The following is a 144,179-nucleotide window of genomic DNA, read 5'->3' as shown; positions in this document are numbered from 1 at the left end:
ACAGGAATAGAGGCCCTTTGGCCCATCATGTCTGTGCTGAACACAATGCCAAGTCTGCCTGCAGATGATCCATATCCCTAACAGCCTGAAACACCAGGATCGTATCAGCTTCCACCATAACCCCCTCAGCAGCTTGATCCCGGCACCAAGCACTCTCTGTGTTTTAAAAAATATCATCCAGTGCAACTTCCCCCCTTGCAATAAAACTCAAAGTAAATGTTTCTCTCAACCATGCAATCTATTATTTGGCATTTCTATGTTAGAGTAAATGATTCTGACTGTCTACAAAGTACAGAGAAGCCTCAGGTCCCACACCAGCAGGTTCAGGAACAGTTATTACCCCTCCACCATCAGGCTCCTGAACCAGTGTGGATAACTTCTCTCACCACTACGTATGACCTAGAGATTCATTTCGCAATTGATGTTCAAAGTTCAAAGTACATATATCTCACAATGGAGTCCATGAGAAACTGCACAGAACAAAGACGGACAAACAACCAATGTGCAAATGGAAAATGAGTAAATAAATAACAAACAAGCAAGAAATAAATATTATGATCATGAGACGTAGAGTCCTTGAAGGTGAGTCTATGGGTTCTGGGAATAGTTCAGTGATGGGGCGAATGAAGTTCTCAGCCGTCGTCAGCATCATTATGATCAGTGTCGTATGACTTCATCATTATGTGCTGTGTCGTGTGACATCATCATGTGGTATGTCATATGACATCATCATGTGTTGTCGTGTGACATCATCATCATGTATGTCATATGACATCATCATGTGCTGTCGTGTGACATCATCATCATGTGCTGTGTTGTATGATGTGGATGATTGTGGTCTTTCCATGACCATGATTGTTTTTGGCAAATTTCTCCATAGAAGTGGTTTACCATTGCCAACTTCTGGGCAGAGTCTTCACAAGACGGGTGACCCCAGTCATTATCAATACTCTTCACACATTGTCTGCCCGACATCAGTAGTCGCAGAACCAGGAGTTGTGATCTGCACCGGCTGCTCATACGACCATCTCATATGCACCACCTGCTCCCGTGGCTTCACGTGACCCTGATCTGGGGATGGGGGGGGTGGGGGGGGCATCACTAAGCAGGTGCTACACCTCGCCCAAGGGTGACCTGCAGGCTAGTGGAGGGAAGGAGTGTCATACACCTCCTTTGGTAGAGACGTATCTCCAACCTGTGCTCTTGGTATGATTTCATTTCTTTGCATGATTGTCGTTTCTTGTGCATTTGTCAGTCTTTATGTATGTCTTTTTTTTTGTAAATTCTATTTATTTATTTTCCCTGTAAGTGTGTGTGTGTGTGTGCGCCCTTAACTCCTGGTGGAGTCGGGACGCCGCCATGACAAGCTTTTTGCACTGATCTGTTTGCTGATCGTTCATCGTACGGCGGGTCTTGGGCATCTCTCCAGGTTTTATTTTTACGAGGTTGAGTTGCTCGCCCAGGCACGGATGGAGAGCGTGCAAGGGAGCCGGCTGGATTCGAACTCGGGACCTCTCGGCCCGAAGTCCAGCGCTGATGCCACTACGCTGATACACCAGCCGGTTATGAAGAAGTCTGTGGTAACATATGTTCACGGTGATGGTTTGGACCCTATCTATGCCTCTCATAACTCCTGCCTTCTCCCCCCTCAGAGGTATATGATGCAGCAGTGTGACCATTCACCAGGCGCTTGGGGCTAACTTGAGAAGTTTCTTTCTGGCAGAGTGAAGCTGTATGAAGGGCCGAACCTGGTGGCCGACTCCGGAGTCACAATCGACACGACGATGCGTGGGGGCCGCCTCGGGGTCTTCTGCTTCTCCCAGGAGAACATCATCTGGTCCAACCTGCGCTACAGATGCAACGGTGAGTACCCGGCGGCTGGGACCCGCCCCGGTCTCGGGCCGCACGCTTTGGGGTGGCTGGGTCATTCACTTCCGCTCACTCGTCTCCCTCTTCTCTCCATCAGACACCATTCCCGAAGACTTTGAGCCATTTCGCAAGCTCTTCCAACTCGGCCTCTGAGCAAGCGAGAGGGATTCGGCAGTTCGACGCCATCGAGGATCTGTGCGCAAGGGCAGAGAAGCGCGTCTCGAGGACAGATTTTCAAAACGCTACGACCATTTTTATAGGAAGACTTGGCACGGAAGAATCCGGAAAGGATTGGCCTTGACTTGAGGCTGAGGAAGAGACTGGACTTCCAGCAGCCACGCCTCCACCTTTGGTCGGCCACAGCTACGTGTCTGTGGCCGTAACGTAGGAAACACCGCGGCCTGGCCACCGCTGCGCAGGCAGTGTGATGATGTTATTGTCTGAGTAATAAATCCGGGCCGAGGAGAGTGCGGTGAGAGGCTCTTCTCGATACGGCTGTCGGTCCCAACTTTGTTTGCCCAAAGGTGGGCTAGAGGTAGACATTTCGTTCCAATAACGATGTCTCTGACTGCTCAGTAAGCTGTCCAAACTGTCCTCGCTACAGTGTGGAGCTCCCTCATCACCGCGGCGATCCCCTCCTCATCACCCCTCCCACAACACAGCGATCCCCTCCTCATCACCCCTCCCACAACACTGCGATCCCCTCCTCATCACCCCTCCCACAACACGGCGATCCCCTCCTCATCACCCCTCCCACAACACGGCGATCCCCTCCTCATCACCCCTCCCACAACACAGCGATCCCTCCTCATCACCCCTCCCACAACACTGCACTCCCTCCTCATCACCCCTCCCACAACACAGCGATCCCCTCCTCATCACCCCTCCCACAACACAGCACTCCCCTCCTCATCACCCCTCCCACAACACGGCGATCCCCTCCTCATCACCCCTCCCACAACACTGCGATCCCCTCCTCATCACCCCTCCCACAACACGACGATCCCCTCCTCATCACCCCTCCCACAACACGGCGATCCCCTCCTCATCACCCCTCCCACAACACAGCGATCCCTCCTCATCACCCCTCCCACAACACAGCACTCCCCTCCTCATCACCCCTCCCACAACACAGCGATCCCCTCCTCATCACCCCTCCCACAACACAGCGATCCCTCCTCATCACCCCTCCCACAACACTGCGATACCCTCCTCATCACCCCTCCCACAACTCGGCACTCCCCTCCTCATCACCCCTCCCACAACACAGCGATCCCTCCTCATCACCCCTCCCACAACACGGCGATCCCCTCCTCATCACCCCTCCCACAACACTGCACTCCCCTCCTCATCACCCCTCCCACAACACAGCGATCCCTCCTCATCACCCCTCCCACAACACAGCACTCCCCTCCTCATCACCCCTCCCACAACACGGCACTCCCCTCCTCATCACCCCTCCCACAACACAGCGATCCCTCCTCATCACCCCTCCCACAACACTGCACTCCCTCCTCATCACCCCTCCCACAACACTGCACTCCCTCCACATCACCCCTCCCACAACACGGCATTCCCTCCTCATCACCCCTCCCACAACACTGCACTCCCTCCTCATCACCCCTCCAACAACACTGCACTCCCCTCCTCATCACCCCTCCCACAACACGGCGATCCCCTCCTCATCACCCCTCCCACAACACAGCGATCCCTCCTCATCACCACTCCCACAACACAGCACTCCCCTCCTCATCACCCCTCCCACAACACGGCGATCCCCTCCTCATCACCCCTCCCACAACACTGCACTCCCCTCCTCATCACCCCTCCCACAACACAGCACTCCCTCCTCATCACCCCTCCCACAACACGGCGATCCCCTCCTCATCACCCCTCCCACAACACGGCGATCCCCTCCTCATCACCCCTCCCACAACACGGCGATCCCCTCCTCATCACCCCTCCCACAACACTGCACTCCCCTCCTCATCACCCCTCCCACAACACTGCACTCCCCTCCTCATCACCCCTCCCACAACACAGCGATCCCCTCCTCATCACCCCTCCCACAGCACGGCACTCCCACCTCATCACCCCTCCCACAACACAGCGATCCCTCCACATCACCCCTCCCACAACACGGCACTCCCCTCCTCATCACCCCTCCCACAACACGGCGATCCCCTCCTCATCACCCCTCCCACAACACAGCGATCCCCTCCTCATCACCCCTCCCACAACACAGCGATCCCTCCTCATCACCCCTCCCACAACACGGCGATCCCCTCCTCATCACCCCTCCCACAACACAGCACTCCCTCCTCATCACCCCTCCCACAACACGGCACTCCCTCCTCATCACCCCTCCCACAACACGGCACTCCCTCCTCATCACCCCTCCCACAACACGGCACTCCCCTCCTCATCACCCCTCCCACAACACGGCGATCCCCTCCTCATCACCCCTCCCACAACACGGCACTCCCCTCCTCATCACCCCTCCCACAACACAGCGATCCCTCCTCATCACCCCTCCCACAACACGGCGATCCCCTCCTCATCACCCCTCCCACAACACGGCACTCCCCTCCTCATCACCCCTCCCACAACACGGCACTCCCCTCCTCATCACCCCTCCCACAACACAGCGATCCCCTCCACATCACCCCTCCCACAACACAGCGATCCCTCCTCATCACCCGTCCCACAACACTGCGATCCCCTCCTCATCACCCCTCCCACAACACTGCGATCCCCTCCTCATCACCCCTCCCACAACACTGCGATCCCCTCCTCATCACCCCTCCCACAACACGGTGATCCCCTCCTCATCACCCCTCCCACAACACTGCGATCCCCTCCTCATCACCCCTCCCACAACACTGCGATCCCCTCCTCATCACCCCTCCCACAACACGGTGATCCCCTCCTCATCACCCCTCCCACAACACAGCGATCCCCTCCTCATCACCCCTCCCACAACACGGCGATCCCCTCCTCATCACCCCTCCCACAACACGGCACTCCCACCTCATCACCCCTCCCACAACACGGCGATCCCCTCCTCATCACCCCTCCCACAACACGGCGATCCCCTCCTCATCACCCCTCCCACAACACGGCACTCCCCTCCTCATCACCCCTCCCACAACTCAGCGATCCCCTCCTCATCACCCCTCCCACAACACAGCGATCCCCTCCTCATCACCCCTCCCACAACACTGCACTCCCACCTCATCACCCCTCCCACAACACGGCGATCCCCTCCTCATCACCCCTCCCACAACACTGCACTCCCCTCCTCATCACCCCTCCCACAACACAGCGATCCCCTCCTCATCACCCCTCCCACAACATGGCGATCCCTCCTCATCACCCCTCCCACAACACTGCGATCCCCTCCTCATCACCCCTCCCACAACACGGCACTCCCTCCTCATCACCCCTCCCACAACACGGCGATCCCTCCTCATCACCCCTCCCACAACACTGCGATCCCCTCCTCATCACCCCTCCCACAACACTGCGATCCCCTCCTCATCACCCCTCCCACAACACGGCGATCCCCTCCTCATCACCCCTCCCACAACACGGCGATCCCTCCTCATCACCCCTCCCACAACACGGCACTCCCTCCTCATCACCCCTCCCACAACACGGCATTCCCTCCTCATCACCCCTCCCACAACACAGCACTCCCCTCCTCATCACCCCTCCCACAACACGGCATTCCCTCCTCATCACCCCTCCCACAACACAGCGATCCCCTCCTCATCACCCCTCCCACAACACGGCGATTCCCTCCTCATCACCCCTCCCACAACACAGCACTCCCCTCCTCATCACCCCTCCCACAACACAGCGATCCCCTCCTCATCACCCCTCCCACAACACGGCACTCCCTCCTCATCACCCCTCCCACAACACGGCGATCCCCTCCTCATCACCCCTCCCACAACACGGCACTCCCTCCTCATCACCCCTCCCACAACACGGCACTCCCTCCTCATCACCCCTCCCACAACACGGCATTCCCTCCTCATCACCCCTCCCACAACACAGCGATCCCCTCCTCATCACCCCTCCCACAACACGGCATTCCCTCCTCATCACCCCTCCCACAACACGGCGATCCCTCCTCATCACCCCTCCCACAACACGGCGATCCCTCCTCATCACCCCTCCCACAACACGGCGATCCCCTCCTCATCACCCCTCCCACAACACGGCGATCCCCTCCTCATCACCCCTCCCACAACACAGCGATCCCTCCTCATCACCCCTCCCACAACACGGCACTCCCTCCTCATCACTCCTCCCACAACACTGCACTCCCACCTCATCACCCCTCCCACAACACAGCGATCCCCTCCTCATCACCCCTCCCACAACACAGCGATCCCTCCTCATCACCCCTCCCACAACACTGCGATCCCCTCCTCATCACCCCTCCCACAACACGGCACTCCCCTCCTCATCACCCCTCCCACAACACGGCATTCCCTCCTCATCACCCCTCCCACAACACGGCGATCCCCTCCTCATCACCCCTCCCACAACACGGCGATCCCCTCCTCATCACCCCTCCCACAACACGGCACTCCCTCCTCATCACCCCTCCCACAACACAGCGATCCCCTCCTCACTGCCCCTCCCACAGCACGGCACTCCCTCCTCACTGCCCCTCCCACAGCATGCAATCCCCTCCTCATCACCCCTCCCACAACATGGCACTCCCTCCTCATCACCCCTCCCACAACACAGCGATCCCCTCCTCACTGCCCCTCCCACAGCACGGCACTCCCTCCTCACCGCCCCTCCCACAGCATGCAATCCCCTCCTCATCACTTCCTACAGCATGGTGCACCCTCGTCACTGCACCCCCTTACAGGACAGAGCTCCCTCCTCCTCCTTGCCACCCCTCCCCCAGCACGGTGGGGTTTGTTTAGGAACAAGAGTTGGTTTGAGGGTTGTTGAGTGGGGTGGTTGGGGAGGTTGCCCTGCGGGCATTAACTATTTCTCCGCCTTGCTCTGGGCTCTCTCCTACAGCCGAGGGACAGACCACTTGCCCAGGGCCACGCTCATCATCCTTTCACCTTGTGTTCCCCCGTCTCAGAGGGGGTGTGGATCCTTGAGCTTCCTCATCCACCCCATAACCTCTGTGGACCTCCCTTCACGATCCCCCTCCTGCAACCAGGCCACTGGGTCCCCGGCTGCTGAGCTCCTGGGGATGGGACGGGAGTCTCCTGGAGTTCTGATTCGAGTTGCCAGGCGATGGGGGTCGGGGCAGTGACAAACATAGAACAGTACAGCACTTCAGCCTGGCTGCCTTCCACAGAGAGCAGTGGGTCCATGGAACATTACCTGAGCTGGTGGGAGAGGCAGATAGCTTCGGGACTTCTAAGAGATTCCAGTAGACACGTGGATGATAGGAAAATGGAGGCTTTGTAGGAGGGCAAGGTTAGATTGATCTTGGAGTAGATTAAAAGGTCAGCACAACTGTTCTGTGGCCTATGTCTCATCTACTTCCATGTGGAACAGCACAGCACAGGAACAGGCCCTTGGGCCCACAATGTCTGTGCTGAACAGGTTGCTAAATCCCTTATGCCTGCAGGTGATCCATATGCCTCCCTGGCAGGGCCACTCCCAGTGCCCACCACTGCTTAAACCCGTCACCTCGACTGGGGCACAGGCCACCGACAGCAGCTCACTGGAGTCCTCCGTCCTGGGCCAGTCTTTCAAACTGTCCCCAGGCGTAGCCCATCTTCTTGGTGTTGCCTTCCTCTCCCAGGGACAAGGTCTTTGGAGCTTCTGCCAGCCTTTCTGTAGCACAGGGTTTCTACAGGATGGGGTCACTAGGCCCATGTCCAACCCTCCTCCCTTCTCAGCCAGTTTTGGGGCTGTTCATGGCCACCACTATCCGTGTTTCTCAAAAAAAAAGAGTAAGAACCTGGGGGGCTATGGGTGGGAAAGGTAAAGAGCTGAAGAAGAGGGCACCTGAGAGGAGAGGAGACGATGGGAGAAAGGGAATGAGCAGAGAACCAGAGCGAGGTGATGAGCAGCTGAGGAGAACCTCCCCTCAGCCTCCACCGAAGGAACCAACCCAAATTTGTCTCATCTCTCCGTATAATTCGTGGGCTCCAATCCCGATAAACCTCCTCTGCCCCCTCTCCAAAGCCTCCATGTCCTTCCTGTGAACTGCGGTCAATACTCCCAGTTAGAGGGTGGTGGGGGGGCCAGGATGGGCGCAATGCCTTTGAGGCGAAGGACAACGCAGGTTACGGCTCTCCCAGCCGCGGGGTTGGGGAGGCCGCGAGTAGGGCTGCGGTCCGCTCTCACTGGGAGGCCGGGACGTGTGCAATATCGGAAGGCAGTTTGACAACAGTGCACCTCGTCCCGCGCCGGACAGTCAGACGGAATGGTGGAGTGCCTCCTCTTCCTGCTTCTGTGGGAAACGGAGAGAGAGAGACAGGAATTTAAGCCGGCACAGCTGAGGAAAGTCGTGTGCTGCTTGCTGATGGAGTGGCTGTGTGTGGCTAGCAAGCACACACACACACGCATGCACACACACATACACGCGCGCACATGCACACACACATACATGCACATGCACAGACACGTGCACACACACACACACGCACACGCAGTCCATCTTAAACCAGACCGATACCTTTACTCTTTAGCTGCCGAAGAAAACTGTGGAAAGCACTCCGATTTCAGCCGTGCCTGTGATTCGACAGTCAGGGAGGGAGGCATCGCGCTGTCGGGGTGCGGGGGGCATGGGCGAGATCGAAGGAACTGCTACTGGGGAGGAGCTCATGAATAAAATGATCCAGGAACTAATAATAATAACAACTTTATTTATAGAGCACCCTTCATACAGGCAACGCGGTTCAAAGTGCAGTACGCTGGGGTAGATAAGTATAAACTAATAAATAAATATGATGACAAGATAAAAAGGTGTTAGTTAGAGTGATAGGACTGGAGCCAGAAGATTTGGTGAGTGTGTGAATATGTCAAGATGGTGATATCGGTGAGAGGTGACTTGGAGTTCTCAAGATGGCAAGAGGCATAGATCAAGGGGGCAACTGGAGATTTCCTCGCAGGACAGAAATGACTAATATGGGGGGGGCAGAATCATTAGGTATGTTTAAGAGACTGAGGTGCATGGAGGGAAAGCTAGATTGATTTTACAGGTTAAAGGGTTGGCACAACATCGTGGGCATGAAGGCCTGAGCTGTGACGTGGTTCTGTCTGTTCTATAATAGTGAATAGGCAATGGCAAGGAATGGACTGTGATCCCACTGTATTCATCTCACAGTGGGGTGTGAGGACCACTGGATCACCGGATTACCCCTGTGGGGTGTGTGGGTCACTGGATTACCCCCTTGTGGGCTGGGCTGAGCACTGGATTACCCCTCTGTGTGTCACTGGATTACCCCCTGTGGAGTGTGTGGATCACTGGATTACCCCCATGGGTTGTTTGGGCCACTGGATCACTCCCTGTGGGGTGTGTGGATCACTGGATTGCCCCCTGTGGGCTGTATGGATACTGGATTCAACTCTCTCTGGGGTGTGTGGATCACTGGATTAATCTCTGTGGGGGTTGTGGATCACTGGATTAATCTGTGTGGGGTGGATCACTGGATTGATCTATGTGGGTGTTGTGGATCACTGGATTAATCTCTTTGGGGTGTGTGGACCCCCCCCCCTAGTGGGCTGTATGGATCACTGGATTAATCTCTGTGGGGGTGGATCACTGGGTTAATCTCTGTGGGCTGTGTGGATTACTGGATTAATCTCTGTGGGGGGGGTGGATCACTGGATCAATCTCTGTGGGGTGTGTGCCCCCCTAGTGGGCTGTGTGGATCACTGGATTAATCTCAGTGGGGGGATCACTGGATTAATCTCAGTGGGGGGATCACTGGATTAATCTCGGGGGGGTTGTGAATCACTGGATTAATCTCTGTGGAGTGTGTGGACCCCCCAGTGGGCTGTGTGGATCACTGGATTAATCTCTGTGGGCTGAGTGGATTACTGGATTAATCTCTGTGGGGTGTGTGGATCACTGGATTAATCTCTGTGGGGTGTGTGGATCACTGGATTAATCTCTGTGGGGGTGTGGATCCCCCCCAGTGGGCTGTGTGGATCACTGGATTAATCTCTGTGGGCTGTGTGGATCACTGGATTAATCTCCGTGGGGGTGTGGATCCCCCCAGTGGGCTGTGTGGATCACTGGATTGATCTGGGGGTGTGGATCGCTGGATTAATTTCTGGGGGTGTGGATCACTGGATCAATCTCTGTGGGGTGTGGATCACTGGATTAATCTCTGTGGGGTGTGTGGATCACTGGATTAATCTGTGGGGTGTGTGGATCACTGGATTAATCTCTGCTGAGTGTGTGGGACCCCCCAGTGAGCTGTGTGGATCACTGGATTAATCTCTGTGGGGTGTGGATCACTGGAGTAATCTCTATGAGGTGTGGATCACGATTAATCTGTGGGGGTGTGGATTACTGGATTATTCTCTGGGGTGGATCACTGGATTAATCTCTGTGGGGTGGATCACTGGATTAATCTCTGGGGTGTGTGGATCACTGGATTAATCTGGGGGCGTGGATCACTGGATTAATCTCTGTGGGTGGATCACTGGATTAATCTATGTGGGGGTGTGGGTCACTGGATTAATCTCTGTGGGGTGGATCACTGGATTAATCTCAGTGGGGGGTGGATCACTGGATTAATCTCTGTGGGTGGATCACTGGATTAATCTCTGTGGGGTGGATCACTGGATTAATCTCTGTGGGGTGTGTGGATCACTGGATTAATCTGTGGGGGTGCGGATCCCCCCCCCCGGGTGGGCTGTGTGACCACTGGGTTCACCCCCCGTGGGGATGTCTGGAACAATTCTCTGTGGGGGTGTGGATCACTGGATTAATCTCTGTGGGGTGTGTGGATCACTGGATTAATCTCGGGGTTGGTGTGGATCACTGGATTATTCTCTGGGGTGTGTGGATCACTGGATTAATCTCAGTGGGGGTGTGGATCACTGGATTAATCTCTGTGGGTGTGTGGATCACTGGATTAATCTGTGGGGGTGTGGATCACTGGATTAGTCTCTGTGGGTGGATCACTGGATTAATCTCTGTGGGGTGTGGATCACTGGATTAATCTCTGTGGGTGGATCACTGGATTAATCTCAGTGGGGGTGTGGATCACTGGTTTAATCTCTGTGGGTGGATCACTGGATTAATCTCTGTGGGGTGGATCACTGGATTAATCTCTGTGGGGTGTGTGGATCACTGGATTAATCTGTGGGGGTGCGGACCCCCCCCCCCGGGTGGGCTGTGTGACCACTGGGTTCACCCCCCGTGGGGATGTCTGGAACAATTCTCTGTGGGGGTGTGGATCACTGGATTAATCTCTGTGGGGTGGATCACTGGATTATTCTCTGTGGGGTGTGTGGATCACTGGATTAATCTCTGTGGGGTGTGTGGATCACTGGATTAATCTCGGGGTTGGGGTGGATCACTGGATTATTCTCTGGGGTGTGTGGATCACTGGATTAATCTCAGTGGGGGTGGATCAATGGATTAATCTCTGTGGGGTGGATCACTGGATTAATCTCTGTGGGGTGTGTGGATCACTGGATTAATCTGTGGGGGTGCGGATCCCCCCCCCGGGTGGGCTGTGTGACCACTGGGTTCACCCCCCGTGGGGATGTCTGGAACAATTCTCTGTGGGGGTGTGGATCACTGGATTAATCTCTGTGTGGTGGATCACTGGATTATTCTCTGTGGGGTGTGTGGATCACTGGATTAATCTGTGGGGTGTGTGGATCACTGGATTAACCTCGGGGTTGGTGTGGATCACTGGATTATTCTCTGTGGGGTGTGTGGATCACTGGATTAATCTCGGGGTTGGTGTGGATCACTGGATTATTCTCTGTGGGGTGTGTGGATCACTGGATTAATCTCTGTGGGGTGTGTGGATCACTGGATTAATCTCTGTGGGGTGGATCACTGGATTAATCTCTGGGGTGTGTGGATCACTGGATTAATCTGGGGGGGGGGGGGTGGACCACTGGATTATTCTCTGCGGGGCGGATCACTGGATTAATCTCAGTGGGGTGTGGATCACTGGATTAATCTCTGTGGGGTGGATCACTGGATTATTCTCTGTGGGGTGTGTGGATCACTGGATTAATCTGTGGGGTGTGTGGATCACTGGATTAATCTGTGGGGTGTGTGGATCACTGGATTAATCTGTGGGGTGTGTGGATCACTGGATTAATCTCTGTGGGGTGTGTGGATCACTGGATTAATCTCTGTGGGGTGTGTGGATCACTGGATTAATCTCGGGGTTGGTGTGGATCACTGGATTATTCTCTGGGGTGTGTGGATCACTGGATTAATCTCTGTGGGGTGGATCACTGGATTAATCTCTGTGGGGTTCATCACTGGATTAATCTCTGTGGGTTGGATCACTGGATTAATCTCTGTGGGGTGGATCACTGGATTAATCTCTGTGGGGTGGATCACTGGATTAATCTCAGTGGGGGTGTGGATCACTGGATTAATCTCTGTGGGGTGGATCATTGGATTAATCTCTGGGGTGTGTGGATCACTGGATTAATCTCTGTGGGGTGGATCACTGGATTAATCTGTGGGGTGTGGATCACTGGATTAATCTGTGGGGGTGCGGATCCCCCCCCCGGGTGGGCTGTGTGACCACTGGGTTCACCCCCCGTGGGGATGTCTGGAACAATTCTCTGTGGGGGTGTGGATCACTGGATTAATCTCTGTGTGGTGGATCACTGGATTATTCTCTGTGGGGTGTGTGGATCACTGGATTAATCTGTGGGGTGTGTGGATCACTGGATTAATCTCGGTGTTGGTGTGGATCACTGGATTATTCTCTGTGGGGTGTGTGGATCACTGGATTAATCTCGGGGTTGGTGTGGATCACTGGATTATTCTCTGTGGGGTGTGTGGATCACTGGATTAATCTCTGTGGGGTGTGTGGATCACTGGATTAATCTCTGTGGGGTGGATCACTGGATTAATCTCTGGGGTGTGTGGATCACTGGATTAATCTGGGGGGGGCTGGACCACTGGATTATTCTCTGCGGGGCGGATCACTGGATTAATCTCAGTGGGGTGCGGATCACTGGATTAATCTCTGTGGGGTGGATCACTGGATTATTCTCTGTGGGGTGTGTGGATCACTGGATTAATCTGTGGGGTGTGTGGATCACTGGATTAATCTGTGGGGTGTGTGGATCACTGGATTAATCTGTGGGATGTGTGGATCACTGGATTAATCTGTGGGATGTGTGGATCACTGGATTAATCTGTGGGGTGTGTGGATCACTGGATTAATCTGTGGGGTGTGTGGATCACTGGATTAATCTCTGTGGGGTGTGTGGATCACTGGATTAATCTCGGGGTTGGTGTGGATCACTGGATTATTCTCTGGGGTGTGTGGATCACTGGATTAATCTCTGTGGGGTGGATCACTGGATTAATCTCTGTGGGGTTCATCACTGGATTAATCTCTGTGGGTTGGATCACTGGATTAATCTCTGTGGGGCGGATCACTGGATTAATCTCTGTGGGGTGGATCACTGGATTAATCTCAGTGGGGGTGTGGATCACTGGATTAATCTCTGTGGGGTGGATCATGGGATTAATCTCGGGTGTGTGGATCACTGGATTAATCTCTGTGGGGTGGATCACTGGATTAATCTGTGGGGTGTGGATCACTGGATTAATCTCTGTGGGGTGGATCACTGGATTAATCTCTGTGGGGTTCATCACTGGATTAATCTCTGTGGGTTGGATCACTGGATTAATCTCTGTGGGGTGGATCACTGGATTAATCTCTGTGGGGTGGATCACTGGATTAATCTCAGTGGGGGTGTGGATCACTGGATTAATCTCTGTGGGGTGGATCATTGGATTAATCTCTGGGGTGTGTGGATCACTGGATTAATCTCTGTGGGGTGGATCACTGAATTAATCTGTGGGGTGTGGATCACTGGATTAATCTCTGTGGGGTGGATCACTGGATTAATCTCAGTGGGGGGTGTGGATCACTGGATTAATCTCTGTGGGTGGATCACTGGATTAATCTCTGTGGGTGGATCACTGGATTAATCTCTGTGGGGTGGATCACTGGATTAATCTCAGTGGGGATGTGGATCACTGGATTGATCTCTGTGGGTGGATCACTGGATTAATCTCTGTGGGGTGGATCACTGGATTATTCTCTGTGGGGTGTGTGGATCACTGGATTAATCTCAGTGGGGGCGTGGATCACTGGATTAATCTCTGTGGGTGGATCACTGGATTAATCTCTGTGGGGTGGATCACTGGATTATTCTCTGTGGGGTGTGTGGATCACTGGATTAATCTGTGGGGTGTGTGGATCACTGGATTAATCTCGGGGTTGGTGTGGATCACTGGATTATTCTCTGGGGTGTGTGGATCACTGGATTAATCTCGGGGCGGATCACTGGATTAATCTCTGTGGGGTGGATCACTGGATTAATCTGGGGGTGTGGATCACTGGATTATTCTCTGCGGGGTGGATCACTGGATTAATCTCAGTGGGGGTGTGGATCACTGGATTAATCTGTGGGGTGTGTGGATCACTGGATTAATCTGTGGGGTGTGTGGATCACTGGATTAATCTCGGTGTTGGTGTGGATCACTGGATTATTCTCTGTGGGGTGTGTGGATCACTGGATTAATCTCGGGGTTGGTGTGGATCACTGGATTATTCTCTGTGGGGTGTGTGGATCACTGGATTAATCTCTGTGGGGTGTGTGGATCACTGGATTAATCTCTGTGGGGTGGATCACTGGATTAATCTCTGGGGTGTGTGGATCACTGGATTAATCTGGGGGGGGGGGCTGGACCACTGGATTATTCTCTGCGGGGCGGATCACTGGATTAATCTCAGTGGGGTGCGGATCACTGGATTAATCTCTGTGGGGTGGATCACTGGATTATTCTCTGTGGGGTGTGTGGATCACTGGATTAATCTGTGGGGTGTGTGGATCACTGGATTAATCTGTGGGGTGTGTGGATCACTGGATTAATCTGTGGGATGTGTGGATCACTGGATTAATCTGTGGGGTGTGTGGATCACTGGATTAATCTGTGGGGTGTGTGGATCACTGGATTAATCTCTGTGGGGTGTGTGGATCACTGGATTAATCTCGGGGTTGGTGTGGATCACTGGATTATTCTCTGGGGTGTGTGGATCACTGGATTAATCTCTGTGGGGTGGATCACTGGATTAATCTCTGTGGGGTTCATCACTGGATTAATCTCTGTGGGTTGGATCACTGGATTAATCTCTGTGGGCGGATCACTGGATTAATCTCTGTGGGGTGGATCACTGGATTAATCTCAGTGGGGGTGTGGATCACTGGATTAATCTCTGTGGGGTGGATCATGGGATTAATCTCGGGTGTGTGGATCACTGGATTAATCTCTGTGGGGTGGATCACTGGATTAATCTGTGGGGTGTGGATCACTGGATTAATCTCTGTGGGGTGGATCACTGGATTAATCTCTGTGGGGTTCATCACTGGATTAATCTCTGTGGGTTGGATCACTGGATTAATCTCTGTGGGGTGGATCACTGGATTAATCTCTGTGGGGTGGATCACTGGATTAATCTCAGTGGGGGTGTGGATCACTGGATTAATCTCTGTGGGGTGGATCATTGGATTAATCTCTGGGGTGTGTGGATCACTGGATTAATCTCTGTGGGGTGGATCACTGGATTAATCTGTGGGGTGTGGATCACTGGATTAATCTCTGTGGGGTGGATCACTGGATTAATCTCAGTGGGGGGTGTGGATCACTGGATTAATCTCTGTGGGTGGATCACTGGATTAATCTCTGTGGGGTGGATCACTGGATTAATCTCAGTGGGGATGTGGATCACTGGATTGATCTCTGTGGGTGGATCACTGGATTAATCTCTGTGGGGTGGATCACTGGATTATTCTCTGTGGGGTGTGTGGATCACTGGATTAATCTCAGTGGGGGCGTGGATCACTGGATTAATCTCTGTGGGCGGATCACTGGATTAATCTCTGTGGGGTGGATCACTGGATTATTCTCTGTGGGGTGTGTGGATCACTGGATTAATCTGTGGGGTGTGTGGATCACTGGATTAATCTCGGGGTTGGTGTGGATCACTGGATTATTCTCTGGGGTGTGTGGATCACTGGATTAATCTCGGGGCGGATCACTGGATTAATCTCTGTGGGGTGGATCACTGGATTAATCTGGGGGTGTGGATCACTGGATTATTCTCTGCGGGGTGGATCACTGGATTAATCTCAGTGGGGGTGTGGATCACTGGATTAATCTGTGGGGTGTGTGGATCACTGGATTAATCTCTGTGGGGTGTGTGGATCACTGGATTAATCTGTGGGGTGTGTGGATCACTGGATTAATCTCTGTGGGGTGGATCACTGGATTAATCTCAGTGGGGGTGTGGATCACTGGATTAATCTGTGGGGTGTGTGGATCACTGGATTAATCTCTGTGGGGTGTGTGGATCACTGGATTAATCTGTGGGGTGTGTGGATCACTGGATTAATCTCTGTGGGGTGGATCACGGGATTATTCTCTGTGGGGTGTGTGGATCACTGGATTAATCTGTGGGGTGTGTGGATCACTGGATTAATCTCTGTGGGGTGTGTGGATCACTGGATTAATCTCGGGGTTGGTGTGGATCACTGGATTATTCTCTGGGGTGTGTGGATCACTGGATTAATCTCAGTGGGGGTGGATCACTGGATTAATCTCTGTGGGGTGGATCACTGGATTAATCTCTGTGGTGTGTGTGTGGATCACTGGATTAATCTCAGTGGGGGGTGTGGATCACTGGATTAATCTCTGTGGGGTGGATCACTGGATTAATCTGTGTGGTGTGTGGATCACTGGATTAATCTCTGTGGGGTGGGTCACTGGATTAATCTCTGGGGTGTGTGGATCACTGGATTAATCTGTGTGTGTGTGGGGGGTGTGGATCACTGGATTATTCTCTGTGGGGTGGATCACTGGATTATTCTCTGTGGGTGTGTGGATCACTGGATTAATCTGTGTGTGTGTGTGGGGGGGTGTGGATCACTGGATTATTCTCTGTGGGGTAGATCACTGGATTATTCTCTGTGGGTGTGTGGATCACTGGATTAATCTGTGTGTGTGTGTGTGTGTGGGGGTGTGGATCACTGGATTATTCTCTGTGGGGTGGATCACTGGATTATTCTCTGTGGGGTGGATCACTGGATTATTCTCTGTGGGTGTGTGGATCACTGGATTAATCTGTGGGGTGTGTGGATCACTGGATTAATCTGTGGGGGTGCGGACCCCCCCCCCAGGTGGGCTGAGTGACCACTGGGTTCACCCCCCGTGGGGATGTCTGGAACAATTCTCGGGCCAGCGCTCCATGTGTCCCGGGTACCCGATGCTCCGACCAGCGAGCGGCTGAACTCCGGATTTGCGGGCGTTGGCGGCCTGAAAGCTGCGGCGATTCATTCTGGTCCCGGGGCCACCCCTTTCTGAACACACGGGGGCGACCTTTATTATTTTCCACTCGCTGAGGTCGGTCGAAAAGCAAACACTGGTTAATGAATAACTGCTGTGTAGTGACTCGGCTGGTCGCCCTGGTGACAGGATGCCAGGCAACGACAGGGGCCGAGATGTCAATGGGGAGGGAGGGAGGGAGAGAACCACAAAACGGGGGGGAAGAGATGAGCAACACAGAGTGTCACGTTTTTGCACAAGGAATGGGAGTAATTGAAACGCATCGAATCCCTGAGGGCTCCCAAGAGCATCTCCATCCAACACGGGGCAACAAGGCGATTCCCTCCCCACCTGCCCAAGAGGCGATTAGAGAGGGGAGGAGGCAATAAAAAAAATCCCGGATGAGTTAATTCTACAAAAATTACCATGCTAAGCGAATTATCTTTAGCCATTAAACTTTATAAAGTTATAAAAGTTACTTTTGCTCTTACCTGGGGATGACTGTTTAAATCGGAGTAACTCTCTCCCAAGGCTGTTGCTTCCCCTCTGCCCCAGCAGCCGCGCCGGGAGTCCGTGGCTCCCTGCGATCGGACCCGGTGGAAATGGGTCTCAGCGCGGCTCCCGAACCCGCCTCCTTGCACAAATAAACACAGCAACAAAGGCATGGCTCGTTCTCTCGGCGACGTCCTGGCACTTAAAGGGGCATCGCTCTCTCTCTCTCTCTCTCTCTCTCTCTCTCTGAATCGACTGCAACGAATTTTACAGCATGGCACAGGCCCTTCGGCCCACGATGTTATACTGACCCTTTAACCTAATATCGCTCTAACCCTTCCCTCTCACGTAGTCCGTTTCTCTATCACCTACGCGCCGAGCTAAGAGTCTCCGAAATGTGCCCAATGTGTCAGCCTCCACTCCCGCCCCCCTCATCGCGTCCCACTCTCCGTGTAAAAGAAAACTTGCCTCTCACGTCACCCCGCTGTCCGTTCTGTTCATCAAAGTGCATTCGGGTCATCCGAGGCGCACTTTCTTGCGGGCGTTCACAGTAAGTACAAGGAAACACCATCATTGAGAAATGCCCATAACAGACGCACTGAGAACCGAAGTCCGTCAGACAGCAAACTGTGCAAGTACAAAAAAGGGAAAAATAAACTAATCAACAATAAATGTCGACAATATGAATGGGAGAGTCCTTGAAAGTGAGTCCATTGGTTGTGGGATCAATTCAGTGTTGGGGTGAGTGAAGTTATCCCCTCTGGTTCAAGAGCCTGATGGTTGAGGGGTAATAACTGTTCCTGATCCAGCTGGTGTGGGCCCTGAGGCTCCTGTACCTTCCTGATGGTTGAGGGGTAATAACTGCTCCTGAACCCGCTGGTGTGGGCCCTGAGGCTCCTGTACCTCCTTCCTGATGGTTGAGGGGTAATAACTGCTCCTGAAGCTGGTGGTGTGGGTCCTGAGGCTCCTGTACCACCTTCCTGATGGTTGAGGGGTAATAACTGCTCCTGAAGCTGGTGGTGTGGGTCCTGAGGCTCCTGTACCTCCTTCCTGATGGTTGAGGGGTAATAACTGCTCCTGAACCCGCTGGTGTGGGCCCTGAGGCTCCTGTACCTCCTTCCTGATGGTTGAGGGGTAATAACTGCTCCTGAAGCTGGTGGTGTGGGTCCTGAGGCTCCTGTACCACCTTCCTGATGGTTGAGAGGTAATAACTGCTCCTGAAGCTGGTGGTGTGGGTCCTGAGGCTCCTGTACCTCCTTCCTGATGGTTGAGGGGTAATAACTGCTCCTGAAGCTGGTGGTGTGGGTCCTGAGGCTCCTGTACCTCCTTCCTGATGGTTGAGGGGTAATAACTGCTCCTGAACCCGCTGGTGTGGGCCCTGAGGCTCCTGTACCTCCTTCCTGATGGTTGAGGGGTAATAACTGCTCCTGAACCCACTGGTGTGGGGCCTGAGGCTCCTGTACCTCCTTCCTGATGGTTGAGGGGTAATAACTGCTCCTGAACCCACTGGTGTGAGGCCTGAGGCTCCTGTACCTCCTTCCTGATGGTTGAGGGGTAATAACTGCTCCTGAACCCACTGGTGTGGGGCCTGAGGCTCCTGTACCTCCTTCCTGATGGTTGAGGGGTAATAACTGCTCCTGAACCCACTGGTGTGAGGCCTGAGGCTCCTGTACCTCCTTCCTGATGGTTGAGGGGTAATAACTGCTCCTGAACCCACTGGTGTGGGGCCTGAGGCTCCTGTACCTCCTTCCTGATGGTTGAGGGGTAATAACTGCTCCTGAAGCTGGTGGTGTGGGTCCTGAGGCTCCTGTACCTCCTTCCTGATGGTTGAGGGGTAATAACTGCTCCTGAACCCGCTGGTGTGGGGTCTGAGGCTCCTGTACCACCTTCCTGATGGTTGAGGGGTAATAACTGCTCCTGAACCCGCTGGTGTGGGGCCTGAGGCTCCTGTACCTCCTTCCTGATGGTTGAGGGGTAATAACTGCTCCTGAAGCTGGTGGTGTGGGTCCTGAGGCTCCTGTACCTCCTTCCTGATGATTGAGGGGTAATAACTGCTCCTGAAGCAGTTGTGTGAGGCCTGAGGCTCCTGTACATCCTTCCTGATGGTTGAGGGGTAATAACTGCTCCTGAACCCGCTGGTGTGGGGCCTGAGGCTCCTGTACCACCTTTCTGATGGTTGAGGGGTAATAACTGCTCCTGAACCCGCTGGTGTGGGGCCTGAGGCTCCTGTACCTCCTTCCTGATGGTTGAGGGGTAATAACTGCTCCTGAACCCACTGGTGTGGGGCCTGAGGCTCCTGTACCTCCTTCCTGATGGTTGAGGGGTAATAACTGCTCCTGAACCCGCTGGTGTGGGGCCTGAGGCTCCTGTACCACCTTCCTGATGGTTGAGGGGTAATAACTGCTCCTGAACCCGCTGGTGTAGGGGCCTGAGGCTCCTGTACCTCCTTCCTGATGGTTGAGGGGTAATAACTGCTCCTGAACCCGCTGGTGTGGGGCCTGAGGCTCCTGTACCTCCTTCCTGATGGTTGAGGGGTAATAACTGCTCCTGAACCCGCTGGTGTGGGGCCTGAGGCTCCTGTACCTCCTTCCTGATGGTTGAGGGGTAATAACTGCTCCTGAAGCTGGTGGTGTGGGTCCTGAGGCTCCTGTACCACCTTCCTGATGGTTGAGGGGTAATAACTGCTCCTGAACCCGCTGGTGTGGGGCCTGAGGCTCCTGTACCTCCTTCCTGATGGTTGAGGGGTAATAACTGCTCCTGAACCCGCTGGTGTGGGGCCTGAGGCTCCTGTACCTTCCTGATGGTTGAGGGGTAATAACTGCTCCTGAACCCGCTGGTGTGGGGCCTGAGGCTCCTGTACCTCCTTCCTGATGGTTGAGGGGTAATAACTGCTCCTGAACCCGCTGGTGTGGGGCCTGAGGCTCCTGTACCACCTTCCTGATGGTTGAGGGGTAATAACTGCTCTTGAACCCGCTGGTGTGGGGCCTGAGGCTCCTGTACCTCCTTCCTGATGGTTGAGGGGTAATAACTGCTCCTGAAGCTGGTGGTGTGGGTCCTGAGGCTCCTGTACCACCTTCCTGATGGTTGAGGGGTAATAACTGCTCCTGAACCCGCTGGTGTGGGGCCTGAGGCTCCTGTACCTCCTTCCTGATGGTTGAGGGGTAATAACTGCTCCTGAACCCGCTGGTGTGGGGCCTGAGGCTCCTGTACCTCCTTCCTGATGGTTGAGGGGTAATAACTGCTCCTGAACCCGCTGGTGTGGGGCCTGAGGCTCCTGTACCTCCTTCCTGATGGTTGAGGGGTAATAACTGCTCCTGAACCCGCTGGTGTGGGGCCTGAGGCTCCTGTACCTCCTTCCTGATGGTTGAGGGGTAATAACTGCTCCTGAACCCGCTGGTGTGGGGCCTGAGGCTCCTGTACCTCCTTCCTGATGGTTTAGGGGTAATAACTGCTCCTGAACCCGCTGGTGTGGGGCCTGAGGCTCCTGTACCTCCTTCCTGATGGTTGAGGGGTAATAACTGCTCCTGAAGCTGGTGGTGTGGGTCCTGAGGCTCCTGTACCTCCTTCCTGATGATTGAGGGGTAATAACTGCTCCTGAAGCAGTTGTGTGAGGCCTGAGGCTCCTGTACATCCTTCCTGATGGTTGAGGGGTAATAACTGCTCCTGAACCCGCTGGTGTGGGGCCTGAGGCTCCTGTACCACCTTTCTGATGGTTGAGGGGTAATAACTGCTCCTGAACCCGCTGGTGTGGGGCCTGAGGCTCCTGTACCTCCTTCCTGATGGTTGAGGGGTAATAACTGCTCCTGAACCCGCTGGTGTGGGGCCTGAGGCTCCTGTACCTCCTTCCTGATGGTTGAGGGGTAATAACTGCTCCTGAACCCGCTGGTGTGGGGCCTGAGGCTCCTGTACCACCTTCCTGATGGTTGAGGGGTAATAACTGCTCCTGAACCCGCTGGTGTGGGGCCTGAGGCTCCTGTACCTCCTTCCTGATGGTTGAGGGGTAATAACTGCTCCTGAACCCGCTGGTGTGGGGCCTGAGGCTCCTGTACCTCCTTCCTGATGGTTGAGGGGTAATAACTGCTCCTGAAGCTGGTGGTGTGGGTCCTGAGGCTCCTGTACCACCTTCCTGATGGTTGAGGGGTAATAACTGCTCCTGAACCCGCTGGTGTGGGGCCTGAGGCTCCTGTACCTCCTTCCTGATGGTTGAGGGGTAATAACTGCTCCTGAACCCGCTGGTGTGGGGCCTGAGGCTCCTGTACCTTCCTGATGGTTGAGGGGTAATAACTGCTCCTGAACCCGCTGGTGTGGGGCCTGAGGCTCCTGTACCTCCTTCCTGATGGTTGAGGGGTAATAACTGCTCCTGAACCCGCTGGTGTGGGGCCTGAGGCTCCTGTACCACCTTCCTGATGGTTGAGGGGTAATAACTGCTCTTGAACCCGCTGGTGTGGGGCCTGAGGCTCCTGTACCTCCTTCCTGATGGTTGAGGGGTAATAACTGCTCCTGAAGCTGGTGGTGTGGGTCCTGAGGCTCCTGTACCACCTTCCTGATGGTTGAGGGGTAATAACTGCTCCTGAACCCGCTGGTGTGGGGCCTGAGGCTCCTGTACCTCCTTCCTGATGGTTGAGGGGTAATAACTGCTCCTGAACCCGCTGGTGTGGGGCCTGAGGCTCCTGTACCTCCTTCCTGATGGTTGAGGGGTAATAACTGCTCCTGAACCCGCTGGTGTGGGGCCTGAGGCTCCTGTACCTCCTTCCTGATGGTTGAGGGGTAATAACTGCTCCTGAACCCGCTGGTGTGGGGACTGAGGCTCCTGTACCTCCTTCCTGATGGTTGAGGGGTAATAACTGCTCCTGAAGCTGGTGGTGTGGGTCCTGAGGCTCCTGTACCACCTTCCTGATGGTTGAGGGGTAATAACTGCTCCTGAACCCGCTGGTGTGGGGCCTGAGGCTCCTGTACCTCCTTCCTGATGGTTGAGGGGTAATAACTGCTCCTGAACCCGCTGGTGTGGGGCCTGAGGCTCCTGTACCTCCTTCCTGATGGTTGAGGGGTAATAACTGCTCCTGAACCCGCTGGTGTGGGGCCTGAGGCTCCTGTTCCTCCCTCCTGATGGTTGAGGGGTAATAACTGCTCCTGAACCCGCTGGTGTGGGGCCTGAGGCTCCTGTACCTCCTTCCTGATGGTTGAGGGGTAATAACTGCTCCTGAAGCTGGTGGTGTGGGTCCTGAGGCTCCTGTACCTCCTTCCTGATGGTTGAGGGGTAATAACTGCTCCTGAACCCGCTGGTGTGGGGCCTGAGGCTCCTGTACCTCCTTCCTGATGGTTGAGGGGTAATAACTGCTCCTGAACCCTCTGGTGTGGTGCCTGAGGCTCCTGTACCACCTTCCTGATGGTTGAGGGGTAATAACTGCTCCTGAACCCGCTGGTGTGGGGCCTGAGGCTCCTGTACCTCCTTCCTGATGGTTGAGGGGTAATAACTGCTCCTGAAGCTGGAGGTGTGGGTCCTGAGGCTCCTGTACCTCCTTCCTGATGGTTGAGGGGTAATAACTGCTCCTGAACCCGCTGGTGAGGGGCCTGAGGCTCCTGTACCTCCTTCCTGATGGTTGAGGGGTAATAACTGCTCCTGAACCCGCTGGTGTGGGGCCTGAGGCTCCTGTACCACCTTCCTGATGGTTGAGGGGTAATAACTGCTCTTGAACCCGCTGGTGTGGGGCCTGAGGCTCCTGTACCTCCTTCCTGATGGTTGAGGGGTAATAACTGCTCCTGAACCCGCTGGTGTGGGGCCTGAGGCTCCTGTACCTCCTTCCTGATGGTTGAGGGGTAATAACTGTTCCTGAACCTGGTGGTGTGGGGCCTGAGGCTCCTGTACCTCCTTCCTGATGGTTGAGGGGTAATAACTGCTCCTGAACCCGCTGGTGTGGGGCCTGAGGCTCCTGTACCTCCTTCCTGATGGTTGAGGGGTAATAACTGCTCCTGAACCCGCTGGTGTGGGGCCTGAGGCTCCTGTTCCTCCCTCCTGATGGTTGAGGGGTAATAACTGCTCCTGAACCCGCTGGTGTGGGGCCTGAGGCTCCTGTACCTCCTTCCTGATGGTTGAGGGGTAATAACTGCTCCTGAAGCTGGTGGTGTGGGTCCTGAGGCTCCTGTACCTCCTTCCTGATGGTTGAGGGGTAATAACTGCTCCTGAACCCGCTGGTGTGGGGCCTGAGGCTCCTGTACCTCCTTCCTGATGGTTGAGGGGTAATAACTGCTCCTGAACCCTCTGGTGTGGTGCCTGAGGCTCCTGTACCACCTTCCTGATGGTTGAGGGGTAATAACTGCTCCTGAACCCGCTGGTGTGGGGCCTGAGGCTCCTGTACCTCCTTCCTGATGGTTGAGGGGTAATAACTGCTCCTGAAGCTGGAGGTGTGGGTCCTGAGGCTCCTGTACCTCCTTCCTGATGGTTGAGGGGTAATAACTGCTCCTGAACCCGCTGGTGAGGGGCCTGAGGCTCCTGTACCTCCTTCCTGATGGTTGAGGGGTAATAACTGCTCTTGAACCCGCTGGTGTGGGGCCTGAGGCTCCTGTACCTCCTTCCTGATGGTTGAGGGGTAATAACTGCTCCTGAACCCGCTGGTGTGGGGCCTGAGGCTCCTGTACCTCCTTCCTGATGGTTGAGGGGTAATAACTGTTCCTGAACCTGGTGGTGTGGGGCCTGAGGCTCCTGTACCTCCTTCCTGATGGTTGAGGGGTAATAACTGCTCCTGAACCCGCTGGTGTGGGGCCTGAGGCTCCTGTACCTCCTTCCTGATGGTTGAGGGGTAATAACTGCTCCTGAACCCGCTGGTGTGGGGCCTGAGGCTCCTGTTCCTCCCTCCTGAGGACAGCAGCGAGAAGAGGTCACGGTGGGGTCGGACGCCCCTTTCTGGACAGGGCTCCCGCCAGATGTTCTCAATGGCGGGGAGGTCCAGCCGTATCCAGGATGGGGGTCAGGCTTATGAGGTGTGGCAAGAGCTGGCAGGTGTCAGGTGGATCTGGGTCGGGGGGGGAATGTCAGAAGTTGGGAGGTGTAAGTGACGAAGGTATGCGTTAGGAGAGGATGGTGGGGGGTAGAACCGGTGGGAGGAGAGTGCGGACGGAGAGGGAGAGTTAGTGGTGATGGAGCTGGCCGATCAGCGGGACAGAAAGGAATCTGGGGAAATACTGAGGGTAGGGAAGCAGCTATGAAAAGTTAGAGAATACGGTGAAGGGTGTCGGCCTGAAACGTCGACCATTTCCATAGATGCTGCCCGACCTGCGGCGTTTTGTGTGTGTCTATGATGTTTCTGTTGGGTTAGGGATCGCTCAGGCCCAGCGTGGGGTGTTATACCTCTGGCGTTCCCGGGCAGACGAGGGAAGTGGCCAGCTTAATAAAAAGATTAATGAATAAAGAAAGGAATGTCCAGCCGCCAAGAGCTCCTGCAACAAATGGGAGTGGGACACCAACAGCTCGATGTTTGAAAGTTACCATCTTCCACTTCGCTTCTCAAGCTTGAGGCCCAACGCGCTCTTATTGCCCATTTACACTTCTACAGCCCGACAACAAACACAGAGGCGGTGACATCCCTCCCCGGGTGGTTCCCAGTGGACAGCACGCGTTCTCTCTCCGTGTCTACCTGGACGCCTGGAACATTGCCAAACAGGCCGGGCAACAGGCACAAGGAACTCGGCCCGTCAGGCAGCATCTACGGAGGGGAATGTTTTGGGACAGGACCCTTCATCAGGACTGGAAAGGAGTGGGGGAGGGGGGTGGAAATACCAGAATAAGGAGGGAGGGAAGGGGCAGGAGTACAAGCTGGCAGGTGAGACCAGGAGAGGGGGAAGCTGGGTGGGTGGGGGAGGGTCGATGAAGTGAGAAGCTGGGAGGTTTGATAGGTGGGAGAGGTAAAGGGCTGGAGAAGGAGGGATCTGATTGCAGAGGAGAGTGGCCCATTGGGAGAAAGGGAAGGAAGAGGGACAACAGGGGAAAGTGATGGGCAAGTGAAAAGAACAGGTAAGAACGGAACTAGAACGGAAAAAGAGGAAGGGGGGTAATTACTTGTCAGTACCTCCAGCTGAACTCTGTCTTTTTGTGTGTTTCCCCCTAGCTGTCAGACTGTGGTGTTGTATTGTCATGTACTCCTGACCCCTCTCCTGCTCTACTCCAGCCCCTGTATTCCCTGTATTTTAATTAACAAAATATACTTTATTCAAGATAAAATTATTTACGATAAACCATTCGGTGACACTTAATCCTTTACAGATATTTCCACCACGTTTTATAGATCTCCACACGTTCAGCCACCCATGTGGCAATATGTTGGTTCACCTCTAAACTCCCCACCACCCAGGCCCTCCCACTCCCACGGGAGAAGAACCCTAGACTGTGGTCCTTCCCCACTGGGCCCTTGTGGTGGCCGCACCGAGCTCAGTGTGCCCCTCAGCACGTACTCCTGCCGCCGAGAACGGGCCAGTCTTGCTGCCATTGTATTTCTGCCACCCATTTCCCATTGTGCTCCACCTATCATCTGCCTCTCTGTTTATTGCTCAGTGTATTTCAGTCCTGTGTTTTCACCTGTTTGTTGCCAGATTGTGCCAGTGAATTTTCCTGAGCCGTTCCAGCAATCATCTCCGTGTTCTGTTCGTCTGAATATCTACCCTGCCTGTTTCCTGATCCTGGTTTTGGATGTTTTGATTCTGCCTGAACTTCGACACTGACTGGGTTTGCACCTCGGGATTTGTCACTCAATTAATGTCACTGTGTGCACGGTACTGGGTCTGCGATTGGATCCCTGCTCCAGTGTCCTGATGTTACTGGAAACTGGAGAAATCTATGTTCATGCCGTCAGGTTGGAGGCTACCGAGGACTATGAGGTGTTGCTCCTCCAAACTGAGTTTGACTTCAACCAAACTTCTCAACCTCGACCCACTGTGATGCTCCAGAACATGAGAGATTCTGCAGATGCCAGAAATCCGGAGCAACAGACACCTGCACATAGACACCCCTACACTCACGCACACCTATCCCTCCCTACCTGCAGGAAGAAGCTAGAAAGAGGAGGGGAGGAGGGGAAGGTGATAGGTGCGACTAAGTGAGGGGGAAGGTCTCACCCCACCCACCCGAATCCAGGACCCTGGATAGCCAGCTGCAGGAGCTGGTTTACTAGGGACCCCTCGCCCCTATACAGGAGGGTAGGGCTAAAGTGAAACCAGATATTCTAGAGCAGCCTCCCGCGCAGTTAGAGGCTGCAGTCCTGCACACTCCCTGGACTTGTGACACACGATCTCTTCCAGCCCGTGGAAATGACAAGTGGCAGGGAGAGCCATGTTCCAACTGATGGCCTTGCTACAGGACCACCTTCCTGGCAATGGCTCACCCCAGTCCCTAATACAGAAGGGGAGGACACTCTGTAGCACTGTGGTCTGACGGGCCTGTTCCGTTAGCCCAGTAATGAAGCCACCTCTGCGCTCTCTGTCATTTGGACTGGTGTCAGCGGGAGACGCTCCCATGAGAAAATGGGTTCATGTGCTCCGAAATTCTGGAGCAGCAAGCAAGCTGCGGGAGGAACTCGACAGGTCAGGCAGCATCTCTGGAGGGAATAAACAGGGCGCTTTTGGGCCGAGACCCTTCAGCAGGACTGGAAAGGGAGGGGAAAGAAGCCAAAGTTTAAAAAGGTGAGAGGTGAGACCAGCTGAGGGAGAAGGGGAGGAGTGTGGATGGGAGAGGGGTGTGAGTAAGAAGCCGAGAAAGGTGACAAGCTGAAGGAGAAGAAAGCGAAGAGGAGAGGAGAGTGGGAGAAAGAGAAGGAAGAGGGAGATGGGGGCAGGTGAGGAGAAGAGAAGGGCTGAGAGGGAAACCAGAACGGGGAAATGGAAAATGAGAGAAGGGAGAGGGGACAGAGATTACTGAAGTTAGTGTTCATGCTGTGAGATTGGAGGCCATGACAGAACAAGAGGTGTTGCTCCCCTAAGCGAGGTTTAGCGGGAGAGGAGGCCACAGACCAACATGTCAGAATGGGAATGGGACGTAGATTTAAACTGGGTGGCCACTGGGAAATCCGCTCCGGAGGTGGTCAGTGAAGTGATCCCTCACAATTCACTGGTCAGAGGGCCAGGCAGCGTCTGGAGGGAAGTCGACAGCTGACGGGCTGAAAGAGTAGGGGGAGGGGAGGCTGGAACGAACTTCTTTTAAATGTTGCAGCTGGGGTGGTGTGGTTCGCACGGGAATTCACAGTGCCAGTGACCATCGATCCGGGTTCTGTTCCCGTCGGAGGTTGTACCTTCTCCCCATGACTGCGTGGGTTTCCTTCCCTGTTCCAGATACGTACGTGTTAGGGTTAGTAAGTCGTGGGCACACTGTGCTGGTGCTGGGGAAGTTCAAGGCCAGGCTGACTGTACAACCAAATGAAAGAAGGTTCCTCCAGACCACGGTGCACCCACAACACACAGCACATAAACCAAAATATTGCAGGGCTCACTCAGCATGGGGAAACAGAGTGTGTAACACTTGCGGGCAGCCCCCGGCACATCCTCGGACTGTGTTGGCGCAAAAAAAAATGTATTTCGCTGTAGGTTTCGATGTTCATGAGCTAAATAAACTTACAGTCTGTTACACCTGTTTAGGGCAGCAATGAAGGTCCTCCATCTCTCCGTCCTTGGCCATTCAGATGTAGGGCTCTTCATTTCCGTTTGACCGTTCGGGATTGTTAGCCCTGAGCTGGACCCGAACCTGGAGGACTGGTGGACCACTCGTAGTCTGGCCTCTACCCTCTGACCCTACACAGATGCTGCCTCTACCCAAGGGTGACCCTACCAATAGCCGAAGCACAAAGTCCTGACTCCAGGCAACACAGCCCTCAGGGTCACTGGGGCACGCAAGCCTCCGACAGTGTTGTGAAGGAAATAATCTTTGAATCCAGCGCTCCCGCTGGAGCCCTGTAGGGGGCGCCGTAAGCACGTTTGTTCAGCACCGAGCGTAAACTGTAACGCAAAAAGATGCGAAATGTTTAAAAATCCTGGTCTCCTTTCGCACAGATAATTCTGTCCTGAGCAGACAGAGCCACGCGAACAAGTGGCAAGCAATAAGACGCGTGAAAAACTGCTCCTCCCTTGTTGAAAGCATCTCCTTTGAGTTGGAATGCAGACGATGAACTTAAAGCTGGGAGGCTGGAAAGACCCAGCAGGTCGGGCCGCGTCTGTGGAGAGTGAATGAGATCAAAGACCCTGAGCTACTTCACGGCCCCACTACAGAGGGCATCTTCAAGAGGTGGTGACTCTTAAAGGCGGCATCCATCACCCAGGACATGCCCTCTTCTCACTGCTACCATTAGGGAATTTGTACAGGAGCCTGAAGACACACACTCAACCATTCAGAACCAACTTCTTTCCCTCCGCTGCCAGATCCCTGAATGGAAAATGAACCCATGAACGCTACCTGTCTATCTTTTTTTTGCTGCAACAAAACAACAAAATTCACGACGTGTGTCCAGTGATACGAAACCTGATTCTGGTTCACTAGGGTTTCAATAGGTACAGTTAATGTTAGAGAAATGTATATAATATACATCCTGAAATTCTTTTCCCTGCAACAGCCAGCTCTGCTCCATCATGGGCACAGCCTTCCCCATTATCAGGGACATCTTCGAAAGGCAATGCCCCAGGAAGGCAGCGTCCGTCACTAATGACTCTCAGACCCAGGATATGCCCTCTTCCCATTGAAACATCATGGCAGAAGGACAGGAGCCTGAAGGCACAACACAGTGATGCAGGAACAGTTTCTTCCCCTCCACCATCAGACTTCTGAACGGTCCATGAACACTACCTCATTATTCTTATTTTAATACACTATTTTTGTAACTTACAGTAATTTTAAATCTTTGCACTATACTACTGCAGCAAAGAAAAGACAAATTTCCCACCATCCAAGTCTAGGTCTCTATTCATTGGAGCGTAGAAGGTTGAGGGGGGGGGATTTGATCGAGGTATTTAAAATTTTGAGAGGGATAGATAGAGTTGATGTGAATAGGCTGTTTCCATTGAGAGTAGGGGAGATTCAAACGAGTGGACATGATTTGAGAGTTAGGGGGCAGAAGTTTAAGGGAAACACGAGGGGGTATTTCTTTACTCAGAGAGTGATAGCTGTGTGGAATGAGCTTCCTGTAGAAGTAGTAGAGGCCAGTTCAGTTGTGTCATTTAAGGTAAAATTGGATAGGTATATGGACAGGAAAGGAGTGGAGGGTTATGGGCTGAGTGCGGGTAGGTGGGACTAGGTGAGATTAAGGGTTCGGCACGGACTAGGAGGGCCGAGATGGCCTGTTTCCGTGCTGTGATTGTTATATGGTTAAGTCAGTGATGTTAATTCTAACCTCGGCCTCATCCAGTCAGCGGCACCCCCCTCGCCTTCTCTGCATCTGACCGTCGGCCTCTGAGTTTCAACGTTAACCCTGGTCCTTCCCCTCCAGCAGCTGCCTGGCATGCCGCACAATTCCAGGCATCTCTGGTTCTGTCGGTCAAGTGAAAAGATCCGCCGATGTCCCGAGGGACTTGTCCACGCCCCAGCTTTCTGTAGGTGGCTGCTCAGGCTGATCGACGGTGTGCGGCTTGCTTGCCTTTCTTTGTGATCAGGGGTCGGGATGCTTTATACACCTCTCGTTAGGTCACAGGTGGAGTATTGTGTACCGTTCTGTTTGCCACATTATAGGAAGGATGTTGAGGCTGCAGGAGAGGGTTACCAAGGTGCTGCCTGGATTAGAAGCCATCGAGTGTAATGAGAGTTTGGACAAATCTAGGCTGCATTCCCTGGAGCTTTGGAGATGGAGAGGAGACGTGATTGAAGTTTATCAGATTATGAAAGACAGATAGGGGGTCGACCGTCAACACGCAGAGCACATAAATCTTTACAAGATTTGTAAAGACGGCTTTATTTTGTCACGTTTACATCAAAATATCGAAACAGTGAGATGTGTCGTTTTGCATCACAGTTTAAGGATGTGCTGTTGTTGCCATGTTTCTGGTGCCAACGTCGTTTCAGTACAGGTGACCCGGGTTCAATTCCCACCGCTGCCTTGGAAGGAGTTTGTATGTTCTCCCCATGATCCTGTGGGTTTCCTCGGGGTTTCCTTTGGACGTATCTGTCAGTAAGTTAATTGGTCATTAGGCTAGGACTAAATCAGGTGTTTGCTGGCTGGACGCCAATAAATAAATAAATAAGAGGTGCTGGGGGCAGCCTGCAAGTGTCAATCTCCATAACTAACTACCCCAACCCATATGTCTTTGGAATGTGGGAGGGATCCAGGGCTCCCAGTAAAACCCCATGTGGACACGGAGAAAATGTGCAGGTTCCTTACAGACAGCGGCGGGGTTGAACCCCGAATGGCCGACACTAACCGCTACACAGTCAAAATAACATTGATCATTTCACAAAGTTCTGTTGCGTCAGTTTTATGAGTTTTTCAGTGTTCATAACCTACCAGCCGGAAGCTCCCATGGCTATGAACTACACCAACACACAGGGGCAGAAGAGGGCAGTTGCCCAGGTTTCTGCACCTGGACCGCTGAACTGTGGGGATGAAGTGGCTGAATTACTGATGCTCCTCAGTGATTGATCCAGTTAAGTACAGTGTGTTCAAGTCCCAGCAAGGCAGCAACTGAAATTCACCCAGAATCAGAGTTGTTCGCACTGACGTGAAATTACAGATGTGTGGTGGACTGGCTGCATCACAGCCTAGTATGGAAACACCAATGCCCTTGAATGGAAAATCCCACAAATAGTAGTGGATACAGCCCAGCCCATCAGGGGTAAAACTCTCCCCACCATTGAGCACTTTTACACGGAGCACTGTCACAGGAAAGCAGCATCTATGATCAGGGACCCCACCACCCAGGACAGACTCTCTTCTCACTGCTGCCATCAGAAACCCCCACCACCCAGGGCAGGCTCTCCCCTCACTGCTACCATCAGGGACCACCACCACCCAGGCCACGCTCTCCCCTCACTGCTACCATCAGGGACCACCACCACCCAGGCCACGCTCTCCCCTCACTGCTACCATCAGGGACCACCACCACCCAGGCCACGCTCTCCCCTCACTGCTACCATCAGGGACCACCACCACCCAGGCCACGCTCTCCCCTCACTGCTACCATCAGGGACCACCACCACCCAGGGCAGGCTCTCCCCTCACTGCTACCATCAGGGACCACCACCACCCAGGCCACGCTCTCCCCTCACTGCTACCATCAGGGACCACCACCACCCAGGCCACGCTCTCCCCTCACTGCTACCATCAGGGACCACCACCACCCAGGCCACGCTCTCCCCTCACTGCTACCATCAGGGACCGCCACCTCCCAGGGCAGGCTCTCTTCTCACTGCTACCATCAGAAACCCCCACCACCCAGGCCACGCTCTCCCCTCACTGCTACCATCAGGGACCCCCACCTCCCAGGGCAGGCTCTCCCCTCACTGCTACCATCAGGGACCACCACCACCCAGGCCACGCTCTCCCCTCACTGCTACCATCAGGGACCCCCACCACCCAGGGCAGGCTCTCCCCTCACTGCTACCATCAGGGACCCCCACCTCCCAGGGCAGGCTCTCCCCTCACTGCTACCATCAGGGACCACCACCACCCAGGCCACGCTCTCCCCTCACTGCTACCATCAGGGACCCCCACCACCCAGGGCAGGCTCTCCCCTCACTGCTACCATCAGGGACCCCCACCACCCAGGGCAGGCTCTCCCCTCACTGCTACCATCAGAAACCCCCACCACCCAGGGCAGGCTCTCCCCTCACTGCTACCATCAGGGACCACCACCACCCAGGCCACGCTCTCCCCTCACTGCTACCATCAGGGACCACCACCACCCAGGCCACGCTCTCCCCTCACTGCTACCATCAGGGACCACCACCACCCAGGCCACGCTCTCCCCTCACTGCTACCATCAGGGACCACCACCACCCAGGCCACGCTCTCCCCTCACTGCTACCATCAGGGACCCCCACCACCCAGGGCAGGCTCTCCCCTCACTGCTACCATCAGGGACCCCCACCTCCCAGGGCAGGCTCTCCCCTCACTGCTACCATCAGGGACCACCACCACCCAGGCCACGCTCTCCCCTCACTGCTACCATCAGGGACCACCACCACCCAGGGCAGGCTCTCCCCTCACTGCTGCCATCAGGGACCCCCACCACCCAGGGCAGGCTCTCCCCTCACTGCTGCCATCAGGGACCCCCACCTTCCAGGGCAGGCTCTCTTCTCACTGCTACCATCAGGGACCCCCACCTTCCAGGGCAGGCTCTCTTCTCACTGCTACCATCAGGGACCACCACCACCCAGGGCAGGCTCTCCCCTCACTGCTACCATCAGGGACCCCCACCACCCAGGGCAGGCTCTCCCCTCACTGCTACCATCAGGGACCCCCACCTCCCAGGGCAGGCTCTCCCCTCACTGCTACCATCAGGGACCACCACCACCCAGGGCAGGCTCTCCCCTCACTGCTACCATCAGCAAGAAGGCACAGGAGCCTCAGGACTTGCACCACCTGGATCAGGAGTAGCTACTACTCTTCAACCATCAGGATCTTGAACCAAAGGGGAAAACTTCAAATAACTTCACTTGCTTTATCACTGAACTGTTCCCACGACCAAAGGACCCACTTTCAAGGACTCTTCATCTCATGTTCTCAATATTTATTGTTTGTTTATTTATTATTATTTATTTGTTTATATTTGCACAGTTTGTTCTGGTTAGTCTTTCATGGATCTGTGATGGCGATTATTCTATAGATTTATTGAGTACGTGGGTTTAGACAGTAAATTTACATGGAACTTTGAAATTTGTTTTGCAGCAGCAATACAAAGCAAAATGACTAATTAATAAATATATCACAAGGACTTTGGTGTTGCCCCGTATGTTTCAAAGAGTTGGGTTTATCTAGAACTGGCATCTTGGGGCCCTGGAGACATCAACAATGTCTCCACTTGATCTTCCGGCGTGCTGGGAGGCTTGGTGAATCGTGTCCTCTTGCAGGGCAGCAGAGAGGTCGGCTGTGGGTGGGATGGAGTCTGGAGAGGGCAGAGTTTGTGAGGGAGCTGAGGGTAATGCTTGAGGGAAAGTAGGTGGGGTTTGAAGAATGTCTAGGTGAGGTCTGAGAGTGATGTGTGCGGGATCTTGAACCAGGTTGTGAGTGGGGTTTTGAGCAGGGTGTGGGAGGGAGGGGTGTTTAAGACAGGTGTGGGTGGGGTTTGAACAGGGTGTGGGGGGTTTGATACAGGTGTGGAAGAGAGGGGGTGTTTGGGACAGGTGTGGGTGGGGGTTTGATACAGGTGTGGAAGGGAGGGGGTGTTTGAGAGCAGTGTGGGGGGGTTGATACAGGTGTGGAAGAGGGGGTGTTTGAGAGCGGTGTGGGGGGGGTTTGAACAGGGTGTGGGGGGTTTGATACAGGTGTGGAAGAGAGGGGGTGTTTGGGACAGGTGTGGGTGGGGGTTTGATACAGGTGTGGAAGGGAGGGGGTGTTTGAGACAGGTGTGGGTGGGGGTTTGAACAGGGTGTGGGGGAGAATGGGGTGTTTGAGAGCGGTGTGGGGGGGTTTGATACAGGTGTGGAAGAGAGGGGGTGTTTTGGACAGGTGTGGGTGGGGGTTTGATACAGGTGTGGAAGGGAGGGGGTGTTTGAGACAGGTGTGGGTGGGGGTTTGATACAGGTGTGGAAGGGAGGGGGTGTTTGAGACAGGTGTGGGTGGGGGTTTGATACAGGTGTGGAAGGGAGGGGGTGTTTGAGACAGGTGTGGGTGGGGGTTTGATACAGGTGTGGAAGGGAGGGGGTGTTTGAGACAGGTGTGGGTGGGGGTTTGAACAGGGTGTGGGGGAGTGGGGTGTTTAAGACAGGTGTGGGTGGGGTTTCAGCAGGCTGTGGAAGGGAGGGGGTGTTTAAGACAGGTGTGGGCGGGGTTTGATACAGGTGTGGAAGGGAGGGGGTGTTTGAGACAGGTGTGGGTGGGGGTTTGAACAGGGTGTGGGGGAGAATGGGGTGTTTGAGAGCGGTGTGGGGGGGTTTGATACAGGTGTGGGGGAGTGGGGTGTTTAAGACAGGTGTGGGTGGGGTTTCAGCAGGCTGTGGAAGGGAGGGGGTGTTTGAGACAGGTGTGGGTGGGGGTTTGATACAGGTGTGGAAGGGAGGGGGTGTTTGAGACAGGTGTGGGTGGGGGTTTGATACAGGTGTGGAAGAGAGGGGGTGTTTGGGACAGGTGTGGGTGGGGGTTTGATACAGGTGTGGGAGGGGGTGTTTGAGACAGGTGTGGGTGGGGGTTTGAACAGGGTGTGGGGGAGAATGGGGTGTTTGAGAGCGGTGTGGGGGAGTGGGGTGTTTGAGACAGGTGTGGGTGGGGTTTCAGCAGGCTGTGGAAGGGAGAGGGTGTTTAAGACAGGTGTGGGCGGGGGTTTGATACAGGTGTGGAAGAGAGGGGGTGTTTGGGACAGGTGTGGGTGGGGGTTTGATACAGGTGTGGGAGGGGGTGTTTGAGACAGGTGTGGGTGGGGGTTTGAACAGGGTGTGGGGGAGAATGGGGTGTTTGAGAGCGGTGTGGGGGAGTGGGGTGTTTGAGACAGGTGTGGGTGGGGTTTCAGCAAGCTGTGGAAGGGAGGGGGTGTTTAAGACAGGTGTGGGCGGGGTTTGAGCAGGTGCATGCTGATTTGATCCAGTGGTGCGCGCAGTTTGAACCAGGTTTGGGCGGGGTTCCGCTAGCTTTGGTCCCCGGTAACTGGTTTAGTTGCGACAGTGTGGTCAGGTGCCGGGCAGCGAGAGAGAACTGACTGGTCTCTTGAACCGAATTGGAATTGACTCCCGCGATGGGTCCGGTCTGCCGCGTCTTTACCCTCTTGGTGTTGGGCAACTGTTGGGCAGGTGAGTGGTCCTGGATCACAACTCAAAGCGCTGGGAATGTGTTCCCGGGATGGGGGAGGGGGCGAGAGCCGGACCCGAACTGGCGGGGGAGGTGGAAAGGAAGATTCTAGCAGGGAGTGAGCGGGGGAGGGTAAGGGCAAAGAGGAGAGGTGGTGTAGAAACCCCAGAAAGGGGTGTGGAAGAGAAGGATAAGAGGGGGATTGAGGAGGGGAATTGGGGAGGGGGGGAAAGTTCTAGAAGTGGGGGAGGGAAAAGTCCCGGAGGGGGAGGGGTAAAAGTTCCAGCCGTGAGGGGGAGTGAGAGAGGAAAGGTCCCATAAGGGAGTGAACAGTCCGCGAGGATTGGTGGGGAAGGGGGAAGAGGAGAGGCAGGGGGTTGGAGGGGTGGAATCCCAGAACGGGAATGAGAAGAGGGGGCGAGTTAGCAGGGAGTCGGGACGAGTGGGAAATAAGTTCCAGTAGGGATGAGAGGCGAGATGGGGAGAGGAGTGAGGGAAAAGGACCCAGAAGGGGGATGGGGGGGTAGCAGAGTAGAAGTCCCAGAGGGAAGAAGGAGGAAGGGCGTCCCGGCTGAAGAACGGCCCAGTGCTGTCAAAGACAAAGTTGTGAAAAGCTTTTTCACGTTAAGTTGGAGAAATTCGACGACAATACGGGGCGAAGGGAGAGAGAGAGGGAGCGCCGTGGACGATGCAAGTGTTGGGATCCCAGCTAATGAGCTGACTCGCCCTCGTCCCTTTAAATTAAACAGCTTGTCTGATTTTTAAAAAAAGTTTTGCAGAATTTCGTTATCCCTCCCGCGCGAGTCCGGCTCCGCTATTTCTATGGGGAATGAAGGTCCCGGTTCCTCTCTGGTCCGGGGCGGGGGGTGTCGCCCTCCTCCCTCTGCCTGGGCTCGGAGAAGTTCCTGACGGAGCGGGAGTTGGGAAATGAACACACCCTTTAGCCTTTCCTCCTGTCGAGCTGTGTGCGTTAGTTGCTACCCTTTAATTTAAAGCCCTGCTGGGGCGTGGGTTCCGACAGCAGCTCACCAGACCTCTGTCCTGGGCCAATCTTTCGAGCTGTCCCCAGGCCCCCATCTCGGCGCCGGCTGCCCTTCGCCTTGGGTTGACCGGCCATTTTGGTGTCCGCGGACTAGATGCTTTTACCACAGCTTCTGGGTGAGGATACTTCCTCTCCCAGGAGAGCTTCTTGTGCCGTTTCTGTAGCTCTTGAGTTTTTTATGGGATGGGGTTGCTAGCCCCATGCCCGCCCACACCCCTCCTGTCGCACCCGACCCTGGTGGAGTCGCCACTGCATCTTGACCATGCCCTGCTCTCTCAGCCGGGTGTGGGCCCGTCCCTGGTTTATATCCTTCCTGAGATGTGTCCGTGGGTTTGAGGCGTGTGTTGTAACTAACTGAAGGTGTACAGCAAGGGATTATTACTGGGGGAACTGCCCTGGGCCAAGCAGCATCTATGGAGGCAAAAGGAAATTCATCATGTCTCTGTGATGACCATCAGCAACCTGTACAGATCTACCACAGAAAGCATTCCATCACACAGACCAGCCTTGCCCTCCACCGACTCCCTCTACCCTTCCCGCTGCCTCAGGAAAGCAGCCAGCACAGTCACTCCCTCCCACCTCGATCATTCTCTCTCTCCCCACCCCTCACGAGGCAGAAAATCCAGCATTTACCTCCGGGCTCTCCAGAATGCATTCTATCCCCCTGAGCGGACCCCTTGCACTCTGAATGTCTGGGATACTCCGGTCAGTTCAAGACGCCTCATCAGAAGCTGTAGCGAGGGTGCAGAGGAGGGTTACCAGGGTGCTGCCTGGATTAGAGAGCAGGACAAGTTGAGCAAGCTCTTTGGAGTAAAGGAGGATGTGAGGTGAATAGATAGACTATTGATTGCATGAGCAGCCAGTTAGTTACTTTTCCCAGGGAATGGCCAATACGAGGTACCGTGGTGTAGTGGTTAGCGTGACACTATTGGAGAACAGGGCATTCCGGCGCCATTCTGTAAGGAGTCTCTGTACGTCTTCCCCATGGAATGCTGAGATTTTCCCCGGTGCTCCGGTTTCCTCCCACAGTCCGAAGGTGTAGCGGGCGGGTTAATTGGTGGCTGTAAGCTGTCCTTTAATGGGGTTGGGGTTGCTGGGGGGGGGGGCCCTACTCTGCACCGTATCACTAAATAAATAATTTTAAGGTGTTTGGAGGAAAGTATAGGGTGGGTTTTTTTTACAGAGGTGGTTGTGTGGAACACACTGCCAGGGATGGTGGTAGAGACAGATACGTTAGACACAGTTAAGACACTCTTAGATATACAATGGAGGTCTACATGGGAGAGAAAGGTTAGATTGGTCTTAGAGCAGGTTAAAAGGTTGGCGCAGCACTGTGGCGGAGGGACCTGTAATATTGATCTCCCAATCTACCTCGCAGCCCTTGCACCTACTTGAATGACCTACCTGTCATTCTATATTCTGTTTGCCTTTTTTATTACTTTGATGTACTTGATCAACCTGTCCAGGTGGCAGGCAAGCAAAGCTTTTCACTGTTGGTCCAGATATAAGCCGGTATCGATGTTTTTGGAGCATGTCTGATGCGGGGCATGGAAGGTGCTGGTGAACGTCTCTCGTTGAGCGCTGACTCGTGGATATGGGAAGTGGTCAATGCTTCCCGCAGCCTGGCCGCCCGTGGGCCATGGAGCATCGCGGGCTGAGAGAGCTTCGAGTGGCTGGTCAGGCCCTTTCCCAGGGTTTCTTCCCACATTCCAAAGCCGGGGTAACTGGGTTGTAGGCACGCTGTGTTGCTGTTGGAAGCATGTAACAACTTGTGGGCTGCCCAGAGCTCTTCTCACTGATTTGATTTGACAGGTGATACATTTCACTATATGTTTCAATGTACGTGATCGTATAAATATAAACCCTTTCTATCCGTACAGGCCACAGCGTAGCTGTTGGCACAAGCTATTACAGCTCGGGGGTCAGAGTTCAACTCCTCGTTCCTTCCCGTGTGTGTGTGTAGATCTCCTCCATGTGCTCAGGTTTCCTCCCACAGTCCAAGGGTTAATCGGTCATTGTTAAGTTTTCCTGTCTTCAGGCTGGGGTTAAATAGGAGGGTCACTGAGCAGTGCAGCTCAAACGCTGGTAGGACCTGTTCCATGCATTGAGGCAGTAAAAGGGTCGCGGCAAAGCATTAACACAGATTAATTTGTTATGGTTAAAGAGAAAATTGCAGAAAAGGTGCAAGGTAGATGGACATCAAGAGTTTTATCATCCGTTCAGTAGGAAATGTCCTTGGAATGTGAAGTTCTGCTGGGTCTGAACAGACCAGGTGAAGGATGTTCACACCAAGAGGAGCCTGCATCAGCGTTTGGGATGTAGCAGGAGATGGGAACGGTGGTGGTGGGGGGGGAGAAACATTTCAATGGCAGACTCTGGGCTCCTCTACCGCAAAAGGCATTTCAGGCCAAATTATTGAAGGAATCACAGGTTCTAATGGTTTGAGATGAAAAGGTGTGGGAAGAAGGTGGGGACAGGCAAGCAAACCTTATCACAAAGATCGGCGCATTCTTGAAATGCCAAATAGTCTATTGAGAGAGGGGCTGGGGTAGTGCTGGTAAGTACCCGCTACCTGTAACGCTCCCAATGGCGTGTGTCACAAATGGCCTCTGGCAACAGTGTCCAGCTCCTGGCCTTCACGCGCGGTTTAGCTGCCAAGCCCAGCGTAGTTGTTTCTATTGATGGGAGAAGTGGGCGAAGGCAGGTTATTGGCGCCTTAAGACCAGTTGCTTTGGACGGACGGGGCTCGTTGGCAGCTCGTATCGGAGAAGGAAAACTCGGATCTCAAACCTTCAATACCTTGCAGCATGGGAGTAAACCTGGGGGGATCTGGAGATGGAGTCCGTAAGGCAGTCCTATATGGACTGGCAAATTCTGCAATGCCACTCGTGCCAAGCTATCGGTCTCTGCTGTCCCTTTGGATTTACCAGTCACATGGAGAGGGGGAGCCCGTTGCTCTCTATACCGTACTGTCTTGGCTAGGACGCAGCATCCATAGTTGACCCTGACCAGCGGAAGGCCTCGAGGAACATGAAGCAGTCAGCCGTATGCTCAGCTTCACAGCGTCTTTGTTGAAGGGGTCAGCACTGGAGGGGGCAATCCCCTCTGGACACTGGTCTACCCCCCCCCCCCCCACCAATTCCTTGGGTCAACAACCAGCTCCTTTGCCCTGTGGACACTCAGGACTAGGTTGTTTTAGCACCAGGTTGTAGAACAGAACTGTGCAGGCCATTCGCCCCTCAATGTCGTGCTGACCTTTTAACTCACTCCAAGATCAATCAAACCTTTCCCTCCCACATAGCCCCTCCACTTTCTCTAATCCAGACACTGTCCTGGTGCGTTGGTATCACAGTGTGTTAATACAATTTAAACTTCCCACTAGGGAACTTTCATTTTCACTTTTCCAGCAGGATATCAGATTGTGGTATCAAAACCACGAAGCCTTTCACCATCTAAACAAATGAGACATCATAAAGACACCATCAGGAAACAACTCCTCTGCTTTCTGGGGCTCGGACAAAATTAGAATGCTGGAAGTTCTATTGGGATTCTAGGAGAACAACTTCCTAGAAAGTCACATTAGACATTCAAAGACAAACACTGAGGGTCCTTTGTATTATACACTTTACCTACATGTCCACCCTTAAGCTGGAGCCCCGTTTTACTGAGCTGCAGGACGTGACACAGCAAAGTAGTTTCTGAGAGGCCAAGTCCGGGTGTCTTGTACCACAAGGCCAATCTTCAAGCTGATGCCTTTCCAAGTTAGACCATGCCTATAGGTGCCTCAAAGTTGCTGTGCCAGTTGGTAGGATGATCGAGAAGGTGTATGATGTGTTGGCCTTCATTAGTTGGGATCGAGTTCAAAGCCTGCGAGGTAAAGTTTCAGCTCAGTGAAACCCTGGTTAGACCACACTTGCCGTATTGTGTTCAGTTCTGGTTGCCTTAAAGAGGATGCAGGGGAGATTTACCAGGGTGCCACCGAGGTTAGAGAGCATGTATCGTAAGGAAAGGGTGAGTGAGCAAAGGCTTTTCTCCTTGGAGTGAAGGAGGATGAGAGGCAACTGAGTGAGGTGTACAATAAATGTCTAGTACAAGAGGGCATGATTTTACATTGATTGGTGGAAAGTATAGGGGGATGTCAGAGGCAGGAATGGTGCGTGCATGGAGTGCCCTGCTGGGGGGGGGGGGGTGTGTATGATAAAATCCAGATACATTAGGGGCATCTAAAAGAGGATGTTTAAGGGTTGATGTTTTGTTAGTTTTTTTGTGTAGGGAGGGTTTTTTTGGCGGGGGGGGAATTGATGTTCCTGTTCCATTTTGTGTCGGGGAAGGGGGGCTTTGGGGATTGATGATTGGGATACCATTCTTTTTGTGTGATTGGTGTTTCTCTACAGACAACCTTCATGTTCTTTGCTCTGTGGCTGTCTGGAGAAGACAGATTTCAGAGTTGCCTATGAATACGTGCTTTGATAATAAGTGAACCTCTGGGTGGCACATAGATGAAAGAAGAAATGGAGGGCTTTGTGGGAGGGAAGGGTTAGGTTGATTGTGGAGGTCAGGACAACATTGTGGGCTGAAGGGCCTTTACTCTGTACTGTTCTATGAACCGACCATTAGCTGCACTCGGAGGCCATTTACTATTAATTATTTTCACTTGATTCAGATGTAGCAACACTTGCCGGCTGCTCCCAGCACATCCTTGGGTCAGGTTGGTTGTTGATGCAAATGATGAATTTCACTGTACGTTATCTCATCATGTGAGCTAACAACCAATGTGTCCCAAGGACGTGCTGGGGACAGCCCGCTAGTGTTGCCACACGTTCCGGCGGCAATGCATTCTGGACGTTGTGACCATGACAACAGCAACAAAATAACAGCATGGCCAGCCTCTGTCCTCCCTCCGGTCCCACTGAGGTGGCTGGGGTGGGGGGGGGGGGGGGGACCGCTTGCTCTCCGTATCGTGTTGCCCTGGTCGTAGGTAGCTAGGATGAAAATCCACGGTCGACCCTGACCAACAGAGGCCTCGAATAACAGAACAGCCTGAAGGGGTCAAAGCCGGTTGGAATCTGTAAAAGGAAGCACCAGAGGTGGAGGGTGTAATGTGTGGTTCACCCAGACTGTTAGTCCTCTTGTTCGAGGAACCCAATCAGTTCCACTGGCATTATTTCCGGGGAAGGGGGGGAGGGAGTTGTTCTATCGGGATGGGCTTCTCCTGAACTGTGCTGGGACCTGTCAATCGGGCCCTTAAGCGTAATGGGAGGAGGGAAGGGATTTTGACAGATCCAGAGGCAGTAAAAGCATGGTGGCACAGGAGAGTGTGGGGGGAAAGTTGTTGAACAGACTGCGACAGAAAACATGAACGAATATCTGCAGCACAGGGAAAATCCAAGTTGGCAAAAGCTAGATGCAGTATATATAAAAAATGAAAGCACAATCGTCTTTAATTGAGCGCTTACTGCCTGTTGTACCTCTGGCGTTTAGCTCAGTGATGGAGACCCTCCACCTGTCTGTGTAGAAAGGTTCTTCATCGCTGTTTCCGTAAGTTTTGTTTGACCAGTCACAGTTGGTAACCCTGAACTGAACCCTGAAGACCAGCGGACCACCCTTAGTCCTCTAACCTTTGACCTGTTGGGCATGGGCAACCCTACCAAGAGCTAAAGCACAAAGCCCTGACTCCATCCAGCATCACATTCTGTGCCACCAAAGCACGCAAGCCCCCAAACCCAACGGCAAGGTCTGGTCCTCTTGCAGGTTTAATTGAACGCGTGTAGCACGTTGCAGTAAGACAGATGAACTGGTAGTGAGAAATGACCATCAACTGATGGTTTTCACGGAGACACCCTATAATGCAGATCCCAGAATCTGGCATAAAAAATCTGAAGGAGCTCGGTGTGTCGGGCAGTATCAGTGAGAGAGATGGACACTTCAAAGTAAATTTTATTAGAATAAACGTGTCACCACGTACAACCCTGAGATCGGCATAGTCAGCAAACCTATATAATAGTAACTATAACAGGATCGTTGAAAGATCTAGTAGACCGTAGCAGAAAGCAAACTGCAAATGCAAATATAAACAGCAATATGTAACAACATGAAATAACATGTTAGAGTCCGTAAAGGAAGATCATCGGTTGAGGGAACATCTGAATGGATGGGCAAGTGAGTGTGGTTAACCACTGTGGTTAAGAGCCTGATGGCTCTGTCCTTGAATCCGGTGGTGAGAGTCCCGAGGCTCCTATACCTGCCACCTGGGCTCGATGAGGAGAGGAGGCTGGCATCCAGGGCTTCAGCAAGATGAGGTGAGCGGGGTGGGAGTAGCCATGGGGGCTGGCAATTTGGTGGGGGAGTTCTGTCAGGAGAGGAAGGTGAAGCATGGGACCAAACATGGGAGGTGCGGAGGGCAGAGGGGACACTCGGAGGAGTGTGTGGGGTAAAGAAGCAGCAGGGTGAAGGAAGGGGGGGGGTGTTGAAGGAGGAACTGGGTGGATGAGGAGAGAAACCAGGGACAGTTCAGTTGGAGAGTTCAACATTGTCTTTTTTTTAAACAGTATGGCATAGGCCCTTCTGACTCTCTGAGCCATGCTGCCTAGCAACCCCCTGATTTAGCCCTAGCCCTATCACAGGGCGATTTACAATGACCAATTAACCTACCAACTGGTACATCTTCAGACTGTAGGAGGACACAATGGGATCTTTGTGGATACAATAGGGTCTTTTAAGCAACTCTTGGATGGGTATAAGAAAAGTAGAGGGCTATACAGTAGGGAAATGCGAAGCAGTTTCTAGAGTAGGTTACATGGTCAGCACAACATCGTGGGCCGAAGGGCCTGTAATGTGCTGTAGATTTCTATGGTGTATGTTAAGCAGGCAGTGGTGTGAATTGAACCTGGGCTGCCTATGCTGTACTGACTGCTACGCTGCTGTGTCGCGCCTTAGTTTGTGGAACATGATGTGCTGCTCCTGGGACGTGTTTTGAAGATGTTCTTGCAGGTTGACTGGGGAAAATCCTCAATTTTCCAGGATATAAGATGTGTGTGAAGAACAGGCCACAGGGTGAAAGGGGCAGGATGGTATTACGGGTATCAATGGTCATAGTGACACAGCGTGGATATAGATCCGGTGGTCCGACTAGTCCATGCTGACCCAGCTTATCCCAGTTTCCTGCATTCGGTCCATATCCCTCTCACCCCTCCATGTGCCTGTCCACATGCTTCCTAAATGATGCCAGTGCACCTGCCTCCACCTCTTCCTCTGGCAAAATGTCCTCATCGCCCTCTGTGTAGGGAGAGAATTGCCCCTTCAGTTACTTTTAATTTCTCACCTTTCACCCTAAACCTAGTTTTGGATTCTTCTACTGGGGGCTAAAAACTGTTACCATCTATCTGGTCTATATCTCTCCTGGTCTTAAACACTTCCATGGTCACCCACTTGATCTCCTGTGTTTCAAGGCATGAAGACCTAGCCTAAACCTCTCCCCATAACTCAGGCCCTCTGGTCCTCAAATCTCTTTGCGTGTGGAGATGTGATATGCAGGCAGTGGTTAGTGATAGAATAATGGGTGAAGGCCTTTTCGCTGATCTGCCACCGTGATGGAGGGTCCGTGGACACAAATTAGCGCGGGTTACCAAAGTTCTTGGAAGAACTGGTTCCCAGGGACAGTGTACACAGGTTCGTGTGGAATTTATGGATGACAGCAACCGACCCGTCATTCAGAATGTGAAAGGGCCAGTCTGTGAGGGAGATGTGCTGACGCTTTTGGAGTCTGAGCATGAAGCAAGAAGATTATGATGACCAGTATACCATCTGCCAACAGAAGCTCATCATCTAAAAAACTGCTACGGACACTTGGAAACAGTACTGAACTAAATGGAATAATAAATTGTATTGGTTAATCTTTTAATTAAAAAAAAATTATAATGGGCAAAATGGCCTTGTTCTGCTCCACATGTCTTGTGGTGTTAAGTTTAGAGTGAAGTTCTAAATAGTAAGGGAAAAAGGAGGTGGGTGGGAGTAACTTGGGTCTCAAATGTAGCATCTCAAGACTCGTAAGAGGACAATAGCACAGAAACAGGCCCTTTGGCCCATCTAGTCTGTGCCAGACTGTTGTTCTGCCTGGTCCCATCGATCCGCACCTGGACCATGGACGTGGCAGAGAATGCATGTAATACAGCTCATGTGCAGGCCCTTCAGCCCACAATGTTGGTACTGAACCAACTAAATTAGAAATCAGATGGCTAAATAAACTAATCTGTTCTGCCTGCACAATGGCCACATCCTTCCATTTCCCTCACATTCATGTTTCTACCTAAACATCTCTTAAAAGACTAAAGTTTCTGCCTCTACCACCACCCCAGGCGGCACATCCCAGGCACCCACCATTGTTTTTTTTAAAGAAACTTGCCCTTCACATCTTGGGAATTACCTCTTACCTTAAATGTATGAGACATTTCAACCTTTGGAAAAAGCTACTCCCTGCCCACTCTATCTGTGCCTCTCATAACCTTGTAAACCTCTGTCAGATCTCCCCTCAGGTTCCGGCGCCCCAGAGAAAACAGCCCAAGTTTCTCCAGTCTGTCTTGTCTTCTAATCCTGGTAAATCTGTTCTGCTCCCTCTCCAAAGCTTCACCATTCTTCCTAAAAACCAACAGGGCAACCTGGACTGCATACAGTACTCCAGATGCTAACCGGAGCTTCGTAAGGCTGCACCAGGACTTCTTGACTTCTGAATTGTCTTGGAAGATTTTAGTGACATAGGGCAAATTAAATTACCAAGCTTATCATGGAGGAATTTGAGGAGTGTAACTCAGTTTTCTGCCGAGGACAGTGTGTTGTGAAAGAGATGACCGATCCAAGATAATACACCTGAAGAATAAGTGAGCTCTGCTCGAGCTGGAGGATGTAACCAGTGACGTGTGCTAGGGATCGGTTCCTGGCCCTCTCTTGTTTACTGTTTATATTCTGACTGAAATGGAAGGCTTCCAAATTTGATGGTAGATGAAAGGGCAAGTAGCAACGAGGGAGGGAGCTGCGAATTCTGCAGCAGTGCTGGGTACGACGAAACCTGACAGCTTTCTCTTTAAGAAAACATGGAGTTCGTGTTGGCAAATGCAAGGTCATGCACTTTAGTAAAAATGAGCCTAAAAGTGGGTTACCTGGGGTGGTATGGTAGTGGATATTCTAAATGATAAATTATATAAAACATAAGCTAAGTGCAAAGAGCAAAAAACTTGAAGTGTTAATGGGTTCATTCAGAAATCTGATGGTGGAGGGAAAGAAGCTCTTCCTGAAACGCTGAGTGCGTATCTTCAGGCTCCTGCCCCCCTCCCCCTCCCCCCAGTGAGGAGAGGGTGTGTCCTTGAGGCATCTCCTCCTGAAGGTGGGGAGGCTGGAGCTGGCTCTCTGCAGCTTTTTCCGATCCTGCACAGTGGGGCCTCAGGACCTGATGGCAATCGTGCCAGTTAGAATGCTCTCCGGGGCAGTTTGTAGAAATTTGTCAGAGTCTTTGGTGACATACCAAATTTCCCCAAAAAAAGACTCTAATGAAATATAGCTGCTGTCATCATTCCTTCCTTGTAACAGCATCATTATGTTGGACCCAGGGGAGATCTTCGGAGCATGAAACTGCTCCCCTTTTCGCTGCTGCTCCCTCGATTTCCCCTTCTCAGTCGGTTGATCCCTCACTCTGAGGTCCCTGTGCAAGTTGATAGGGTGTTAAGAAGGTAGCCTCCGGGGGAGCCACGAGGTAACGTTGGACCGTGCCTGTTTTCATTTCTCTTTGTCCCGCTCGGATGCGGAAGCTTCAGAGTCTGCGGAGATTTACCAGGATGCTGCGTGGATTAGAGAGCATGTCCTTTGGGGATAGGCTGAGCGAGCCAGGGAATTTCTCTTTGGAGCGACGGAGGATGAGTGCTGACTTGATAGAGGTGTACAAGATGATAAGAGGCATTGATCATGTGGACAGTCTTTTTGCCCAGGAAATAGTGAATATAAGGAGTATAATTTCAGTGATTAAACTACAAGGGGGATTTTTTTTTCAGAGGGGTGGGTGGGTGAGTGAAACACGTTAGCATTGGTAGAAGCCCATTAGGGACATTTAAGAGACCCTTAGATAGACAGATGGCTGAAAGGAAAATGGAGGCGGATGTGATCTTGGAGCAGGTTTAAGATTTGGTACAACATTGTGGGCTGAAGGGCCTGTACTGTGCTGTTCCATGGTGAAGTTTTAACCCGGATCTTCCTCTCACTTGATGCTGACTTCAGTGTAGTTGTAAATTGGCCACTGATGCTGCTGGCACACGGAACCAGGATCTGCAGGTTTAAAGTACAGCCTGGGCCGGACCAGGTATATGGAGCACCAAAAGGTTAGGTAATAATTTTCCCACCAGTCAGCAGTGGTGTGAAACAAAAACAGATACATTACTGTTCCTAATTGGCCAACATTATTGGATCCACAGGCTCGCTAGCAGAGCTACATATCCTTCCTGGGAGCCTGTCTCCGCTGCTGCTACTTGTTCCAATCATCCCTCCTACCAGACTGGGCCAGTCTTTCCGATTGTCCCAGGTGTTTCCCGGAATGGCGACTGTGGCGTTTCTGTAGTTTCTGGGTTTGTAACAGGGTGGGGTTGCCAGCCCCACGTCCAACCCTCTTTTCGCAGCCATCGGAAATGTCCATGGCAGAGTTGGAAATGTGTAAACTGGCCCTCAGCTGGAGCCCAAATCCAGAGTCAGTAGTCAGGAGGCACCGTGGACTGGTCAGACTTCTGCTTGGCAAGACGAATTAGGACATTCAGCTCACCATCTCGGCTGGTTTCATTTCCAGCCCCAATCTCCCTGTAGCCCTTGTCTCCTTGTCAATTAAAAAGCTATTAATCTCTGTCTTAAATACACCCAAAGAATTGGAGTCCTCGGGCAATGAATTCCACAGATTCCTCACCCTCTAGCTAAAGAAATTTCTTATCTCTGTCCTAAAGAGACATCCCTGCATTCTGAGGCTGTGCTCTCTGGCCCAAGACGCCCCCTCCTCCCAACTATAGGAATTGTGCTTTCCACACTTCCTGTCCAGCTTTCAACTCAAGTTGCTACTTGAAGAATGGCTCCAGGGCATGGACACTTTGCCATATAAAGGAGATGATAAAGACTTGTTAAAATGGGGGCTTGTGTTTTTAACAGGGTGGGGTTGCTAGCCCGATGTCCAACCCTCCTCTTTTGCAGGAAATGGCAGAGTTGGAAATGTATATAAAGCACGAACTGGCAGAGACTGATAGTTCGGCACCAGCAGTTGCCAGTCACCATTGAACTTGACGTAGGACTGCCTTAGGGACTCCAGCTCTGTTTTCTCCCTCTCTCCCCCTCCGGCGGGGTTTACTCCCAAAGCCTTCCCCATGAGTGGGTATCGCCGCAAGGCTGCGGAGGCTTGAGATCAGAGTTTTCCTTCTCCTTTGTGTGGTGTAAGTAAGGCTTGTTAACGTCTCAGTGACACAAAACTGGGTACGAATTTAAACTGTGACGAGAGCATTGAAAGGTTTTAAATGAGTGAACAATGATCTGGCAAATGGAATATAATGTAGGCGAAGCTGTGAATCAGTCCATCTTGGAATAGTGATGATTATAGGTAGTAGTGCGATCACTCGAGTTGAATTTGATGTTCTAATGAATTGTCTATTGGTGTGTCCTCAGGAGGCTGTAGAGGCCGATCGGGGACCCACATATTCTGGAGCAGTGTGGGCGAGGGTCGGTGGAGGTTGTAGAGGCCGATCGGGGAACCCACATATTCTGGTGCAGTGTGGGCAAGGGTCGGTGAGGGTTGTAGAGGCCGATCGGGGACCCACATATTCTGGTGCAGTGTGGGCGAGGGTCGGTGGAGGCTGTAGAGGCCGATCGGGGACCCACATATTCTGGAGCAGTGTGGGCGAGGGTCGGTGGAGGCTGTAGAGGCCGATCGGGGACCCACATATTCTGGAGCAGTGTGGGCGAGGGTCGGTGGAGGCTGTAGAGGCCGATCGGGGACCCACATATTCTGGTGCAGTGTGGGTGAGGGTCGGTGGAGGCTGTAGAAGCCGATCGTGGACCCACATATTCTGCTGCAGTGTGGGCGAGGGTCGGTGGAGGCTGTAGAGGCCGATCGGGGACCCACATATTCTGGAGCAGTGTGGGCGAGGGTCGGTGGAGGCTGTAGAGGCCGATCGGGGACCCACATATTCTGGAGCAGTGTGGGCGAGGGTCGGTGGAGGCTGCAGAGGCCGATCGGGGACCCACGTATTCTGGAGCAGTATGGGCGAGGGTCGGTGGAGGCTGTAGAGGCCGATCGGGGACCCACATATTCTGGTGCAGTGTGGGCGAGGGTCGGTGGAGGCTGTAGAGGCCGATCGGGGACCCACATATTCTGGTGCAGTGTGGGCGAGGGTCAGTGGAGGCTGTAGAGGCCGATCGGGGACCCACATATTCTGGTGCAGTGTGGGCGAGGGTCGGTGGAGGCTGCAGAGGCCGATCGGGGACCCACGTATTCTGGTGCAGTGTGGGCGAGGGTCGGTGGAGGTTGTGGTTCGTGGGGTCTTTTGGTTGTTCGGTCTCTTTCTCAGCTGCCACCGGTTCTCTGCGACACGGTGGAGTTGCTCTCTCGTAGCGCAGCTCCCTCTTGGACAGATTCCTCCAGGTGTCTCTACGGAGTGAAATGTCTTCCCAGTTTTTAGGTGTCATGTTGAATTTCCTCAGGCTGATTGTGATGTTATCTTTGAAGTGTTTCCTTGACCCTCCAGGGACTCACTGACCTACCTTCACCTGGGAGTAAAGGATCGGGGGAAAATGTGAGTTTAGACATCCGAATGATTTCAGAGTTGCCTTGCGCTCAGGGTAGACAGCATAAATCGTGGTGGTAGATAAAGATTAGCTTTAGTCCAATGCACATCAACACAAGCAGAGAAATGCATTATTTGTCAACAACCAACGCAGTCGAAGGCTATGCCGGGGGCAGCCCGCAAGTAACCCTACAGAGGAAGGTGAAAGAACGAGAGTCACCATGGTGTCTCTCCTCCCTACCAGGAATGTTGTAGAAAGAGGGCCCAAAGTATTGAGGATCCCTACCATCCAGCCCATAATTTCTTTGACTGCTTCAGCTCCTTACCTCTTGCACCAATTATCTCCCAGCTTCTTACTTCATACATCCTCCCTAACCTATCACCTCCCAGCTTCTTACTTCATCAACACACCCCCACCTTCCCCCTCCCTTGGTCTCACCTATCACCTGCCAGCTTGCCTTCCTTCCCCTCCCCCACCTCCTTATTCTGGCTTCTGCCCCCTTCTTTTCCGGTCCTGATGAAGGTCCCATGGAGAGAAGAGGAGATGTGGGGAGAATGAAAAGGGATTAATGAAGGATTGGTGTGCATGCTCCCTTCCTCGGTGCAGGAATCTGTTCTAAGCTATCAGTTGTGGTCTTGGTCATTTGCTTAACAGATTAATGAAAGGGTTGCTTGTTATTGGAAAATTTGGGACGTGTGTCACGCTTTCTCCTCATCTTGTCTGTACAGTGAACATGTCAATGGAAATTCGGGGAACTTTGCTTTCCTGCTGACCTCCCTCCTGGCACTTGCCCCAGCGAGCGGGAGGAGTACCAAATCTGCCCCTCACCACCATTCCAGGCCCCAAACGGTCCCTGCACGTGAGGTGACACTTCACCTGTGAGTCACCTCTCCTTTAGAGCTGAGACCTGACGTGAGTTGATAGACATGCACCTTTGTTCCATCATCCACAAAACGCAGTGTCTCCTGGTGGCTACCCTTTCAGTGCAACTTCCTGTTCCCATTCTGACCCTGATGATCCAGGGTCCCCTCTCATGAAGAGGGATCTCAGCTCAAAATGTTGACAGTTCTCTCTACACGGGAGATTGATTTGTTATTGTCACACGTAGCACAATACAGTAGAAAGCTGTTGTTTTCATGATATCCTGACAAATTGATCCATAAAGTCCAGTAAATTTTATTATCAAAATACTTGTCACCATATACAATCCTGCAATTCATTTCCTTTCTCAATAACTCTATGGAATAGCTAACAGAATCAATGAAACACTGCCCAACCAGGGCACAGGAGACACAAAGAAACAACAATAATATAAATTTAAAAAAGCAATGAATATAGAGAACCTGAGATGATGAGTCCTTGAAAGTGAGTCCACAGGTTGTGAGAACAGTTCAACGATGGGCCAAGTGAAGTTATCCCATTTGGTTGAGGAGCCTGACGGTTGAGGGGTAATAACTTCCTGAACCTGGTGGTGCAAGTCCTGAGGCTTCAGGAACAGCTTTTCCCCCTCTGCCATCCGATTCTTAAATGGACTTGTTTTGTTTGCTTCTATACTGTGTATAGAATTGTGTACAAGTTTGTCAAAGTTTTAGATGTCATGCTGAATCACTGCAAACTCTTAAGGAAGCAGAGAAGCTGTTGTGCTTTCTTTGCGTGCTGGGACCAAATCAGGTCTGCCGAAATTACTACACTGAGGAATTTAAAGTTGCTAACCCTCTCCACCTCTGATCCCCCGATGGTGACTGGCTCAGGGACCTCTTGGTTTCCTTCTCCTGAAGTCAGTCGGTTCCCTGGTCTTGCTGATGGGCTGTTGTTATGACACCACTCAGACAGATTTTCTATCTCCCTTCTAAATGCTGATTCATCACCACCTTTGATTTTGGCCTACAACAGTGGTGTCGTCAGCAAACCTGACTATGGCATTGGAGCTGTGCTTAGCCACATAGTCATAAGTGTAAGTGCATGGCTAAGCCCTGAGCCATGCGGTGCACCTGTGCTGGTGGCGATGTTGGTGCGGATCAGAATTGACTGCGGTCTGCAAGTGAGGGAATCAGAGGTGAGGTGATGAGAGATGATAGTATTCAAGCCCAGCCACAACTGCCGACCATCCCTTTGTTGATTCAAGTTTGGTCCAGAAGCTCCACTTCACAGGTGCTAGGGCCTCTTCTACCTTTCCTGGTCACAGATTTGAATGCCTCTGACCCGACCCTGTGGTCCACCCAGGGCTTCTAGTTGGGGAGGACGCTGAATAATTTACACAAACACATCAAGGAAGGCTCTACAACGGGAAGTCAAAACTGCCCAGCATGTCACCAGCACCAGCCTACCCGCCATCAAGGACGTGTATACACAAAAGGGGTGGTTACATCATGAAGGATCCCACCCACTGTTTGTCCCACTCCCGTCAGGGAGGAGGCTACCTGGCATCTATGCCAGCACCGCCAGACTCAAAAACAGTTGCTTTCCCCAAGCAGTAAGGCTGGTCAACACTTCCACCCTCCACACCCCCAACCACCACCACGTTATCATCTCCTGTCAGTCACCTCATGTCCAGACACTCCTGTGCCCAGAGTCACTTCATGGACAACACAATCTGTGAATATAACCTGTGTATTTATATTTATTGTTGGTTATTTTGTTGCTGTGGATCTGATACAGCACAACTATGTTGTCCCATTACACTTGTGTGCCAGAAATGACATAAAGACCATCTTGAATCTTGTAGGAAAGATGGCACTGAAAGAGCAGGAAAGACTATTCTTTCCAGTCCTGACAAAAGGTCTCAGCCTGAAATATTCCCCTTCATAGATGCTGCCTGACCTGCTGAGTTCAGCATTGTGTATGTGTGTGCCTGTGACCCTTTTAAGTTGCATTTGGCCCATATCCCACCGGACCTTCCCCATTCTTCCCCATCAATATACCTGTGCAGGTAGATTGAAATTCTGTAAGTGCACCTACCTCAATCACTTCCTCTGGCAGTTCATTCCGTACACTGAGCCCTGGGTGGAAAAAGTTGCTATTCTCACCGTCAACCCGTGCCCTTTAAAATCTTGATTCTCTGACCCCGGGAGACAGACCGTGTGCATTCACCCTATCTGTATCCCTCATCATTTATATACCCCTAAAGTCACCCCTCATTCTCCTGCACTCTAAAGAATAAAGACCCAACCTCTCTATAACTTGGTCTCTTGAGTCGCAGCCATATCCTCGAAAATCTCCTCTGCCCTCTTTCCAGCTTAGTGGTATCTTTCCTACCAAAGCTCAGCGTGGTGTTCCAAACGCAGCCTTGCCAACGTCCTGTGAAAGGAGGAATGCGGGTGGTGCCCTGCATTTTCTCAGAATAGTCCCATCTGGTGATGACAAAGGAATTTTATTTCATTTGGAGATGCAGCATGGTAACCAAATGCCCCACTAACGCATATGCCCCTGGGGTGTGGGAGGAAAGCAGAGCACCTGGAGGAAGCCCTCAAAGTTACGGGGCAAATGTCCTTGCAGAAGAGGCCTCCGTCGGTCAGGGTCGACCCTGGATATTGCGTCCTAGCCGTCCAGATGCGCGAGCCAGGGCATTACAATATGGAGAGCAAGTTGTTGCCCACGTAGCAAGCTCCCCCTCTCCACGCATCCGATGAACCCAAAGGAACGGCAGAGACTGACCAGCAGCGTGGTAGGAGTTGCCAGTCGGCGTTGAACTCTGTCGGACTGCCCGAGGGGTGACAACTCCAGAGTTTTCCATCGGTGTTCACTTCCGAAGCCTTCCCCATGAGTGGGTGTATCTGCAAGGCACTCAGAGCTTTCCTTTACCATCAGCTGACAAGCCCCGCCTGCGAGGAACCCACCTTTGCCCTTCTGTCAGTAGAAACAGACAACCATGATGCCACATGTGATGTCCAGGAGCTGGACTTGGTTGTCAGAGGTTAAGCCGTATAGGATTGGGAGCATTTGATAGAAGGATAGGAGCTTGTCCCCTTTCCTTTCCAGTTCCATTGAAGGGTCTCGGCCCCAAACATAGAGAGCCTACATGACAATACAGGCCCTTTGGCCCACAATGCTGTGCTAAACATGTCCTAACTACAAAAATTACCTGGGGTGACCCATAGCCCTCTGTTTTTCTAAGCTTCGTGTACCTATCCAGGAGTCTTTTAAAAGACCCTATTGTACCTGCCTCCACCACCACTGCTGACAATCCATTCCACGCACTCACTACTCTGCATGGAAAAAAAACTTGCCCCGACATCTCCTCTGTATCTACTCCCCAGCACCTTAAAACTCTGCCCTCTCATGTTAGCCATTTCAGCCCTGGGAAAAAGCCTCTGACTATCCACACGAACAATGCCTCTCATCATCTTATACACCTCTATTAGGGTCACCTCACATCCTCCGTTGCTCCAAGGAGAAAATGCCGAATTCACTCAACCTATTCTCATAATGCAAGCTCCCCAATTCAGGCAGAATCCTTGCAAATCTTCTCTGCACCCTTTCTATGGTTTCCACATCCTTCCTGTAGTGAGGCGACCAGAACTGAGCACAGTACTCCAAGTGGGGTCTGACCAGAGTCCTATTTAGCTGCAATGTTACCTCTTGGCTCCTAAACTCAATCCCATGATTGATGAAGGCCAATGCACTGTATGCCTTCTTAACCACACGGTCAACCTGCATAGCAGCTTTGAGTGTCCTATGAACTCTGACCCCAAGATCCCTCTGATCCTCCACACTGCCAAGAGTCTTACCATTAATACTATATTCTGCCATCATATTTGACCTACCAAACTGAACCACCTCACACTTATCTGGGTTGAACTCCATCTGCCACTTCTCAGCCCAGTTTTTCATCCTATCGATGTCCCGATGTAACCTCTGACAGCCCTCCACAACACTTCCAACTTTTGTGTCATCAGCAAATTTACTAAGAATAGTGGTTCCAGAACAGATCCCTCAGTGCACCACTGGTCACCAGCCTCCATGCAGAATATGACCCATCTACAACCACTCTTTGCCTTCTGCGGGCAAGCCAGTTCTGGATCCACAAAGCAATGTCCCCTTGGATCCCATGCCTCCTCACTTTCTCAATAAGCCTTGCATGTGGTTATCTTGTCAAATGCCTTGCTGAAATCCATATACACTACATTTACTGCTCTCCCATCATCAATGTGTTTAGTCACATCCTCAAAAAATTAAATCAGGCTCATAAGCCGCGACCTGCCTTTGACAAAGCTATGTTGACTATTCCTAATCATATTATACCTCTCCAAATGTTCATAAATCCTGCCTCTCGGGATCTTCTCCATCAATTTACCAACCATTAAAGTAAGACTCACTGGTCTATAATTTCCTGGGCTATCTCTCCTTCCTTTCTTGAATAAGGGAACAACATCCACAACCCTCCAATCCTCCAGAACCGCTCCCTTCCCCATTGATGATTCAAAGATCATTGCCAGAGGCTCTGCAATCTCCTCCCTCGCCTCCCACAGTACCCTGGGGTACAACTTGTCCGGTCCCAGCGACTTATCCAACTTCATGCTTTCAAAAGCTCCAGCACATCCTCTTCCTTAATATCTATATGCTGAAGCTTTTCAATCCACTGTAAATCATCCCTACAATCACCAAGGTCCTTTTCCGTAGTGAATATATAACCATATAACAATCACAGCACGGAAACAGGCCATCTCGACCCTTCTAGTCCGTGTGGAACGCTTACTCTCACTTATCCAATTTTCTTAAAAAAAATACTAAAGCAAAATACTCATTAAGTACCTCTGTTATCTACTCTGGTTCCATACACACTTTCCCACTGTCACACTCAATTGGCCCTATTCTCTCATGTCTTATCCTCTTGCTTTTCACACACTTGTAAAATGCCTTGGGGTTTTCCTTAATCCTGTCCGCCAAGGCCTTCTCATGGTCCCTTCTGGCTCTCCTAATTTCATTCTTGAGCTCTTTCCTGCTAGCATTATAATCTTCTAGATCTCTGTCATTACCTAGTTTTTTGAACCTTTCATAAGCTTTTCTTTTTGACTAGATTTGCAACAGCCTCTGTACACCATGGTTCCTGTACCCTGTCTCATTGGAACATACCTATGCAGAACCCCACGCAAATATTCCCTGAACATTTGCAACATTTCTTCCTTATATTTCCCAGAACATTTGTTCCCAATTTATGCTTCCAAGTTCCTGCCTGATAGCCTCATATTTCCCCTCGCTCCAATTAAACGCTTTCCTAACTTGTCTGCTCCTATCTCTCTCCAATGCTATTGTAAAGGAGATAGAATTGTGATCACTATCTCCAAAATGCTCTCCTACTGAGAGACCTGACACCTGACCAGGTTCATTTCCCAAAACCAGATCAAGTACAGCTTCTCCTCTTGTAGGCTTATCTACATATTGTGTCAAGAAACCTTCCTGAACACACCTAACAAACTCTACCCCATCTAAACCCCTTGCTCTAAGGAGATGCCAATCAATATTGGAGAAATTAAAATCTCCCACCACAACAGCCATATTATTATTATTACACCTTACCAGAATCTGTCTCCCTATCTGCTCCTCAATGTCCCTGTTACTGTTGGGTGGCCTATATATAAAAAAAAACACCCAGTAGAGTTATTAACCCCTTCCTGTTCCTAACGTCCACCCACAGACACTCCATAGACAATCCCTCCATGACTTCCTCCTTTTCTGCAGCCGTGACACTATCTCTGATCAGCAGTGCCATGCCCCCACCTCTTTTGCCTCCCTCCCTGTTCTTTCTGAAACATCTAAAGCCTGGCACTCAAAGTAACCATTCCTGCCCCTGAGCCATCCAATTCTCTGTAATGGCCACAACATCATAGCTCCAAGTACTGATCCACGCTCTAAGCTCATCCGCTTTGTTCATAATACTCCTCGCATTAAAATGGACACATTCAGATATTAGACTGAGTGTGTCCCTTCTCTATCTCCTGCCTATCCTTCCCCCTCACACTGCCTACAAGTTCTTTCTATTTGTGAAGCAACTGCCTCTGCCTCCGTCTCTTCAGTTCTGTACCCACACCCCAGCAATTCTAGTTTAAACTTTCCCCAGTAGCCTTAGCAAACCTCCCCGCCATGATGTCGGTCCCCCTGGGATTCAAGTGCAACCCGTCCTTTTTGTGCAGGTCACACCTGCCCCAAAAGAGGTCTCAATGATCCAGAAATCTGAATCCCTGCCCCCCAGATCCAATCCCTCAGCCACAAATTTATCCTCCACCTCATAAATGGCAACTGTTTAACCGTTTCCATAGTTGCTGTCTGACCTGCTGAGTTCCTCCAGCATTTTGTGTGCTGCTAGGGATTTGGCGTGGACTTTTGCTGTGTTTGGGTGTGAAGTGATCTTGAGAAACTCAGCATCTGTAGGGGGAACTGGTTGGTGTTTCCGTATGAGACTCCTCTCTCTGAGTCCATTTCCTTCCATCGAAGGAGAGTTGTCTCAGTTGCCCTGCCGTGGAGGTGAAGAGTTTGGAGATTTGCGACTAATAGTCAATTCCAATGTTCTTTGCCTCTACATTCTGCTTGTGGGTTTCTCCCACAGTCCAAAGTCCGACCTGTTAGTAGGTTAATTGGTCACTGTAAATTGTTTCGTGTTTAGGCTCGAGTTAGAGAGGCGGGTCAGTGCCTGGTGTGGCTCGTTGGTGCAGAAGGTCCGGTTCTGTGCTTTGTCAATAAGTAGGTAACCCTCTCAGAGTATTTGGCCCCAAACACTGATCCCATTCCTGGCACAGTGGCCGTCAGTCTGGGCATGAGCACTTCCTGTTGTGTTTTCTCTGGGAGCCTTCCCTTACTGAAGATAGAATTACTCCTGAGGGATTCCAAGCCCTGCAGCTAACACTTGTGTTGATCCAAGTGCTTTTGTTTTCTCTATTTTTCAGTGTTGGTCGTGCGTTCAACCACAACTACCAGATCTTCCTCGGAAATCTCCACCACAAGAGCTACAAGTACAGCTGTCACTGGCTCCCTCTCCGCAAGTGCTGCATCAGAGAATGCGACTGTCTCATCTGTAATGTCGTCACCCTTGCAGAACAGCATTTCTTCATCCTCAGAAAATGCAACAACTATCTCTGCAGCACCATCCCCAGCAGCGTCGCTCACAATGGTGAATGCAATGAGTTCCCCTACAACGCTGCCCTCAGCGGAGAGTGTGTCTGTTACCTCAGAGAATGCAATGAATCGCTCTACAACATCGTCTACAGTGCAAAGTATGACTGTTACCTCAGGTAATGCGACGACTCCCACGATGACACCGTCTGCAATGGGGAACGGGACTGTTACTTCTGAGAATACGGGTCCCACGATGACACCATCTGCAATGGGGAACGGGACTGTTACTTCTGAGAATACGGGTCCCACGATGACACCGTCTGCAATGGGGAACGGGACTGTTACTTCTGAGAATACGGGTCCCACGATGACACCGTCTGCAACGGGGAACGGGACTGTTACTTCTGAGAATACGGGTCCCACGATGACACCGTCTGCAACGGGGAACGGGACTGTTACTTCTGAGAATACGGGTCCCACGATGACACCGTCTGCAACGGGGAACGGGACTGTTACTTCTGAGAATACGGGTCCCACGATGACACCGTCTGCAACGGGGAACGGGACTGTTACTTCTGAGAATACGGGTCCCACGATGACACCGTCTGCAACGGGGAACGGGACTGTTACTTCTGAGAATACGGGTCCCACGATGACACCGTCTGCAACGGGGAACGGGACTGTTACTTCTGAGAATACGGGTCCCACGATGACACCGTCTGCAACGGGGAACGGGACTGTTACTTCTGAGAATACGGGTCCCACGATGACACCGTCTGCAACGGGGAACGGGACTGTTACTTCTGAGAATACGGGTCCCACAATGACACCCTCTGCAACGGGGAACGGGACTGTTACTTCTGAGAATACGGGTCCCACGATGACACCGTCTGCAACGGGGAACGGGACTGTTACTTCTGAGAATACGGGTCCCACGATGACACCGTCTGCAACGGGGAACGGGACTGTTACTTCTGAGAATACGGGTCCCACGATGACACCGTCTGCAATGGGGAACGGGACTGTTACTTCTGAGAATACGGGTCCCACGATGACACCGTCTGCAATGGGGAACGGGACTGTTACTTCTGAGAATACGGGTCCCACGATGACACCGTCTGCAACGGGGAACGGGACTGTTACTTCTGAGAATACGGGTCCCACGATGACACCGTCTGCAACGGGGAACGGGACTGTTACTTCTGAGAATACGGGTCCCACGATGACACCGTCTGCAACGGGGAACGGGACTGTTACTTCTGAGAATACGGGTCCCACGATGACACCGTCTGCAACGGGGAATGGGACTGTTACTTCTGAGAATACGGGTCCCACGATGACACCGTCTGCAACGGGGAACGGGACTGTTACTTCTGAGAATGCGACTCCCACGATGACACCGTCTGCAATGGGGAACGGGACTGTTACTTCTGAGAATACGGGTCCCACGATGACATCGTCTGCAACGGGGAACGGGACTGTTACTTCTGAGAATACGGGTCCCACGATGACACCGTCTGCAATGGGGAACGGGACTGTTACCTCAGGTAATGCGACGACTCCCACGATGACACCGTCTGCAATGGGGAACGGGACTGTTACTTCTGAGAATACGGGTCCCACGATGACACCGTCTGCAATGGGGAACGGGACTGTTACTTCTGAGAATACGGGTCCCACGATGACACCGTCTGCAACGGGGAACGGGACTGTTACTTCTGAGAATGCGACTCCCACGATGACACCGTCTGCAATGGGGAACGGGACTGTTACTTCTGAGAATACGGGTCCCACGATGACACCGTCTGCAATGGGGAACGGGACTGTTACTTCTGAGAATACGGGTCCCACGATGACACCGTCTGCAATGGGGAACGGGACTGTTACTTCTGAGAATACGGGTCCCACGATGACACCGTCTGCAATGGGGAACGGGACTGTTACTTCTGAGAATACGGGTCCCACGATGACACCGTCTGCAACGGGGAACGGGACTGTTACTTCTGAGAATGCGACTCCCACGATGACACCGTCTGCAACGGGGAACGGGACTGTTACTTCTGAGAATACGGGTCCCACGATGACACCGTCTGCAATGGGGAACGGGACTGTTACTTCTGAGAATACGGGTCCCACGATGACACCGTCTGCAACGGGGAACGGGACTGTTACTTCTGAGAATACGGGTCCCACAATGACACCGTCTGCAACGGGGAACGGGACTGTTACTTCTGAGAATACGGGTCCCACGATGACACCGTCTGCAACGGGGAACGGGACTGTTACTTCTGAGAATACGGGTCCCACGATGACACCGTCTGCAACGGGGAACGGGACTGTTACTTCTGAGAATACGACTCCCACGATGACACCGTCTGCAATGGGGAACGGGACTGTTACTTCTGAGAATACGACTCCCACGATGACACCGTCTGCAATGGGGAACGGGACTGTTACTTCTGAGAATACGACTCCCACGATGACACCGTCTGCAATGGGGAACGGGACTGTTACTTCTGAGAATACGGGTCCCACGATGACACCGTCTGCAACGGGGAACGGGACTGTTACTTCTGAGAATACGGGTCCCACGATGACACCGTCTGCAACGGGGAACGGGACTGTTACTTCTGAGAATACGACTCCCCCGATGACACCGTCTGTGAGTTTTCAGTCTCCCAGCAGCTCAGTGCCAACATCTAGCTTCAATGTTTCCTTCAGAATTTTGAACAAGGAATTCAACGATAGCCTGAATAATCTAAACTCCGAATATTCCAAGAGATTGAGCAAACGAATAGAAAAAGCGGTAAGTCTAAATTGTATGGATTGAGAAATGAGTTACCTCGCTCTCCCCTCCCCTTTAGAGAATCTGCATTACTTGCTAGTCAAATTTAAAGTCACAGGATGTATATTACCTCAGGCAACGTACATTACCGCAGACTGCGTACATTACCGCAGACTGCGTACATTACCGCAGACTACCCTGAGATTCCTGGCACTTGAAGGTGTGGTGAAACTTGTAGCTGCCCTCAGGCCGTCTTTAGCTGTGTTGTTTGTTAACGCAAGCAACACTTGGTGAATAAGCTTGGGATTCATTTCCTTGCAGGCATTTACAGTAAAATAAAGAGACGCAATAGAATTTTCAACAAAGGCTACATAAGCGAAGACCAACAAAGTGCAAGAGAAGGCGAGCTCTGCAAGTGAAAATAGTACTGAGAACATGAGTGGGGAAGGGTCCTTGAAAGTGGGTCTGGCTGTTGGTGGTGGGCTTGGTTTGGGATGGTGGTGAGAGGGGTTATCGATACTGGCTCAGGAGCCTGATGGTTAAAGGGTAATAACGGTTCCTGAACCTGGTGAGTCTTCGGTAGCTCCTGCGCAGTGGTAGTAGTGAGAGGAGAGCACTGTGGGGATCTTTGATACAGGGTGCTGGTAGTTCTCCATGTCAGGGAACTTCATGGCGGGGAGGGCTCTTCTGGTGACGGGCTGGGCCGTTTCCACCACTTGTCTGCTCAGGGCATTGGTGATTCCATACCAGACCGTGAAGCGACTAGTTAAGATCCTCTCCTCTGTATCTGCTGAAGTCTATTAAGGTTTTAATGACATGCAAGCCCTTAAACCCAGGCAAACGCTGTTGTAGGACAGTTTCAGATTCCTGCCTTGGCCACTCTTCCTGTACCTTTTAGAATTTAAAGCTCGTCTCAAAAGGTGGAAGGTCAGACTCCGAGCTGTGAGCGCTAAATGAGATTCCCTCAATCAATAGCGAAGCGTGCTAAAGATGAGCCATAAATGTGAAGTTGCCTATTTGTAGGGAAGATTGGAGAGGGCTGCTGTTATCTTGAGAGCGATAGATTGGGAAGGGTTGCCACACCCAATGTTTGTGCATTTATTTTCATTGACCCTCAGGTGAAATCAGGTTAAGAATGCACTTGATGTGTTTACTAATCTCGCGTGCAATGGGGGGGTGGGGGGAAGAGGAAGAATTCTTGAGTGTGTTGTCCATAAACAGATCACTTCAACGCAGTGGATTGAGGTGGTGCGAGGGAGAACCTCCGAATGGGGTAGCGTAGTGGTTAGCACAAGGGTTTACAGTGTGGGCAACCCGGGCTCCATTCCCGCTATTGCTATAAGGAGCTTGTGTGGTCTTCCTGTGACCGCATGGGTTTCCTCCCACTGTCAGTAAATCGTTCTGTGATTAGGCTGGGGCAGGGGTCGCTGGGCAGCGTGACTCGAACGGCCTGTGCACTGTATCTCTGTGTTAGTTACAGAGCGCTTTGCAGGCAGAGACCGTGACGGAGATTCTGAGGTTGAGTTTGGTGTACTGGACTGTTCAATAACTGCTGGGTAGGAGCCAAGTTCATTCATTGTCTCAATCCACGTCCCCTTGCAGGCAGCCACAACGCACAGAAACATAATAGAATCCACAGCGAAAGAGCCCACACAACACAGATGTTTAAACGTCCAATGTGTGAACAAAGAACAAATGATACATCCACAGAACTTGAACTGCAGAGGACCAGAAAATTTGTCCACGCCCCCCATGCAGATAGGTGCGGAGTTGGTTCTGGGCCAAGTCGACTGTCGATGGGCACAGAGTTAGGTTTATTAATTTAAAAAAGAGTAAAGCCTCATGCAGCAGTGAGCTGAGCACTGGTTCATCTTTTGACACCTCCGTCTTTTCAATGCATCTTGTCATTTAACTAGGCCAAGCATCGCTTTGCTTTTGGGCTCTCGGGGGCCCAGGCTCCTACCTCCGAGTCTCGTGTACATGTTTTCAGTAGAGCAGGTGGCATGGCTACATTTCAAGTGCTACGTACCAGCTTGCCATCTCTTCCTCAGTAAGGCTGTGTAGAGACAAGAGTGTGGATGCTGGAACCTGGACGGTGTGCAAAACGCCGGAGGAACTTGGCGGTCAGGCATCCCTTGTGGACGGACATGTGACCTCCTGCAGATGCTGGGACCTGGACGGTGTGCAAAACGCTGGAGGCACTCGGCGGTCAGGCATCCCTTGTGGACGGACATGAGACCTCCTGCTGGCCAAAGCTGACCAAAGCTGGAAGCTTTGAGCAGCGCGTGCAAAACGCTGGAGGCACTCGGCAGGTCAGGCGCCATCTATGGAGGGGCGTAAACTGCCGACATTTTGGGGCAAGACGGAAAGGAAGGGGGCAGACGGGGTGGGTGTGGGGGGAAGGAGTACAGGTGGTGGGTGAAACTGGGTGGCTCTGCCCGCTTTGCTCTGGCTTCCGCACCCTTCCTGTCCAGTGCTGGTGAAGGGTCTCGGGCCGAGATATCGACTGCTTATTCCCTGCCTGACCTGCTGAGCTCCTCCAGCATTTTGCGCCTTCGATAAGGACGTGTTTGCCGCAGAGTGAAAGCAGGAAAGGCTCACTAAAGTCTGTCCTGGACAAATGCAGCTGACGTTTGAGAAGAAACTGAGTCCACTATGTATTCTCTCGAGCTTAGAAGAAATGTGGTGGGGTGGGCGTGTGGGCATTCCCAATTAAAACTACCATGTTCTGATTAAGCTGGTGACTGGATGTGGGAAGATGTTTCCCCTATTGATGGTGGATGCTTGAACCAGGAGTCACAACAGCAAGAGAATTAAAGCTGAGAGGCAGTGAAATGCTTCCGTTTGCTGTGAAATCTGTTGTTCAGTGCAAAGATTTAAAAACTTTTACTTATGTACATTTAAACATATTGGATTGTGTCATCTCAAACCAGTGAGATTTTATACAGAGGGCAGCCCCAAAACCTCTGGACCACGACTGCATGCTTTTCATGCATTGAGTTTCTGCCGCATGATTGGCTGATTAAATATTTGCATTAATGAGTAGGTGTTTTTAATAAACTGGTCACTGAATGTGTCAATGATTCTGGGGAGAAGGCAAGAGAATGGGTTTGAGGGCAAAATAAATCAGCCGTGATCAAATGGTGGGGCAGACTCGATGGGCCAAACGGCCTAATTTTGCTCCTATGTATTATGGTCTTAAGTTTTCTTTTAAAAGTTGTTAGACCATACATGCCTGGTGTACACCCATGGGCATCGCTTTCCAAAGCCTAATTTCCAGGTATATTAGTGTAAAAGGTCTTGCTTCACAAAGATGAAACAAATTTGCCAGGCCCAGGCCAGCACAGACTCCAGCGAATCTCCGTGGATGCACTGTGGAGAGCGTTGAAGCCGGTTGCATCATGGCCTCCTCTGGAGGCTCCAGCGCACAAGATCAGGGGGAGAAAAAACTACGGCCAGTTCCATCATGGGCACCGACCCCTGCCCCACCATTGAGAACATCTTCAAATGGTGCTGCATTGTCACGAAGGACACAGGGCGTTCCCTCTTCTGATTGTGAGGAGGTACTCCCCCCTCCACCATCCGATTTCTGAACAGTCCCGTTGTAGGGTAATGTAATTGGGAGAAGTGAACATAATTCACAACCACCGACACTGAGTTGAGGTTCACGTTAAGAGGCTGTGACGTGATGCTCAGGTATCACACTTCCTGGACTTCAATAAACAAGTTATGAACACTACCATGCTACTTTTCGAACCATTTATTCACCGGCTGGTGGCGCAGTGACATCAGCGCCGGACTCCGGAGCGAAGGTTCCCGAGTTCGGGTCCAGTCAGGCCGCTCCCGGACACGCTTTCCATCCGTGCGGGGTTGAGTGTCGAGCTCACAACTCGGCCTCGTAAAACAACAAAAACTGCGCTGTGAGAAGGACGTGGGGGACCACTCGCAGAACCTTTCCTCCAAGACAACCACTTGGGGGGAGAAAAAGTGGTTGCTGAGGCTCTGGCAGAGTATGGCGCACAAGAAAAAAATTTAGTTTTTGTATATTTAATTTAATAGGATTTTTTGTGTACTTCACTGTACTCCTACAAAACGTCAAATTTCACGAAATGCTTCAGCACTAATGAGCTCGGTTCTGATCACCTCTGGCAGTCACTGATTTTTGGCTCCTGGAGTAGCAATAGAGTTGGGCTGTTGCCAACACAATTATAGCTCGAACCCACCTTCATTCTCGTCATGGGAAAGCTGCTTCTGCGGGATCTCTGAAAGCAGTGACAAATTGGAGTGGTGAGCAGGGGCACTGGGAATTTGAGTGAAGTTTTCCCAGCAGGCTCCGAGTCCTCACTTCGCTAACTTCAGTCCCAACAATGCTGAAACTGTTCCACAAATTATGGACTCACTTTTAAGGGCTCTTCAACTCGTGTTCTCTGTGTTTTTTGCTCATTTATTATTATTTTGTTTTAGAACTGGCTGTTTTTTTTTGTACATTGCTCATTTGTCCATTTTGCTTGTGGCTTTTCACTGATTCTTGTTTCTCTGTGTTTACTATGAATGCCCGCGAGAAATGAATCTGAAGATTGGTAATATATTGGTAACTACATCACCAATATATCTGGTGATGTATTTACTTTAACTTTGAGGTCAGTTTCCCCGAGTATCTTGGGGCTGCCTCTTTCAAGCCAGAAGTCACAAAGACTTTGGCTCGTCTGGACGCTGAGCCCGGAAGGTGTTGACTTGCGTAGAGCACAGAACGGGTGCGAGGCCTGGTTGTCGCTCTCTAAGCTGTGTTTGATGCCAAACACCAATATGCTCTCTGTCCATCGTGAGCATATTAACACTTTTTTGTTACTTTATTAATTTAGCTACGCAACTGGAACTTGACCTTTTGAGCCACACTGCCCAGTAACCCCCAACAACCCCTGACCTGAATTTGGGACAATTTACAATGACCAATTAACCTTCTTACGGGTACCGTGGGAGGAAACCCACACATCCCACGGTACACCTGTACCTGGCTGGAAGCCCCAAAAGAGGTTATTGGTCTAAATTCTTTCACAACAGAGGTCGCAATTCACAGACCCAGACAGTGGGACAAGGCCCTGTAGTTTGGGTAGGGGTCAGGGTTCATAGTCTGAATGGGGGTCAAAGTCCCATGTCAGGGCTGGGGCGTGAGGTCTGCTGAATGGTGAAAACCCTGAAGAGCGGACCGTGTATGTGCTGAGGCTGTTTACATTAGTGGGAGTGTCCAGCGCTAGAGGGCACAGCATCAGATTAGGGCATCCCTTCAGAACAGATGAGGAATTTTCATTACTCAGAAGTTGGTGAATCTGTGGAATTCACTGCCACAGATAACTGGAGACCAAGTCAATGGGTGTATTTAAAGCAGGGGTTTATAGATCCCTGATTAGTCAGAGCCAAACGGCCTAATTCTGTTCCTATGTTAGTTTCCCATTGTAAAATACCCATGGTATAAGTGACCGGCAGGAGTTTGTGGCCAAGTGAGAGCAAGTAGATCACTGAGAAAAGTTTCTTTCCCCAAGCAGTAAGGCTGATTGACACCTCCACCCACTAGCCCACCCCTCCATACCCCCCCACCACTATATTATCATTTCCTGTCGGTCATTTTATGCCTAGCGTCACTTTATGGACACACAATCAATCTATGTACAAAAGCTATCTTGTGTATTTACATTTAATGTGAATACCAATATTGACTGTCGTCCTAAATATTTAATGGTGTTTTATGTTTTTATTTGTGCCGTATCAGACCCAGAGTAACAATAATTTTTTCTCCTTTACACTTGCGTGCATCAGGCAATCTTGAGAAGTATTGGGAGTTTGTGTTGATGCAGATTTGTTGAAATGAAAGGCCTACTATTAAACTCTCTGTTCCAGATGGCTGAAGCGTATGGATGCGCCACGTGCCCACTCCGCGAGCAGTACGAGCGCTCGCAAGTTCTGAAGTTCAGGTAAGCGGTTTCCTTTCTCACCTTCAGCAGTGAGATGGCCAAAGCTCAGGGCCGCACAAATGTGATTGATTGCGGCACGATCTCAGACTTGCACCAGGCAACTGCTTCAGGTGGGGCTTCAGTAAAAAGCTCCAGCTGGCAAAGCATCTGACGGATTGTGAGGACTGGGTCAGTCTTCCACCCCTCCCAGTATTGCTCCATACGCAGGGCCCTTAGTGATCCCCCCACCTGTACAACAATCTCTTTGAATTCTCCCCCCCCCCACCCACCACCAGGCATTAGGGCAAAGACTTAGGATGGTGATGCACCATCAATAACTCAGAGACGGGAGGCAAACGATAGGCTTTTATTACCTGCGAGAGACCACGATTAATAGCAAGAGACCACTACACAACATCCTGGAGACTGAGGGAGGAGCAGTGTCTCCAATCACCTTTATACAGGGGTCTGTGGGAGGAGCCACAGGAGCAGTCAGCAGAGGGGCGTGTCCAGACAGGCACATAGTTCACCACAGATGTGGAACAACTTCTTCCCCCAGGCCATAAGACTGCTGAACTCCCTGGTCCCCCATGAATAAAGCTGTAGTGGTGTTGTACTATTTACTTTTTAACTTGTGTTGTAAACGTGCCTCGTCGTTCCTGTAGCTTTGGTCATGTTACCTTGTGAGTTATACGTACTGTGTTGTGTTCCTCGGCCCTGCCTAACGAATGATGTTTCGTTTGGCAATGGGGATGTGTACAACGGCTATGAAGTTGAAGCTGAACTCTGTCTGGGTGCGCGGGATGCTCTCAAGGAAACGCAGTGGGATGGGAGGGAGGTCCGAGGCTCGGTTTGCTGCTGTTCTTCTGGACGTTGTGGCCGTGACATGTTAGCGCTGGAACGTGCCGCATCCTTGGGACGTGCTGGTTATTAACGCAGATGGTGAATTTCACTGTATGTTTTGATGTACACGTGATAAATCTGAATCAAATGAGAATATTTAATAGTAAATGGCCTCTGTGCACAGCTGGTGGTCAGTTCATAGAACACAGAACAGCGCAGGCCCTTCAGCCCACAATGTTGTGCTAACCTTTTAGCCTACTGCACAGTCAATCAATCCCTTCCACAGCCCTCCACGCTTCTTTAATCCACATGCCTATTTGAGACTCTTACTATAAATGTCCCTAAAGTATCTGGATCTACCACTACCCCTAGCAATGATTTCCTCCATCTGTGGAAAAATAACTATCTCCAGTACCCCCTATAAAATTAAGCACTTTTATATTAGTCATGTTTGCCACGGAGAAAAGTCTCTTGTAAGTCTCTCAGTTGCCTCTCATTCTCCTTTGTTCCAAGGAGAAAAGCCCTTGCTCACTCACCCTTTCCTCATAATACACGCTGTCTAACCTCCGTGGCACCCTGGTAAATCTCCCCTGCATCCTGTCCAAAGCTTCCACCCAGAACTGAACACTCAAGCCGAGAGTGATCTAACCAGTTCAGAGCTTCCACGTTATCTCCTGAGCTCTGACTAACGGAGACAACACACCATGTGCAGCCTGAACTACTGTCAACTGGCACAGCAACTTTGAGGCACCTATAGGCATGGTCTAAAGGCATCAGCTTGAAGATTGGCCTTGTGGTACAAGACACCCGGACTTGGCCTCTCAGAAACTACTTTGCTGTGTCACGTCCTGCAGCTCAGTAAAACGGGGCTCCAGCTTAAGGGTGGACATGTAGGTAAAGTGTATAATACAAAGGACCCTCAGTGTTTGTCTTTGAACGTCTAATGTGACTTTCTAGGAAGTTGTTCTCCTAGAATCCCAATAGAACTTCCAGCATTCTAATTTTGTCTGAGCCCCAGAAAGCAGAGGAGTTGTTTCCTGATGGTGTCTTTATGATGTCTCATTTGTTTAGATGGTGAAAGGCTTCGTGGTTTTGATACCACAATCTGATATCCTGCTGGAAAAGTGAAAATGGAAGTTCCCTAGTGGGAAGTTTAAATTGTATTAACACACTGTGATACCAACGCACCAGGACAGTGTCTGGATTAGAGAAAGTGGAGGGGCTATGTGGGAGGGAAAGGTTTGATTGATCTTGGAGTGAGTTAAAAGGTCAGCACGACATTGAGGGGCGAATGGCCTGCACAGTTCTGTTCTACAACCTGGTGCTAAAACAACCTAGTCCTGAGTGTCCACAGGGCAAAGGAGCTGGTTGTTGACCCAAGGAATTGGTGGGTGGGGTGCGGGGTAGACGTGTGTCCAGAGAGGATTTAACACAGTGCTGACCCTTTCAACGAAGACGCTGTGGAGCCCAGTTTGTGACGCCTACTTGTACCACTGGACCGGGACCCCCACGGCCGAGAGTGGTTCTGCCCCCTCTGTAATGGCTTTTCCATTTTTTAACTCTCTGCACAGATTTTCTGTCATTGTTGGGTACAATGGACAACCAACCAACATTGTAATCATCTCTGATCTTTTCAATAGACTGGGTTATTAGTGAAGTTTCCAAGTTTGGATCTGCGGCAAAATAGTGTTTGCTGTGCTTAAGAACCTAGTCCTTAAGAACTGCTTGGGTTGTCCTCTGGGCAAAGCTTAGCAGGTACTTCCTGAAGAATGATTTTGATGTTTTATAATGAATAATATTGTGTCTTTTCCATTAAAGCCAAGGGTCGGTTGTCGCTGATGTAAAATCTACCTTCAAGAGAAACAACAACATAAACAGCAGATCAGTTGAGAAGAATTTTAAAAATGCACTGACCAATGGCACCATCAACTCTCTGATTATTGAAGATATAAAAGGTAATTAATTTCCCCCCCCCCCCATTTTTGCCTCTTCTCACCTGCCTATCACCTTACCCTGGTGCCCCTCTTCCATCTTTCTCCCCTGCTCCACTCTCCCCTCCTATCAAATTTAATCTTCAGCCCTTTACCTCTTCCCCCTCTCACCTCCCAGCCTTTCTTCACCTCCTCTCCCCCCCCCCCCCCAAAACCTGGTTTCACCTATCACTTTCTAGCTCGTCCTCGTTCCCAACCCCTCCCGTTTATTTCTGCCGTTCTTTCCTGCCCAAGCAGGAACAATGTGTTTGCTGCTTCCCTGGTTGTGAGGTCGCTGTCTTTCCCTCACACCCTCCCTCTCCTTACCCATTAGTGAAGTGAGTGGCTGGCTAAGGCACTGAGGTAATTTCCTGTAGAACTATGATGTCTATTTAGTTTTAAGATTAATTTGTTTAACCTTTGTCGGCATCTAAACGCACAATGAAACGTGTCTTTTGCAGCAACAGTTGGCACAACCGAAGGAGGTAGAGGGGGCAGCCTGCAAGTGTCACTCTACTTTCACCCCTCGCTTTAAACACAGGCTGTCTGGTTTTAGTCACTCCTGCCCCAGGAGAAAGGCAGCCCCTTTTAATATATCCCACTCCAAGGAAATATTCCAAGCCTGTCCAATCTCTCCTCGTACCTCAAACCCTCTGGTCCCGGTAACTTCCATGGGACTCTTTGCTGTGCCCTCACTTGCTCCCTGTAGCAAGGCGGCCGGAACTGCGCGTGATACGCTAGCGTTATTTGTCACACGTAAACACGCCCTTGGTGTGACTCCACTCCCGGCACCAGCAAAGCATGCCAGCAGCTTCTTAACCCCGACTCGTGCACGCTTGGAATGCAGGAGGGATCCCCTGCGTTCGGGGAAAAATGGCCTGTTTCCGTGCAGTAATTGTTGTGTGTCTCGGCTCTGCTACCCGGGCACAATTCTGATCTCGGTACTGCCAGTGCTTTAGTCACTTTCTTCCAGTGGCCACGGAACACAAGCATTCCAGCACAGTACAGGCCCTTCAGCCCACAGTCTTGTACTGACCTTTTAACCTACTCTAAGATCAATCTAACCCTCTCCTTCCACTTGCCCTCCATATCATCCATGTGCCTATCTGAATGTCCCTGGTGTATCAGCCTCTATCACCTGCTACTGGCAGTACGTTCCATGCACCCACCACTCTGCTAATAATAAAAAGACCCTCTGACATTTACACCCCCCAAACCTTCCTCCAACCCTCAAGTTGCCGTAATGTTACGCCCCTCAGATTAGCGATTTCTGCCCCGGAGAAGTGCCTCTTGTTGTCTTGTACACCTCTATCAAGTCGCCTCTCATCCTCCCTCGCTCCAAGGAGAAAATCCCTAGCTCACTCAACCTAGCCTCACAGGGCATGCTCTCTAATCCAGGCAGCAATCTGTTAAATTTCTTCTGCACCCTCTCTAAAGCTTCCTATAATGAGGCAACCAGAGCTGAACACAGTATCCAAGAGAGGTCTAATCAGGGTTTTGCAGAGCTGCAGTATTATCTCCCGTCTCTTGAATACATTCCTTGAGTTCCAATGTGAACCTTATGAACAATCTCATCAATTTGTGGGAACTATGGACCGTCCTCCCTTTGCTGGCTGCTGAGTGTCTTCTAATGAAGGGGTCTGAGTGTACTGGAGGGGGGGGGGGGGATAGTGATTTAATGCCAAGCACAGGAAATTCTGAGGGAATTCAGCAGGTTAGGCAGCATCTATGGAGAGGAACAAACAGCTTTGGGCCCTGTAATTTAATGAAAGTGTTGTGGAATGATTGCAAGGAAATGTAAGGGGGAGGGTGATTGTTCAGAGTGAGTATAGACTCTGGGCCAAATAGCCTCTTTCTCCATCATGCCGGCTGCCTGTTTCGGTGTCAGTTCCGCTTGTGTTGTCCAGAGGAAAGGTGCCTTCGGTAATTATTTTTAATTTTGCTGTTCAGTGACGGAGATCAGCCCCACAAGAGAGCCGACTGTAGAGCAGCCGCCCTTGGTGCCTGGATGGGGTATCGCTCTCCTGGTCCTCGTTTGCATTATCCTCTTCATCATCCTGCTTGCCCTCTTCTTCTTGGTAAGTGTCCGTGCTCTTTGCTTGGCCCTCCCCTCACCGCAAAGTCACACAGCGTAACTGCCTGCCAAACAAATCTTTCCAAGGGCAACTGGTGAAACTATGTTAAATTCAAAGGTGACCAGAAGGTGTTGTGTTTTTTTGTGAAGTATCAGTCCTGAAGGAAAAGCAGGAGATATTGGAAGCTCCACAGTTCAGAAAGCTCATTCACAAAATGCTGGAGGAGCTCAGCAATTCGGGCAGCATCTATGGAGAGGGGTTAAACAGTGTCTGCCCAAACAGCGATTGTTTATTCCTCTCCACAGACTGACCCACTGGGATTTATCTAGAGATGCATCACAGTCGGCCTTTTGATCAATGCAGCCCAACAACCCCCGTTAACCCTGACTTAATTACGGGACAGTTTACAACGGCCAGTTAACGGGCCTGGTACGTCTTTGGACTGTGGGGGGAAACTAGATCACTTGGGGGGGGGGGGGGGGGGAACCCATGCATTTATGGCTCTGAAAGTGAAGCTGCTTAACAAGATAAGAGCGCATGGTATTCCAGGAAAGCTACCAGTGTGTTTAAAAAGCAAACATGAGGAAATCTGCAGATGCTGGAAATTCAAGCAACACACACAAAATGCTGGTGGAACGCAGCAGGCCAGGCAGCATCTATAGGGAGAAGCACTGTCGATGTTTCGGGCTTCTCTAACTTCTGTTAATGCCCCTGCTCCCTTTCTTACCCCATCAGTGATTTATTTATTTCCCCCCTCCCGTTTTTGTTCATTCTCTGCCCTTCACTCTTTACCTGTTCTCCATCTCCCGGTGGTGCTCCCCTCCCCCTTTCTTTCTCCCGAGGCCTCCCATCCCATGACCCTTTCTCTTCTCCAGCTCTGTATCACTTTTGCCAATCACCCTTCCAGCTCTTAGCTTCATCCCTCCCCCTCCGGTCTTCTCCTATAAATGGATTTCCCCCTCCCCCCCACTACTTTCAAATCTCTTAGTATCTCTCCTTTCAGTTTGTCCTGACGAAGGGTCTCGGCCTGAAACGTCGACAGTGCTTCTCCTTATAGATGCTGCCTGGCCTGCTGTGTTCCACCAGCATTTTGTGTGTGAAGGTACTAGCATGGAGGTAGAGTGGGAATAAAGGGAACCTCTTTGGGTTGACTCTTGGTGACTGGTGGTCCACGGGGGTCTGTGTTGGGACTGAGACTGCTGCTTCTTGCGTCATTTTAAAAATTGCCACATGTACTTAGATACCCGGGTGACAGGGTGGAGGTGGCTCTCTACTCTCCTTCCCTCTGCTGGACTGCAGGTCACCCCTGGGCAAGGTGTAGTACTTGCTTAGCAACCCCACCCCTGATCAGGGCCCAATGAAGCCATGGGAGTAGGTGGTGGATGCTGGTGGCCGTATGGGCAGCTGGTGTACTAGTTAGCTGCCCGTGACTAGTGGGTGATCCACAGGAGTTGCGGCTGGGGCCAGTGCTTCTCCCATTCCACGTCAATGAGTTGGACGACTGAATTGATGGCTTTGTGACCAAGTTTGGGAACGGTATGAAGATGGGTGGAGGGGCAGGTAGAGGATTTGGACAGGCGAGGAGAGCGGGCAAAGAAGTGGTGGAAGTGTATGGTCGTGCACTTTGGTACAAGGAATAAAAGCACGGAGTAATTTCTAAATGAGGAGGAATTGAAAGCATCTGCAAAGGGACTTGTGCAGGATTCCCTCACGGTTAATTTGCAGGTTCAGTCTGTGGTGAGGAAGGCAAATGCAATGTTGGCATTCATTCATTTTGAGAGGGCTAGAACGCAAGAGACAGGATGTAATGTTGAGGCTTTATAAGGCAGCAGTGAGTCCTCACTTGGAATGTTTTGGGGCCCCTTCTCTAAGAAATGTTATGGTGATGTTGGAGAGGGTTCAGAACAACGATTCTGGGAATGAAAGGGTTATCGTATCTGGATTGATTGGTGGCTCTGGATCTGTACTCACTGGAATTGATAAGAATGAGGGGGGACCTCATTTAAACCCTATCTCCTAAGTTTTATCCAGTGGAGACTGGGATCGTTTGTCGTATCTGGGTCCACTTTCTCCCTCCAGAAATGCTGCCTGAACTACTGAGGCTTTCCAGCATTTCCTGCTTTACAGATCTCTACAAGCTTTTTGTTTGTTAAAGCTTGGAATTTGTATAATAAACCAAAAAGTTTGAGGCTTCTGCCAAGTTACAGCAATCCGGTAACTTTATCCTTCTTTAAAATTCTGGAATCTGAAACTGAAACGTGGATATTTGGTGACGTAAGTCACACTGTTGTCCTTTGAAATCCTGGAACTGCGGTCATACCTGCATTTTTTTTAGATTGAGGGCACTCGGTCCTCGTTTATTGTCGTTTAGAAATGCATGCATGTGTTAAGAAATGATACAATGTTCCTCCGGAGTGATATCACAAAAAAAAAGGACAAACCAGACTCTCACTGACAAAGACACATAATTATAGCATATAGTTACAGCAGTGCAAAGTGATACTGTAATTTGATAAAAGCAGACCATGGGCACGGTTTAAAAAAAAGTCTCAATTCCCGACCGACTCCAATAGTCCGATATCAGGCAGCAAAAGGGAGAAACTCTCCCTGCCATAAACTCCCAGGCACCGACAAACTGATGCCTCAGAAGCACCCAACGACAGCAGACTCTAAGTCCGTCCGAAAACTTCGAGCATCCAACCAGCCCCTCCAATATGACCTCCCGAGCGCCATCCTCCGCCGAGCGCCTTCGACCTCGTCCCGGCCACCGAAACAAGCAAAGCCGAGGTCTCGGAGGCCTTCTCCTCCCGAGATTCCAGACCGCACAGTAGCAGCGGCAGCAAAACAGGCATTTCAGAAGTTCCTCCACGCTCTCACGTCTGTCTCCATCAAATCAGGGTTGTGCACGGATCCCTACTTAACAAGTAACAGACATCATTCTCCAGAGAGGCCGCGCGTGCTGTTTCGCGCCACCATCTTCTCCTCCTCCACTGTTTGATTAAACAATATCCCAATGTCAAACATGAGCACAAGGGATTCTGCAGATGTTGGAAGTTTTGTACAACACACAAAATGCTGGCAGAACTCAGCAGGTCGGGCAGCATCTACGGAGGGGAATAAGTAGTTGCTGTTTTGGGATAAGACTTTTCATCAGGACTGGAAAGGAAGGGGCCAGAAGCCAGAATTAAAAAGGTAGGGGACAGGAAGGAGTACAAGGTGACAGGTGAGACCAGGTGAAGGGGAAGTGATGCAAGTGAAGAGAGGTAAGAGGGGAACTAGAATGGGAAAAGAAAGGAGGAGGAAAGTGGGGAGTAATTACTGGAAATCTATGTTTGTGCTATCGGGTTGGAGCTACCCGGAAGGATGTTGGTGCGTGGCCAAGTGGTTAAGGCTTTCTTCTAGTGATCTGAAGGTCGCAAGTTCGAGCCTTGGCTGAGGCTGCGTGTGTGTCCTTGAGCGAGGCGCTTAACCACACATTGTTCTGCGACGACACCGGTGCCAAGCTGTATGGGTCCTAGTGCCCTTCCCTTGGACGACAACAGTGGCGTGGAGAGGGGAGACTTGCAGCTCGGGCAACTGCCAGTCTTCCATTTAAAAAAAAAACACAAAAAAACTTGCCCAGGCCTGCGCCCTGGAAACTTTCCAAGGTGCAAATCCATGGTCTAGCGTGACTAACGGAGGCCTACACTACACACCCAGAAGGAACAGGTGTTGCTCTTCCAATCTGAGTTTGACCTCAAGGTGGAAATTTCTCAACCTTGACCCACCACGTCAGGTTCTGTAGATGGTGGAAATCCAGAGCAACACACACAGTGCTGGAGGAACTCGGCAGCAATAAGCAATGAGGACCTTCATCGGCACTGAAGAGGAAAGGGGGGAAGAAGCCGTTACATGGTGGGCTGAGGGGAAGGAGTGAAAACTGGCAGGTGACAGGCGAGGCCCTGTGAGGGGGGAATGTGGGTGTGTGGTGGGCTGGGGTTTGAAACCAATTCAGCAAGAACCAAAATGAGGAGAGGCTGAGAAAACTCAGGCTTTTCTCTTTGGAGCAAATGAAGATGGGAGTGTACAAGATAATGAGTGGCTCATCCAGAGCTTTCCCCGGGATGGAAACGGCTGATAAGGTGCATAACTAAGGTGTCGGGAGGGGTGGGTGCATGGAATGCCCTCTCTGGGCTGGTACATTAGGGATGTTTCAGGGTTTTCTAGATAGGCCTGTGGCAGAATGAGAAGTGGAGGGATAGGTAGGAGGGGAGGGTTAGGTTGATCTTGGACTAGGTTAAAGGGTCAGTACAATGTTGTGGGCCAAAGCTCCTTAACTGTGCCGTTCTGTTGCGTGTAATTCCACTGCAAGCTCTGTAATGGGGAAATTACCGTATTCACAACTGGAAACCAGTTACACGAGTGTCCCACACAAGCATCTATTTACTTAGAAATCTGGTGCAGAGTAGGCCGTTCCAACACCGATTTAACCCGAACCTAATCACAGGGCAATTCACTGACCAATGAACTGTCCAATACCTGTTTGGACTGTGGGAAAGCCCTCGCATTCCCCGGGAGGACGTACAGAGACGCCTCGCGCAGGGTGAAGGGATTGAACGCCACCCTGAGCTGTAATGGCACCGCACCTAGCGCTACTCTACCGTGGCGGTGTTCTTCAAGGCATAAACCGTGTAAAGACAGTTGGTTGGCAAGCTGGGGCTCCATGTGACTGAACAATCTCACACCACCAATAATTACGAGCTGTTTAATTCGGTGAGTGGCACAATAATGAGATGCATTGGTATAATGAGACAGTCCTGGTGAATGGTCTCCACCCAAAATGTCAACTCTTCATTCCTTCCGTAGATGCTGCCTGACCTGCCGAGTTCCCTCAGTATTTTGTGTGTTAGAGACGCCGAGTTCCCTCAACATTTTGTGTGTTAGAGACGCCGGGTTCCCTCAATATTTTGTGTGTTAGAGACGCCGAGTTCTCTCAGTATTTTGTGTGTTAGAGACGCCGGGTTCCCTCAATATTTTGTGTGTTAAGACGCCGGGTTCCCTCAATATTTTGTGTGTTAGAGACGCCGAGTTCCCTCAGTATTTTGTGTGTTAGAGACGCCGAGTTCCCTCAGTATTTTGTGTGTTCGAGACGCCGAGTTCCCTCAGTATTTTGTGTGTTCGAGACGCCGAGTTCCCTCAGTATTTTGTGTGTTAGAGACGCCGAGTTCCCTCAGTATTTTGTGTGTTAGAGACGCCGAGTTCCCTCAGTATTTTGTGTGTTAGAGACGCCGAGTTCCCTCAGTATTTTGTGTGTTAGAGACGCCGAGTTCCCTCAGTATTTTGTGTGTTAGAGACGCCGAGTTCCCTCAGTATTTTGTGTGTTAGAGACGCCGAGTTCCCTCAGTATTTTGTGTGTTAGAGACGCCGAGTTCCCTCAGTATTTTGTGTGTTAGAGACGCCGAGTTCCCTCAGTATTTTGTGTGTTAGAGACGCCGAGATCCCTCAGTATTTTGTGTGTTAGAGACGCCGAGTTCCCTCAGTATTTTGTGTGTTAGAGACGCCGAGATCCCTCAGTATTTTGTGTGTTAGAGACGCCGAGTTCCCTCAGTATTTTGTGTGTTAGAGACGCCCGGTTCCCTCAGTATTTTGTGTGTTAGAGACGCCGAGTTCCCTCAGTATTTTGTGTGTTAAGACACCAGGTTCCCTCAATATTTTGTGTGTTAGAGACGCCGAGTTCCCTCAGTATTTTGTGTGTTAAGACGCCGAGTTCTCTCAGCATTTTGTGTGTTAGAGTCGCCGAGTTCCCTCAATATTTTGTGTGTTAGAGACGCCGAGTTCCCTCAATATTTTGTGTGTTAGAGACGCCGAGTTCCCTCAGCATTTTGTGTGTTGGAGACTCCGAGATCCCTCAGTATTTTGTGTGTTGCCCTGGATTTTCAGCATCTGCAGAATCTCTTGTGTTTTTCTGCATTGATCAGAACTGTCTCAAGTATTGAATACAGGATCTCCTGGAGGGGAAGACCGGTTATATCTGTGTTCCTCTCTAAGTAGTTTAGAAGCAGGGCCAGTATGATGAGGAGTGAAATGAGAGAGTTCTTCAATTGGGTTGTGAAATTTTGGAATTCTCTACACTGATCATTATCATTCAAAATGGAGATAAATGGGTTTTTTTTTGCCTTCACGGGAGCAAGTTATGTGGGAAGGTCATTCCATCTGGTTAGCCTCCAATCTGACGGCACGAATATTGCTTTCTCCAACACCCAGTGATTTGTTCCTCCCCTTTCCCCTCCCTCTCTCCCTCTCTTTCAATTCCTCATTCTGGCTCTTCTTTTGGCCCTTCCCTTCCCCTCACCTGTCCATCACCTCGCGCTGGTGCTGTCCTTCATTGCTCTTCTCTCAGATCTCTCCTTCTGCCCCGTACCTCGCCCACCTATCACCTCCCAGCTTCTTACTTCATCCCTCTTCCCCCACCTATCACCTCCCAGCTTCTTACTTCATCCCTCTTCCCCCACCTATCACCTCCCAGCTTCTTACTTCATCCCTCTTCCCCCACCTATCACCTCCCAGCTTCTTACTTCATCCCTCTTCCCCCACCTATCACCTCCCAGCTTCTTACTTCATCCCTCTTCCCCCACCTATCACCTCCCAGCTTCTTACTTCATCCCTCTTCCCCCACCTATCACCTCCCAGCTTCTTACTTCATCCCTCTTCCCCCACCTATCACCTCCCAGCTTCTTACTTCATCCCTCTTCCCCCACCTATCACCTCCCAGCTTCTTACTTCATCCCTCTTCCCCCACCTATCACCTCCCAGCTTCTTACTTCATCCCTCTTCCCCCACCTATCACCTCCCAGCTTCTTACTTCATCCCTCTTCCCCCACCTATCACCTCCCAGCTCCTTACTTCATCCCTCTTCCCCCACCTATCACCTCCCAGCTTCTTACTTCATCCCTCTTCCCCCACCTATCACCTCCCAGCTCCTTACTTCATCCCTCTTCCCCCACCTATCACCTCCCAGCTCCTTACTTCATCCCTCTTCCCCCACCTATCACCTCCCAGCTTCTTACTTCATCCCTCTTCCCCCACCTATCACCACCCAGCTTCTTACTTCATCCCTCTTCCCCCACCTATCACCTCCCAGTTCTTACTTCATCCCTCTTCCCCCACCTAGCACCTCCCAGTTCTTACTTCATCCCTCTTCCCCCACCTAGCACCTCCCAGCTCCTTACTTCATCCCTCTTCCCCCACCTATCACCTCCCAGTTCTTTCTTCATCCCTCTTCCCCCCACCTATCACCTCCCAGTTCTTACTTCATCCCTCTTCCCCCACCTATCACCACCCAGCTCCTTACTTCATCCCTCTTCCCCCACCTAGCACCTCCCAGTTCTTACTTCATCCCTCTTCCCCCACCTATCAACATCCAGCTTCTTACTTCATCCCTCTTCCCCACCTATCACCACCCAGCTTCTTACTTCATCCCTCTTCCCCCACCTATCACCACCCAGCTTCTTACTTCATCCCTCTTCCCCCACCTATCACCACCCAGCTTCTTACTTCATCCCTCTTCCCCCACCTATCACCACCCAGCTTCTTACTTCATCCCTCTTCCCCCACCTAGCACCTCCCAGTTCTTACTTCACACCCCCCAACCTTTCACCTCTCCTCGTCGTACCTATCACCTGCCAGCTTGTATTCCTTCCCCTCAGCCACCTTCTTATTCCGACCTGGCCCCTCCTTTTCATTCCTACTGAAGGGTCTTTGCCTGAAACATTGACGTTTATTTATTCTCATAGATGGCTGCCTGGCCAGCTGAGTTCCTCCAGTGTTTTTGTGTGTGTGTTGCTCTGGATTTCCAGAATCTCCGGTGTTTGTGAGGGTATCATCCTGGGAGGTGGTGCTGAGCTCAAAGCTCAGCCAGAAGCTTCAACGTCGAGCGGGTTGAACGGCGACTCCTCCTCACGTCCGCCTGTTCTTCTTTCAGATCTTCTGCTTGCAACGACACAGGACTCGGAGGCAGTTTGAATTGCTTGGTTCCAGAGGGTCGTATGTCCCAATGGCGGAGCGAAACGACTACCCGCAGTACATGTCGCACAGCCGGTTCACGGCGCCGTCTAATGCTGACAAGGACGTCTACGGACAGGTAAGGCCATCTGTGTGAGGGGATCCAAGTGCTTAGTTAGTCAGCTTCTCAGTGAGGATGAAAATCCATGAGCTGGCCAAAGAACCAAGAACTGCGAGAAAGCAGAGTGGCTGTAACTGAATTCCTTTACGCTGTGGAGCTCATTGGAAGAATTGCACTTCGCCACTCGGGCGACACAGTGGCGTGGTTAGTATCGAGCACCTGTTGTAAGATAGGGTTGCAATTTCTCCCACTATCAGTCAAAAGCTTTGTGCGTTCTCTCTTTGACTGCGTGGGTTTCCTCCGGGTGCTCCAGTTTCCGCCCACAGTCCAAAGTCGTACGTTTAGGTTGCGGGCTCGCTATGGAAGAGCGGCGACACTTGCCCGCGACGCAGGTGATGCGTTTCACTGTTTGTTTCGATGTTACATGTAACCAGTAAATCTTCTAAATTGACTTAGAGAGACAGCCCAGAATAGGCCCTTCAAGCCACACCACCCAGCGACCCGCCGGTTTAGCCCGAGCCTAATCACAGGACAATTTACAATGACCAGTTGACCTTTGGACCGTGGGAGGAAACCAGAGCCCCTGGAGGAAACTCTCACAGTCACGGGAAGGAGGTACACACTCCCTCGCTGTGAGAGCACAGCGGTGTAGTGGTCAGCATAACGCTGCACTGCGCCAGCGGTCAGGGCTGAACCCCGTAAGGTGTTTGAATGCCCTCCGTGTGACCACGCGGGTTTCCTCCAGGTCCTGTGGTTTCCTCCCACTTTCCATTTGTGGGTTAAATTGCACAGATGGGTGTAATGGGGACCGGTAGGACCTGTTACCATGGTGTATCACTTCAAAAAAAATAGTTTTTGTGGCAGAATTACAAAGGCATATAATTGCCATGAGTTATCAAACTAAGTTTTTAAAGAAAAATAGAGGTAGTGTTCCTGGACCATTCAGAAATTGATGGTAGAGGGGAAGAAGCTGCTTAAACAGTTTTCTCTATATCTGTCATATGACATCATTATCATGTGCCAAGTTGTATGACATCATTGCGTGCCATGTCATTTGACGTGGGCAGCCATGGTAAAATGACCTTAGAACCATAGAACATTACAGCACAGAAACAGGCCTTTGTTGACTGTGCCGAACCATTTTTCTGCCTAGTCCCACTGACCTGCACCTGGACCATATCCCTCCATACACCTCTCATCCATGTACCTGTCCAAGATTTCCTTAAATGTTAAAAGTGAGCCCGCATTTACCACTTCATCTGGCAGCTCATTCCACACGCTCCCACCACTCTCTGTGTGAAGAAGCCCCCCTAATGTTCCCTTAAACTTTTCCCCCTTCACCCTTAACCCATGTCCTTTTTTTCTCCCCTAGCCTCTGGAAAAGGCCTGCTTGAATTCAGTCTATCTATACCCATCATAATTTTATATACCTCTATCATGTCTCCCCTCATTCTTCTATGCTCCAGGGAATAAAGTCCTAACCTATTCACCCTTTCTTGGTAACTCAGTTTCTCAAGTCCTGGCACGTTTGTTCTTAGCAAATTTTTCTAAGAAGCAATTTGCCTTCGCCTGGGCAGTGTCTGTACAAGATGAGTAACCCCAGCCATTATCAATACTCTTCTGATATTGTTTGCTGGTGTCAGTAGCAAGGGACTTGGGAGTCCTCGCACAGGGTTCCCTAAGGGTTGGTTAAACTTGCAGGTAGAGTCGTTGGTGAGGAAGGCAAATGCAATGTTAGCTTTCATTTCAAGAGGATGAGAATATTAAAAGTAAGGCTTTATAAGGCACTGGGTTAAAGCAAGTGTGCTGGCATTGAAGATGGTCCAGAGGAAGTTTGAGAAGGAGCGTGGAAACGAGGAATTGTTTCTATACTTGCTGGAAGTTAGATGAAGGGGGATCTCGTTGAAACCTATGGAATATTGAAAGGCCTAGATAGAGTGGAAGTGGAGAGGGCGGGGAAGTCCAGAGCCAGAGGGCACAGCCTCAAAGTGCAATTGATTAGTAAGGGGAGAAGGCAGGAATATGGGGTTTAGAGGGACAGTAAATTGGCCATGATGGAATGGCAGAGCAGACTTGATGAGCCAAATGTCTTGGGGTCTTAATACGAACTGTAGTATATCACACTCCTCAGGATTGGACAAGCTGTTCAGAGGACGATATTGGAGGTATAGGGGAGAACCAGGGGAACACACAGGGTGTAGTGCTTTGCCTGACAGTTGAGGGGGTGCAGGCCAGCTAGCTCCTTGTCACCCACCCCAATTTATATTGTCTGTGAGGAGTGTGCGTGTCCTCCTCCCGCAGGCCAAAGATGTACCGGTTAATCGGTAAACTGTCCTGTGATTAGGCTGGGGTTAAATTGGTGGGTTGCTGGGCAGGCCGGTAGAGCCTGTTCTGTGCTGTATCTCTAAATAAATATGGTGCTGCTTTGATTTCTCAGCCTGGCTTCTGTTTATACAGCAGACTCCCTGCATTGTTCGTGCTATTCCCCATTTCTGTTTACAGTCACAGACTCACTCAGGGTACATTTGGAACCACCTCTGTTTGCTCATTGTTAAGCAAGATGTCCCTGCTGCAACGGATTTAGATTGGAATCTAATTCATTGTCTGTTGGTGAGATGAACCTGCTGTTTGGTGAGCACCCAGCCCTGACCTCTGCCTTTTCCTGCATCTTCTTCCTGAGTGTGTGCACAGGTCTCTTCCGGGCTCTCCGGTTTCCTCCCACAGTCAAAGGTCTGCCGGTTAGTGGGATGCTTCATTGATCCCAAAGGAAATGGGTGTCGCAGTCACAGCACATGCTCAGATAGGCAAACATTAGAAGAGAAGAAAGAATAAATAATCTCAAACAACCTAACAGGAGGAGGGTAGGGTTGTCACTTCCTCGGTTATAGGGTGACTCATTATAGGGCCTAATGGCCGAGGGAATGAATGACCTCACATCGTGCTCTTTGGAGCAGCGCAGTTATATTACTGAAATGCTCCTCTGTTCAGCCAAGGTGGTATGCAGAGGGTGAGAAACATTGTCCAGAATTGCCAGGGTTTTCCCGAGGGTCCTTTGTCCTACCACAGCCTCCAGTGTGTCCAGTTTGACTCCTATAACAGAGCCGGCCTCTCTAATCAGTTTATTGAACCCGTTGGCATCACCCGTGTTGATGCCATTGCCCCAGCACACACCACATCGCAGATTGTACTGGTTGAACACGTGAAAAAGAGGCCTACACAATCCTCAGGAAGTCGAGGTGACTCTGGTCCTCCTTGGGCACAGCCTCTGTGCAGTTGCTCCACTCAAAACTGTCATCCACGTGCTCTTGGGTCCTCATCACTAGTAACCAGGAGCAGTGCACAGTGCAGATTCAGTCTTCCTAAAGTCCATCACCGTCTCTGAATCATCTGCAGCTCAACATCAGTAAGACAAAGTCCTCCACCAGGACCTCATTCATCCTCCCGTCCTCTCTTTATACACCCAACTATTATTGAATCGGGGAATTTCTACAGGTGCCATGACTCAGTGCTGTATCTAAAGTCAGAAGTATGCAAAGTAATGCCAATACAGTCCCCTGTGGGGCCCAGTTCTGCAGACACAGCTCTGAAGCCGTGCCTTAGTAGGTTAATTACTCATTGTAAATTATCCTCTGATTAGGCTAGGGTTAAATCGGTGGGTTGTTGGACCTGTTCTTTGCTGTATCTCTAAAAACAAACTCTCCAACCTCTTGCAGCTCAGACTTCAATGTCTTTCAGCCTCGAGTACAGATCAATAAATGAGCACAGTAGCCAAGCAGTTAGCATAACACTGTGGCACCAGAGTGCTGCTGTTTGTGAGGAGTCTGCTTTCTCTCTGTGACCACGTGTCTCTCTGGTGCTCTGTTTTCCTTCCACATTACAAAGATGTACAGGTTAGTTGGCTAATTGGGCCAGAAAGGCCAGTTACTCTAAATTTAACAAGAAACAAGATCTCCAACCTTTGCCCGGGGTCCACGTTTCTGACAATGTGGGAGGAAGAAATTCTGTCCCATCTGCTAGTTTACGGATCAATCCAATTCCCTGCTAATCTGTTCCCCTCTGGAAACTACTTTTCCCCACATTCTGATCAGCTTTCTCTCACTCAGTCCGACCTCTTTCCAGTAGACTAGGGGCAACTTGCAGAAGCCAGCCGTGAACTCGCAAACCGGCACGTCTTTTGCACATGGGGTCACAGGAGAACGCGTGTGCGCGCACACCAGCGCACGTATGCATGCATGCATGCCCTGGGACTAAAACGAGTTGAAAGGCAGCAGGTCAGCTAGACGTGCTGTCAGTGGTTCGATCCTTATCTTGAGTCGTAGCAGACTGCATCACTGTCTGGTGTGGAGGGGCCACCTGCGCAGGATCAGAAAGTTGTAAACTCTGCCAGCTCCATCAGCGGCACTAGCCTCCAAAGCACCGAGGACATCTTCAACAGGCGATGCCTCAAAAAGGCAGCGTCCATCATATGGACCCTCACTACCTGAGACGTTCCCTTTCTCATCAGGAGCCTGGAGACTCTCTCACCTTCTTCCCCTCCACCATCAGATTTCTGAATGAGCGGTGAATCCGTGAACACTACCTCATTTTTTCCCTCTTTTTTTTTGCACTTTTTATTTATACATATTTTTAAAATGTATTGTTTTTGTTTATTACTATGTTCTGCCACAAAGACAACATTTCACTACCTATGCTGCTGCTATTAACCTGATGCTGACTCAGACACACTCCCCTCCTTCCAGGCTATGGAAGTAATGGTGTTGGGCGATTTGGCTAAACGGTTATTTCTGTGACCCTAGCTCTCCAGGACAGAGCGGCAGATATTCCCCATGCTCAGCAAGTAGCAGTGCTTGTGCACCTCGTCTCCTTGCCCTGTTACCGTGTTTCCCATTTGGCTTTCTTCCGATCGTTTGAACACCTGGACATCTACCCTGTCCAGTTCACCCTCTGGAGCCTGCGTGCAGTGAGGTCCCAGCTGGCTTGACCATTTCCCGGTTTTCCATTTATCGGCTTTAACACTCGGCTTCCCAGAGCCTGAGAGCTGACTGGTTCTCGTGAGTGTCTTCTGGTTAGAAGCGTCGCATCAGGCCGCTCGCTGTTTTAGAATCCCCTGGATGTTGCACAACTGAGGAGAAATCCTGAAAATGGTGCGATTTAGTACCAGAGAATGCGTACAGCCTGAAATTCTTCCTCTTCACGGAGATGTCCATGAGACAAGAAACCCGAAAGAGTGAATGATAGAAATATCAGAACTATGACGGACCTCCTTTCCCCTCCATTCACAACCAGGAGCAGAAGCATCGACCCTCCCCCCTCAACGCACCTAAACCCCCCAACCACACTGAGTAAAAGTCCCCTTGATGCAGAGTCCCATCCCAGCACTTCAGTATCCCAGACAGGCTCCCTCTCTCCATCGAGTGAGAGAGGTCGCTCCTGGAAATTAAGAGAGCAGCTCACTGTTCCGATATTACAATTTTCTGTGACACTTCTCCAAGCCCCCCACCCCCCAACTCTGACCCTCCGTTGAGAGACAGAACTATTGTGTGAGTGCTGGGCCCTCCTTCGGACAGCAGCAGCCTCCGCCTCCTGTCTTGATGTTCCAGTCACCTATGACGTTCTAGTTGCTGAAGCTGCCTAGGGACCGGGTTATCCGCAGGGCCATCACCCAGCCTGAAGGCAAGCACCTTCCAGGCTGCTCCCGGAGATATCCAAGTGCCGGGCAGCTTGGTCAGTACAAAACCCCGCAGTTTGACTGTAGATCATGACTCCAACAGAACCCCGGCCACCTAGAAAAAGCTTTTTCATGAAAGATCTGGAAGAAACTCCTGGGTCTACAAAACTTCTGGGGCCACCTTTCCAAGCTCCAAATACCAAAAAATTTAAGATGGCCTGGCTTTCACTATGCACCTCCCAAAATGCTCTCCAATCACGGTTACGTTCCTTCGTTTCCCGCTCGTAGGGGGTTCTGTCTCACAGGTCTTTGTAAACTGCCCCGAGATTAGACTCGGGGGTTATTGGTCATCGAATTACAGGAAGGGTAGTAATAAGGTTGAAAGAGTGCAGAGAAGGTTTACAAGGATGTTGCCGGGACCTGAGAAACTGAGTTACAGAGAAAGGTTGAATAGGTCAGGACTTTATTCCCTGGAGCTTAGAAGAATGAGGGGAGACTTGATAGAGGTGTATAAAATTATGCTGGGTGTAGATAGTGAATGCAAGCAGGCTTTTTCCACTGAGGCTAGGGGAGAAAAAAAACCAGAGGTCATGGGTTAAGGGTGAAGGGGGGAAAGTTTAAACGGAACATTGTGGGGGGGGAGGGGTTCTTCACACAGAGTGGTGGGAGTGTGGAATGAGCTGCCAGATGAAGTGGTAAATGTGGGCTCACTTTTAACATTAAAGGAAAACTTAGACAGGTACATGGAGGAGAGGTGTATGGAGGGATATGGGCCAGGTGCAGGTCAGTGGGACTAGGCAGAAAAATGGTTCAGCACAGCCAAGAAGGGCCAAAAGGCCTGTTTCTGTGCTGTAAAGTTCTATGGTTCTACGTTACACAAAATCATGATAGTGTAGCGGTGTGCTACACGCAGCGCTAAAATTACGACACGGAGTCGGTAACTCCAGTCGAAGGAAAAAACTTTATTCGAAAACTTCAGCCTCACTTTTAAGCCTCTGTCAACCGGCCCCCCATGGCGCAGAGGCTCCAAAGCTCTGTGCTCGCAAATCCCCGTAGGCTATCTAATTGTGAGTCGGTTCGGATGCGCCAGGAAATGGGGCGCCACAATAGTTTTTTTTTCTAGGAAAGCACCACTCCTGGAATGCTGGAGACATAAACACGAGGGGAACCCCAGCTTTAACCCTTGCTGTATACCTCCTAGTTTCAGAAACTCTGAGGACTGACGATGGTGCTGATGTGGTCCCCGAGCAGTATAATATCAGAAGATGGACTATCCTGGGGTTGGAGGGCTTCCTGTGTGGGTAGGAGGGAGGGTATTTTAATTTTATTTAAAGATACAGCATGGAATCGTCTCTTCTGGCCCTTTGAACTGCACCGCCGCTGATTTAACTTGGCCTAGATGCAGGACATTTTACGATAACCGATTTATAGTTTAATTGGCCTTTGTAAGTTGTCCGGTAAGTAGGCTAGGTTGAATTGGAGATTGCTGGGTGGTGTAGCTCGAAAGAACGAGAATGGCCTATTCCGTGCAGTATCGCTAAATAAAATAACTTGCTGTGGGAGGAAACCAGAGTGCCAGGAGTAAACCCACGTATTTGCAGGGAGGAGTGTTTGAATTCCGAACCCCGAACGGTTAGTGCCTCAGCTGTGCTGCTGTCTGTTTCAATGTACCTGTGGTAAATAGATTTGAGTTCGGGCTCACTCGAGAGATTTTTTTTTTGCTTGTCTGGATTAGCTGGCACCTTTGGTAGATAGTCAGGAGGAAAACAAGGACGGTATTCAGTATTCTGGAGTGGGATAGGCCCTGTTAAACCTGCTAAGCAGGAAAGGTTTCTGGGAGCTGTCGGTGCCGGGTTTGAAATCGACAGTTTTGATGAGGTTAGAGAGTGAGACTCCAGCCAAGATAATTTTGGAAGCAGCTTGAGTTCTCAGGTTTCCTTCTCATGTCACTTTACGAGGCGGCATCCACGACTCTGCATTCAGCCGCAAGCAATGTGGCTGGTGATGAGTAATGGAATTTTCCCTCTGTTTTTTGTTCTCCTAGAAACAGGCCCTCCCCCGCCCCCCATCTAGCCCATCCCAATTTAGTAATCTCCCGAGTCCCATTGATCTGCACCCGGCCCATGGTCTTTCATTCCTCTCCCATCCATGTTGAAGTCAAACCCGCATGCATCACCTCCACTGGCAGCTCATTCCACACTCACCACTAGCCAGGTGAAGACGTTCCCCTTTCACCCTTAACCCATGACCTCCAGTCCTAGTCTCACCCAACCTCAGTGCAAAAAGCCTGCTGGCATTTACCTTATCTATACCCCTCATAATTTTGCCTTATCCCTGTTCCCTGGAGCATAGGAGGATGAGGGGAAATTTGATAGGGTCCTAACCTATTCAACCTTTTCCTATAACTCTGGTATTCAAATCCCTGGTTCCTGTTCTCCATTTCACTTTGCCTAATCTTGCTTGGGTTCCTCCACTGACTGTGTGGTGTTATCCAGCTTGTATTTCTGGAAAAGCTGGTGCCGTAGTTTTGTTCCAGCACTCCTGATATGTCCTCTACATTGGTGAGAGTTTTGCATTGTAGGGGGATTAGGAGAAAAAAGCAGGTAAGTGGAGATGAGTCCATGGCCAGATCAGCCAAGATCTTATTGAATGGCGGAGCAGGCTCAATGGGCCGGATGGCCAACTCCTGCTCCAACTTCTTGTTACGTGAGACCTGTCTGTCGGGCACCCCAGCTGTATCCACAAAAGCGGTATTACCTGGTGACCAATCATTTCAATTCCCACCCCTGTTCCCGTTTCAATATGTCGTTCTACATCTTCGGCCATGATGAGTCCCCTCGTATTCCACCGAGGTAGCCTCCAAGCTGATGGCAAGAACAACCATTTCTCCTCACCTTTCCTCCTCCTATTCCCCACTCTGGCCTCTTGCCTCTTCTCCTCACCTGCCTATCAACCCACACTGGTGCCCCTCCTTCCCTTTCTCCCATAGTTCACTCTCCTCTCCTATCAGATTCCTTCTCTGGCCCTTTGAATTTCTACTTTCCACCTCCCAGCTTCCTACTTCATCTCCCCTTCACCCACCCACCAGGCCTCCTCCATCTCCTTCCAGCTTGTCCTCCTCTGTCTCCCCACCACCTTGTTCTGGCATCTTTCCCCTTTCCTTCTCAGTCCTATTGGAGGGTTTGGGCCTGAAACATCAACCTTTTATTAATTTCCATGGATGCTGTCTGACCTGCTGAGTTCCTCCAGCATGTTGTGTGTTGCTGTTCTCTTGGTCCTGGTTGCTAAACCCATCTCCCTCCTCTAGTTTGACCCTGCCTCATTGTCAGTTGTGCAGTAGACGAGCCATCCGCTATTACTCCTGTAGTAGTGCCTTGCTGCTCTCTCACCTTGGGGCAGCACGGTAGCGTGGTGGTTAGTTAGTGTAAACACTATTCCGCACCAGTTGTGCAATCGGGGCTCAATTCCAGCCGCTGTGTGTAAGATGTTCTGATCTCCCGGTGACTGCGAGTTTCCTCCGGGTGCTCCGGTTTCCTCCCACATTCCAAAGGCAACAGGTTAGGTTTGGTAGGTTCTGGACACGCTGTGTTGGTGCCAGGAGGGCTGCACCGCTGCCCCAGGACAGCCTTGGGCTCCAATCTATGATGCATTCGCTGGGGATGTATGTACTGTTGTAGTGTGAGTTGAGGCTTGTAGATGTGGAGCTTTCTTTTGCTCAACAAAATCAGACACAGCCAGCATCATAATGTGACCCTTTCAGAGGAAGGTTGGACCCATTGTGTATGCTAAAGATCAAAGGACAATTCTGTATTTACAATTTATCTACAATACTTCCTGAGAGTTGCATATAACTTCCAAACCATTTCCTTCACCACCACACTCTAGAATGTTAATCGGCATTGTCTGATTTTTCAATTAACTGCCGTATTCACAGTTCCAGGAATCCAGAGCTGAATTTCAAATTTAATCTACAGTCCATACTCAGATCTGAAGGTTGGTGGTTGAAGTTATTTCCTGTATGTCCTAACCCCAGAACACTTAACAGTACAAGTGACAGCACTCCAACTCAATTTGAAGTCATAATTATCAACCTTGCCTGGTGTAGGTCCTTGCAGCCCTTCAAGACAAGCCACCCTGGTAACCTCACACCCCTGATTAACCCAAGCTTGTCACGGGACAATTTACAATGACCAGTTAGCCTCCACAGTGCACCTTTGGGGAAAATCCACGGGATGGATATTCAGAGACTCCTTCGGACAGCACTGGAATTGAACTGTGGACCGCCCTGAGCTGTAGTGTTGTGCTAACCGCTGTGTTACCACAAGGCCCATAACAACCGGTGTCTTTGGGATATGGGAAGAATCTGGAACAACCCTGGGAAACTCACTCAGTTGAGGGGTGGATGGACCCTGAGCACAGACATCACTGGACATCACGATTGTACCCAGCTCTCTGCTACTGTGTCACCATTTTCTTCATGATCATACCCGATAACAATTATTCCTGATGTTGTCTTCAGAAAATGAGTCCTCCTGAGAGAAATCCGACAATATGTGGTGCGGAGGGACTTGGGGTTCCCTCGGGGCTAATTTGCAGGTTGAGTCAGTGGTGAGGAAGACACATGTCATGTCAGCGTTCATTTTGAGAGGACTAGAATGTACAAGCAAGGATGTGACATTGAGGCATTATGAGGGCACTGGTGAGGCCTCATTGGGGTATTGAGAGCGGTTTTGGGCCCCTTATCTAAGGACATTGGAGATGGTCCGAAGGAGGTTTACAAGAATGATCCCTGAATGAAAGGGTTAACACGAGGAGCGTTTGATGTCTCTGGGCCCGTACTCACTGGAATTCAGAAAAATGAGGGGGGACTCTCATTGAAACCTATCGAATGTTGAAGGGTCTTGGTAGAGAGGATGTTTCCTGTGGTGGGGGAGGGTTGTGAATCTGTGGAATGAGCCAGGGGCTGAGGAGGAAATGGATCGGCCATGTTGAAATGGTGGAGACTGGATGGGCCAAATGGCCTAATTCTGCTCCTATATCTTTTGGACTTGAGATTTGACCAGACGCATTTCACGCAAGATGATAGTAAGCAGTGATCAGGCTTGTGCAGCTGTGCCTGAAACGTTCCTTTTGCTACATCCTGCCGGACAGCAACTGGCCTGGAATGCTCTGCCTTGATTGCCTGGGCTTTTCTAAAGACTGGGATTAAATCACCATGCATCATCGTTACGTGCTATGTTGATCGTCCGTGTCATACGTGATCTGTTGACCATGATGGTTCTTGGCAAGTTTTTCTACAGAAGTGGTTTGCCATTGCCCCCTTCAGGGTCGTGTCTTTACATGATGGGTGACCCCAGCCATTATCAATACCCTTCAGAGATTGTCTGGCAACCAGGATTTGTGATAGGCACCAGCTGCTCGTACGACCATCCACCACCTGCTCCCATGGCTTCCTGTGGCCCTGATCAGGTGCTCCACCTTGCCTAAGAGTGACCTGCAGACCAGTGGAGGGAAGGAGTGCTGAACACCTCCTTTGGTAGAGAAACATCTCCATCCTGAAACCCATTATCTCTGTACACGGGCTGTTTTTATCATAAGTTATTTTGAGAAGTTGTTGTACGCATTGTTTTCCTTTTATTTTCTGACCGTTTCCGTGAACGGAAAGGGTGGGCGGTGTGAGATGGAATGTAAACTTATTGCAGCAATAGCAGTCACAAAGACAAAGTGGGGCTCGTCTGGAATCTGAATGCCTTGGAGATGGAGGTCTGTGTGCCAGTGATGGCACGATGGCAGATTCTGTTGACAGTGGAAGAGAGAAGGCTGCAGGACCAGGGCCAATGGTAGGATTGAAGCACATGATCACTGGCGCTGTAGAGTGTTATTCTAACCACTATACTATACTTACCTTCCGAGAATGGCGGGGTCGGATTCCTCTGTTTTCTTGTCACTCAAGGTAATTAGTGGGCAAGGGAAAAGGCCCATTATTTCCAGACAGAGTGAAGTTCCCTCCACACCATCTCATCACACACTCCCGGGGTCAGACACAGAGTGAAACTCCCTCCACACTGTCCCATCACACACTCCCGGGGTCAGACACAGAGTGAAACTCCCTCTACACTGTCCCATCACACACTCCCGGGGTCAGACACAGAGTGAAGCTCCCTCCACACCGTCCCATCACACACTCCCGGGGTCAGACACAGAGTGAAGCTTCCTCCACACTGTTCGATCACACACTCCCGGGGTCAGACACAGAGTGAAGCTCCCTCCACACTGTCCCATCACACACTCCCAGGGTCAGACACAGAGTGAAGCTTCCTCCACACTGTTCGATCACACACTCCCGGGGTCAGACACAGAGTGAAGCTCCCTCCACACTGTCCCATCACACACTCCCGGGGTCAGACACAGAGTGAAACTCCCTCTACACTGTCCCATCACACACTCCCGGGGTCAGACACAGAGTGAAGCTCCCTCCACAATGTCCCATCACACACTCCCGGGGTCAGACACAGAGTGAAACTCTCTCCACACCGTCCCATCACACACTCCCGGGGTCAGATACAGAGTGAAACTCCCTCCACACTGTCCCATCACACACTCACAGGGTAAGACACAGAGTGAAACTCCCTCTACACTGTCCCATCACACACTCCCGGGGTCAGACACAGTGTGAAACTCCCTCTACACTGTCCCATCACACACTCCCGGGGTCAGACACAGAGTGAAACTCCCTCTACACCGTCCCGTCACACGCAATGCCTGGTGATAATATCTGCCTGGCTGTAATTTGACATCTCCACCTACTTGGTGCAGAGCTCACATTCAAATTTGTTTATCACACACTTGTCGAAACAGGGTGAAATGGCTGTTATGTCAAATGAGACAGCGTGCCTAGGAATGTACTGGGGGCAGCCTGGTTCAGCCTTTGAAGAGTGGGGAGGGGCGGAGTGATGCTGGAACTCGGGGAGGGGAGGGGCGGAGTGATGCTGGAACTCGGGGAGGGGAGGGGCGGAGTGATGCTGGAACTCGGGGAGGGGAGGGGGCGGAGTGATGCTGGAACTCGGGGAGGGGGCGGAGTGATGCTGGAACTCGGGGAGGGGAGGGGCGGAGTGATGCTGGAACTCGGGGAGGGGAGGGGCGGAGTGATGCTGGAACTCGGGGAGGGGAGGGGGCGGAGTGATGCTGGAACTCGGGGAGGGGAGGGGGCGGAGTGATGCTGGAACTCGGGGAGGGGCGGAGTGATGCTGGAACTCGGGGAGGGGAGGGGCGGAGTGATGCTGGAACTCGGGGAGGGGCGGAGTGATGCTGGAACTCGGGGAGGGGCGGAGTGATGCTGGAACTCGGGGAGGGGAGGGGCGGAGTGATGCTGGAACTCGGGGGGGGAGGGGCGGAGTGATGCTGGAACTCGGGGAGGGGAGGGGCGGAGTGATGCTGGAACTCGGGGAGGGGAGGGGCGGAGTGATGCTGGAACTCGGGGAGGGGCGGGGTGATGCTGGAACTCGGGGAGGGGAGGGGCGGAGTGATGCTGGAACTCGGGGAGGGGAGGGGGCGGAGTGATGCTGGAAGTCGGTGGTGTCGAGTCTCTTTTAAATAAAACACTCAACACTTGAGTGGATCTTTATCATGCACCTTTATCACTTGCAAGGAGAAAGTTTGTGATGTTTTCTGACCTTTAGCTTCGTACTCAACACCAACTTGTGTGTCTGCACAGCTACGTGTACATTAAATAAAAGCACGCACGTGAGAGATGGCTTCAACAATGCAGCGGGGGGAGGCAAGAACAACGTGCATATGTGGACAACACAATCATGTATAGTGTTAAGCAGGGGCTGTCACTGTTCTTAAAAAAAATAGATCCTGGCATTCCAAGAAGCACGTTTCTTGTAGCCACGTAGATGTATTAAGACATATTAGATTATCTCTCTTAGCACCTTAGGATTGTCTACTCCATTTTGTTACATCAAGTGGTTACAAAAACTACAGATTTCCACAGTGGTCACTTTATTAGGTACCCCTGTATCACAAAGTGCCCACCGACTGTATGTTCATGGCCCTTTGCTGCTGCAGCAAATCCACTTCAAGGTTCCATGATTTATGGGTTCAGAGATGCTCTTCTGCACACCACTGTTGTAACGGCTAGTTATCTGAGTTCCTGTCAGCATGAACCAGTCTGGCCATTCTCCTCTGGCCTCTCTCGTTAACGAGGTGCTTTCACTGACAGAACTGCCTCTTGCCATGGTTTTTCACACCGTTTTCTGCAAACTATAGAGGCAGGTGTGTGTCCCACTCTCCACCACTCTCCACCACTCTCCACCACTCTCCACCACTCTCCACCACTCTCCACCACTCTCCACCACTCTCCACCACTCTCCACCACCACTCTCCTCCACCACTCTCCTCCACCACTCTCCTCCACCACTCTCCTCCACCACTCTCCTCCACCACTCTCCTCCACCACTCTCCTCCACCACTCTCCTCCACCACTCTCCTCCACCACTCTCCTCCACCACTCTCCTCCACCACTCTCCTCCACCACTCTCCTCCACCACTCTCCTCCACCACTCTCCTCCACCACTCTCCTCCACCACTCTCCTCCACCACGGAGATGAGCAGTTTCTCAGATACTCACACCACCAGCCATCATTCCACAGTCAGTCACTTAGTTTTCCCATTATGCTGTTTGGTCTGAACAACAACGGAGCCTCTGGCCCATGTCTGCATGCTTTGACGCAGTGACTTGCTGCCACATGATATTTGCATGCGGGTGTAATAGAGTAGCTGTTGAGTGTACTTTTAATTTAAAAAGCCTTGGCTATTTGGATTCATAGAGAGCCTCCAATGCCTAAGCCATTCCTTCGAGGGACCTGCTGTCGCCGTCTTTATTCCCACTCTCCATTTTAGCTATTATTTTGAGATTCAGTGTAGAATAGATCCTTCCGGCCCTTTGAGTCTCTCTGCCCAGCAACCCCCAATGTAACCCTAACCCGGGGGTCGGCAACCTGCGGCTCCCGAGCCATTTGTGGCTCTTTCACCTCTGTGCTGCGGCTCCCTGTGGCTTTGGGAAATAATTGGTCAGTATTTAATTAAAATGTATTTTATGTTAGTTTGTTAGCTTTTGAAATGTAATTCTAAATTTGAAGATTATGGTGATCTTGTACAATCTAAGTGTGGCGACACATTTCCTGGCACATCCGAAACGGCTCACAATTAGCCAGCATTCCGGCTAAGGGAGATAGCCTACGGGGGTTTGTGAGTACGCGTCTTTTGCAGCATCTGCGTCCATGGGGGCTGGGTTGAGGGAGGCTTAAAAGCAAGGCTGTTTAGTTCGAATAAAGCTATCTTTGACTGCAGTTTACTGACACCGCTACAACGTGTTTTTATCGCTGGCTGTCCAGACGGAAGGTGCTGAAACGCTTTGTCGCGCGTCTGGAAGAAGTGAAAACTTTCCTGGGCAGCAAAGGGCTCACCTTTCCTGAGCTGGAACAGCCAGAGTGGCTGGAAAAGCTACACTTCATGGTAGACATGACAGCGCACCTGAACACGCTGAACACAGCTCTTCAGGGGAAAGGACGCACAGCCCTGCACATGTTGGAGGATGTTTTGGCATTCGAGCGCAAGTTAACAGTGCTTGCCAGAGATTTACAGAAAGGCACTTTGTCTCACTTCCCCAATTTGAGAGAGTTCAAACAAGGTCACGACATGATAATTTCGGAGTATTTACATTCTGCAATCATCGCAATGCAAACATCGTTTGGGAAACGCTTCTGTGAGTTCAGAGAGGAAAAAAACACATTATCCTTCCCGGTCACTCCCTTAAGCATCGATCCTTCCCTACTGAATACGACTGCATTGGCAGGTGTGAGTCAACCTGATCTTGAGATGGAACTGGCCGACATAGCCGACAAAGACATATGGGTGTCCAAGTTTAGACGCTTGACAGCAGACCTTGAAGATGTTGCCCGTCAGAAGGCCGTTCTTGCTCAGAAACACAAATGGAGTGATATTGAAAACCTTCCAAAACCGGACAAACTTGTGTTCGAAACATGGAATGCTATGCCCGACATTTATGTAAACATTAAAAAGTATGCGCTTTGAGTCCTGTCGATCTTTGGATCCACATATGTATGTGAGCAGGTGTTCTCCAACATGAACTTTATTAAAAACAAACATGGCGCACGCCTCACAGATGACAGCTTGCGATCCTGTGTAAAGATGAAGGTGACGTCATACAGCCCTGATGTGCAGACGCTGTGCGCTGAGGTCCAGGAGCAGAAATCCCATTAACCAAGTATGATAAATATTTTAATTGCCTATTATTTTATGTATATTCATATTTTTTCATTGTTCAGTGAAATAGTCCTTTCATTTTTCAGGCTGACAGCTGGCTGACGTTATTTTTGGTTTGCTGCTGGCGGAAAATTTAAGTTCGGCGTTTTTCATAAATACAAGAAGGACTCAAATAGACATTGAGTATTTTACTTAAAAGTAACTTTCAACCCAACGTCTTTTTTTCGGAGTTCAAAATGTTTTTGTTGCATGCAGAAATGTAATTTCGTTTTCTCTGCAGGAGTTCATCAATTTCATAAATGCAACACATTATAGTTTGTTTATACATAGCATAAAGGCAAAAAAAACGTTGTATGCAGTGTTATTTCATTTTAAATGTCAAACGGGTTTTGCGGCTCCCAGTGTTTTCTTTTCTGTGGGAAACGGGTCCAAGTGGCTCTTTCAGTGGTAAAGGTTGCTGACCCCTGCCCTAACCTAATTGTGGGACAATTTACAATGACCAATTAACCTATCAGCCTTTGGACTCGGAGGAAAACAGAGCACCTAGAGGAAACCCACACGGCCACAGGGAGAGCATGCAAACTCCTTCCAGTTATTGTTATTTTCCGTGTCTTGTGGTGCCTCGAGGAGACCTTAAGTGTAACCCCGTGGGTCGCCTCAGGCTCGCTCACCTTGTTCTCGTCTAGGGGGAGCAGCCTTCGGCCCCGCCAAACTGGGTAATCAGCTGGTGTGGATGCTGTGTGATGTCCCTGCCTCGCCCAAAAACAGACAGTACACCATATGCGATTAAATGAGTACAATTTATAAAGGTTACTATAACTAAGTGATTAATAATGATACAGTATATATGAAGAGAAAAAATAAAGAAAAGGCACCATACTTATCAAAGTCCAAACCACCGTGCACAACCGTTGGAGCTCAATTACTTAAGTCTTCTGGCCACCATTCAATCCCCTCCAAACTCCTCGACTCGCAGCTCAGGACCCTCCGAAGTGGTCAACCAAGCCCATCTAGCTTCATCCCCCTCCTCGGAGTACCTCTGGCCCTCGGAGCCCCACTTGGGGTCAGTTCCTCGCCCAGCTTACAGCATCGCATCCTCTCTCTCTCTCACCCCCTCGCGCCAATCTCCCCAAAAGCCCATCAACAAAAGCTTACAAACTCAGAAGAAAGAACAACATTAATCTCAATTGGTTTACAAAGGAATACAATTCTCGTTATCAGTAAATTTTAACCCAAACAAGCTTCCAGCACTCTCTCGCAACAAAGGAGCATTCCTGCTTTTGATTACATACACAGTAACAAAGAAAAAGAAGAAATCCCCTTTACATAAGCACTTATGTCATTTTTTTAAAATGAGGCTGAGATCAAGCTGACATTAACCCAGCACGGATGGAAATGTGCAAGGAGCTGGCCGGATTTGAATCCGGGACCGTTGCCCTTGAAGCCATTTCACCACTGGCTGGTGTAAACTCCTTATAGGCAGCAGCAGGAATTCAACCCTGTCTCCTGTAGTGCTGCAACACCGTGCCGCCCTGTTCTTAGGGAGTATTAACTTCTGCTCAATATGAGCATTCTTTTTTTGGGGGGGGGTGTATTAAAGCATCTTGGGTATAAAGTTAGCTCATTTCAAATCAGGTACCCTCAGATGAGGTGAGAATCTGATGTCCTGCTTAAGTTCTCGCTGGCGTTTCCCCCTTGGGGATCAACCTTACTCTGTCACGGGAGCCCGAGGCTGTGTGCAGTAACAACACACTGGTTTGCGAATGTGTTTTGGTGTAAAACAAGATGAAAAGAATGTGAGAAAACAGGAGCTGAGGTCGGTCATTTTTCCCTTCAAGCCCCCCTCTGCTTGTCGAGCTGACAGTTGCTGATCTGGCCCGACCCCTCGTACTTGGCAATTTCCTGATCTTTCTGAGAACTACCTTTAGAAATCCCACAGTGATTTACAACTGGTGGAGTGTGACGTTCTCCCAAGGCAAGGGTAAGAGGCGGGTCTTTTGGTGGTTCACTCTCTTGTTCTCTGCGACACAAGCGGAGGTCGGTCTCGTAGCACAGCTCCCTCTTCAACAGCCTTCCTCCAGGTGTCTGTTGAGTGCAACGTCTTCCCAGTTCTTCCATGTCATCTTCAATTTCTCCGGGCTACTTTTCTGATGTTTATTTTTGAAGTGTTTCCTTTGCCTGGGGGTAAAGGCGGTGGAGTTTGGGGAGGTGTGAGTTGGGTATCCAGATGCCTTGACCTTCCATGGTGTTAGTGTTGCTTTATCATGGTGGAGGAGCTGTTAATGTTCCCTTCCAGTTCTGGTGCCTCTGTCAAATAATCCCTACTCACTGTCCATCACGCCTGCTGGTATGTGGGGCAGCAGTGAAGGTCTTTCATCTGTTTGTCCTTGGTCGTTTGTATGTTCCAGAAACCAGTTCTGATTCTTGGTCTTGGTGGAGTTCAGTGCTTCTTTCATGTCAGGAGCTTCCTCTCTGTTTTCACTACCGTCAGACATGTGGAGACTCGTGAATACCGTCACTGGCCTCTTTGTTTTTGTAACAGTTTTGTTTGACCAATCAGGGTTGTTCACTCTGAGCAGAACTACCCCCCCCCCCAAAAAAAACCTGGAGATGGGGGGTAATGGTGGAGGGCTATGTTCCCTCTAAGCTGTGCGTGTATGTGCACAAACAGTTGTTTACCTAAAACAGTGATTAATAATTATACTTAGTGAAAATAATCTTTTAGCTAAATGTTTCTGTTAACTAGTTAACAGAGTGTGTATGTTGTTATTCTGTGCAGATTTATGTCAAATATTTTGTAAACCTACATAAACTGTGCCATGTGTGCATCCAGTGCACACATACTTTTGTCACAGGAAAAAAAATTTTGCACAACATAAAAGGTTTTTGTGCACACTGACTACTAAGAATTAGAGGGAACTGGTGGAGGGGTGCTTTTCTGACGAGAAACCTGTAGTGTGGCGTTCCGCAAAGATCGATGCTGGATATTGTAATTGAAGCGACTAGGATGAGAATTTAGAGGGTACGATTAGGAAGATCGCAGGCAGGCAACCTGATTCAGACCTTGTGGAGCAACTGTAGTGCATCCGTCTCCAAATCAAAAGGCTGTGTGCTGGGGTCACAAATGATGCGATGAGTGGGGGGAGTATAGAGGGCTAAGTTCCAGTGGCACTGGGTAGAATACTAATGTTCTAAAGGGCCTGTTTCTGTTCTGTGGTGTCCCACTGTCACTCCTGGCTCTCTTGCCATCGGGCGCCTGGACTTTGCATGATCTACTCCATATCTGTGGCCTGCAGCCAATGGGATCCTGGGCCATTTTCACTTGCCTCCACACTGAACAGGGCTCTGCGGCTTTGCAATCACTCTCCGGGACTCTGCAGTTCGTGTTCAGAGTGTTTATCTTTTTAGCAGAAGCTGTGACTTGTTCCTTTATTTTTCTGCACATTGTCGGCCCTTGTGGAGTTGGCCATGAACTACTGTGTTTGTTTTGTGGCGAGGAGATGAATCGGAAGGTGGTAAATGGTATACGTACTTAAATTTACTTCGAGGCCTGTGATCATTGTCAGCTAGGGATGAACGCCAGCTGGAAATCTGGGCGGAGCACAGGCAGATGGAATGCTCTCCAGAAAAATGTGGAGTCATGTACTTCAGGAAGTCACATTCTTGTTGGAGACGTCAAGTAGCTGTCAGGAGTGTACAGAGAGATCCTGAAAATAATAACACGGGTGGTGAGAGTACACACACACATACACCCTCCGCGCCCCCCCCCCCCCACCTGGAGGAACTTGGTAGGTCAGGAAACCTGTATGGAGGGGAATAAACAGTCGACGTTTCATGATGAAGGGTCAGGAAGGATGTGGAAGCCATAGAGAGGGTGCAGAGGAGATTTACAAGGATGCTGCCTGGATTGGGGAGCATGCCTTATGAGAATAGGTTGAGTGAACTCGGCCTTTTCTCCTTGGAGCGACGGAGGATGAGAGGTGACCTGATAGAGGTGCATAAGATGACGAGAGGCATTGATCGTGTGGATAGTCAGAGGCTTTTTCCCAGGGTTGGAATGGCTAACATGAGAGGGCATGGTTTTAAGGTGCTGGGGAGTAGGTACAGAGGAGATGTCAGGGGTAAGTTTTTTACTCAGAGAGTGGTGAGTGTGTGGAATAGGCTACCGGCGATGGTGGTGGAGGTGGATACGATAGGGTCTTTTAAGAGACTCCTGGACAGGTACATGGAGCTTAGAAAAATAGAGGGCTCTCGGTAAGCCTAGGTGGTTCTAAGTTTAGGACATGTTCAGCACAGCTTTGTGGGCCGAAGGGCCTGTATTATGCTGTAGGTTTTCTATGTTTCTATGTCAGCTTATTCTAATTTTGCGGACGCGGCTGAGGTGCTCGATAAAGTGCCCCCCTCCCCCCAGTCTACGTTGGGCCTCACCGATGTGGAGGTGACTGCATCAGGAGCACTGGATGACCCCAGCAGGTGAAGTGCTGCCTTGTACTGTGTGTTTTTTCTCATACCGGTGACACTAATTGGAAGCAGAGCAGGTCACAAGAGATGCCAAATGACTGTTTGTGTAGAAAATGCACTTTTGAAATAGGTGATGAGGAAGGCTGTGGGGAAGTTGTTCCGCTGTGGTGCAAATTGGTCATTGTCTCAAGTGCTTCTCCATGGAAACTGCTGAACACGTCAACTCTTCCTAGCATGGTTAATGTTCAAGTATAGTATTGTAAAAACACAAAATGCTGGCAGAACTCAGCAGGCCAGACAGCATCTATGGGAGGAGGTAGTGACGACGTTTCGGGCTGAAACCCTTCATCAGGAGTGAAGTAACATGGGATGGTCGAGGAGGATAAGGAATGGAGGGAGGGATGAAGTAGAGAGCTGGAAAGTGATAGGCCGAAGGGACTATAATACCGGGTCTGGGTTAGCATGTGGTCCAAAAGTTTCAGGGCTGAAGAAATTGTAGGTTGGGAGCAGAGAGAGAGGCTCTCGCTGAACTCCCATCGGAGAAAAGATCTGAACTTCTTCCAGTGTGGGCATCACTGGAAGAGGCTTCGCGGTAGTGAATTCAAAGGCCACACGAGTGAATCTGCAGATGCTGGAAATAAATAAAAACACAAAATGCTGGCAGAACTCAGCAGGCCAGACAGCATCTATGGGAGGAGGTAGTGACGACGTTTCGGGGCGAAACCCTTCATCAGGAGTGAATTGTGCAGTTCTGACCGCCCTGCTGTTGGAAGGATGTCCAGGCTTTGCAGAGGGTGCAGAAGTGGTTTGTTTGCCAGGAAGCTGTCTGGTTTGGAGGGCATGCACTATCCCAAGAGGCTGGATAAACTGGGGATGTTTTCTCTGGAGTGCCGGAGGCTGAGTGGAGATCTGATAGAGGTTTACAAGATTGAGAGCACAGATAGAGTGAACAGGGAGTATCTGTTTCCCAGGGTAGAAATGTCTAACACCAGAGGGCATACATTGAAGGTGAGAGGGGGTAGGTTCAATGCGAATGCGAGGGGCAAGTTTTTTTAAACCCAGAATGGTGGATGCGTGGAATGCACTGCCCGATATGGTGTAGAGGTAAATACATTAAAGGCTTTTAGATAGCACATGGATGCGAGGTAGATAGAGGGATATGGACGTGGTGTAGGTGAGAGGGATTAGTGTTTTTGATTTGGTTTTAGCTGGTTTGCCACAACATTGTGGGCCGAATGGCCTGTTCCTGCGCCATACTCTTCTATTAATCTATTAATATGCGTCACAAGTGTTGCCATGCTTCCAGTGCCAACACGCCTGCCCGCAACTCACCAACCCTAACCGTACATCTATTGGAATGTGGGAGGAAAGCAGAGGGAGCCCCCCGGGAGAACTCCTCACAGACAGTGGCGGGCATCGGGCTCCGGTCACTGGCGAGAGCAGAGTGTCTGATGGTGACCAAAGGGGTGCGAGCCGCCCCTCCCTGTCCACTCCACACGCCCCAGTCTTGCTGTCACCTAAAGGTTGATGTTTTAAGTCTGGCTTGCAGTACACCGTGCTAACATGTTGCTATTCTCTTTAGGTACACAGGAATGGCAAGAAAGCATACTCGTACACCAATCACGCCGTGGAGTCTGACAACTTGTGAGCAAACGGGATGTGGAAAGCTGCCTCTGGCTCGAACCCGAAGTGGGCGGCTATGAAGCTTAATCCGTTATGTTATATTAGCTTTATATTTTAAAAAAAAACTTTAAAATTTCTTTGCAAAAGAATGTTGGATTTGCTCCACTGTCAATAGTAATATTTGAGTTGCCTAGACCATGACTATTATGGATGCTCGATATTACACATTCTTATTTCTTAAATGTGATTTTTAGGGGAAGGTTTGGGCTCTGCTGGCTGGAAGTGGTGGGCTGGCAGGCTCCAAGAGTGTATATCCACTGGGAGGGGAGGGGGTCAGGAATATTCAAAGTCTGATGCTCCGATACTATGCCCATCTGCCAGATGGTGAGGTGGGAGAGCAGTGTCTGTAGGGAGACCAGATGGTAATGGTCAACCGTGTATTTTCATCACCCAGGTCCACATGAACTGCAATACCCTACAAGAGGGTGAGTTGTCTGTTCAGGGGCATTGCTAAGGATTTGCTGGGTTCTGTGCGTAGCACCATCCTATCTACACCTCTCAGAAATGGCTTCCAGGATGTGTTGGATTGTGTTTCTCCAGCAGGGGGGTGAGGGCCACAGTCCCAGACTGATGCCTCACCTCTGCCGTTCTCTATTGGAGATATGGCAGGGTAGCTTTGTCACTTTGTCAGCAACGGGCCACTCGGAGCGCGCTGTGGATTCTAACCGGAAGTACCATTGCACCAACTCTCCTGTACCTTTTCAATGTTCCTGAAGGAGTTGTTGTTGCATCTGCAGTCTGCTGACACTGCCTGAGAATATCCAACACCCAGATTGGTTTTTTTTGACTTTGAGAATTATTCCTGTTCTCCTTTGAGGTTGTGTGCAGAAGACTTGCAAACAAACAGGGGAAGGGCAAAAAGTTATATTCTGTGTAATTTTATCTGTGAATAGTGATTCCATCCACAACATAACAAGTCACATATGTAAATAGTTAAACAAATGTTCTAAAAGCACATTTGCATTAATGCTTGCTGGTTTTTCTAGCACTTCCTTCAGCCTCTTTTTGAATAATGTACTTGTTTGTGTCCTGGCCTCCCTGGGTTCCATTGGACTCCTGCAAACAATGGAAAAGTGGTTATCCCTGCCCCCCATTCGAAAGGAATGTTCCCATTGAATGGATGTATAAGACAAGGTAGACATTTGGGAAAAGTTCTCTCAATTTTGCTCTTGGTTCTCGACCAAGGTCAGGAAAATTGGCCAAGAAAACTGACCAAAAGGAAGAAATGTGAATTAACCCTGTCTCCCCTGTGAGCTCCAAAACTTGGATGCCAGGCACCAAATTTTAACCACCTTGCCCAATTAAATCTTTTTATTTGAAGCCTCAAGGTTCTTTGAGCTCTGGATCAATTGGTGTTTTCTTCTATGGGCTACAAAACCAGATGCATGAAGGAGCTTTTCAAAGGTCGATGGCTAGTAATATCCAATTTTGTGTGTTTGCTTGAGGACGTCTTTGTTACTTGTTATTTTTAAACACACCTGTATAATTTTCATCTAAGCTGTATATATGTAAAGGCTAGGATTCTATTAATGAGAATGCTTTTTTTAAAGTATGATTGTGGGATTGTGTAGGACTAGCTTTGACTACTCTGCGACCACAGCCCAGTGTCTCTTGTGGGATTAAACACAGTCAGGCTATAGTTCTACATCAGGATTGCTTTCTTTTCCTTTGGGGATTATCAATGTCTGATTAAGATGGAGAATATTTTCTAGGGCAGCTGACAATGAAGGATCTATTCTGGAAGACAAAGCTCCCATGATGTAAAAAAAAAATTACTTTTCACATTTTAATTGGAGTAGCACAGATTTTTCCAGTGCCTGCATTAGGCATTTTCAGGTGTGCGCTCGATTTTTCAGTTGAATTTTACTCAGAATTACAGTGGCAGGTACAGCGATCCAAGACAAACCAGTTCATGAATGTGCTGGTGAGGCATAAGCCCAAGATGCTGAGAAGGAAGTGGCATTAATCATTTGATTTCAGGGCTGGGATATAAACTATTATTTTCTGTTTTGAATTCCTCATGTTATTAGTAATCATGAAACTACTGCTGCAATCAGAACCCTATTTATTGCATCACCCTTGGTATCTCAAATAATTTGATTCGCTGCTAATTATATTTATAAACAGGCTGAATTCAACTCCACTCCCTTTTGAGGACAGCAGACTAAAGCAAGTGGATTGATTTTTTTTGTCAAAATCCTTTATGTTGCAATATTGGTCTTAAACCATGTGCTTTATAAAAGATTTTTTTTTTGAAGTTTGCCAAATGTATAACCACTAAGGAGTAATTGTAAAATGTTATTGATGTAAACTGTAATTGAAAAGGAAATAAAAATAATAAATTATTTTGTTTACTTTGATTATTAATTGGTCCCATGGTCACGGAAAAACTGCTTGAGGCTCATTTGCTTAAGATTCAAGATCGTTTAAGATCACTCCTAAGCGAAATGGAACAGGGCAGCTCGGGGAGGTCTTTTGACCCACAATGTCGTGCCAAACCAGCTTAAAAGTAGATCAAAAAACACCCAAACATCACAGCCTCCTCACCTACACAATGTCTATCTAAATCTTTAAAACCTCTATGTGTTTGCCTCTACTGGCATGCCAGGCAGTGCATGCCAGGCCAAAAAAAACTTGCCCCCTCACATTGGTCTTTGAACCTACCCCCCTCACCAGATGCCCTCTGGTATTTGACATTTCAACCCTGGGAAACGGATGCCTCTCATGATCTTAAACCTCGATCAGATTTTAAAGCCCCTCGTGATAGCCCATGCCCTGTAAACCAGGCAGCATCCTGCGAAACCTCTTCTACACCCACTCTGAAGCCTCAACATCCTCCCTACAGTGGAGCGACCAGACCTGTATGCTGTACTCCAGATGTGAGTGTTGGCACGTGGTTAAGGTTCGTCTAGTGATCTGAAGGTCGCTAGTTCGAGCCTTGGCTGAGGCAGCGTGTTGTATCCTTGAGCGAGGCATTTAACCACACATTGCTCTGCGATGACACCGGTGCCAAGCTGCATGAGTCCTAATACCCTTCCCTTGGACATCATCGGTGGCATGGAGAGGGGAGACTTGCAGCTCGGGCAACTGCCGGTCTTCCACAAAAAAAAAAGCCTTGCCCAGGCTTGCGGCCTGGAAACTCTCCAAGGCGCAAATCCATGGTGTGTTGAGACTAACGGAGGCCTACACTCTCCAGATGTGAGCACTATTTACTTTCCCAAGCCTGATCAACACTAACTCCACCACTACTTTATTATTTCCCATCGGCCATCGTGTGTACAGTGTAGTGTCACTTTATGGACATGGAGTCGATGTAAAAAAGCTATTTTATGTGTAGTATTTGTTTTTTATTAACATTTTTAATCCTGTGGGTTTTTTTGTGACAAACCTGATTTGGAGGACGATTATTTCATTACTTTGCCACTATATCTGGAGTATTGTTTTTCAGTCTGATGGTCCTCCAAGGGATGCTATGTAGCCTCCTCCCTGATGCGAGAGGGGCAAAGCATAGTGAGTAGGGTCCTTTATGATTTTTCTGGCCTTTTTCTGTAAATGCATTAATAGGTGTGCTGGTGATGTTGGGCATTATTGTGGTGAACCATGTGTTAAATAATAGCAATATTTACAACAACAGACTGCACTTAAATACCATCAGTTAACAGCCAAACTACCTCGAAGTATCACGTACACGCCAGTTAATTTCATTTTCGTCTCTCTCCCAAGGCTTGTCATTTGTAATGTCAGGAACTTCAGAAGTCCCTCCGTGGGCCAGGGCCAACCATCCTAGCTCTTCTGCAATCAGTCGATGTGCAAGCCAGGGCAGATCAGGGAGAACCAGTGTGTGTGGTGTAGTTGTCCGTGGGGCTTTTGTGGCAGGATACGGAAGTGGACATTGCCAGGCCTTTCTTCCACACAGATACCGCTGCCCAGGTTGGGACTCAGCTGGATTCGAACTTGGGACTGTCCACTGCACAAACAGCCAGCCAACCTGTAGTCATCTAAAGGTCCCTCAAGGTTGTTACAGCTGTGGCGGGATAAACTCCCCACTGTCTATTATAAAGTATTCCCAATGGTGTGCGTCTCAGATAGCCTCCAACAACCAAGTCCAGCTCCTGGCCTTCACGTGTGGCTTAGCTACTAAACCCAGAGGAACCGTTTCCATTGACAAGGGAAGGGGCAAATGCGGGTTACTGGCGCCAGTCACCCCAGGCAGATGTGGTTGGCAGCTCGCCTGGGAGAAGGCGAACTCTGATCTCAAACCGCCACTGCCTTGCGGCTGTGCCCGCTCACGGGAAAGGCTTCGGCAGTAAACCCTGAGAGAGAGTGTGTGAATAGAGCTACCTTTTCAATCAAGATTCAAAGGGCAGAGCTATGCAGCCGTTTCTCAGAGATGGGCTGCAACCAATCAATGAGAGATTTATTAGTAAGGGCAAATAAAAGTAACAGAAATGCAGGCGGAGCGGCAACCTCTTGAGTGAGCGGGTGCTTAGAGTGGCTCATCGGGCTTGGGTGAGCTATCCGGTAACACGAGTGAATCTGCAGATGCTGGAAACAAATAAAAACACAAAGTGCTGGCAGAACTCAGCAGGACAGGCAGCATCTATGGGAGGAGGTAGTGACGATGTTTCGGGCCAAAACCCTTCACCAGGAGGGTTCTGCCAGCATCTTAAGGCATCCGGTAAGATACTCTTTCTGTTCTTATTTGTTCATTCCACTTCTGAGAGAGCGTAGTGTAGTGAGAATGGCTCCAGGGCAATGTTTTGTACGGTGTGTGGGATGTGGGAAGTCTGGGAGACCTCCCATCTTCTGGATAAACACATCTGCACCAGGTGCACCAACCTACAGCTCCTGAGAGAAAGCATTGAGGAACCGGAGCTGCAGCTCGATGACCTTCAATTCATACGGGAGAATGAGGAGGGGCCAAGGGGAGTTAGTCACCCCGAGGCTGCAGGAGACAGATTTTATTTATTGGGAGACACAGAGCGGAACAGGCCGTCTGGCCCTTTGAGTCCCAGTGCCCAGCAACCCAAGGCCATTGATGGGACAGTATACGATGACCATTAGCCTACTGACCATGGACTGTGGGAGGAAACCGGAGCACCCAGAGGAAAACTGTACGCACATGGGAAGGAACATATCAGGATGGTACTCGATGGAACTCGGAGCCCCGACAGCCCAAGCATCAAGCCAACTGCTTCACTACTGCTGCTGCCCTTAAAATTTTACAGTTTTAAATTTCAAAACTACTGTATTGTACCAAGAACTCCCCTTCCTCTAGCAGTGGGGCATTGGAACATTCTGGAATGTTTTACAAATGTTAGTTTGTTTGTTAATTTGTTGCTGCTTCATAAACGTGCAATTTCCATCAATCACGCTAATTACAATTGATTTTTCAGTCTCACAAAATCCACATATTTCAGTATTATGATTAACTCCCTTTTTAAGCCATTAGAGCATTTGCTTGTCTTGCTCTCTGAAAGGAATCCATTACATTACATCGAGCCTGCTCTTTTCGATCTGAACAGGTGTTACAAGGGAAAGACTGCTGCCTCATATTCTACTTGTCTTGTCCACACTGCACCAACCACCGCCACTGGGCTACAAACGTGCAGGAGCAGAGTGTGGTTAAGGGCCTTGCTCAAGGACACACACGCTGCCTCGGCTGAGGCTCGAACTGACAACCTTCAGATCACCAGCCCAAAGCCTTAACCACTGGGCCATGCACAACACTTTTACTATAGGTGTTGCACTTTGGGAGAACAAAACAGGGGTCTTACACAGCGAGGGTACTAAGGAGAATGAAACGATCAGGGAATGCAGATCCATAATTCCTTGCAAGTGGGGTCACAGACCATGAAGAGAGTTTTTGGCACATTGGTTTTCATATATCAGTGCATTGAGTACTGGAGTTGGAGTTTATACTTGAGGCTGTATAAGACTATGAGGCCTAATTTGGAGTACTGTGTGCAGTTTTGGTCACCGACCTACAGGAAAGATGTCAATAAGATTGAAAGAGTGCCGAGAAAATTCACAAGGACGTTGCTGAGACTTAAGGACCTGAGTTCTTTGGAAAGTTGAACAGGTTAGGACTTTATTCCCTGGACTGTAGGAAATTAGAGAGAGATTTGATAGAGACATACAAAGTTATGAGGGGTTTAGATAGAGAAGTGCGAAAGGACTTTTTCCACTGAGATTGGGCGAGACTAGAACCAGAGGTCATGTAAAGGGTGAAAGGTGCAATAGTCTTCACTCAGAGGGTGGTACGAGTGTGGATTGAGCTGCCAGTGGAAGTGATAGATGTGGGTTTACCTGTAACATTTTAAATAGGCATATGGGTGGGGAACACTGTGATCTGGGTGCAGGTAGAGGGGAAAAGGCTGAATATCAACTCAGCATGGACTGGATGGCCTCTATGTTTCTGTGCTCGGACTGGTCATAACTCCAGAATGATCTCTAATGGTAAGGTTACAAACCTCCGTAAGGAGGCTGTGGATACTCGAGCACTGAATAAATTACGTATGAACAGATACTAACGGGATTAAGAGATTGGCTATGAAAGTGTATTTGAGCTGCGGGTTCAGCAACTATTGTAGTAGATAGCAGAGCAATCCTTAGGGCCCATGTGCTCATTCCGCCTCCAACCGCTGATGTTTTTACAAAATGTCAGGAGTCCCCAGCTGCAGCAATGTATTCGATTTGTGTACTGATTTAAAGAAGGATATCGAGATGGTGAGGAAGGTGAAGTTTTGGTAGTCTTCCTCGCTGTCTGCTACTCTACTCCCCCAGTTTGGTGTCAACTAGAAACCTGCTGATCCGGTTAACCACATTATCATCCAGATCATTGATACAGACACCAAACAACAACAGCACCAATCCCTGAGGCACAGCACTACTCACAGGCATCCAGTCAGATAAACGACCCTCTACTACCACTCTCTGGCTTCGAATGCCATTAACTACTTCCTGAATGCCAAGTGACCAAACCTCCTTTGCCAGGTGCCTTGCTAAAGATTCAAGATTCAAAAACTTTATTGTCATTCTAACCCTACATCAGCTCTGCAGGGCAGAATGAGACAGCGTTTCCCAGGAGCAGTGCAATCATAACGTAACAAACGCAACACTAAGTAGTAAACACAACAATAAATAGTAAAACACAACAGCCACATGTCGGTTAAAAACAAGTTATAAGTGTCCAGTGCAAGTTAAAAGTGTCCAAAGCAGAGTCAGGTAGAGCAGCTATTTAGCAGTCTGACTGCCTGTGGAAGGAAGCTGTTTAGTAGCCTTGTGGTTTTAGTTTTGATGCTCCTGTAATGTTTACCTGATGGCAGAAGAACAAACAGTTCATGGAGAGGGTGTGAGGGGTCTTTAAAGATGTACCGTGTCTTCTGGAGGCATCGACTTGGAAAGAGGTCTTGGACAGAAGGTAGGGAGACCCCAATAACCTTCTCTGCTCCCCTAACCACCCTCTGCAAGGCTTTTTGGTCGGCAGCACTGCAGCTGGAGTACCAGGTTGTGATGCAAAAGGTCAGCACACTCTCAACCACGCCACTGTAGAATGTAGTTAAGATGTTAGTGGGGAGTGATGCTTACTTAAGCTTCCATGTAGACAAAATCCCCTGCCTCGCCTTCGTCAGCTTTCCTGGTAAAGTCCTTGAGAAACTCTGAAGGACGTGACCCAACATGCAGAAAAACCATGTTGACTATTCTCAATCAGTCCCAAACACGATCCAAAACCTTTACTACACACTACTGAAATCAGACTTGTCAGACTATAATTACCCAGTTTATTTTTAGAGCCTTTCGTGAAAAACATTAGCTATCTTCCGGTCTTCAGGAAATAGAGACAGCAGTTCCCAGCTTCTTACTTCATCCCACCTCTCCCACTCACCTTCTAGCTGGTAATCCTTTCCCCCCCCCCCCCAAATTTCTTATTCTGGCATCTTCCCCATTCCCTTTAAGTCCTGATGACGAGCCCTGGCTCAAAACATCGACTGTACTCTTTTCCATGGATGCTGCCTGGCCTGCTGAGTTCCTCCGGCACTCTCCATGTGTTCCCTTGGATTTCCAGCATCCACAGATCTTCTTCCAATTCCCAATCCAACTCCCAAGCTGATACTTTGTGGCTTGTGAAGCCAACCATCATGACTCTGTCCCATTGAAACTACAGAGGGGAAGGCAAATGATGAAATCGATGAATCTTCCTGCTGTGGACACCGAGCTGTTTAGTCACTTCTGGTCAATTGTATATTTATGGAGACATCCTTCAACACCGTAACAACAGGAGTATATTCTATTTGTACTCAGAGGCTTTTGGAACCAGTATTGAATATTTAAACGGATTTTACTAGTTAGGATCTGTTGCCATTGTAACTATGTAATTCTGTCAGTTTATGTGACTATATTCCAAATACTAAGGTTAAGTAGGTGATCACAGCAATTGAAGCAGTATTTATTTATTTATTTTTAATGTAGCAGCACAGCGAGGAGCAGGCCCGAAGAGCCACGTTGCCTAGCAACCCACCTCTTTTAACCCCAGTCTAATCACAGGACATCCTACTAACCGATAGGTCTTTGGTCTGTGGAGGAAACCCATGTGTTCTAAGGGGAGAACGTACAAACTGGCTCACAGAGGACTCCGGAATTGACCTCTGAATCCCAATGCCCCCGAGCTGTAATAGCGTCACACTAACTACTAACCTACCATGGTGCTTTGTGTCGAAGTATAAAACGTCGTGTGGGGAGAGTGAGATCGTCTCCTCTCTCTCTTTCCTGAAGGATTGGTTGCGAATAATGACTTTTATATTGCTTCCATGCGTCTCAGTTTTAGTCAGTCACAAAACCTATTAGTAAGGAATTTCCTTCCAGTATTTTTCCTAAATGGCCAACACCTTGATACTCAACCATGAACTTCATTGTTGTTCAGTCGTTTTAGTCAAGTCCGACTCCCTGTGACCTCACCTCGTGGACCACAGGGTACTCATGGCAAGATACAGAAGTAGATTTGTTCCGCATGGATACTGCTGCTGTCCAGCTTGGGACCGGGCTGGGTTTGAACTCAGGACCATCTGTCTTGAAGTCCAGTGCTGATGCCACTACACCACCAGCTGGCAACCATGAACGTATCAGAAGATGATTCAGGCGCAAGAATCCTCCTCTTCTGCTTCTTATGTCTTTGTGTTTAGACAATGTAAGGCATTCCACATTATAACAATATAGCAGATTCCAGAGTGTAATAGGTGCCAAATGCAGGTACAATCAAGTACTTACAATTATAGGTGCCCTATATATAACCTCAGAATTGAAGGAGGTCCCTTTAGGTAGAGATGAAGAGGAAATTTCTTTAGCCAGAGGGAGCTGAATCTGTGGGAATTTATTGCCATTACAGATCAAAGGGAATATTTAAAATGGAGGTTGATAGGCATTTGCTCAGTAAGGGTGTCAAAAGCTAGGGGGAGAAGGGATGAGAATGGGGTTGAGGGGGAAAACAAATCAGCCATAATCAAATGGTGGAGCAGATTCAATGGGCCGAATGGACTAATTCTGCTCCTATATCTTATCATCAGTCACGGGCGTTGACCTCACCGGGATTGAGAACTTCTTCAAAAGGCGATGCCTCAACAAACTGGCATCCATCATTAAAGACCCCCATCGCCTAGGACATGCCCTCACTAATTGCTACCAGCAGAGAGGAGGTACACTCTCAACAGTTCAGGAACAGCTTAGAAACATAGAAAACCTACAGCACAATACAGGCTCTTCAGCCCACAAAGCTGTGCTGAACATGTGTTTACTTTAGAAATTACCTTGGCTATTTTTCTAAGTTCCATGTACGTACCCAGGAGTCTCTTAAAAGACCCTATCGTATCCGTCTCCACCACTGTTGCAGGCAGCCCATTCCACGCACTCACCACTCTCTGCGTAAAAAAAACTTAACCCTGACATCTCCTCTGTATCTACTTCAAAATACGTCAAACATGTGCCCTTTTGTGCCAGCCATTTCAGCCTCTGACTACTAATGCGATTAATGCCTCTCATCATCTTATACACCGCTACAGGTCACCTCTCATCCTCTGTCGCTCCAAGGAGAAAAGGCCAAGTTCATTCAACCTATTCTCATAAGGCATGCTGTCCAATCCAGGCAACATCATTGTAAATCTCCTCTGCACCCTTTCTATGGTTTCCACACCCTTCCTGTAGTGAGGCAACCAGAACGGAGCACAGTACTCCAAGTGGGGTCTGACCAGGGTCCTATATAGCTGTAACATTATTTCTTGGCTCTTAAACTCAATTCCATGATTGATGAAGGCCAATGCACCATATGCCTTAACCACAGAGTCAACCTGCACAGCTGCTTTGAGCATCCTATGGACTCAGACCCCAAGATCCCTCTAATCCTCCACACTGCCAAGTATCTTACCATTAATACTATATTCTGCCATCATATTTGACCTACCAAAATGAACCACTTCACACTTATCTGGGTTGAACTTTATCTGCCACTTCTCAGCCCAGTTTTGCATCCTATCGATAACCCATTGTAACCTCTGACAGCCCTCCACACTACCCACAACAACCCCCAACCTTTGTGTCATCAGAAAATTTACTAACCCATTCCTCCACTTCCTCATCCAGGTCAGTATAAAAATCACAAAGTGTAAAGGTCCCAGAACAGATCCCTGAGACACACCACTGGTCACTGACCTCCATGAAGAATATGACCTGTCTACAATCACTCTTTACCTTCTGTGAGCAAGCCAGTTCTGTATCCACAAAGCAATGTCCCCTTGGATCCCATGCCTCCTTACTTTCTCAATAAGCCTTGCATGGGGTACCTTATCAAATGCCTTGCTGAAATCCATATACACTGCATCTACCCCTCTACTTTCATCAATGTGTTTAGTCACATCCTCAAAAAATTCAGTCAGGCTCATAAGGCACGACCTGCTCTTGACAAAGCCATGCTGACTATTCCTAATCATATTATGCCTCTCCAAATGTTCATAAATACTGTCTCTCAGGATCTTCTCCATCAACTTACCAACCACTGAAGTAAGACTCACTGGTCTATAGTTTCCTGGGCTATCTCTACTCCCTTTCTTGAATAAGGGAACAACATCCACAATCCTCTAGTCCTCGGGAACCTCTCCTGTCCCTATTGACGATGCAAAAATCATCGCCAGAGGCTCAGCAATCTCCTCCCTCGCCTCCCACAGTACCCTGGGGTTTATCTCATCCATTCTGGTGACTTATCCAACTTGATGCTTTGCAAAAGTTCCAGCACATCCTCTTTCTTAATAGCTCCATGCTCAAGCTTTTTAGTCCGCTGAAAGTCATCCCTACAATCACCAAGATCTTTTTCCATAGTGAATACTGAAGCAAAGTGCTCATTAAGTACCTCTGCTATCTCCTCTGGTTCCATACACACTTTTCCACTGTCACACTTGATTGGTCCTATTCCCTCATGTCTTATCCTCTTTCTCTTCACATACTTGTAGAATGCCTTGCGGTTTTCCTTAATCCTGTCTGCCAAGGCCTTCTCATAGCCCCTTCTGGCTCTCCAAATTTCATTCTTAAGCTCCTTCCTGCTAGCCTTATAATCATCTAGATCTTTATCATTACCTACTTTTTGGAACCTTTCGTAAGCTCTTCTTTTCTTCTTGACTAGATTTACAATAGCTTTTATGCACCACGGTTCCTGTACCCTACCATCCTTTCCCTGTCTCATTGGAACGTACCTATGCAGAATTCCATGCAAATATCCCCTGAACAATTGTCATATTTCTGCCGTACATCTCCCTGAGAAAGTCTATTCCCAAGTTCCTGACTGATAGCTTTATATTTCCCCTTACTCCAATTAAATGCTTTTCTAACTTGTCTGTTCCTATCCCTCTCCAATGCTATGGTAAAGGAGATAGAACTGTGATCACTATCTCCAAAATGCTCTCCTACTGAGAGATCTGACACCTGACCAGGTTCATTTCCCAATTCCAGATCAAGTACAGCCTCTCCTCTTGTAAGCTTATCTACATATTGTGTCAAGATACCTTCCTGAACACACCTAACAAACTTCACCCTATCTACACCATTCTGGAATCTGTCTCCCTATCTGCTCCTCGATGTCCCTTTTACTATTGGGTGGTCTATAAAAACACCCAGTAGAGTTATTAACCCCTTCCTGTCCCTAACGTCCACTCACAGACACTCCGTAGGCAACCCCTCCATGACTTTCTCCTTTTCTGCAGCCGTGACACTATCTGAGATCAACAGTGCCACGCCCCCACCTCTTTTGCCTCCCTCCCTGTCCTTTCTGAAACATCTAAAGCCTGGCACTTGAAGTAACCATTCCGGCCATCCAAGTCTCTGTAATGGCCACAACATCATAGCTCCAAGTACTGATCCACGCTCTAAGCTCATCCGCTTTGTTCATAATACTCCTTGCATTAAAATAGACACATCTCAATCCATCGGTCTGAGCACATCCCTTCTCTATCACCTGTGACTACCTGCTTATATCTCCTTTCTATCACCTCCTCACTCTCCCTGACCAGACGAAGGTCATCGAGCTGCATCTCCAGCTCCCTAACGCGGTCCCTAAGGAGCTGCAGCTCGACACTCATGGTGCAGATGTGGCCGTCTGGGGGGCTGGGAGTCTCCAGGACCTCCCACATCTGACACCGAGCTCAGAACACCGGCCTCACACACATACTTCCTGTCTGTATTCTACACAGATAACCTACCTCCCCTCGACCCTTTATCGCCAAAGCACAGTTGAGACAAAGCCGTCCTACTCTGTCTCCCGCTCCCCTGATGCCTGCTCTATAAAGCTGTCTCCTCTTAAACTCTGCTCGCTTTTCTCACTAGCTAACATCCAAGCGCTTGCTCAGTCGTGCCCCAATCAAACCGCTGATGAAATAACCATCTCCTTTTTAAACTCTTCTCACTTTTAATGGCTACAACATCATAGCTCAAAGTGCTGATCCACGCTCTGAGCTCATCCTCTTTGTTCATGATGCTTCTTGCATTAAAATAGACACATCTCAAACCTTTGGTCTGAGAGTGTCCCTTCTCTATCACCTGCCTATCCTCCCTCTCACACTGCCTACAAGCTTTCTCTATTGTTGAGCCAACCGCCCCTTCCTCCATCTCCACAGTTCATTTCCCACCCCCCCCCAACAATTCTAGTTTAAGCTCTCCCCAATAGCCTTAGCAAACCTCCCTGCCAGGATGTTGGTCCCCCTGGGATTCAAGTGCAACCTGTAATTTTTGTACAGGTCACGTCTGCCCCAAAAGAGGTCCCAATGATCCAGAAATCTGAATCCCTGTCCCCTGTACCAATCCCTCAGCCACAGATTTATCCTCCACCTCACTCTATTCCTGTACTCACTATTGCGTGGCACAGGCAATAATCCCGAGATTACTACCTTTGTGGTCCTGCTTCTCAGCTTCCTTCCTAACTCCCTGTAGTCTGTTTTCAGGACCTCTTCCCTTTTCCTACCTATGTTATTGGTATCAATATGTACCACGGCCTCTGGCTGTTCTCCCTCCCACTTCAGGAAATTAGAAACATCCTGGACCCTGGCATCTGGGAGGCAAACTGAGTTTCTTTCCTGCGTCCACAGAATCGCCTGTCTGAACCCCTGACTATAGAGTCCCCTATCACTACTGCCTTCCTCTTCCCTTCCCTACCCTTCTGAGCCACAGGGCCAGACTCTGTGCCAGAGGCACGGCCACTGTCGCTTCCCCCAGGTAGGCTGTCCCCCCCTCCCCCAACAGTACAGTACTCAAACAGGAGTACTTATTGTCAAGGGTGACAGTCACAGGGGTACTCTCTAGTACCTGCCTCTTCCCCTTCCCTCTCCTGACTCTGACCCGCTTGTCTGTCTCCCGAGGCCCTGGTATGATAACTAAGCTTCCCCTCTGCCATTGGATTTCTGAATGGACAACGAATCCATGATCACTTACTCATTTTTATTTACATTTTATTTTCTTGGATCTCTTTTTGCACTATTTACTTATTTTAAAATATACTTCCATTGTAATTTATAGCTTTTATGTTACTATGTTATTATTTTTATTTTTACCTTATTATGTATTCCAATGTACTACTGCTACAAAACAACAAATTTCAGTACAAGTGTCCAGTGACCTTGACCCTGATTCTGATGATCGACATTTCGCTTCAGGAGCTGGCGTCGGGTCTGAGAGTGAAGAGGGAAGATAGACAGCACCACAAAGTAGTGAGAGACCTGAGGGGAAGATAGACAGGAGCTGGCTTGTGATTGGGGAAGATAGACAGGAGGTGGCTTGTGATTGGGGAAGATAGACAGGAGCTGGCTTGTGATTGGGGAAGATAGACAGGAGCTGGCTTGTGATTGGGGAAGATAGACAGGAGCTGGCTTGTGATTGGGGAAGATAGACAGGAGCTGGCTTGTGATTGGGGAAGATAGACAGGAGGTGGCTTGTGATTGGGGAAGATAGCCAGGAGGTGGCTTGTGATTGGGGAAGATAGACAGGAGCTGGCTTGTGATTGGGGAAGATAGACAGGAGGTGGCTTGTGATTGGGGAAGATAGACAGGAGCTGGCTTGTGATTGGGGAAGATAGACAGGAGCTGGCTTGTGATTGGGGAAGATAGACAGGAGGTGGCTTGTGATTGGGGAAGATAGCCAGGAGGTGGCTTGTGATTGGGGAAGATAGACAGGAGCTGGCTTGTGATTGGGGAAGATAGACAGGAGCTGGCTTGTGATTGGGGAAGATAGACAGGAGGTGGCTTGTGATTGGGGAAGATAGCCAGGAGGTGGCTTGTGATTGGGGAAGATAGACAGGAGCTGGCTTGTGATTGGGGAAGATAGACAGGAGGTGGCTTGTGATTGGGGAAGATAGACAGGAGCTGGCTTGTGATTGGGGAAGATAGACAGGAGCTGGCTTGTGATTGGGGAAGATAGACAGGAGGTGGCTTGTGATTGGGGAAGATAGCCAGGAGGTGGCTTGTGATTGGGGAAGATAGACAGGAGCTGGCTTGTGATTGGGGAAGATAGACAGGAGCTGGCTTGTGATTGGTGGAATCAGGTGAGATGAGAGGTGATGGGCAGGTGGAGCTGTGGGGAGAGGGGAGGGGATGGTAGAGAGGACCTGGTTTGTGATTGGTGGAATCAGGTGAGATGAGAGGTGATGGGCAGGTGGCGCTGTGGGGGAGAGGGGAGGGGATGGTAGAGAGGAGCTGGTTTGTGATTGGTGGAATCAGGTGAGATGAGAGGTGATGGGCAGGTGGCGCTGTGGGGGAGAGGGGAGGGGATGGTAGAGAGGAGCTGGTTTGTGATTGGTGGAATCAGGTGAGATGAGAGGTGATGGGCAGGTGGAGCTGTGGGGGAGAGGGGAGGGGAGTGAAGATAGAGATGGCTGAAAAGTGATGTGGAGCTTCCCTTAAGGGAGGGACGATGAGCGGATGAAACCAGGTGTGGAAGAGGAGACTCACAGGTGAAGTGTCGCCTCACGTGGAAGGACTGTCTGGGGCCCTGAATGGTGGTGAGGGAGGAAGTGTAAGGGCAGGTGTAGCACTTGTTCCGTTTACAAGGATAAGTGCCAGGAGGGAGATCGGTGGGGAGGAATTGGGGGGGGGACAAGTGGACAAGGGAGTCGCGTAGGGAACGATCCCTGTGGAAAGCAGAAGGGGGGGGAGGGAAAGATGTGCTTGGTAGTGGGATCCTGTTAGTGGTGGCGTAAGTTACGGAGAATTATACGTTGGACCCGGAGGCTGGTGGGGTGGTAGGTGAGGACAAGGGGGACCCTATCCTGAGTGGGGTGGCGGGCGGATAGAGTGAGGGCAGATGTGCGGGAAATGGGAGAGATGTTTTTGAGAGCAGAGTTGATGGTGGAAGAAGGGAAGCCCCTTTCTTTAAAAAAGGAAGACATCTCCTTTGTCCTGGAACGAAAAGCCTCATCCTGAGAGCAGATGCAGCGGAGACGGAGGAATTGTGAGAAGGGGATGGCAGTTTTGCAAGAGACAGGTTGGGAAGAGGAATAGTTCAGGTAGCTGTGAGAGTCTGTAGGCATATAGTAGATATCAGTAGATAAGCCATCTCCAGAGATGGAGACATAAAGATCAAGAAAGGGGAGGGAGGTGTCAGAAATGGACCAGGTAAATTTGAGGGCAGGGTGAAGGTTGGAGGCAAAGTTAATGAAGTCAACGAGCTCAGCATGCGTGCAGGAGGCAGCGCCAATGCAGTCGTCGATGTAGTGAAGGAAAAGAGGGGGACGGATAACCGTATAGACTTGGAGCATGGACTGTTCCACAAAGCCAACAAAAAGGCAGGCATAACTGGGACCCATACGGTTTGGTTTGGTTTGGTCTGGGACCCTTTGGTTTGGAGGAAGTGGGAGGACCCAAAGGAAAAAATTATTGAGCGTAAGAACTAATTCCGCTAGACGGAGGAGAGTGATGGTAGAGGGGAATTGGTTAGGTCTGGAATCCAAAAAGAAGCAGAGAGCTTTGAGACCTTCCTGGTGGGGGTTGGAGGTATATAGGAACTGGACATCCATGGTGAAAATAAGGCGGTGGGGGCCAGGGAACTTAAAAACATTGAAAAAATTCAAAGCGTGAGAAGTGTCACGAATGTAGGTGGAAAGGGATTGAAGAAGGGGGGATAAAACAGTGTCAAGGTATGCAGAAATGAGTTCAGTGGGGCAGGAGCGAGCTGAGACAATAGGTCTACCTGGACAGGCAGGTTTGTGGATCTTGGGTAGGAGGTAGAAACAGGAAGTGCGGTGTGTGGGAACCTCACACTATGAGGTTTGTGGCAGTGGGTGGGGGGTCCCCAGAGCTGATAAGGTTGGTGATGTGGCCTGGTGCTCCTTAGTGGGGTCATGATCAGAGAGTTGTGCCTCGGCCAGGTAGCGGTCAGCAGAAGGGGAGAGTTTGAAGACTGGTGAGTGATAGGTGGAGGCCAATAAGGAAAAAGGAATAGTAAACGGAGTCATGTACTCGGAGGGGAGGTGGAAGGCAGAGATTGAGGTTAGAAGGCGATAAGTGGAGCAACCCAAACAAGACGCTGGAGGAACTCAGCAGGTCAGGCAACATCTACGGAAATGGATATTTTCAACATTTTGAGCCATGATTCTTCATCAGGACAGGAACGAAAGGGGACAGGTGCCAGAATAAGATTTTGGGGGAGGGGGAGGGGGAGGGGAAGGAGTTCAAGCCAGGTGGGGGGAGGAGGGGGGATGAAGTAAGAAGCTGGGAAGGTTAAAGGGCTGGAGCTGATCGGAGATGAGAGTGGACCATGGGAGAAAGGGAAGGTGGAGGAGACCCAGAGAGAGGAGAAGGAGTAAGAGGCCAGAGGAATCGAAGAAGAGGGAAGGGGACAAAACTTACTGGAAGGAGAAATCAATAATCGTATGCCAGTTTGGAGCTGGCCTAGACAGAATATGAGGCGTGGCTCCCCCAACCCAAGAGTGGCCTCATTGTGGCAAGAAAGGAGGCCGTGGACCAACTTGTCAGAACAGGAATGGGGAGGGGAATTAAGATGGTTGGCCATCTGGAAATTCCACTTTCAGCGGATGGAGAGGAAGTGATCGACAACGTGATCCCCCAATTTACCTCAGGTCTCACCGGTGTAGTGGAGGCCGCATCGGGAGGGGGGGGAGGGTCACTGGACACGATGGACGACCCCCAGCAGATTTGCAGGTGAAGTGTTGCCTCGCCTGGAAGGACTGAGATATCAACCTCCATAACTGGTACTTTGTGAAACCAACGACTGGGTGTGGGGCAATCTGATTCTGTTCCAGTGAAGCTACGCAGGGCAGGACAATCGATGAACGTGCCCGTTATTTGCACTTTGTAAAGATCGATCTCTGCCAGTTCAGGACACAGCTCTTTTGTTACTTAAACTTCTGATTAGCGGCTGTATATTTGAGGCTCCATCTTTCAACACTATCAACAAGGGTATATTTTGGGGGTCTGGCTTTTGGAACAGACACCAGTATTGAATATTCAAACGGATTTTGCTAGTTGGGATCTGCTGCCATTGTAAATATGTCATTCTGTCGATTTACCTGACTACATTGAAGGTGTTAAAGTCTGGTAGGCGATCATAGCAATTGAAACTGTAGTTAATCGTCTATTGTTACCTTTGTGTTGAAGTATAAAATATCATTGAACACACACACTCACACACACACACACACACACACACACACACACCCACGCACGCGCACACACACACACACACACCTGCACGCACACACACACACACACCCACGCGCGCACACACACACACACACACACACACACACACCCGCACGCACACACACACCCGCACGCACACACACACACACACACACACAGACACACACACACACACACAGACACACACACACACACACACACGCACACACACACACGCACACACACACACACACACACGCGCACACACACACACACACACACACAGACACACACACACACACACACACGCACACACACACACACACACAGACACACACACACACACACGCACACACACACACGCACGCACACACACACACACACGCACACACACACACACACACACAGACACACACACACACACACACACACAGACACACACACACACATGCACACACACACACACACACACGCACACACACACACACACACACGCACGCACACACACACACACAGACACACACACACACACACACACAGACACACACACACACACACACACACACACAGACACACACACACAATGCTGGAGGAACTCAGCAGGCCAGGCAGCGTCTATGGAAAAGAGTGCAGTCGACCTTTCAGGCCGAGACCCTTCAGCAGGATTTTCTCTTGTTTATAACATAACATGTCAGGAGAGGGAGATTCTCTTCGATTCGCCCTCTCCTGGAAGTTTGTCGTGTGAATAAAGTCTTTTATTTTTTCTCCCGGCCGGTTACACCTTCCACATGCTCATTTTTAGTCAGTCACAACAGGGATGGGGAAGGCAAGCCTCGGCAAAAGAAATCCAGATGGATAGGTGTGTGGGTGTTGGCCAGGAGGAACCGGATCGGGAAGGTGACAATCACAAACGAGAGAAGATCTGCAGATGCTGGAAATCTGAGCAACACACACAAACTGCTGGAGGAACTCAGCAGGCCGGGCAGCATCTACGGAAAAGAGTACAGTCGATGCTTCAGGCCGAGACCCTTCAGCAGGAGGGTGATAAATCTAGGTGACGGGGGAGGTAGTGGAGGAGGGGGGCGTGAGATAGAGAGAGTGAACAAAGAGAGAGAACCTGGGTGGACTGGTAAGTCTTGGAAAGTAATACTGCAGGGTGTGAGCTACCTCACAGATTTCTACAGACATACTGCGGAGAGCTTCAGCCCTCTGCTCATTTGTATCATCAAGGAGGGGGCCCAAGAGCCCGAGGACACACACTCAGCGTCTTAGGAACAGCCTCTCTCCTCCGCCATCAGATTTCTGAATGGACAATGAACCCACCAACACTTTCTCAGTATTTTTCCCCACTCTTTTTACCCTGCTTATTTAATTTAATATTTTAGGTATATATTTTTACTGTAATTTGTAGCTTTCTTATTAGTGTAATACCCTGGGGAAGATTTATACTTCTATGCTATGGAGTATTTTTATTTCAGCAGTTTTCTCTAAGACCTGCGTGTCCTGCTAGTAAGACTGTTTTGGCTTTGGCTAAGGAGCCATGTTGTCCAACTTAGGAATGTGGTATCAGCCAATCCAGATTGTCTTGGTGTATGTAACTTTCTGCTCAGTGGAACTTCAGGGAGTGCTGGGCGGGAACAGATTTCTGAAGGGCAGTAGTCTGGTTTGGGGTCTTTTAGATGGGAGCTGCAGGGCGAGGGACGAGGGGAGATGCTGTCTGAAGGAGAGCCCCCTTTGTAAGGAGTGCTTTGTGCAGATGAATGTCTCCAGTGAGGAAGGGCCAATACTCTGGTGAGAGCCGTTTGTTTTAAGATGGTCTTCAAGGGAGGTTCAAACTGTGGTAGGTGTCTTCACGCAGACCATGGGGTAGGCACATGAGTAAAGAGATAAACCCAACTACTCCAGAAACGAGCTCCAATGTCTATGTGCGCATTTAGACTGGTTTAACAGTAACGGGCCCTTTTATTTTCTTTTTCTTTTCTATTAATTGTTTAATAAAGTTGAAAATTGATAAATATACTCTTTATAATTTAATGCTGGTATATGATCTGTCATTTCTTGCTGACCAATGATTGCACGTGAGCCATATTTACACAGCATTTGTTACAATCTATATTCCTTATTCAGAACGTCCCAACTTTCTTCCAGCATTTTGTGTGTGTTAGTTGGATTTCCAGCACCTATAGATTTTCTCTTGTCAGTAATCCCAATTTTTCTGTTTGGTGGAGCCCAAATCATACTGGCGCTAGACATATGTTGTTTGTGAAAGGTGTCTTTCTGACTGCTGAGTCCTGCGGCTGTTAGCAGAGTTGGCTGACGGGCCTAGTTTGTATACAAGCCCAGTGAAAGGACTGCATTTGTATATATTAAAATGTACTGCTGCTGCAATGAAATAGAGTTTATGATATATACTGGTGATATTGAACCTGATTCTGATTCTGAAAGGGTTTAATTACTGGTTAAGTTTTGCACAGCATCGTACACTGAGTGACTGTTCCTGTGCTGCACTCTTCTATGTTCACGGCAGTGTAGTGGTTAGCAAAACGCCTTACAGCTTGGGCGACCCGGGTTTGATTCCCACCGCTGCCTGTAAGGAGTTTGTACGTTCTCCCTGTGACCCTCTGGGTTTTCTCCAGGTGAACATTCCAAAGACCTACCGGTTGGTAGGTTAATTGTCCCATGATTAAGCTGGGGTTAAATTGGGCGACTGGTGGGCAGTGGGGCTCGAAGACCCGGAGGGGCCTATTCTGCGCTGCATCTCAATAAATAAACAATTGATTCCAGCTTGATGGAGGAATTTACAAGCTAAAGACCCGACGGCTAACCAGAACCACACTGCATCACAGCATGCGGATTCTGAATCACCCTCGACACCTGAGGACCCACCAACAGACAACCCCTTAGCGCAGCGGTCGGCAACCCGCGGCTCCGGAGCCGCGCAGCTCTTTCATCTCTGTGCTGCGGCTCCCCGTGGTTTGTTAGTTTTTGAAATGTAATTCGAAATTTGAAGATTATGGTGATCTTGTACAATCTAAATAAAACATTGTGGAGACCCCATTTCCTGGCACATCCGAACCGGCTCACAATTAGCCACCGTTCCGGCTAAGGGAGATAGCCTACGGGGGTTTGTGAGTACGTGTCTTTTGGAGCATCCGAGCCCACGGGGGGGCGGGTTGAGGGAGGCTTTAAAGCAAGGCTGTTTAGTTCGAATAAAGTTATCTTTGACTGCAGTGTCGTTATTTTAGCGCTGCGTGTAGCGCTACACCGCTACGTGTTTTTATCGCTATTAATATACGTCACCACTGCCAATGCCTGACGCCCGCCAGTGCGCAATTTCTTTTAATTTTTCGATCCAAGGTAGGCTAACTATGGAGTAACCTTCAACCCAACGTCTTTTTTTCGGAGTTCAAAATGTCTTTGTTGCATGCAGAAATGTAATTTCGCTTTCTCTGCAGGAGTTCATCAATTTAATAAATGCAACACATTATAGTTTGTTTATACATAGAATAAAGGCAAAAAAAAAACGCTGTATGCAGTGTTATTTCATTTTAAATGTCAAACGAGTTTTGTGGCTCCCAGTGTTTTCTTTTCTGTGGGAAACGGGTCCATATGGCTCCTTCAGTGGTAAAGGTTGCCGACCCCTGCCTTCGGAGAACATCACATTCGACTCGAGTGATTGCATTTCCAAGTCAGGGTGCATTTGTTATCCTCGCCTTTCTCATGGGTAACTTCATCCATAAAGAAATCTTCACTTGTGAAGAGTTTATTGGCTGTTAAACTATTGGAGCCAGATCGAGATATGAAAGGCAGTCCACAATACAGTCCTTTCCATATTTCCACATGGCATCGGGCCACAGACGATGGGCTTTGTTTTGCTTCAAGTGCCTGGCAGGAAAAAGCGTTCTGATGCAAGGTTCCAGCTCGAATCATCAACAATTCCATCCCCTCAGACACAGACGCTGCTCGATCGGTCGAGTTCCAGCGGCAGGCCGGTGCTGTCCATCTTGGCATCGGCCGCCCCCGGTGTCACTCAGTACAGTTCAGTCAGTCACAAGACTTTATGCCCCAAAGGTGGCTCTTGGAAACTGCCCCGAGGCTTTGTTGCACACTCTGTTCTTTCTCTGAAGCCTAACTCCAATTCCTTCCTAAAATTATTCCTGCAATCACCTGCAAGATTCATTAAAGCAACACACACAAAATGCTGGTGGAACGCAGCAGGCCAGGCAGCAACTACAGGGAGAAGCGCTGTCGACGTTTCGGGCCGAGACCCTTCGTCAGGACTAACTGAAAGGAAAGATAGTAAGAGATTTGAAAGTAGGAGGGGGAGGGGGAAATGCGAAATGATAGGAGAAGACTGGAGGGGGAAGGATGAAGCTAAGAGCTGGGAAGTAGATTAGCAAAAGGGATACAGAGCTGGAGGAGGGAGAGGATCATGGGACGGGAGGCCTCGGGAGAAAGAAAGGGGGAGGGGAGCACCAGAGGGAGATGGAGAACAGGCAGAGTGATGGGCAGAGAGAGAGAAAAAAGGGGAGGGGAATATAAATAAATCAGGAATAGGGTAAGAAGGGGAGGGGGACATTAATGGAAGTTAGAGAAGTCAATGTTCATGCCATCAGGTTGGAGGCTACCAACCTGTTAGAAGAAGTTGCTTCTCTAACTTCCATTAATGCCCCTCCTCCCCTTCTTACCCCATCCCTGATTTATTTATTTCCCCTCTCCCCTTTTTTCTCTGCCCATCACTCTGCCTGTTCTTCATCTCCCTCTGGTGCTCCCCTCCCCCTTTCTTTCTCCCGAGGCTTCCCGTCCCATGATCCTTTCCCTTCTCCAGCTCTGTATCCCTTTTGCCAATCACCTGTCCGGCTCTCAGCTTCACCCCACCCCCTCCGGTCTTCTCCTATCATTTCGCATTTCCTCCTCCCCCTCCTACTTTCAAATCTCTTACTATCTTTTCTTTCAGTTGGTCCTGACGAAGGGTCTCGGCCCGAAACGTCGACAGTCTTTCTCCCTATAGATGCTGCCTGGCCTGCTGCGTTCCTCCAGCATTTTGTGTGTGTTGCTTGAATTTCCAGCATCTGCAGATTTCCTTGTGTTTGCTTTTTAAGATTCACTAAATATGTTTTTCTCTTCTAGTCCTGTCTATTCCCGTGTTTAATATCACATCCCTGCCTTTGTACTTACTTACTGCCCGTTTTACCACTGGTGTTTAAGGCAGCAATGAAGGTCCTCTATCCCTGCCGGTGTTCAGGGTTTCTGTCATCATGTCCGTAACCTCCTCTCGGTTTTCACTACAGTCAGTCATGCAAGTCCTGGGTGGAGACTCAGGAATACCGTCACACTCGGATGTAGAAGGACTCTTCATTGCTGTTTCCGTGACAATTTTGTTTGACCAGTCAGAATTGTTAGCCCTGAGATGAACCCAAACCTGGAGGACCGGTGGAAATGGCCTCTAACCTTTGACCTGTCTGCCATGGGTGACCCTACCAAGAGCCGAAGCATAAAGCCCTGACTCCAGCCCGCGTAGCTCTGTGGGTCATTGAGGCACACGAGCCTCCAAACCCAACAACCAGGGTGTGGTCCTCAGCTTTTCTCTGTGCGTGAGCCTCGTCAGGGCCTCGCGCTATCTGCAGATATTGATGGGGGATCTCATTATAACCCACCGCATATTGAAAGGCCTGCTTAGAGTGCACGTGGAGAGGATGCTTCCAACAGTGGGAGAGTCTGGGTTTCAGGAATTGTAGAGGAAGTTTGCCCCAAAAAGGAGCAGTGGAGGTGATTTAGTGGTGCGCGATAACTTTAATAATAGACCACAAAACAGCAAGCCGCGGGGAGCCAGAGAAAGGAGGTTTCAGAAACGGAACACAAAGGGAAGCAAGGTAAACTTTAGACGGGGAGATTGAAAGTGAGGAGCAACTGACTGAGGCCGGCTGGTTCGATGAGTGAACAAGGACTGTGGGTGAGGACTGGGGTTAAATAGGCTGCAGGTGATGCATCTGGAGTGAGCGGCAGGTGAATCCTGTCAGCTGGGCAGTGTCAATGAGAGCAGGCCTGACCCCAGGACCAGAGGGCACAGCTTCACCGCACAAGGATGTCTCTTTAGAACAGAGCTGAGGAGGAATTCCTTGAGCCAGACTGTGGTGAATCTGTGGAATTCGTTGCCATAGGCAGCCGTGGAGGCCAGGTCATTGAGTTCATTTAAAGTGGAGGTAGATAGGTTTTTACTTCTGTTGAGAAGTTTCTTCTGGCCTTTCGAACTGCGCTGCCCAACAACCTCTGATTTTAACTCTAGCTAATCACAGGACAATTTACAATGACCAATTAACCAACCAGTGCACCTTGGGACTTGGACTTTAGGAGGAAATCACAGCACCCAGAGGAAACCAGTGCGGTCATGGGGAGAACGTGAAAACTCTTTACTGGCAGCGGCGGGAATTGAACCCAGGTTGTCTGTACTATAAGCCATGGTGCTACCATGCTGCCCATTAGTAGGGGAATGAAAGGTTACAGGAAGAAGGCAGAAGAGTGGGGTTGTGGGAAAATAAACAAGCATTTGTGGGATAGCAGAGCAGACTTGATGGGCTGAATGGTCTAATTCTGCTCCAGTGGGAATGGGGACATTCTGAACTCTCCTTCAATGAGCAGAATGTCTATTAAAATAAGACCTCACCTTAGCGTTTATGTCACGACACGTCACGGCTTAAGTGAAAAATTGTTGTTAACCGTGAAGTTGTTCAGTTTTTAGATTCCCATGAAGTGACCTGATATAATGCGATGTATTGATGGGAGTGTAACCAGGTGAACTGGTTTACAGCTGAGCTGGCTGTGATGTAGAAATTAATCAACCATGATTTTATTGCTCCTGGGATTTAAGTGGCTGTGGTTCAGTGTGTCACTCCCTGGTACAGTCATTCTCAGGAGAGAGGAACTAAATTCCTCACTACCGCAGCTCCTGACTCCCAGTGAACGTATTCCCTGTCACACAATCCAGTGTCAGAGTCAGGAGGTTTAATATCAGTGGCGTATGTCAGAACATTTATTGCTTTGTGGCAACACATAATAATTCTAAAAGCTATAAATTACAGAAAGAAAAAATATATAAAATAAGTATCGCAAAAAGAAAGAAGACTGAGGTGGTGTACATGGGTTCATTGTCCATTCAGAAATCTGATGGCAGAGGGGAAGAAGCTGTTCCTGAATCGTTGAGTGTGTGTCTTCAGGCTCCTGTCCCTCCTCCCTGATGAGAAGAGGGCACGGCCTGGATGATGAGGATCCTTACTGATAGATGTGGCCTTTTTGAGGCATTGCCTGTTGCAGGTGCTCGCGATGCTCGGGAGGCTAGTTCCCAAAATGGAGCTGGCAGAGTTTACAACTTTCAGCAGCCTTCTCTGATCCTGTGCAGCGGCCCCTCCACACCAGACGGTAGAGTGCTCCCCACGGTACATATGTAGAAACTTGCGAGTGTCTTTTGTAACACACCAAACCTGCACAACGTTCCGTGTCCCTCCATTCTCTCCACACTAAATGCCTCTATCATATTTGCCTCCAGCCCTGTCCCTGAAAGAGCAGTCCAGGCACCCACAACTCTTTGCATACGAAAAAGCTTGCCCTGCAAACCCTGGAACTCTCTTCCCAACAGCACATTGAGATAGACTGCACTGGTTAAACAAAAGGGAGAGGAACGATTAAAGACTAGAGATCAGCTGTACTTGTCATACGTACATCAAAACGGTTTTTGGATAATTGGTCTTTGTTCCAGGGACATTGGGATCTGTTTCGAAGGGACGGTCTACATCTGAACAGGAGGGGTACTAACATTCTTGCAGGAATGTTTACCAGTGCTGCTTGGGGGGCAGGGATCCAGAATACAAGAGAAGATGATATGATGAAGGATAAGGGACAGGTGGGGAATACATGTTTCCCAAATATTAATTGTGTAAAGGAGAAAGGTGAGACAGAACATGTGTTGGAAAAATTACATGTACAGAGGGTTGGTCAGAAGGAGCATGGGGTTAAATGTGTAGAAGGTTTGGGTGATCTTGAGAAGGTAATCAAAATTCAAGGTGCAATTAGCCCGATGGAAGTTCAAGGAGCTGGGTTAGGTACAATAGACAAGAGAGGAGGAACGGGCTAAGAATTCTATACTTGAATGCGCGTAGTGTCAGAAATAAGACAGATGAGCTTGAAGCTCAGATGAAAATGGGGAACTACGATATTGTTGGGATAACGGAGACATGGCTGCAAGGGGATCAGGCCTGGGAATTGAGTGTACCAGGGTATACGTGCTATCGTAGAGACAGAAATATGGGAAGAGGGGGTGGGGTGGCCCTGTTGGTGAGGAATGAGATTCAGTCCTTAGCAAGGGGTGACTTAGGAACAGGGGAAGTAGAGTCTGTGTGGATTGAGCTGAGGAACAGTAAGGGTAAAAAGACCCTAATGGGTGTTGTGTACAGGCCCCCAAACAGAAGCGTGGATATTGGGTACAAGTTGATTAGGGAGTTAACACTGGCATGTGCTAAAGGTAATGCAGTCGTTATGGGAGATTTCAACATGCAGGTGAACTGGGAGAATCAGGTAGGTGCTGGACCCCAGGATAGGGAGTTTGTGGAGTGTCTAAGGGATGTATTTTTGGAACAGCTTGTGCTTGAGCCAACCAGGAACGAGGCTATTTTGGACTTGGTGATGTGTAATGAACAGGAATTGATAAGTGATCTTGAAGTAAAGGAGCTGTTAGGAAGTAGTGATCATAACATAAGTTTTTATCTACAATTTGAGAGGGATAAGGGCAGATCAGAGGTGTCAGTGTTGCAATTAAATAAAGGAGACTACGGAGCCATGAGGGAAGAGCTGGCCAAAGTTAAATGGGCAGATGCCCTGGCAGGAAAGGCAGTGGATCAGCAGTGGCAGATATTCTTGGGGATAATACAAAAGATGCAAAAGCAGTTCATTCCAATGAGAAGGAAGGATTCAAAGAGGGGGAAGGGGCCATAGTGTTTGACAAAGGAAGTCAGAGATTGTATAGCATTAAAGAAAAAGAAGTATGACAGGGCTAAGATGAGTGGGAATACAGATGATTGGGAAAGTTTTAAGGAACAGCAGATCTTAACTAAAAAAGCAATACAGAGAGAAAAAATCAGGTATGAGCTCAGTCTAGCCAGGAATATAAAAGGGGATAGCAAAAGCTTTTTGAGCTATGTGAAGAGAAAGAAGATAGTTAAGAACAATGTTGGCCCCTTGAAGAATGAATTGGGAGAAATTGTTATGGGAAACAGGGAAATGGCAACAGAATTTAATGCGTACTTTAGATCTGTCTTCACCAGGGAGGACACAAGCAATCTCCCAGATGTATGGATGGGCCAGGGTCATAAGATATCAGAGGAATTGAAACAGATTGACATTAGGAAAGAAACTGTGATGAGTAGACTGATAGGACTGAAGGCTAATAAATCCCCGGGTCCAGATGGTCTGCATCCGAGGGTTCTAAAAGAGGTGGCTCAGGAAATTGCGGATGCATTGGTAATCATTTTCCAATGTTCCTTAGATTCAGGATCAGTCCCTGAAGATTGGAGAGTGGCTAATGTTATCCCACTTTTCAAGAAGGGAGGGAAGGAGAAAACGGAGAACTATCACCCTATTAGCCTAATGTCAGTCGTGGGGAAGATGCTTGAGTCCATTATTAAGGACGAAATAGTGGCATATCTTGATGGCAGTAATAGGATTAGGCCGAGCCAGCATGGATTTACCAAGGGCAAATCATGCTTGACTAATCTGTTGGAGTTTTTTGAGGGTGTAACAAGGATGTTAGACGAGGGTAAGCCAGTAGATGTTGTGTACCTATATTTTCAGAAGGCATTCGATAAGGTGCCACATAGGAGATTGGTGAGTAAAATCAGAGCTCATGGCATTGGGGGCAGGGTTTCAACATAGATAGAAAACTGGTTGGCAGATAGAAAGCAAAGGGTAGCAGTGAATGGGTGTTTCTCGGACTGGCTGGAGGTGACTAGTGGGGTACCACAGGGCTCTGTATTGGGACCACAGCTCTTTACGATTTATGTCAACAATTTAGATGAGGGCATTGAAAACTATATCAGCAAGTTTGCTGACGATACTAAACTGGGTGGCAGTGTGACATGCGAAGAGGACGTTAGGAGAATACAGGGAGACTTGGATAGGCTGGGTGAGTGGGCAGATACTTGGCAGATGTCATTCAATGTGAATAAATGTGAAGTTATCCACTTTGGAAGCAGGAACAAGAGGGCAGAGTATTGTCTGAACGGTGTCGAGTTAGGTAAGGGAGAAATGCAAAGAGACCTAGGAGTCCTAGTTCACCAGTCAATGAAGGTGAATGAGCAAGTGCAACAGGCAGTGAAGAGGGCAAATGGAATGTTGGCCTTTATTACAAGAGGAATTGAGTACAAGAACAAGGATGTCCTTTTGCATTTGTACAGGACCCTGGTGAGACCACACCTGGAATATTGTGTACAGTTTTGGTCTCCAGGTTTAAGGAAGGACATTCTGGCAATTGAGGAAGTGCAGCGTAGATTCACTAGGTTGATTCCTGGGATGGCAGGGCTGTCTTACGCAGAGAGATTGGAGAGATTGGGCTTGTACACACTGGAATTGAGGAGATTGAGAGGGGATCTGATTGAAACATTTAAGATAATTAAAGGATTTGATAGGATTGAGGCAGGAAATATGTTCCAGATGTTGGGAGAGTCCAGTACCAGAGGGCATGGATTGAGAATAAGAGGTCAGTTATTTAAAACAGAGTTGAGGAAAAACTTCTCCCAGAGAGTTGGGGAGGTGTGGAATGCACTGCCTCGGAAGATGGTGGAGGCCAATTCTCTGGATGCTTTCAAGAAGGAGCTGGATAGATATCTGATGGATAGGGGAATCAAGGGATATGGGGACAAGGCAGGGACTGGGTATTGATAGTAATCGATCAGCCATGATCTCAGAATGGCGGTGCAGAATCGAAGGGCCGAATGGTCTACTGTCTATTGTCTATTGTCTATAACGTAAAAGCTCGTAATGAGATGTACCGTTTGCGTCTATGACCAACACAGTCTGAGAATGCTGGCGTCAGCTAGGAGTGTCACCGCACTTCCGCTACCAACAGAGCCTACCCGCAGCTTACTGACCCTAACCTTTCCAGACAGTGGCGGGAGATACACCCGGCTTGCCGACCCTCATGGATGCCACAGCAGCGAAGCGGTTAGCGCAACGCTATTACAGCTCAGGGCTGGAGTTTGGGGTTCAAGTCCGGCAACCTCCGTTAAGAGTCTGAATGCTCCTCCCCAGGAAATGTATGGGTTTCCTCCCACATACGGGTCAGGATTGGCCGTTGTAAATTGTCCAGGCGAGGGTTAAATTTGCATTGGTGGCTTGAAGAACCAGAAAGGCCTAATCTGCGGAGATAAATAAAAGCCTCTACTTTACCGGCCTGCGTGTTAACTGCTTGCCCTTCCAGCAATACACAAACCCTATAACTTTAAAAAGAACCTCTAAGAGGACCACAAACTTTGCCGTGGTTTGGAGGCTCAACGACCCGGAGAGTTATGTCGGCTGGAGTCAGGGCTGTATGCTTTGGCTCTTGCTAGGGTCACACATGCCCAACAGGTCAAAGGGTAGAGGCCAGAGTGGCTCACCGGTCCTCCAGGTTCAGGGGTAAAAGCAACGAAGATTCCTTCTACATCTGGGCGCGATGTATTCCCGAGTCTCCATGGCTGACGGTAGTGAAAAGCAAGAGGCAGCTCCTGACACGATGAACACTGCCGGAGATGGAGGACCTTCATTGCTGCCCTAAGCACCAGCAGCGTAACAGGCAGGAAGCAAATGAGTTAACAAGGAAGCTGGAAAAGCTGGAAGTATCTGTTGAAGGAACTCAACGTGGACAATTCCTGTCTTCCTTAGATGCTGCTCGACCTGCTGAGTTCCTCCAACAGGTTGCTGTTTGCTCCTGGTGTCTCTTGTGTCTCCAGAAGGAAACTCTGAACTTGCAGAGTGAGTTTCAATATGCTACAATAAACTGCAGTGAGGTTTATTGTGGAGTAAATATTGACCAATACAAGGAAATCTACCTTCACTTTGAAGTAGTCCAGTGGCATTATTTGCATACATAAGCCAGCAAGAGCGTGGCAAAAATTCAAAGCAGGGCTTGCTATTAATCTCCACGTCAGACTCATGCTCGGAGTTTGACAGAGTTCTCACCAAGTTTAATGTCAAGGCAACAATGTTTACCAAAGGAGTTGACAATGTTGAAGATAAAATGGTAGAGCAACTATATTTACGTCAGTCTCACAATCCCAAATTGCAAATATTGTTGCTATCACAATGATGTCAACGGTGGTTGTTGCCATTCTCATATCATAAAGTATAGTTCCTATTCAAATTATGGTTTTATTGCCCTGATACCAGCAGAGTTCTGGTTCTATTAATAGCTTAATGTTCTTTCCATTTGGTTCAGCAAAAACTTCCTTTTGCGTGTCTTTCTACAGATGTACCGTACGCAGAGGCTGCATCAAAGTCTGCTGTGGGGAGGTGGGGGTACCACTGGATCAGAGAAAGGTGCAGGAAGTTATAAAATTAGTCAGCCCCATCATGGTACCAGCCTCCAAAGAATCCCAGATACCTTCAAGGAGTGATGCCTCAGGAAGGACCCCCACCACCCAGGACTTGCCCTCTTCTCATTCCTACCATCAGGAGTCTAAAGGCACACACTCAGAGATTCAGGAACAGCTTCTTCCCCTCTGATCCGATTTCTGAATGAATATTGAACCCGTGAAAACTACCTCACTACTTTTTTAAAAAATTATTTCTGTTTTTTTGCACTACTTATTTTAACTTAACTATTTAACACACACACATATATATTTACTGTGATTCTGTTTTTTTTCTATATTTATCAGGTACTTACTCCCGCCGTAAAGTTAACAAATTTCACGACATATGTCAGTGATACTAGCCTGATTCTGACTCTGATGATCAATCTTTGCATATAAGCTATCCTATACATTTATATTTTTCTGTGTGTTTTTTTGTGCTGCTTCAGATTTGGAGTAACAATTATTTTATTCTCCTTTACAGCTGAGTACTGGAAATGACTTTAAACAATGTTGAATCTTGAAATTAATATTCTTTCCATTAAAACTACCTACTCTTTTCCAGGTGCTAATTTTTCCTTCGACATACGTAGGTACTTTTTATAGTCTAGGAACACCTTGAGTGTGTGCTTAATTGGCTACTGGAATTGCTTGTTCTTATTAACCAGTCCCAGTGTCTCCTAGTGCTGTCTCTTCATTGCCACTAATTATGGCGAACGCCAGGTAGACATAATTCATTTAATTAATAACTTTGTTTACTTAAGAAACAAAACAGTAACAGGCCCTCTGACACAATAAGTCTGCACCACCCAATTACACCTATGTGACCAATTAACCATACGGCTTTGGACTGTGGGAGGAGATCGGAGCACCCGGAGGAAACCCACACGGTCACGGGGAGAATACTGGCAATTGAACCTGGGTCGCTTGTGCGGCGATAGTGTTACGCTAATATTATGTACGGCTGGAATTACAGTGGAATCAAGTTATCTGGGCCACCGGTTAATCAGGTCAGTCCCCTTAATTGAGACAACTCTCAAAGAACAAATCAAGAAAGTAGCCAGGATTCTCTCGGTTAACTTGGGACACCGTGCTGCTTAATTGGGACAGGAAGCTATTGCCAAACAGTTGCCGACTAGCCTCAGTCACTTGCAATTGTGTAACCATTTGACATTACGCTGTGCTTAGAGTGAGCAGGTTTCAAATAGCATCAGTTGTGTGTGCTTGTGTTACGTTATTCATCTGGATCGATGGAGGCTGATTCAAAAAGCAGTGATTTTTAATAACTGTCCTTTATTTTGACTTTAAAAAATTTCAGACCCTTGCCAAGATGCAGAAAATCAGTGAAGGTAATCCATTATCTACACGAGGTGACTGCCTTGATTTTGCTCCCTCACAGTCAATCACAACTACACGGCAGATGAATTCCTCTATCAATAATATTAATACACAGTTTTATAGTACTGGCAGTGTTCTAACTTGTTCCATATTTCATTTAAACATATGATTGGTTACTCAGTTTAATAGATTTTATTTTGTCTTTTTTATATTTTTTTAATAATTTCTGTATCACTTTGACTGATCAGGGCAGCCTGTTAATTGGGCCAAAATGTTCTGGTCCTGATGTGTCCCAATTAACCGGAATCCTGTATCTATACTGTTGTGGCAGCAGGTGAAATCAATGTTGCTTCATGTTTTTTTTGTAGATGCCACAGTAAGTATCTGCCTTTACTTTGCTATAAACCAAAGTAGGTTCTCTTTCAAAGAAAGGGGCTTCCCTTCCTCCACCATCAAAGCTGCCCTCAATCGCATCTCTTCTATTTCACACACGTCTGTTCCTACTCCATCCTCCCACCACACTACCTGGGATAGGGTTCCTCTTGTCCTCATCTACCACCCTACCAGCCTTCGCATCCAGCACATAATTCTCCGAAACTTCCACCATCACCAACGGGATCCCACCACCAAACACATCTTCCCCTCTCCTCCCCCCACTTTCTGCTTTCCACAGGGATCGCTCCCTACCCAACTCCCTCGTCCATTCGTCCCTCCCCACTGATCTCTCTCCTGGCACTTATCCTTGCAAGGGGAACGAGCCCCTGCCCCTACACCTCCTCCTTCACTACCATTCAGGTCCCTAAACAGTCCTTCCATGTGAGGCGACATTTCAAATGTGAGTCTGTTCAAGATTCAAGATTCAAAAATTTTATTGTCATTCAGCTCTGCAGGGCAAAAATGAGACAGCATTTCCCGGGGGCAGTGCAATCATAACATAACAAACGCAACAATAAATAGTAAAACACAACAGCCACATGTCAGTTAAAATCAAGTTATAAGTGTCCAGTGCAAGTTAAAAGTGTCCAAAGCAGAGTCAGGTAGAGCAGCTATTTAGCAGTCTGACTGCCTGTGGGAGGAAGCTGTTTAGTAGCCTTGTGGTTTTAGTTTTGATGCTCCTGTAACGTTTACCTGATGGCAGAAGAACCAACAGTTTATAGAGAGGGTGTGAAGGGTCTTTAATGATCTTCTGGAGGCATTGACTCGGAAAGAGGTCTTGGACAGAAGGTAAGGAGACCCCAATAACCTTCTCTGCTCCCCTAACCACCCTCTGCAAGGCTTTTTTGTCAGCAGCACTGCAACTGGAGTAACAGGTTGTGATGCAAAAGGTCAGCGCACTCTCAACCACGCCACTGTAGAATGTAGTTAAGATGTTAATGGAGAGTGATGCTTGTTTAAATTTCCTCAGAAAGTGCAATCTCTGCTGGGCTCGTTTCACAATCCCAGTGGTGTTCCTGGGCCAGGTGAGATTGTCCGAGATCTGCACCCCAAGGAATATAATGTTTTCCTCTCTCTCCACTGTGGAGCCGCTGATGCTGAGGGGTGTGTGCTCAGGCTGAGACCGTCTGAAATCGACGATCATCTCCTTGGTTTTGGTGACATTAAGCATCAATTTGTTGTCACTGCACCAACTCTCTAGGTGTTTGACCTCCTCCCTGTACATAACCATATAACAATTACAGCATGGAAACAGGCCATCTCGGCCCTTCTCATCCGTGACAAACATTTACTCTCACCTAGTCCCACCAACCTGCACTCAGCCCATAACCCTCCATTCCTTTCCTGTCCATATACCTATCCAATTTTACTTTAAATGACGATACTGAACCTGCTTCTACCACTTCTACTGGAAGCTCGTTCCACACAGCTACCACTCTCTGAGTAAAAGAAATTCCCCCTCGTGTTACCCTTAAACTTTTGCCCCCAAGTCCCAACTCATGTCCTCTTGTTTGAATCTACCCTACTCTCAATGGAAAAAGCGTCAACTCTATCTATCCCTCTCATAATTTTAAATACCTCTATCAAGTCCCCCCTCAACCTTCTACGCTCCAAAGAATAAAGACCTAACTTGTACAACCTTTCCCTGTAACTTAGGTGCTGAAACCCAGGTAACATTCTAGTAAATCTTCTCTGTACTCTCTCTATTTTGTTGACATCTTTCCTATAATTCGGTGACCAGAACTGTACACAATACTCCAAATTCTTGTACCAATGCCTTGTACAATTTCAACATTACATCCCAACTCCTATACTCAATGATTTAGATTGTTTCATCATTTTTGCTGATGAGCCCCACCACTGTGGTATCATCAGCAAATTTAAAGATCAGGTTCTCCTTGAATCTGTCTGCACAGTCACGTGTTAGCAGTGTAACCAGCAATGGGCTAAGCACACAGCCTTGTGGGGATCCAGTGCTCAGTGTGATGGAGTCAGAGATGTTCCTGCCAACGCGGATTGACTGTGGTCTCTCTGTCAAGAAATCCAGAATCCAGCGACACATGGCAGTGTTAAGGCCAGGCAGCGACAGTTTCTCCACTAGTCTCTGCGGGATGATGGTATTGAACGCTGAACTGAAATCAATGTACAGGATTCTGGCATAAATGTCCAAGTGAGAGAGAACTGTGTGCAGTGTGGTGGATGTTGCGTCCTCCGTAGAGCGATTTGGACGATAAGCAAACTGTAGAGGATCCAGCGATGAGGGGAGGCTGGCTGTGATATGAGGCTTGACAAGCCGTTCAAAACATTTCATCACTATGGGGGTCAGGGCGACGGGACGGTAATCATTCAGACAGGCTACGGGGATTTCATTGCTACGGGGATGATTGTGGAGGTTTTGAAGCATCTGGGGAGAATGGCTTGACTAAGGGAAGTGTTGAAAATGTCTGTCAGGACATCTGCCAATACATCAGCACATTCCTTGAGCACATGGCCAGGGATGTTGTCGGGACCTCCTGCTTTTCGTGGGTTAACCCTGGCAAGGGTCCTCGGTGTTTGCTCTGAATCAATGATTGGAGCCGGCTGGTCAGATGGTAAGAATGGACTGGCTCTCCCCTTTGCTGTAGTGTTTGTTGCTTCGAAGCGTGCAAAGAAATTGTTGAGCCAGTCTGGAAGAGAGGTGTCACTGTCATCAGTTTTCTGCCTGATCCTGTAGTCTGTCAGAGTTTGAATTCCCTGCCACATCCTTCTGGTGTCGCCTGTGTCACAGAAGTGTCCGTGTATTTTGCCCGCGTAGGCCCTTTTCACTTTCCTGATCCCTAGTGAAAGTGCAGACCTGGCTGAGCGAAGTGCTCTCCTGTCCCCCGATCTGTAGGCTGTGTCACAGGCCTTCAGTAGCCAACGCACCTCTGTTGTCATCCATGGCTTTTGATTACTATGTGCGGTGAAGGTTTTCATCACGGTGACATCCTCCGTGCATTTGGCTATGTAGCTGATTATTGCCTCAGCATACTCCTCAATGTCTGTATGGTCATCATAGGAGGCTGCTGTTTTGAATTGAGGTAATTTACTGTGTCTGGTGCTTCCAGTGTGGCCTCCCGTATATCGGTGAGACCTGACGTAGACTGGGAGACCGCTTCGCCCAGCACCTATGCTCCGTCCGCCAGAGCAAGTGGGATCTCCCACTGACCACCCGTTTTAATTCCACTTCCCATTCCCATTCCGATATGTCCATCCGTGGCCTCCTCCACTATCGGGATGAGACCACACTCAGGTTGCAGGAGCAACACCTTTTATTCCATTTGGGTAGCCTCCAACCTGATGGCATGAGCATCAATTTCTCAAGCTTCCAGTAATGCTTCAAGCCCCCCTCAGTATTTCCCACCCCTTGTCCCTCTCTCACATTAACTCCTTGCCCGTCCATCGCCTCCCTCTGGTGCTCCTCCCCACCCTGATTTTTCTTTCTTCCATGGCCTTCTATCTCTTACACCAATCAACTTCCCAGCTCTTTACTTCATCCCTCCTCCTCCTCTAAGTTTCACCTATCACCTGGCATTTCTTTATCCCTCTCCCCACAGTTTAAATCTACTCCTCAGCTTTTCTTCTCCAGTTTTGCCAAAGAGTCTTGGCGTGAAACATTGACTGTACTTTTTCCATCGATGCTGCCTGGCCTGCTGAGTTCCTCCAGCATTTTGTGTGTGTCAATAGGTACCTTTTCAGTTTGGAGACATTGGGTTTGCCTGAGTGGAGCATTTTCTATGGGTTCCTGGAAACCCATATCCCAGATTTAACTTCAGCAGAGTTTCTGTCATCCCGTTGTCACCATTTGGAGCCAGGATGATGGAGAATGCAGAACGTGGTAGAGCAGCAAAAAACTGCAGATGCTATAAATCTGAGATAAAGCCAGAAAAAATATAGAGATGCTTAGCAGGTCTGCCGACATCTCAGTTTCAATTTCCCCTTTTGGTGTTTTCCCCCCATCCCCTTTCCCTCTTCTGTTCCCCATTCTGGTCTCTTACCTCTTCACCTCACCTGCCTATCACCTCCCCCTGATGCCTGTCCCCCACGGTCCACTTTCTTATCCGATTCCTTCTTCTCCAGCCCTTTGCCTTTTCAAACTATCACCTCCCAGCTTGTCCTCCTCCTTCCCCCTCCCCCTTCCCACGTTCTCATTCTGACATCTTCCCCCTTCCTTTCCAGTCCTGAAGAAAGGTCTCGGCCCAAAACATTGACTGTTTATTCCCTTCCATAGATGTTGCCTGACTTGCTGAGTTCCTCCAGCATTTTGGGTGTGTTGCTAAAGACGGTTAATGTTTCTGATTGATCTTTCTATACATTGCCATCACTGTCTTTCTCCACAGGTGCTCCCATGCCTGCTAAGTAATTCCAGTATTTTGGTCTAGCAGTTTACAGTTTTCTTCTCCAGTTCCACCAAAGGGTTTTGGCATGAAATGTCAACTGTACTTTTTTTCACTTTTTTTCACTTTTTTCACTTTTTTAAAACTTTTTTCCATCGATGCTGCCTGGCCTGCTGAGTTCCTCCAGCATTTTGTGTGTGTCAATAGGTACCTTTTCAGTTTTATGTAGGACTGTGAACATTCCCTCTGAAACTTAGTTTACCAAAGGTGTGACATCGAGAGTTATCTGACATTCATTATTGTTCTATGTTTACTGTTCAATATGTAAGCCACCGTGCTAGCTGACATACCCGTCACAGGCCCAACCCAGTGCATGATAGGGTCAGGCAAGGTTGTATTTTTACACCAACCTGCTTCCCAACATTGCTCGCCGCAAAAAGGCAGATCACCTCCGACAATCTCTGCTCTGAAAGAGGAATGAATCTACAGCACCCAGGGGAACTGCCCGGCCTTCGCCTGCTTGTAGACTCAGCCCGCTCCATCACAGGTGCCAGCCTCCTTGCCATCGAGGGCACTTTCAAAAGGTGGCATCCATCATTAAGTACCCTTACCACCCAGGACGTGCCCTCTTCTCAATACCACCATTAGGAAAGAGGTACAGGAGCCTGAAGATGCACATCTGAGGTTTTCAGACCAACCCCTCCACCCAACCATCAGGTTTCTGAATGGCCCACAGATCCATGACTGCTACCTCACTATTTAGCTCTGTTTTTGTATATTTTAACTATTTACTGTGTTGTACTGCTCCTTCTCCAAGGCTGACGAAACCAGCCTGCCCGCCCGGTTACACCGCTGGACTGTGGGTCCATGACATTGCAAGCTCAGTAAGGAGAGGGACTCCAGGCGAAGGCGTTGCTATGGGCACAGTGGTGTAGGAGAGGCCACATACGAGTGAGCTTCTATAAGACGAGGCAAGCAGAGGTCCTGCGGTGATCCCGGAAAGGAGAGGCTAGGGGAGACGCTTCACCTTCCTGAAGTGGGCAGGACGACCCATCCAGGACTCACCCACCCCTCACACACAATAATAAAAAGTGAATCACACTCAGTATGTACAGTATATTAAAAAAGTTAAATGAAGTAAATAGTGCAAAATAGAGATTAAAAAGTAGTGAGGTAGTGTTCACAGGATCAATGCCCACTTAGGAATCGGATGGCAGAGGGGAAGAAGCTGTTCCTGAATCGCTGAGTGTGTGCCTTCACACTTACTAGCTGAAATGGTTGTGATCCGTTTGGCACCCAATGGTACCGTACAGGCCCTTTGGCCCATCATGTTGTGCTGACCTTGTAACCTACCCTAAGTGTTGTATCAGCGGAGGGGCACTGAGGCTAGAGGATATGGAAGTGTTGTGTTCAGCAAAATGAGCAGCAAGTCAGTCACTCCTTATTGTCATTTCGACCATAAACTGCTGGTACAGTTGCAGTAAAAATGAAACAACGTTCCTCCAGGACCCTGGTGCTACATGAAACAACACAAAACTACACTAGACTATGTGAGACAACTCAAGGCTACATTAGACTATGTAAAACAACACAAAACTACACTAGACTACAGACCTACACAGGACTACATAAAGTGCACAAAACAGTGCAGGGCAGTACAATAATTAATAAATAAATAATCAACAAGGCAATAGGCACAGTAGAGGACAAATATAATAATAAATGATGTAGATGTCCGTATAGACTCTGAGTATTGAGGACTCTGATGACTTGGGGGAAGAAACAGCAGGCTTCATATTGAGAAGCTCTTGGAAGAAGAAGCCCCTAATGCCCCTATTGTAGGCTAACATCTCCAGTATGTGGCGGGAGAGACCTGCTGCCTGCAAACCTGACACCAGATTAAAAGCTCTTACCATTAGAGGTTTCTGGAATAAATTCACTTCAGGTTAAATTTTCTTTTTTCTTTTTTAAGTCTTTTTTTATTAATTTTAAACAAACACAAATGAAACATGAATACAGAGAGCTTGAGAATACATAATTAATAGGTTAGGTATAAGTACAAATAGATGATAATCCATATATAATAACCTCCCAAACTCATAGTGATTATGAAAAATGGAGTAAATAAGAAAAAAAAACCCTCCAAGAAAAACCTAACCAACATGGGCCATAGCATTATGTCAAATATACACAGCAGCATCAATAACTCTGTACCTCCATCCAAATAACTAAGGATAATAATAGTAAGGTTTAGGAAAAGTCAGTTTAGCTCATATGAAAATGTTGAATAAATGGTCTCCAAGTTTCTTCAAATTTAACTGAAGGGTCAAAAACAACACTTCTAATAAAGAAATAGTTTGAGAAAACCACTGAAATATAGTTGGAGGATTAATTTCTTTCCAGTTCAATAGGATAGATCTTCTAGCCATTAATGTAACAAATGCAATCATCCGCCGGGCTGAGGGGGATAAGCAACAATTATCCACCATTGGTGAACTGAAAATTGCAGTAATAGGATGCAGTTGCAATTTGATATTCAGAACTGTTGAAATAGTACCGAAAATACCTTTCCAATAATTTTGCAAACAGGGGCAAGACCAAAACATGTGGGTCAATGAAGCGACTTCAGAATGACATCTGTCACAGGTTGGATTAACATGAGAGTAAAATCGAGCAAGTTTATCCTTGGACATGTGAGCCCTATGTACAAACTTGAATTGCATTAGGGCATTTTTAGCACAAATAGAAGAGGAATTGACTAATTGTAAAATGTTCTCCCACTGCTCAGTGGGTATAAGACAATGAAATTCTTTTTCCCATTCCTTCTTAATTTTTTCTGATACCTCTGGCTATATTTTCATGATCATATTATAAATGATGGCTACTAAACCCTTCTGACAAGGATTCCGAGCCAAAAAATTTTCCGTAATGTCCATTGGACATAATTTCGGAAAAGACTGTAACATATTATTCAAGAAATTTCTAACTTGCAAGTATCTAAAAAAATGTGTTTTAGGCAAATTATATTTATTGGATAGCTGTTCAAAGGACATAGAACTGTTATCTAAAAATAGATCACAAAAACATGTTGTACCTTTTGTTTTCCGTAATACAAGGGCGTGATCCGTAAAAGAGGACCGAAAAGAAAGTTAGATATAATAGGGCTCGATAAGATAAACTTATTCAAGCCAAAACATTTATGAAATTGAAACCATATTCATAATGTATGTTTAACTATAGGATTGGTTATTTGTTTATTCAATTTAGATAAAGCAAAAGGAAGCGAAGATCCTAAAATAGAAAATGAAGAGTCTTGTACAGATTTACATTCCAAATTTACCTATTGTGGGCAAGGTGCTATAATCGATTCTTGTGTCCAAAATATTAAATATCAAATATTAACTGCCCAATAGTTAGAATAGTTAAACTGCCCAATAGAAGACCCCCCTTCTTAGGCTTCTGTAAATAGTTTTTACTTAATCTAGGATTTTTATTCTGCCACACATATGAGGATATTTTGGAGTCAATAATATCAAAAAAAGATTTATGAATAAAAATTGGTAATGCTTGAAATAAATATAAAAATTTTTGTAATACTGTCATCTTAATAGTATTAATTCGACCAATGACAAAGATAATGGGGACCACCTGGTGACAAGTTGCTTGATTTGGTCAATTAAAGGTAAAAAATTAACTCTAAATAAATCCTTATGTTTCTTGGTAATTTTAATACCCAAATAAGTAAAATGTTCTGTGACAACTTTAAATGGTAAGTGTTTATAGATTGAGACTTGAATATTTAATGGAAATAGTTCACTCTTATTAAATAAAAACACAAAATGCTGCAGAACTCAGCAGGCCAGACAGCATCTACTGGCCTGCCGAGTTCTGCCAGCATTTTGTGTTTTCACTCTTATTAAAATTCAGTTTGTAGCCAGAAAAGTTACTAAACTGAGCAAGCAAGGATAAAATAGCAGGAATAGATCTCTCAGGGTCAGATATGTATAGTAACAAATCATCAGCATATAATGATAACTTATAAGTTCCTTCCCCATGAGTAATATCAAAAATATTAGGTGATTCACGAATGGCAATGGCTAAAGGTTCCAAAGCAATGTCAGATAACAGAGGACTTAAAGGACAGCCTTGCCGCATACCACGGGACAACTGAAAAAAAGGAGATCTCTGATTATTGGTAAGAACCGAAGCCAAAGGTTTATAATATATTAATTTAATCCATGATATAAATTTCAAGCTAAAATTAAAATTCTGCAACGTATTAAATAAATATGGCCATTCAACTCTATCGAACACTTTTTCAGCATCTAAGGAAATTTTAGATGAAGGAGTATAAATTATATTAATTAATTTTCTGATGTTAAAAGATGAATAACGGTTTATAATAAATCCGGTCTGATCTTCAGAGATAATTTGAGGTAAAATATTTTCTAATCTAGTGGCCAAAACTTTGGTAAAATCTTAGAATCTGTATTCAGCAAGGATATAGGCTGATAGGATGTACATTCAGTGGGGTCTTTATCTTTTTTAAGAATTAGAGAAATGGAGGCATCATAAAAAGATTGTGGTAATTTATCTACAGTTAACGCATCTTTAAAAATTTTACAAAGCCAAGGAGAGAGTATAGAAGAAAAGGATTTTAAAAATTCCACAGTATATCCGTCTGGACCAGAGGCTTTACCTGAACTTATTGAAAAAAATAGCCTCTTTTATTTCGGTTTCCGAAATAGGTGCGTCTAGAAGTACACAATCTTCTGTGGTTAATTTCGGGATATTCAATTTTCTTAAAAATTCATCCATTATGGAAGAATCCTCAACAAATTCTGATTGTTATAAAGAATTAGGTTAAATTTTAAAGTCTCCTTCAGTATAACCTCAGTATGGGTAGAACTGCTCATTAATGCAAATATTTAATCAGCCAATCATGTGGCACCAACTCAATGCATGAAAGCATGTGGACATGGTCAAGAGGTCCAGTTTGAACGTCAGAGTGGGGAAGAAGTGTGACGTTGGTGCCAGACAGGGTATCTCAGAAGATTCTGATCTCCTGGGATTTTCACATATAACATTCTCTAGAGTTACAAAGAATGGTGTGAAAACTAAAAAACATCCAGTGAGCAGCAGTTCCGTGGGTGAAAACGCCTTGTTTGGAGGAGAGTGTCCAGACTGGTTCAAGCTGACTGGAAGGCGGAGTAACTCAAAAGGCCATGCGTTGCATGAGGAGCAGAGGAGCAAGTCCCACTTCAAGGTGGGTGGGCTCCAGTGGCAGGAGACCATGAACATCCTCTTTATTAGGCACAGGAGGTGGTGGGGCCACTGAGCACATTACATCCTCACCAACATAAATCAGCCAGGGTCGAAGGGGAAAGCAGAATCGATGGGCTGATTGGCCTTATTCAGCTCCTATGGCTTATGGTCTTAACCCATTAGAGTTCCTGGTGTGTGATTGCTTGAAGCAGAGGAGCATCAGGAAGGCATTATACACCGTGAGTTTCTGTGACAGGGACAACTCGAGGCTAAGCGCAATCAGTAGAAAGGGTATATAACATTGCAAGCAGTGTTGACGCGTGGCCAAGTGGTTAAAGCATTCGTCTAGTTATCTGAAGGTCGCCAGTTCGAGCCTTGGCTCAGACTGTGTGTGTGTGTCCTTGATCGAGGCACTTAACCACACATTGCTCTGTGACGACACCGGTGCCAAGCTGTATGGGTCCTAATGCCCTTCCATTGGACAACATTGGTGGCATAGAGAGGGGAG

General features: G+C 49.3%; 3 protein-coding genes across 5 annotated transcripts in view; all 3 read left to right on the top strand.

Annotated features, from left to right (window-relative positions):
- LOC132399601 (thrombospondin-3-like) overlaps positions 1-2,558 on the top strand; it is a 112,132-nt gene extending 109,574 nt beyond the window's left edge. For 2 of the 3 annotated variants that reach the window (XM_059980130.1, XM_059980129.1), the window contains exon 28: positions 1,724-2,558. In XM_059980130.1, coding sequence (XP_059836113.1) covers positions 1,724-1,988 — 265 coding nt within the window. In that variant the 3' untranslated portion in view covers positions 1,989-2,558. The remainder of the gene's footprint in view (positions 1-1,723) is intronic. The other variant, XM_059980131.1, reaches the window with a different exon arrangement.
- A 33,074-nt stretch (positions 2,559-35,632) lies between these two features.
- On the top strand, positions 35,633-58,618 carry LOC132400073 (mucin-20-like). The gene is made up of 3 exons (XM_059981156.1): positions 35,633-35,813; positions 57,529-58,455; positions 58,563-58,618. Exons 1-3 carry the CDS (start codon positions 35,759-35,761, stop codon positions 58,616-58,618), a joined length of 1,038 nt encoding a protein of 345 aa, XP_059837139.1. The 5' UTR covers positions 35,633-35,758.
- A 400-nt stretch (positions 58,619-59,018) lies between these two features.
- Positions 59,019-103,866, top strand: LOC132399600 (mucin-2-like). The gene is made up of 6 exons (XM_059980128.1): positions 59,019-60,503; positions 66,378-66,451; positions 69,092-69,228; positions 71,194-71,321; positions 79,279-79,437; positions 101,421-103,866. Exons 1-6 carry the CDS (start codon positions 59,034-59,036, stop codon positions 101,484-101,486), a joined length of 2,034 nt encoding a protein of 677 aa, XP_059836111.1. The 5' UTR covers positions 59,019-59,033; the 3' UTR covers positions 101,487-103,866.
- The last annotated feature ends 40,313 nt before the right edge of the window (positions 103,867-144,179 follow it).

Source organism: Hypanus sabinus, chromosome 9, assembly GCF_030144855.1.
Source record: "Hypanus sabinus isolate sHypSab1 chromosome 9, sHypSab1.hap1, whole genome shotgun sequence".
NCBI classification, from domain to species: Eukaryota; Metazoa; Chordata; class Chondrichthyes; order Myliobatiformes; family Dasyatidae; genus Hypanus; species Hypanus sabinus.
This window is presented reverse-complemented; position numbering and strand designations above follow the sequence as displayed.

What these genes read in the sequence shown, in the direction of transcription:
- LOC132400073 (XM_059981156.1), top strand. Translation starts at nt 35,759, where the DNA reads ATGGGTCCGGTCTGCCGCGTCTTTACCCTCTTGGTGTTGGGCAACTGT. An exon ending in GTTGGGCAACTGTTGGGCAG is followed by an intron (nt 35,814 to 57,528) that starts GTGAGTGGTCCT and finishes TCTATTTTTCAG; the next exon opens with TGTTGGTCGTGCGTTCAACC. An exon ending in TGTTACTTCTGAGAATACGG is followed by an intron (nt 58,456 to 58,562) that starts GTCCCACGATGA and finishes GTTACTTCTGAG; the next exon opens with AATACGGGTCCCACGATGAC.
- LOC132399600 (XM_059980128.1), top strand. Translation starts at nt 59,034, where the DNA reads ATGACACCGTCTGCAACGGGGAACGGGACTGTTACTTCTGAGAATGCG. An exon ending in GATTATTGAAGATATAAAAG is followed by an intron (nt 69,229 to 71,193) that starts GTAATTAATTTC and finishes TTTGCTGTTCAG; the next exon opens with TGACGGAGATCAGCCCCACA. An exon ending in ACAAGGACGTCTACGGACAG is followed by an intron (nt 79,438 to 101,420) that starts GTAAGGCCATCT and finishes TATTCTCTTTAG; the next exon opens with GTACACAGGAATGGCAAGAA.